Below are 105,644 nucleotides of genomic sequence, written 5' to 3'. Positions count from 1 at the left end.
AAGCATTTTGAGTGTGTTTAGGAAATGTCCCACCCCTTACCATAAGCGCCAGTTTCAACAGACTACTAACTAACTCAACCAGGCCCCACCCCTTTATTTAGCATATGCCGTAGGCAGGAATTATTTAAATGAGGAATACTGTGACGTGTTCGTTCCCGAAAAAAAACTACAATGGAAGCATTTTAGGGAGTTCAGAAACAGTGTCACTGATATAGAGTATAACTCCTGCTGGAGGGACTTTGGAAATTTCCAGACCTTTTTCATGCTCAAACAGCAACATTACACACTAAAGAATGTTGAACATGTTAAAAAGCATAATAGATCGTTTTTTTTTAAATGAACAGTTAATGGTATAACAGTGTAGACATGTTTTTTGAGGAAAAGTTTGGAACGACAAGGGTGAAGAACTGAGGAACTTTGTGGTCATTGGTTGAAAGAATCCACCATCTCTCATAAAGTCCTTGAATTTCATTTTGTTCATTTCCCCCAAACATCAGATGAGCACTAACCTCACCACTATTTTGGGAAGCAGCTCTTACGTCACTCTAATTTCTGGTGCTTTTACACCTCGAGAACCCTTTGTTCTTGACTCAAACGCCTTGTTCTTTTTTTTTTATATGTATATGTTTCCGCAAAGCTAACCTCACCTTCCTCTGAGGCAGCTGTAGACCTCCAGTGATGTAGCAAGGTAAGAATGCACAACTTCAAAGGCAGAGAAGAGGACAAAGGCAAGCTGTTTTCAACCTGTGTCATCCCATAAAACAGGGAAAAATAAAAACATACCAAACTGTGCTCTAATGCCAAACACCATCACATGCCTTCGAGACATTAGAGTGGAAATTGCACACATGAGAATGTTTCCTGCATTGATAGGAAGTGTTAAATGTGATTGCTTCCTCAAAATACCAAGTGAAGGTACGTGACAGAAAGAGATGACTGAGTTTCAGAATCACTGTGACATGTAGAAAGTTCCCAGAAGCTAAATCTATGGTCCTACACAAAGCTAGAAATGTTGAGTAAATGAAGAAAAGGGAATTGGCAATGAGATGGAATTCCAATAGAGCTGCTCGGAGCGTCTGCACCCCGTTCTAATGGATTTCAGATGTACCATGTCTTGCACTCTCAAGCGCACATAAAACATTCTGTCGTATGGGAATCTATGAAACGGCAGGAATTTACTGCACGCAGCCATACCAAAACCTAAAGATGTGACCGTTCTGACGCTATTTTGGGAAAATTAAAGACTTGAACACATTTACACCCAAAGAAAAATTACTCAGTATCCACAGGTAGGAAGGAATCCAGGAAAGTCTTCATTAAAAGTTTAATAAGATTCATCTAGTTGCTACCTCTAGCACACATTTAAACGTGACCCGCCAAAATTGGTTGCGTCAGGTTTTTAGTTGCATCACTAGTTGATGTCTAGTGTTGATGTCAAACTTGGGGCAATGTGTCTTCTGCCATATTTTAATGTTTTTCAGTGAATTAATCCCTTGCACCTTGTGAGTCAGTAAAGTTGTAACACATTTATTTTCACCAATATTTGAATGTACTCAAATGAGAGCTCTATGATGGAAGGGTACATTTTCAGTGAAAAACAACTTAAAATTCAAAGCTATCATATGGTTTCGGAAGACATAAAATGTGCATTTCACGAGCACTACTTTTTTGATACTCTTTATAGTGTTTCTTTTGCCCTTTTAAAGAGTAATAGCCCCTTGTTCTCTTTTGTTGTATGGAAAAGAGCAGCTTTGACATCTATAAAATCTTTCCTTTTGAACATAATGGTGAGTATATAATGATTTTGTACATTTATAGTTACACAGTTCCTTTAAATATGCACTAATACTCATTTGAATTTGTTCTAGATCATCAGATGTGACAATGTAACAATGGCTTTGAAGTCAGTCTGAGACAGTTTACACCTTCAAAACACTGTCTTAAACCAACGACAGCTGTCTTCTGTTTTGGAAAACATCCGTGGAATCACAAGATTATGAGGTTACTAAATATCCGGTCCTGATTACAAATAATCAGTGGTTTTTCACAGACCATCCTCTTAACCCCAGAGAGAACACATCCATTTTCAGCCCCACACCCTCTGAAAACCACAGATTCATTCAGATAAATGCCATTCATGCAAAGAACGAAAAACCACTTTGACTCCTTACTTAATTTGGTCATTAATCTTTTACAGATCGGATGTGCAGTTCCAGGTTTGGATGAAACGTTTGCATCTGCAGTTAATTCTGAAGAATGGAGGATGCTGATCTCCGTGGCTTCTTCTTGATAACACAAGGGAGCCATGCTGTAAGAAAGGATTTACGCTCCAGGGAACCAACTTCCTGGTACACCCTGAATGTTTTCGGTTTAGCCTGACTGTAAACTTGTCATGTAAGATTGTTCCAGTAATAATTCATAATTGTCTGCAATGCTGTTTCAGCGTTTGGGTGTCGAAACACCTGGTTCCATTTGGGAAACGGTTTTGTCAGCATGTGTCCTGCTGTGGTACTAGTGTGCAGTCCCCAAAACTTGGGCGAACTTATCAGGTTTCAAGTATGGTCTTGTAGGTCCGTTTTTGGTTTTCAGTAGGGTAAAAGATATGTTTTGACAATAGTTGACCGCAGACGGTGACTCTTACCATGCACAACGTCCTGCTGAGGACCTAATCCTCACACGTTCCTCTCAAGTCCAGCGAGATAGCGTTTAAGTGTCTAATGTTCATTAAGCAGACATTAACTCTTTGAGGGGAAGCTTTTGTCAAAAGTTTCAGCATTTGGGCGCAGAACTGTGAGTTCTCACCTTGTATTTAATGATATTAGTGGCCCATCAACTGTGTCTACCTCACACTTGCTTGTGATACATGCATCTAATACTTTCTTATAGAAGCCATATTAAGTCTTGATTTTGTTTTTTGGTTTTCATACTTGAATGTTCAAAAACCACATTATTTTTGTCATTGTTGCAGTTCCTCTCTTCCCAGTCTGTCAGTAACTCTCTGTTTAGTTTCTGTCTCTATGAAGCCACTCCCTCTGAAAAGCACAATGTGCTCTGATTGGTCATCTGGACCAGTGTGTTGTATTTGTTCAAGTGTGTTTGGGAAATGTCCCAACCCTTACCATAACCATGAGTTTCAACACACTACTAACTACCTCATCCAGGCCCAGCCCCTTTATTATGTGTATGCCTTGAGCGGGAATTATTTAAATGAGTAATATTGTGACGTGTTTGTTCCTGGAAGAAAACTCAAGACTACAATGGAGGCATTTCAAGGAGTTCAGAAGCAGTGACACTTAAATAGAGTATAACTCCCTCTGGAGGGACTTTGTGCTTTGGAACTTTGCAGACTTTTTTCATGCTCAAACAGCAACAAGTTGAAAGTTTAAAATGTTAAAAGCATAATAGGACCTCTTTAACTGAGATGGAGAAAGGGTGGTGTTGAGACTGAGAAAGACAGAGGGAGGGAGTCATTCAGCTCAGCAATAATAAACCTGGACGTGCTCCAGGTTTTCTGATTATTTGTACAGCAGTTCCCCATCTCAGTCACTCCAGTGCTGGTTGTTTACATTGAAAATGACCCAGAAAATATGGCTCAGCCAGTGGCCACCAAAACCCCTTATGGCTGAGGTGAAAATGGCGTCACAATTCATGCAAAAAGACGTTAAAAGCAAACACAGAGACGTTCCTTTTCCAACACGCAAAGCTAAAGCTGTGAGATATTGCAAACTAAATGGGTTATATAATGCCACTGGAGGAATCTCCTAAGTAGTTGGGCTCTGAACCTCCTATAGGAAAGAATATGTTTTGCCTAGATGGTAGTGAGATAAAATGGAAAATCTTTTGCATGAGTCTCCTGCTTCTGCTGAGGAAAAATCCCCTACTAATCTAGTGACGTACCACAATTTCAGAAAAGATCTTAACAATGGCTCAAACTGTGTTTATATTGCCCATGGTACCAAAGTCTGCAATCAAAAATGCTTGATTGCAAGGACTTGTTGCGTGTTCGAAACATCTGTGTTTTGGTTTTACATCTTTTCGTTGTCATAGTTTGGATGAATGGCATTAACCTGAAATTTCCCACACAATCTGACCCTATATATAATACATACTGGATTGCATATGGATTGTACCTAGTACAAACCATACTTGGTTTGCTTAGTACCTAGTACTTTAAGTAACAATAGCATAAACCTGGAACTCATGCTTGATAGATAATCCTTTAACAGCCCTAAATGACTAGTTCCAGCACAAGCCATCGCTGTGGAAACGGCACCAAACAGCCTTTTTATGGGTGTGAAAATCAAGTAAAGCAGGTGTACCCTGGACAAATGGATGGACAGCCTGGAATATCATTACAGACGGGAAGAACAGATGCTCGATGGCTCGATAACCAGCACATCCTACCTGTACCCACGGTCTACGGCGTTTCCTGCAGCTGTTTTTAACACAACGTGCCTCATAGCGCAGGAATGAAAGGTCAGTGTTTTCGGGTTGACTATTTTGGTACTTTACCCAGCTAACAAAAATATATTCTGAGAATGTATCGCTAACGTTGCCACTGAGTTATGGAAACGTTATTTCAAAACATCAAGTTTTTTAAATCTTTTAAAAACCGTTCCATTCCATTTTGCAAAAAATATGGGAATGTTACCTTTGAATGATCTTTAAACATTCTGAAACAAGAAGTGATATTTTAAAAACATTAGATGAATATCCACCTGAAATGTTTCAGAAAAAACCTTCCATGAATGTTTTAGTGCTAATGTTTTGAGAACATTATTAAAGACCAGATAACTTTAAACGAACATTCTAGTAAAATTACAGGAAGAATGTTTGAGAATCTTGCCAGAACACACTGAAATTCTGAGAACGTTAGCCTTGTTAGCTGGGTAGTAAGGGATGCTGTAGAGAATGTACTTTTTCACCAAGCTGTGATAACCTCGGATCGCCCAGAGATAAGCCTAGATTAAGGTAAGAACAACATTATCATGCTCAATACGTCAAAATTGGCTCAGAAACCATTCCCCCTCCCCCTGGACTTGTGTGGTCACGTTTGGCGCCATTTTGTAGAGGGTCAGTTTTGCTGAGAGTCAATCAGGAGGCCAGCTGTGTTTGCATGCATCTTGACAACTATGCAGGAAACCCAGTGCATCAAATCCACCAACACCCTTGTGCAAACATACGTAGTACGCCAAGCACAAACACAGTCACGGGGAAATAAAGTGTGCAAATAGTTTAGAATTTACAGCCTGGGGTTTTGTTGTTGTTTCCTACGTAGTTCACATTATGTAGTCCTTTGTTTGGATCCAAGAGGATGTTTTAAGTTGACTCAATGAATATCAACTTTGTATTTGGTGTTTCTCCTACTTTAAAAACTGACACACGAATCTTGATGACAAGTGTTCATTAAGTGCAGCTTGAGACATTATCTTCTAGTCCTTATACAATCCAATACAGATTGTTTCAAAGCAGATTCACAGTAATAAACAGGAAAATAACAGTTCATGTTGCAAACAAAACAAAATATTCTAAGAATGTTTTACTTACTTTCCCATTAAGTTTCAGAATTTTCTCTGAACATTCAAAATGTCCAGTTTTTTTTTAAAAAAAAGTTTTTTTTCTTTTTTTTGGTTAAGTGAACGTTAAGGAAATATTCCATTTTATCATTTTGCAAACATTACGTGAACGTTACTTTTGAATGTTCTCTGAACGTTCTGAAACAGGTAGTAACTTTCAAAATAAAAAACATTAGGCGACGAACACCCAACTAAATGTTTCAGGTAAAAACTTTCCATGAATTATGTATACATAACATTACCACAGCATTAACCAAAGTTATGAGAATGTTCCCTGTTCGCTGGTAATGTTCATAGATGAAGAAACTGAAGAAATTAAATTTCCGCAGCACAGAGGGAAACAGTGATTATTTAGCTCAGTTCAGTTCAGTTTTGATTCAAGGAAGAAAAGACGAATTGTGAGATTACTGGAGGTCTTTTTCTCAGGAGGAACATCTGAGAAGCAAGAACGACTTTGCGAGAGCAAGCAACTTTGGCAAACAGCTCCATTTGCTTCTGTTCAAAAATCAAGATATTGCAGTGCTTTTCTTTTGTTACTTTCTATCCTGTAGGTCTCAAGAGCAGACGGCGCTCGAAGTCAAACGTCTGTTTGCTTAGCATTAGCAAGTGCGATCCTGTCAGGCAGGGCCATGGAGGAGCGCCACCTCTGTGGGATTCCCAAGCGGATGCTTTGAAGTCAAGGTTTGGGAGTTTGTGGATGGGGGTGGATCTGTTCATCTTACAGCCAACCAGCTGTTAGATGCCCCAAGCTGGGATCATCTTGAAGTTCATCACCTTCCATTGTATGATGTAATTAGAGCATAATGTATTCACTTTGACAGGTAATTTGTATTGTTTATTGGGACATATTACTATCTATCTATTTGTCCATCCATCTGTCCGTCCGTCCGTCTTTCTATCTATCTCCGTCTAGAGTTTCAAAATATCTATCTGACTGTCTGAGCTACTTTTTTACATTTCAGAAAAACATCTGAGACAAATATGAATCTGCGTTCTCTGTGTTTGTTCTTCCATGGGACCTCATTTGGGTTTGATGCACTGGGTTTAGGTTGTACTTAAATGAAATCTCCATTAAATCTCCTGAGCTCTAAAAGAGCAACATCTGAGCATTAATATTTTCTTCATGGAGATTTTCGACATATACCCAGCATCAATATTAGCAACATTAAGAAAACAGCAATTGTTTAAGAAGGTGTGTGGTCCGTGAAAGGGAAGTCTCATTCAAACATGCTCTCGGCCATCTGGTAGTTGTTGAAGTTTGGCTTTTGATTGCACTCTGCCGGCTCTGGAAGCCACAGCAAGCCCAGTGCAGCATGGGATACATTTAGCAGGGCACGGCCACTTAAGATGGGAGTGGAATGCACTCTTCCTCAGCGAAACTCGCTCTCTGCAGTCACAGAGAGGTAATTTTTCATACAGATGCCTAAACAGACTTCTCGCTCTGTTAAGTTTAAGTGTGGCTTGCGTTCAAATGACCGAATTCCAAAGCAAGATGTACTATTGAAAGGGCTTGAAAATTTGGATGAGTTGAGAGAGGCCTATGTAAAAAACTGAACAAGGGTATTGTTTCTTTTCTAGCGAAATATGTCGTTAAATATTACCGTTCATCATTAGGATATATAACTCAGAGTGCTTTTATTTTGTATCAGCTTATTTGTTTAAGATGTAATGCTGTCATTTTAATTGAGATCCTATGGAAGTTTGTTTCCACCTCAAAATAAAACAAAAAATAATTGTGACATCTCATAGTTGACTTTTATTTCTTGTAATTGTGACCTATTTTCTAATTGCAACTTTTAATCTCACAAGTGTGACTTAAGATATTAATTATGTAACTTTTATCTCAACATTGCAACTTTTATTTATGGCAGTCGCAACTTTTTTTGTAATTGCAACATTTTTTCTCACAATTGTGCAAATTTTTATCGCAACGTTTCTTGTAATTGTGACTTTTATTTTTCATAGTAACAACTTATTGTTATTGCAACTTTTCCTTTAACAATTGTGACTAAATATCTTAAATATGCAACTTTTTATTTCACCATTGTGATTATTTCTCATAATTACAAATTTATTTCTCACAATTGCGACTTTTATTTCTTGTAGTTGTGACTTTTATCTTACAAGTGTGACTTAATATCATAAAAGTGCAACTTTTTATCTCACCAATGTGATTATTTATTATAAATGCAACTTTACTTCTTTTAAAATATCTTAATATTTTAAGTGCAACTTTTTATTTAACCATTGCAACTTTGTTTCTCACAGTTGTGACTTTAATTTCTTATAGTTGCAACTTCTGTTCTTATTGCAACTTTTTATCTCACAATTGCAAATTTTATTTATTGTAGTTGCAACTTTTTTCTAATTGCATCTTTTTATTTCTTAATTATATTGCTGCAATTGTGACTTTATATCAATATGAGGAAAAAAAAAATCTATTTTTCTAAACATTGCCTTTTTAATAGCTTCAGTATACGTTGGCTAGTTCTATGATTGAGCAGGAATGTGATTCCTGGAATTCCTCACCTCACCTCGTCTCATCCTGTCTCTTCATTTCAGTCTCGGCCCTTATGAGATTTACAGTGAAGTGAGGAGAATTCCTGACCACGACCAGACACATTCTAGAAATCTGTGGGAACCCATAACGAAGAGTGGGGGGTTGCAGGTTAGATAAGGCAGGATATAGATGTTGTGTCCCGCTGGTTTGGGGTTTGCCTGTGAGCTAGGGAGTTGTGAATTGGGCCTTTTGTTGCAGGGCAACATCTCAATGTTTTGTGTGGCCGCTAATGAGGAACTGATTAGCACCTTCCAATAACAGCTGAGGTAATCCACCCCCTGCAGAAAGCCAAGGGCAACCGAATTATCCGTGCATAATAAACTATCAAATGCTTTTTCTGAATATTCCTGAGTCACCCAACCCACAGCAGGGTTTTCCAAGCCAGGGGTTAGTGGACCCCTAGAGGTTCATAATGAAACTGCGGGAAGCATATGAGATTGTGAAAGAGAATGTGAATGAATGAATGAATAAAATTAAAACAATGAAATGTAGATCTTATAAAACATTTAGTTTTATTTTTAGTGTTTATTTTAACATTTTTATTTTAATTATTTGCAAATAATATTAAGATTTAGTGATACTGATTATTAAAAAATGTTGTTACCTTAAAGAACAGTTTGTTTGCTTGTTTTACCCATGATTTAACTCATAAAAATGATTTTTGTTGGTATAAATGACTGTTTTTAGGTAGATCCAGCAATATGAAATAATATTTTTGACTTTAATAAAATCAGTCAAATTAGATATTTTCATTTTTAGGTCACCATTTTTTTCAGTGTATGAGTTTAAAAAAATTGAGCGGGTTTTGCAAGTTGTAACTATTGCGACGTCATGTTAAAACAAATCAAAGTGGCAGTGGTTGTTACTCACATTTTTATCATTTTACTAGATTTCTTTGAAAATGAAAAGGTTACTTATTGAGAATACAAAGTGCCTCCTATTATAAGTTTATATGCATCCAAGGTAAAAAAAAAAACAAAACAAACAAAAAAAAAAAAACACTTAAATTTTTTTCTGCAGCATCAGCTCTTTCTCGCAGTGTCTGAAACGGTTTGATAAAGGATTCAGTCTCTCTAAACCCCACCTTACTGAGAGCCTGCTCTGCTCTGATTGGTCAGATAGACCCGTCTGTTGTGATTGGTCCACTGCTTACTGACCATGTCTGAAATAAAGAGCTCATTAGCATATCTGGATTTCAGCACTTTATACATAGTGATACGAACAGTGACAATGGTGTTGACAACTTTACATAAGAAACCCTTTTGTCTTAACACCGTTGACCTGCTAAATTCTATAAATGTGTCTTTATTCATTATATTAATAAAGTAATACACTGAATCAAAAAAAGTCTTTGTGCCAGAAATCCGCTGCATGACGCAGTCATCCTCATAACACAAATGTGTTTCCACACATGGTGGCTATTATCCTCAGGCCCGTGTGTCCTTGTAATGACGCAGTTGGAACAGAATTAACGGCCTTTGATAATGATAATCATTCATGAAATGTCAAAGAGCAATGATCTCATGCAGAGAAGACCTGAGATCATCTGAGGACAATGAAAGACTTGGGGAACAGCATGTTGTTACGTCTCTCTGGTCTTTTTGATGGTTAAATGCTATGACCAAACCAGTTAACGTTTACGACAAAACCTCATGTTTGTATTGAGTACTTCATGTCTGAGCAGTCCTGGGTGTTTCTGAGTGACTGTGTGGGGCAGAAAAAGAATTCATTTTCAATTTATTACATTTTTTTTTTTAAATAAAATGTAAATAAGTCATTTTTCAAAGGGACAACTGCAATTCAGATGCAGTTTAAAAAATGTATTTAAAAATGGATTTCTGTATCATTTAATTGTTATATTTAACTACACTAAAAAAAGTTAAAATACATATCATAGCATTGCTGTGTAGTAGCTTTACCATGTTGCTATGTGGTTGCTGAAGTGTTAAAAGTGGTTTTAACATGTTATTATTGCTTTAGAGTGGATTTAACATGTTGCTATAAAAAATTGTATTTAAAATTTGATTTCTGTATCATTTTATTGTTATATTTAACTACACTAAAAAAAGTAAAAATTCATATCATAGCATTGCTGTGTAGTTGCTGGGGTGTTTAGAGATGCTTTATCATGTTGCTATGCTGTTGCTGGGGTGATTAGAATGGTTTTTAACTTATTGTTATGCTGTTGCTGCGGTGTTTAGAGATGCTTTATCATGTTGCTGTGTTGTTGCTGCGGTGTTTAGAGATGCTTTAACATGTTGCTATGCTGTTGCTGAGGTGTTTAGAAATGCTTTAACATGTTGTTATGCTGTTGCTGCGGTGTTTAGAGATGCTTTAACATGTTGCTATGTGGTTGCTGGGGTGTTTAGAGATGCTTTATCATGTTGCTATGCTGTTGCTGGGGTGTTTAGAGATGCTTTATCATGTTGCTGTTGCTGCGATGTTTAGAGGTGCTTTAACATGCTGCTATGCTGTTGCTGGGGTGATTAGAATGGTTTTTAACTTATTGTTATGCTGTTGCTGGGGTGTTTAGAGATGCTTTATCATGTTGCTATGCTGTTGCTGGGGTGTTTAGAGATGCTTTATCATGTTGCTATGCTGTTGCTGGGGTGATTAGAATGGTTTTTAACTTATTGTTATGCTGTTGCTGGGGTGTTTAGAGGTGCTTTAACATGTTGCTATGCTGTTGCTGGGGTGATTAGAATGGTTTTTAACTTATTGTTATGCTGTTGCTGCGATGTTTAGAGGTGCTTTAACATGTTGCTATGCTGTTGCTGGGGTGTTTAGAGATGCTTTAACATGTTGCTATGCTGTTGCTGCGATGTTTAGAGGTGCTTTAACATGTTGCTATGCTGTTGCTGGGGTGTTTAGAGATGCTTTATCATGTTGCTATGCTGTTGCTGGGGTGTTTAGAGATGCTTTATCATGTTGCTATGCTGTTGCTGGGGTGTTTAGAGATGCTTTAACATGTTGCTATGCTGTTGCTGCGGTGTTTAGAGATGCTTTATCATGTTGCTATGCTGTTGCTGGGGTGTTTAGAGATGCTTTATCATGTTGCTATGCTGTTGCTGGGGTGTTTAGAGATGCTTTAACATGTTGCTATGCTGTTGCTGGGGTGATTAGAATGGTTTTTAACTTATTGTTATGCTGTTGCTGCGGTGTTTAGAGATGCTTTATCATGTTGCTGTGTTGTTGCTGCGGTGTTTAGAGATGCTTTAACATGTTGCTATGCTGTTGCTGAGGTGTTTAGAAATGCTTTAACATGTTGTTATGCTGTTGCTGCGGTGTTTAGAGATGCTTTAACATGTTGCTATGTGGTTGCTGGGGTGTTTAGAGATGCTTTATCATGTTGCTATGCTGTTGCTGGGGTGTTTAGAGATGCTTTATCATGTTGCTGTTGCTGCGATGTTTAGAGGTGCTTTAACATGTTGCTATGCTGTTGCTGGGGTGATTAGAATGGTTTTTAACTTATTGTTATGCTGTTGCTGGGGTGTTTAGAGATGCTTTATCATGTTGCTATGCTGTTGCTGGGGTGTTTAGAGATGCTTTATCATGTTGCTATGCTGTTGCTGGGGTGATTAGAATGGTTTTTAACTTATTGTTATGCTGTTGCTGGGGTGTTTAGAGGTGCTTTAACATGTTGCTATGCTGTTGCTGGGGTGATTAGAATGGTTTTTAACTTATTGTTATGCTGTTGCTGCGATGTTTAGAGGTGCTTTAACATGTTGCTATGCTGTTGCTGGGGTGTTTAGAGATGCTTTAACATGTTGCTATGCTGTTGCTGCGATGTTTAGAGGTGCTTTAACATGTTGCTATGCTGTTGCTGGGGTGTTTAGAGATGCTTTATCATGTTGCTATGCTGTTGCTGGGGTGTTTAGAGATGCTTTATCATGTTGCTATGCTGTTGCTGGGGTGTTTAGAGATGCTTTAACATGTTGCTATGCTGTTGCTGCGGTGTTTAGAGATGCTTTATCATGTTGCTATGCTGTTGCTGGGGTGTTTAGAGATGCTTTATCATGTTGCTATGCTGTTGCTGGGGTGTTTAGATATGCTTTATCATGTTGCTATGCTGTTGCTGGGGTGTTTAGAGATGCTTTATCATGTTGCTATGCTGTTGCTGCGATGTTTAGAGGTGCTTTAACATGTTGCTATGCTGTTGCTGGGGTGTTTAGAGATGCTTTAACATGTTGCTATGCTGTTGCTGCGATGTTTAGAGGTGCTTTAACATGTTGCTATACTGTTGCTGCGGTGTTTAGAGATGCTTTATCATGTTGCTATGCTGTTGCTGGGGTGTTTAGAGATGCTTTATCATGTTGCTATGCTGTTGCTGGGGTGTTTAGATATGCTTTATCATGTTGCTATGCTGTTGCTGGGGTGATTAGAATGGTTTTTAACTTATTGTTATGCTGTTGCTGGGGTGTTTAGAGATGCTTTATCATGTTGCTATGCTGTTGCTGCGGTGTTTAGAGGTGCTTTAACATGTTGCTATGCTGTTGCTGCGGTGTTTAGAGGTGCTTTAACATGTTGCTATGCTGTTGCTGGGGTGATTAGAATGGTTTTTAACTTATTGTTATGCTGTTGCTGCGGTGTTTAGAGATGCTTTAACATGTTGCTATGCTGTTGCTGGGGTGTTTAGAAATGCTTTAACATATTGCTATGCTGTTGCTGCGGTGTTTAGAGGTGCTTTAACATGTTGCTATGCTGTTGCTGCGGTGTTTAGAGGTGCTTTAAAATGTTGCTATGCTGTTGCTGCGGTGTTCAGAGGTGCTTTAAAATGTTGCTATGCTGTTGCTGGGGTTATTAGAATGGTTTTTAACTTATTGTTATGCTGTTGCTGCGGTGTTTAGAGATGCTTTATCATGTTGCAATGCTGTTGCTGGGGTGTTTAGAGATGCTTTAACATGTTGCTATGTGGTTGCTGGGGTGTTTAGAGATGCTTTAACATGTTGCTATGCTGTTGCTGCGATGTTTAGAGATGCTTTATCATGTTGCTATGGGGTGATTAGAATGGTTTTTAACTTATTGTTATGCTGTTGCTGGGGTGTTTAGAGATGCTTTATCATGTTGCTATGGGGTGATTAGAATGGTTTTTAACTTATTGTTATGCTGTTGCTGCGATGTTTAGAGATGCTTTAACATGTTGCTATTCTGTTGTTGCTGGGGTGATTAGAATGGTTTTTAACTTATTGCTATGCTGTTGCTGCAATGTTTAGAGATGCTTTAACATGTTGCTATGTGGTTGCTGCGATGTTTAGAGTAGATTTAACATGTTGCTATGCTGTTGCTGCGATGTTTAGAGATGCTTTAACATTTTGCTATGCTGTTGCTGGGGTGATTAGAATGGTTTTAAACTTATTGCTATGCTGTTGCTGGGGTGATTAGAATGGTTTTTAACTTATTGCTATGTGGTTGCTGGGGTGTTTAGAGATGCTTCAATGTGTTGCTATGCAGTTGCTGGGTGATGTGGGTGACAGTATTAGATTTTTTACAAATTCATGATAGAATTGTTGTTCGCTTGTATTTGAAATGTATTATATTATTGATCTTGATATCTTTCTTTTGGGAGCTGTACTATAGAAAACAGTTGCCCGAAGATGTTAGCAAGATGGCCGCCAAAAGTGATGCTTGACCTGTTTTTTTTCTGTGGTAAGTTGATCTCTGTTGTCTGTGAGGATTTTAAAAGTGAATTAAATAACAAAGTATTTGTTTTTTAATAGAATTGCAACCATTGCTTGTAAATTAGAAGCAGGATGGGCTTCTAAACATCAGCTGAGTGAGATTCACTTTTAAGTGCTTGACCCCCAGGAAGTTTATTATCCCTCAACAGTAAATATGACGCATGTGATTTGAGCTAATGTTTACTTGTTAATTAAATCCATAAACAAGCTGAAAAGAGTTAAAACTGAAAGAAAGATGGATTCATGATGCACTCGCTCACAATATAAATGTTGTAAATTTTATGACTATGAGAGCTGAGATGGTTCTGACAGCTTGTCATATATCTTAGCAGTTGCTAGGGTGTTTTGAGTGGTTGCTAGGAAGTTGTTAGGGGTGTTTCTGGCTTGTTCCTATGTCATTACTAGGTGGTTGCTGGGGTGTGGCTTAGATGTTCTGGTTTCTAGGGTGTTCTGACTGGTTGCTATGCAGTTCCAAGAGCAATTTGGCTGGTTTCTAGGGTGCTCTGGTTGGTTGCTTGGCAGTTACTAGAGTATTTTAACTGGTTGCTAGGCAGTTGCTTGAGTGTTTTGGCTGGTTGTTAGGTTGTTCTAGGTGGTTTTTGTTTTGACTGGCTGCTAGGGAGTTGCAAGAATGTTCTGGTTGGCTTCTATGTTATACTGGGTGTTTCTAGGCTGTTTTAATGTTTTTAGCTACTTATGGCTGTGTTAATTGTCATTGAACATTAGATTGCCTATATTTTTGGGACAGAAGGACAATGAACTTCACTTCCCTGTCCCTGTTTCTCTTCAACACCTCCACAAGACATTTGCTGCCTCCGCAGAGAGGATAAGACATGGAAATATTTGCTCAACATGCTGGAAACGTGAGCGGGTGGACCAATCTGAAAGACATTTTATTCAAGACAGACTTGGTCATATCAGTTTAGATTGTGTCAAAATTCATTTTTGATGAAGAAAAGACCAAAATATGAAATTGATTTAGACTCTTTGGTCTCCTTGTTTGTTTTTCTCTGACCAAATAATTCCCAGAATCAGAGGCATAGCTTTGGCATGACATTAAAGAAACACCCATGGCTGACAGCCGAAAGATTGCTTGTTTTTTGGGTAATACACCAATATCATAAATTAAACAGCCAAACAGCAAGGTATTTAGAAACCCTTCATGCAACAGCCAACAAAGAAATATGACTTAACAAATGTGGCATAGCACCCTCTGCTGAACCTAAAGCAGGCGTGCAGCCATTAACAATGAATCTGTGGCTTTAATCAGAATAGCATGCTACCATACTACTCAAACTATTCCTGCAGTACTCTGTATTTTTCTGTAAGCTTGCATCCCATAATGAAATGCTCTTAATTTGACCTTCCATTTCTACAGTAAAATATAAACCAGAAATCATACTGACTGCAACTTTTTTTCTTGACTCATTATTATAGACTTCAAAGAGTAAAAACTGACTGAGTGCAAAAAAATCATGTTTATTTCCCAGAATATAACTGATGGCACTTACCGAATTAAGGGCTGCATAGTTTGTGCTTGCTGTTTAATAATCATCTGAAACAGCAAACGTGGCTCCAGTAGTAAGATGAAAAGATTTATCTCTCTGTCATGTAAACTGTGTATAAACCTTAATTAAACAATTTAATCATCAATTAAAAACGAATTTATACCCGTATGATATTATGCTGTGGCTACATTGGTCCAGCAGTTTGGAAAATGGATGGATGGATGATTCAGCTGCGGGCGCCATCTTCTGGTCATACGTGGGAATTCATTTGGCATGCGATTCTCACGGTGCATTATGGGTATTCTCTAGCCGTAGCGTGTACATCCGTTGTACACTCATTACTGCGGTGCATTATGGGATTAAATGAGTGCACTTGATAATGTCCACTATGGTTTTGGACACCACTACAAATGCCTGTCCCCTCAAATAGTGCCCTATTTAAGGGTATATAGGGGACGATTTTGGACACAACCTATAAAGATAACAATATTATTATCATCCACACAAATGCACAATAACTGTTTATTATAAGCTCATGCTGCAGTTTTGTCACCTGCCACTTTAAATGCGTGAGCTCTTTAAAGCAGGATGGATTGTGTCGCTGTCAATGTTTTTATCGTTCATCAGATGGCAGAAAATTGTTCTGAAAGTGATTCCAACTATATCGTTCCTCCGTGCTGTTACTTTACAGATTTGGCTCATCTTTATCATTTAGAGTGATTAAAAAAAAAAAATTTTTTTATCGTTATCATCCTTTAAACATGCAACATATTTAAGTAGTGTGTTTTAAATGCATATTTATTCTGTTTTGCATACTATTTAAAAAAAAAAGTATTTAGTGTGTTCTTATAATGTTTTGCTAATGTTTCCATTAAATGTTATTTCTGAATAGTGAATGTGTCCAATGTTTTAAAAACGTTTTTTTTATTGGTTATGCAAACATTGAAGGTGCAGTAAGTGATATTTGAAATCACCAAAACAAAAGGACCACACCCCTATCTTGTTAGCTCCGCCCCCACATTCACAAACCCCCTATGCAACACCGGCACCTCGCCTGTCATGAGTGTTTATGCCCCCTTACTGCTGATTGGCTACAAGTATGTTTTGGTGCTCGTGTAACCCCTCACCTCAGGTCCTACCCACCCCACTTTGTGTAGGTCTTGAACCCGGGTCCCTGGCATGGGAGGTGGACACTCTAACATGGACACTCTTTAACACTTACCCCCCCTAAACCTCACTCCCATCCGGGTCATGGCACCACTGTAACCCCGCACCTCAGTTTCTATTTGCCACACTCTGTTTTGGCTGGTCCACCTTCAATGTATAAATAATGATTTTGTGCTTTTGTGCTAATGTTTTGAAAACTTTATTAAATATAACTCTTAATATTACTGGATAGAACTTTGCGCGAACCTTGCCACAATGTTAGCTAAAGTTCTGAGAATGCACTAGTGTTCCTCTTTCATTTATCACATTGGAAGTGTAACGTCATGCAAGCATTGCATTGTGGGAAATAATCTTCCATGTACTGGATACTGTGCACATTATACATAATACATACTGCAGAATTAGTAGGCTGCATTCCCTGCTGCCCTTGTACGGTTGTTGTTGGCCTTCACAGCTGAGAGGTTTGGCCTCGGCGGTCGGATCGCTGGCATCATTAGAGGTTTGCCCACAAAGACATTGTGGCACTTGGCCAGTTCTCTGCTTTATACTACTCGTCACTTTTTTCACACGCCTTTTCTCAATTGTGGCTAAGACATGTGAGCTGAACTGAGCTGGAATTGGCAAAAGGGAAAAAAGAAAAGGCCCTTGTGCTTCGTACCATTAATCTAAGTTGCTGAACGTTTTTTTTTTTTTTTTTTTAAAGCTCGCAAGGAATTGTTTCCACAGTACACAGAACTGCAGTGTATACTTTGCAAGTATGTACTGAAATACCCAACAAACCCTACAGCTGGAGATCTAAGGTGGTTTTGAGAGTGTTTCATATATCTGTGCAGTTGCTAGGGTGTTCAGTTCAATTCAGTTATTGTGTTCTGAGTTTTCTGACTGGTTGCTAGACAGTTCCTAGAGTGGTTTGGCTGGTTGTTAGGGAGTTACTAGAGTTTTTTTTGGCTTGTTGCTAGGCAGTTGCTAGAGTGTTTTAACTGGTTGCCAGGCAGTTGCTAGAGTGTTTTGGCTTGTTGTTAGGCAGTTGCTAGAGTGTTTTGGCTGGTTGTCAGGCAGTTGCTAAAGTGTTTTGACTGGTTGTTAGGCAGTTGCTAGAGTGTTTTGACTGGTTGTTAAGCAGTTGCTAAAGTGTTTTGGCTTGTTGTTAGGCAGTTGCTAGAGTGCTTTGACTGGTTGTTAAGCAGTAGCTAGAGTGTTTTGGCTTGTTGTTAGGCAGTTGCTAGAGTGCTTGACTGGTTGCCGGGCAGTTGCTAGAGTGTTTTGGCTTGTTGTTAGGCAGTTGCTATAGTGTTTTTACTGGTTGCCAGGAAGTTGCTAGAATGTTTTGGCTTGTTGTTAAGCAGTTTCTAGAGAGCTTTGGTTGGTTGCCAGGCAGTTGCTAGAGAGTTTTGGTTTAATTTGGTTTAGAGTTTTTATATTTAAATTACATTGAATATATTTAATTAGTTTAGAAAAGCAGAGAGAATGTGCAGTGATTTGCATTATGAAGCCAAATACGGCTGACACCATGGAAACTCACATAGAGTGAATACATTACATACAACATTAAGGCCATCCTTTTGATGTTTACATTGGCTTTTAGCCACAGGTTAATGCTTTGCAGTCTGGGAAAACATGCATATTAAAAGCCAAATAAAGCATACGCAATGCATTTTACAGGACTGTCCTTTAATGGAACAAATGACCTATGTTTTCATAAAGATGGAGTGTGTGCTGTTGACAATATGCTACAATAGTTGAGAGATCTTTTCAACAATAAACATTGTTTTCCTCCTTTTGAAATCCCAGCTGATAAGAAAACAGACAGGTTGATTGTAAGGAGCGAGACAGACAGGACTGACGCACACTCCTCTCTTTTATGCTGTAAGTTGGCAGAACTTCTAAATACCTGTCAGTCATTTTCTTGGAAGAAACACAAAACAGGAACAGGGAAAATAATCTGTGGCAAAACTTTTGCTTTCAGCAAAACCACACCTTGCTTGATCATATCTCTAGAAAATTCTCACAGTCATTACACATATATACCTTTCTGTTTTCTTAATATTTAAAAAAAAGAAAAAAGTCTAGGGTACTATAGATAGATAGATAGATATTGTTGGTGTTCATCTAATAGTCAGTAGGGGGCGTCTATAGTGGTGTTTGAGGAAAGCGAAGCACTTTACAGCATGTTTCCTCCCTGATGGAGAGAAAGACGGAGGAGATGCTGCTGCTGCTGCTGAAAGCTCCCGTTTCTCAGGCGTTTTCATCGGTTCTCGCGACTCTGGGATAATTGCTTGAATGCAGGACAAAATTTACTCTTGGAAGCTCCTAAAAGACTAAAAAACAGAGGTCTATGTGATGGACGTGAGTTGATGTCATCAACAGGGTCGCGCGCATTCCTACGAAAGAATAGCCTATTCGCCGGAAGAATCAGCGCGAGGGATTGTTTTTATTTCGATCGAGAGCGATCAGAATGCTGGATGCTGTTTATATCGAAGAACGGCAATAAAAACGAAAATACGCTTTGAAGAGGCCTGTGTCCTGCTTTAATCGATATCCATCATTGCCTCTCACCCTTGAAGCATGGACAGGTAGTAATTACTTTTTTTTTTAAAGATTAAAATTATTATTATAATCACGGATGTTGGCTTCCTCGCTAACATAATGATTCAATTATTTTGATGTGGGCGTGTACAGACCTCTTTCTTCGTTATTTATCTCTTATTATTATAATTAATTAATAAATCACAAATAATTATTGATTTTGACGATTTTGGCGTTTTTTTTTTTTTTTTTTTTGTAGATTCGATTTGTTTATTCTTTTACGACTAATTTGTGGAATCTAACAACATATTTTTGAAATTTAGTATGCTTTTTAAATATTCGGCCTGAAATCTACGGCCGTTTAACCCCCTGGCGGCCTAAAAGAAAATACGTTTCTCGTTATATTGTGTATTTTATCGATTTTATTTATACTCAGTGATAGATTCATCGCATAGCAACCGCTCAAAATTGACATTTTAAAGTAGATCTTTAATTATTAATTATCATATAGAGTTGGTGATATTTGAGAAAGTTAACCATGGTTTTACTACAAATAAAACCAAACCAAACCAAGAAAACAAACAAAAAAACAAACATGGTTTTGCTTCACTAAACATAGTTTAAAGGGTTAGTTCTCCCAAAAATGAAAATTCTGTCATTTATCACTCACCCTCATGCCGTTCCACACCCGTAAGACCTTCGTTAATCTTTGGAACACAAATTAAGATATTTTAGTTGAAATCTGATGGCTCAGTGAGGCCTGCATAGAGAGCAATGACATTTCCTCTCTCAAGATCCATTAATGTACTAAAAACATATTTAAATCGGTTCATGTGAGTACAGTGGTTCAATATTAATGTAATAAAGCAACTACAATATTTTTGGTGCGCCAAAAAAAACAAAATAACTTATTAAGTGATGGTCGATTTCAAAACGCTGCTTCATGAAGATTCGGTGCACAAATGAATCAGTGTATCGAATCATGATTCAGATCGCGTGTCAAACTGCCAACGGCTGAAATCACGTGACTTTGGCGTTCCAAAGAGCAGATTCGATACACTGATTCATTACGCTCCGAAGCTTCCTGAAGCAGTGTTTTGAAATCGGCCATCACTAGATAAGTTGTTATTTTGTTTTTTTGGCGCACCCAAAATATTCTCGTGGCTTTATAATATTAATATTGAACCACTGTACTAAAGTAGTAGTTACTTGTAGTAAAACTGTGGTTATGTAACAGAAGCCGGCTAGTAAACCCAAAGACTATAGAATAACACAAGATTTGTCATTCGTATTGTTTTGAATGGGAGAAAGTGCTATGCGCAATATGGTGGAATAAGTCCGCCTTCTAAATAAGAGCCAGTCACCGATTGGTAAATACATCGCGTCACTGCAGCGGCCGTTAGAAGCTCCAGAATCTCCTCCGAAATGAAGCTGAAGAGATGCGCATTTAGGACTGCGCATTAGCCTGATCCAGCATTAATAATACCGTTTTTTGAGCGTTCAAGCATTTGAAAACAAAATTTATGAGACAGTTGTTGTCAGATTTCATTGGTTATTTCAAATATGAAATTTAATTGAAAGCTTGGCGAACAGCTTTGGAGAATTTGATGTTTCCCCGTTCAAAGAGATAGGAGTTGCACTTGAATGCCCGAGAGGCGTTTCAAAGATGGCCGCAGAGTGAAATGACTTGTCTTAAAGGGACTTTGGTAAACCTCACTGCTCTGATCTCGAGATGCTCTAGCGACTAATGCTAGAGGTTGCAGCCTTTAGCCTCCTTGTTAGAGAGTCCGACACCCACACCAGAGACCCAGGTTTGATTCCCGCGCAGAGCGGGGTGAAGGACCTGGGTAGAGGGGTTACAGTTATACAAATGGTAATCAGTACGGCAAAAAAAAAAGTTACTGCACTTTTACTATAATACAACCATGGTTAATTTTCTACTGCGTCATCAGTAAATGGTTTATATGCTGTAATAAGTTATCAGCCTTTTATGACTATCTCCTTCTGTGTTTATAGACTAGAGGAACTTGTAAACCAGTGGATATGGCGGCAGGACTTCTGGCTTCCTCCTGGCGTCACATGGAAAGATATCGCAGAGAGGACGTCGGATGGAAGTTGGCATCCCGTACCCCGCGACCTGCTCATCTCCCTGCCCTTGGCCCTGGGTTTCATCGCACTGCGTTTTGTTTTTGAAAGGTCGATATCGATATTATAATTAATTTAATTATTATTACATTAATGCACAGCATTGTCCAAATCAATAGACACAAATGATTGGTCCATCAGGATGGAGGGTAGCATATGTTCCTCGGCATTGGTACATTACTGTAAACACTAGTGTATTGGGTAACTAATGCATGGTTTGGTTTCTCCTGTGGGTTTAGGATGCTTTCTAACTTTATCTAAGATGTATTATTCAACAGTTTGTCTTTTAATGATTTTAATGAAGGATATCAGTGTGACAGAATGAAAGTGGAGTATTGTTTTCACATGTTTTGTTGCCAATGTTTCCACTCATGCAGTGTTGGCTTCTATTGTCACACTGTTTACGACTGGATACTCAATGTTGAATGTGTCTGAAATGAAACAAGTGCATCTGATTTTAGAAAAATCTGTTTATTCTGGGTAAATCTCAAAAAGAAATATACAGTTTTAAATGAAAATCAGATGAAAAGTTAAATTTATACATTTATGAAAATATATGTATATTTATGTTGTTTTTTTAAAGGTCATTATCAATATTATATTGAATTTTATGTGAATTAATGTAATTTCCCACAATTAAACTCATCTAGAGATAATCTAAATAGGCGCAAACTCTGATTGGACCTTCACAATATATGCACAATATATTGGCCACCATTTCGGTATTGGCCGAATTGTTAATTTTTAATGTTATTGTTATCGGCCCGATAAGAAAATTTGGCTGATATATTAAAGCTGATAAATAATGGATTATTTCCTTCAGCTGAGATGCTTCAGATGCACATGGTTCGCCATGATGGTTTTGAATTGCTTTAAATATGATTGAAATCACTTCGAAAAGAAAAATGCAATTAAAGTTTGTCATATAAGCTACTTAAATTTATAATAAAAATGATTAATGCACCGATACTAAATTTCTCCACCAATACCAATAGCTGATTATTCAGAGTGATATCTGCCAATACCGATAGTTTGGGGGTTCTGCTTTTTTGTACCTTTAAATTAATGATAATTTCATTATAATTAATAATTGAAATGATATATTTTTAATTATAATATTTGGATAGAAATGCAAATAAAAACTTTATTCTCTCCATTTCATCAACTTGTTTCAGAGTAACTGGTATCAGTTATAAACAAACACATTACTCAAATTAATATTAACACATTAACTAAATTCTAAAGATTAAATTAACATTTCTTAACTTTCTGAATGTTATTAATTCATATAATTACTGGTAATACTGAACATCAAACTGGTTTCTCAGCATTTTCTTTACACAAAGCCCAAATTCAGTGCATTTTCCTGCCCTCTTTTGATTTACAGGATATATCAGCCCTGACTATCTGCTGTTTTTAAATTTATCGGCTGATAATGATTATTGGCCGATATATCGGTGCATCTCTAGTAAAAACTTTATAATTGTGTGTTTGGCACATGGCTTTTAATGGTTAGACTTCTGTTTTTGTAATCAAAATTAACAATTTTGATTTAGATTTATCAGCCAATATATCGGTTATCGGCTTTAAAGAATTATCGGTTATTAGTATCGGCCAAAATTTTCATATCGGTGCATCCCTATTATTTATCTGTTGTTAATGACAGTTGAGCACATTTCCCACCAAATACTCTTGTGCATAATGCAAAAAAAGTATTACTACACTAATTATAAAAATAGTACTGTCCAGACACGAAAAATATAATTTTTATAATTTTTGTATTACAGTCATGAGAATAAAACATTTTAACCAGGCGACGAAAAACTGCTGTGCGATGTAAAAACAATGACAACCAATCAGAAGATATTTAATGTTTAATGCATATTTATGAGAAGCTGTATTTTGGACCAATTAGTTTTGTTGTGGGCGGGGCTACCCAACATTATGCAGAGTTGTCAGGTTGGTTTGGCTGTGTGTCTGGATCAGCGAGTCAAGCGCAGACCTGTAGAAAGGGCGCGATTGCCTCTGGGTTACAACGACAGCTGTTTCTTACCTCATCCTGAAACTAGATCTTAACCCTTTTTTTTATGAGATGGTCACTAACATCTTGGTCCACACATCTTGCTATTGCGTAAAGTTACAAACAGCTGTCAATAATGTATCCCTTTGCAGAGAAGCGTCAAGGCAAGGTCGCTCTCTTAACAAAAGCCATTGTCTGTGTCTCGTAGGGTTGTGGCGCTGCCGCTCAGCCGATGGTTGGGAGTCTGTGACAGGGTTCGAGTTCACGTCACTCCTGTCCCGAAGCTGGAGGCGTTTTACCTGCAGAAGAACAAGCAGCCGTCACAGGTTGGTGAGTCACATGTGCACCTGTGTGTGCCAAGACTGAGATATTTAATACTGTTTATCAACACCTGAGCCTCTGATGTCACTGTTACACCCTACATAAGCAACTGATGATATTAATATTGATGACTAAAATAAGTAGGTACAGTTTTCCATTTTTAATCAAATATAACTGTTTTATCATCATTTTTCACTATTAAACAAAAATATATTAAAATTCATCTTGTAGTTGCCTTCTCCCTGAATTATACATGCAGTGCTGAATTAGATTTTGGCCAAAATAATGTATTTAAGAAGGCACATATTAGAATGTAATATTAAACATTTATAAATTGTTAATAATTTACAAAAAAAAAATATAAATAATATTATAGACATTATTAATGATTATAAAACAAAATGTGTAATAATTATTTAAGATGATTATGTAAGATAAATATATATTCTATTATATATTCTATCAACTAATTTATATAACATGTATATATATATATATATATATATATATATATATATATATATATATTATTTTTTTAAAATATATTGTATTTAAACTTAAATTATATATATAAATAAAAGTAAAATTACAAAAAATTTAATTATTAAATAAATATTTAAGTACACTTAAAGTCATTGCATTTAAATAATTATTAAATCAGATTAATGTCTGTTGTATTTCTTAGCATTATCAACTAATTATTAATATAACTAATTATATATATATATATATATATATATATATATATATATATATATATATATATATATATATATATATATATATACTTACATATACATGTATATGTGTGTGTAAATATATATATATACACACACACACATTATATATTATATTTTATTTGGATTCATTTTTCATTTAAGCAAAAGCTTGTGACTTCTTTTTCATTCATTACTGTATATTACATTATCTTATTATATATATATATATATATATATATATATATATATATATGTATATATATATATATATATATATTTATATATATATAGTAGTGATAATAAAATGAGGGGAAGAAAATGTGCATAATCGTCATGTAAATAATGTTTAAAGTGCATACATTCATATATCAACATATTCAATTTCAAAATATATTTCTTTTAATTTGAGGGTAAAAATGTCCAAGGTTTCAGGAAGGGCTCTTATTGTTTTACTGTCTGTGTGTTTTTTGTTCAGAATGATTTAGTGGTTCTGGAGAAGCACTGTGGACTCACTCAGCGCCAGATCCAGACCTGGCTGCGTCAGCGCCGGAACCAGGACAAACCCAGCAACACCAGAAAGTTCTGCGAAGCTTCGTACGTTCACATACTTTCTGCCTTTAAAATGTGCTAAAAATAGGCCACATCATCATTTGTGATTGGTTTGCATTTGATTAATGTGGCATTTTCTCTCTCATTTCTCAGGTGGAGGTTTGTCTTTTATCTCATTGCGTTCTTAGCTGGTCTCATCTCCCTGATTCATGTGAGTATCTGCAGTGACTTTCACCCTGCTGTGATTTCTGAAGCGTCGTACGATTTCTTTCCTCAGAATCAACCCCCTCATGATCACCTTTGCAAGTAAATATAATGAAATATCAAAAAGTTCTCAGAAACATGATGCCATTTGTGTCTGACAATTTTAGAAAATGTTTTTATTTTTAGCATTTCATTTGAAATCATTTTTCTGAATGTAGTTGAAGTTTCCCACAATTTGTGAAATAATTTGGTGATATTTTGTTATTGTTAAAAAGATGTTCTTTAAATGAAGACACTTCATGCATTATTTTGCTTCTATAACTTGTCTTTGTTCAGACTAGTGTAAAGAAAACATCTATTTGCATCTGTAGGTTTCAGTTAAAGTGTATAATCTTTAAAGGTCATTTTCTCAAAATGAGTTTTTTTTCTCCACTTCAGCAGCACTTACATACACCAAACTTTACAGTTTTATTTCCATCTATATTCTGAAGGTTTTTACTGAGGCGTTTGTTGATATAGTGTAATTCACCTGATTTTTTTTAAACATTTTATTCCAAAAACATGGAAAAATGCATTTTTCTGTCTATTTTTTGATTTATAGACTGATAAAAAGAGAAATCCAAAATCCCCACTGTAAAAACCTTTAACTCTAATATGTCAATAAAATAAAACAATCATTTTTAACCTGGCTTTATCGAGGTTTCAGATTAATGCTCTGGAAATGTATGCAAATTAGTACATATTGAATTAGAACACAAAATTTGCAAATCTAAACATAAAATAAAAAAAAATTAATAAAAAAACAAAATAAAAAAACGAAATAATTGTCTTAATGTACTGTGATTAATCAATTGGGGAAAGTATGGTGATATTGTTACGGTATGCTGGTGCAGAGATGAGGCAGATACGGATTTCCACAATAATAGATGCTTTTTAATAAACAAAGGTAAGGAACGCCAGACATACACATTAACAAAACAGAGAACGGACGAGGAGTGAAGGGAGTGAGTGCAATATATGGGGAGTGCTGACAATAGAGTCCAGGTGCAGGTGATCTGTGATGATGAGGAGCTGACGAGGGAAGTGTGTGCAGGTGTGGAGAACAGGAGGATTCTGGGAAATGGAGTCCAGGGAAACAAGGGATCTGTAACAGTACCTCCCCCTCCCGGTAGGCGCGTCCTCGCGCCGTAGATGTAACAACCGGGAGGGGGGCGGGCGCCCTGGAGACCTCAAACCGGAGCAGGGGGATGAGTAGACTGGAGTGGAGGTCTCCAGGGCGGGCTCAAAAGCCATGGTGGGTCAGGAGCCAAAGGCAGCCATGGCGGGTCAGGAGCCGAAGGCAGCCATGGCGGGTCAGGAGCCGAAGGCAGCCATGGCGGGTCAGGTGCAGCGGGCAGCCATGGCAGGTCAGGTGCAGCGGGCAGACATGCAGCGGGCATACATGGCGGGTCAGGTGCAGCGGGCAGCCATGGCAGGTCAGGTGCAGCGGGCAGACATGCAGCGGGCATACATGGCGGGTCAGGTGCAGCGGGCAGCCATGGCGGGTCAGGTGCAGCGGGCAGCCATGGCGGGTCAGGAGCCGAAGCCTTCGAGGCGTTGAGCCCAGGCGTCGCTGAAGGACTGGCGGGTGATGGCGGAACCGAAGGCTCCGCCGACCGAAGCGCAGCCGGGACTCCAGAAGGCCGCAGTAGAAACAGTAGGACAGCCAACAAAAAGAACACCGGGGGGAGTGAGGAAGCCAACTGAAACTGAGGGACGGAGTGACGGAGCGGAGACGGAGGAGTGTAGTCCAGAGGGAAGGGCAGGCTGGACGAGTGCACAAGGTGTGAGTGGAGGCAGGATGGATACTGGTGACGCTGGTGGACTGATGGGTAACAGTGGAGCAGAGGAGGTTGGAGCCGGGGTATAGGTAATCGCCCAGAGGTCCGAGGTGGAGATCTGGGCGAGGGGGGCTTGAGGTGAAGGTTCAGTGCAAACATAACTGGATGGAGGTGGGAGAGGGAGGCAGGGAGGGAAAACAGTCTTTGGGCTGGAGGGTTCAAAAACACAGTTCATAGGGGCAGTAGGTTCGGCGGCGGCGGCTGGAGCGGCTGGCTCGGCGGCGGCGGCTGGAGCGGCTGGCTCGGCGGCGGCGGCTGGAGCGGCTGGCTCGGCGGCGGCGGCTGGAGCGGCTGGCTCGGCGGCGGCGGCTGGAGCGGCTGGCTCGGCGGCGGCGGCTGGAGCGGCTGGCTCGGCGGCGGCGGCTGGAGCGGCTGGCTCGGCGGCGGCGGCTGGAGCGGCTGGCTCGGCGGCGGCGGCTGGAGCGGCTGGCTCGGCGGCGGCGGCTGGAGCGGCTGGCTCGGCGGCGGCGGCTGGAGCGGCTGGCTCGGCGGCGGCGGCTGGAGCGGCTGGCTCGGCGGCGGCGGCTGGAGCGGCTGGCTCGGCGGCGGCGGCTGGAGCGGCTGGCTCGGCGGCGGCGGCTGGAGCGGCTGGCTCGGCGGCGGCGGCTGGAGCTGAGGGCTCGTAGGCGTCGGAGACTGGAGAACTTTGCTCGGCGGCGTCGGAGACTGGAGAACTTTGCTCGGCGGCGGAGACTGGAGAACTTTGCTCGGCGGCGGAGACTGGAGAACTTTGCTCGGCGGCGGAGACTGGAGAACTTTGCTCGGCGGCGGAGACTGGAGAACTTTGCTCGGCGGCGGAGACTGGTGAACTTTGCTCGGCGGCGGAGACTGGAGTACTTTGCTCGGCGGCGTCGGAGACTGGAGAACTTTGCTCGGCGGCGGGGACTGGAGAACTTTGCTCGGCGGCGGAGACTGGAGAACTTTTGCTCGGCGGCGGAGACTGGAGAACTTTTGCTCGTCGGCGGAGACTGGAGAACTTTGCTCGGCGGCGGAGACTGGAGAACTTTGCTCGGCGGCGGAGACTGGAGAACTTTGCTCGGCGGCGGAGACTGGAGAACTTTGCTCGGCGGCGGAGACTGGAGAACTTTGCTCGACGGCGGAGACTGGAGAACTTTGCTCGGCGGCGGAGACTGGAGAACTTTGCTCGGCGGCGGAGACTGGAGAACTTGGCTCGGAGGAGACTGGAGAACTTGGCTCGGAGGAGACTGGAGAACTTGGCTCGGCGGAGACTGGGGTTGAGGGCCATTTCATCCCCTCAAATACAATTAAAATCCCCACAGGCACTGGAGCTGGCTCTGTGGGGACTGGAGCTGGCTCTGGAGATACTGGAGCGGGCTCTGGAGATACTGGAGCGGGCTCTGGAGATACTGGAGCGGGCTCTGGAGATACTGGAGCGGGCTCTGGAGATACTGGAGCGGGCTCTGGAGATACTGGAGCGGGCTCTGGAGACACTGGAGCGGGCTCTGGAGACACTGGAGCGGGCTCTGGAGACATTGGGGCCGCTTTCTTCCTCCTCCTCCGCTTACTGGGCCCAGTAGCGGAATATGGGTCCAGCCTGGGGCAGGCAGGGAGTTCGCTGGAGCGGTGTGCGGAGGAAGCCGGAGGTTGACTAACTGGCCCGGCCAACCGTGTTTCTGGATGGACCGGACGACAACACTGATCCTGAACCTCTTTCACTAAGAATTTGGAGCCATTCAACCACAAAATTAAATTGATAGTTTCGCTTAAGGAGAAACAAAAAACAGGTTCATCAAAACGGATAGTGTCGTCATCCAATCCATCCAAAAACAGGGAGATCAACTGAGCGTCGGGCCAGTTAGACAAGTAAGCAAGCTCAACGAACTCCTCCACATACCTCTCCAGCGAACGTCCTACCTGCAGGAGCCCGATAATGCGTTCGCTGGCTGTTAGGGTGAGAGGCGATGGAGGAGCTGGATCCAGGGAGCTGGGGAAAGTCTCCATTTTTTTTTTCTTTTCTCTGTGGAAATCCGGTCGGTTTTGGTCCGTTCTTCTGTTACGGTATGCTGGTGCAGAGATGAGGCAGATACGGATTTCCACAATAATAGATGCTTTTTAATAAACAAAGGTAAGGAACGCCAGACATACACATTAACAAAACAGAGAACGGACGAGGAGTGAAGGGAGTGAGTGCAATATATGGGGAGTGCTGACAATAGAGTCCAGGTGCAGGTGATCTGTGATGATGAGGAGCTGACGAGGGAAGTGTGTGCAGGTGTGGAGAACAGGAGGATTCTGGGAAATGGAGTCCAGGGAAACAAGGGATCTGTAACAGATATCTATTCAATTTTTTATTTTTTGTCCATATTCACATGTGATAAAAAAGTGAAGTAATGTTTTTTTTGTTGAAATATTTATTTTATTTAAAGTTAATTATTTCTCTCTCTCTCTCTCTCTCTCTCTCTATATATATATATATATATATATATATAATATCATTAACTTAAATACTTAATTTTTAGTATTTCTTCATTATCTCTAATACACTTATTACACAAAAATTGGTGGTCATTTATGAAAAATAAATTGGTGCTTAAGTAAAAAAAAAAATGTTTTTGTAATCAAAACTCAGCATTTGTAGTTTATAACAAACACATTCACATTTAATAATTGTTTGTCAAATGATGTTCTTCAGACTCCATGGTTTTGGGATCATCGGGAATGCTGGAGCGGATACCCAAGACAGGTCCATAACAAACGCCTCTCCACACATGCTCACTTCCTGTGAACAATCCCAGGAACTTTTTTCACTCTGTTGAGCCGCTTTGAAGGAGATCAGGCAGAAATCTGAGGAACTAGTCTTGCGCCACACCCTACGACACCATCAGAACAGAACATGATTCATCTTACAAGAGCCAGAAATATATCATCAACCGTAATCTCCTTAGTTAAAATAAAGATCTTTTGTTTTCAGAAATTATGGATGAAATGTTTCTGTTAACTATTCAGTTTACTCTATATTACATAGATATATATAGATATCTTTTTTATTTCTTATGTTCATTATTATGTTTTAAGCCAACATAATAAGAGGAATGAAATTCATAGTTGTTCTTTTCTAGATCATATTGTCATATTATTTCTGATTTCATCTGTAGGGCATAGCAGAAGCCCAGTACTGGTATTACATCATGGAGTTGTCCTTCTACCTCTCGCTTCTGCTCTGCGTATCAGTGGACATAAAGCGCAAAGTAAGTTTAACTTGTTCAACATGAACTCCTCTGAAGGATCTTATAATTGATAAATTGTGCTCATATAGTTTTTTCCTGGTTGTGTAGGACTTCAAAGAGCAAATCATTCACCACATCGCCACCATTTTCCTCATCGCATTCTCATACTTTGCGAATTATGTGCGCGTGGGAACCCTGGTGATGCTCGTCCACGACTCCTCTGACTTCCTGCTGGAGGTAAATCGCTCTCAGGATTCACACTGATAAAACAATAATTTTATGGCCCTGATTGCCATTTATTTCAGATTTTTGTTCATTTGAATGTCCACAGTGTTCATCGCAGAAGTTTATTACTGTAAAACAGGATTCGACTACTTATTTTATAAGTTGTTTCAGGTTCTTTTTGCTTCAGGAGTAAATAAATACCCAGAAATTCATTTGTGTTTTTTCCTGAATAGTAACAGAATGAAGCACATAAATTACCTTGACTTCCTCCAGTTAATCGCTCGCATAAATAACCAGTGTTTCCTCATAATTGTTGGTTTGCAGTCTGCCAAGATGTTCAATTACGCTGGATGGAGGAAGACCTGCGATGCCCTGTTTGTTGTTTTTGCTGCGGTTTTCCTGGTAACCCGCCTTGTGGTTTTCCCATGCAGGTAATGAGTTCATCGGGTCATGTATGAAGGCGTATTTCATTTGAAACGCTGATTTCGAATGATTTTGAATACAGTGTTCTTAAATATAAGATGTTCAGATGGCATAAACATTGCTTTGAAGATTTATAAACTTCATTTCCAGAGTTATCTATACAGCTGTGGTGGATTCGTTGGACATCTTTCCTCCGTACCCTGGTTATTATTTCTTAAACGGCCTTTTGCTGGTTCTTCAAGCACTGCACATCTTCTGGGCTTGGCTGATTCTTCGAATGGTTCACAAATTTGTCTTTTTAGGCAAAGTAAGTATCAACGTTTCTATCTCTTTAACTATTTAAATGTTACGGAAGTGTCATAAACATTGTGTTTTAAGGTGGAACGCGATGAACGGAGTGATGAAGAGAGTGAGGCTGATGAAGAAGATGAAGTTGGAGGAGAAGAGTGCAGCTGGGAGCAGAAAAAGGGTACACTTAACTCAAAATTCGTGTCATTGGCCAATAACTGTGTTTTGAACAATTTAACCAATCAGAGACAAAAAATGAATAGCAGAACGCCAAAAGCCAGATAGTAAAGCTACTTTATGTATTTGTTTTGTTTAAACATGTTGAATAACCTTCACTCTCTTGACTTATCTTGTTTGACAACATTCAACTTTGATTCCAGATTGACAATGATTGTTTGCGTGAAAACATATGGAGAATCGAATGCACTGATTGCGTAGAAATACTACTACTTGTTTGTATTATTACATTACCATTAGAGTATATTTGAAGTAGGTTCAAAATGCTTGTCTTTAATTAAAGTTAGTCTAATTAATTAAAGTGTGTTTAGAACTTAAACAACAAAATAAATAAGGAGGGGAGCATAAAAAGGATTCATAAACAATTGTTGAACTGTTGTTTAAATTAGGTTGCTAATGAGCTGCAACTGTTCGTTATGGAACAGTGATATATAAACACATGATGAAACACTCCTGATGAAAGATACCCACAATATTTAGGTGCACTCTTTTTAAATACTTTTAATAGAACAAAACATATAGATATTTCAGTCTTCTAAGTTGTGTGAATCTGTGAGTTTTCTGCAGTGGCTCTTGTTTTTCCAAATGGTCACCGGTGGACCATTTGAAAAGACTTAGAGCGCCATCTAATGGTGAACTGTCCAAATGTCTTTGTGATTTTTGCTGCTGTTGCAAGGGACTACTGGAGCTTGTTGTGTTTTGTACAATAGTACTTTTTGTTGTTCAACATTAAATACGATGATTTGTGCATTGAAATCTTAAAATCAAAGTGGGTAGTGTGATTTAAGATTCCTACAGTATGTAATCCCCTTGATTTCTTGAGTATTGAATCTGCTCCAAGGGCTAAAGGCAAAGTGTTTTTGTTGTTTTGCATAGGGCTGGAAATGTATTCATGTTTAGAATACATTAACACACCTAAGTTGTTTATTTGCACCATAGCCGTGAACTGAGCCTTTTGTCCGAAATCTGTCCTACACTGTTTCACTTTTGTTTTAAAATGACCTATGATTGTTTTTGTATGGAAATATTTTTGTTTGTTTGTTTTTTGGTTATTGGGATTTTACTGTGCTCTGATTTTTGGTTATACTAACATACTGCAGATGTTATATAACTTGTAACAATGACAGAAGATGGATATATTCTTATGATATATGAACCACCATCTTCGATGCGTTGGTATTATTGCATACTTGTTTTTCACTCTGCCATTTTCTCTGTGACCTTTTGAATAACAATAAAAATGTGAAGAGCAATGATCCTCATATAATTAATCATCCCCAACTTTGCTCAACAAAATGTTTCTGTTTTGGTTTAATGGCTAAAAAGAAAGATCTGCCTTACCATTATGGCTTCAGAAGGGATTCACATGCATTGTGACACATCCTCTTATGGGTACAGGACAGGGTATTTTATCATCAATTTCTAAGCAAGTGTCAGTGTAAGGGTCCAGTAGGATCATGTTTGGGTATGTTTTGTTTATCTTCCTCTCGCTTAGTATGTAAATCTGCCCATTCACTGTGGCACAGCCTGTGAAGAATTTGTTGTCCAGACAGTCTTCTTGAAGAATGGTCCACTCGTCTGTGTCGATGTCTAAGCGCAGAGCCTGTCCTCCCAGCAGATAGAGGGCACCATTGAGCTCCGTTGCAAGAAGGTCGTAACTGGAAAATAAGTACATGTATCCAACAAGATTGCACAAGTGTACAGAACTGATACAGGACTGGTTGAGTTGGCATCTCTGCATTACCTTACAGTAGTGGGCAACTCTAGTCATCGAGGTCCACTGTCCTGCATAGTTTAGCTTCAATCCTAATCAAACACACCCGCCTGTATTTCAAGTAAATTGACAGCAACAAAGTGTCTGCCCAGATCGGGCCCACATCTGATCAGCATGTTATCCACATCTACCAAATGTGGGCCAGATCTGGGCCACAGTATGTTGTTGTCTGGGGAAGACTTTGGCTTGATTTTTCAGATGTATTTGCAGAGCTCAGCTCTGCAGGGCAGTGTACCTTGTTGTCCAAAGTTGCCCAACTCTGTCTTAAATCAAGGACACAATTTTGCCTACTCACCGTGGGAACGGAGAATAGGACACCACGTCCCATTGATCAACCTCTGGCCTGTACCTCTGAATCCCACTGTAAACATCTCCATTCTCATCCAGACCACAGGCCACATAAATACAAGTCCCCAATGTGGCAATGGCCGCCCTTTCCACAGATCTCACCATGGGGCTGACGGTGTCCCATTCTTCCGCTCCCAGGACTAGCCTCTCGACTTCGGCCACAGGTCCCTCGTCCATGCTTCCGCCAAATACAAAAAGCTTGAACTCCAGAGCCGCTGAGCAGTGGCTGTGTCTGGACTTCTGCATTGCTGGGCCATCCACCCACTTCTCATTGCCACACTGGTAAATGCTCACCCAGTCCACGCTGTACCACAACACATCCCGGAAGTAGCCTCCAGTCACTACTATGTTGTCCCCTTAGAGCAAGAAATAACATTTTAGATCGTGTGGAGAGTAAGACAAAGAATGTGAAATAACAGTCCTAATCGGTTCCTGGAGATCTACCTTCAGCTCCAACCCAAATCAAACACACCTAAACCAGCTCATTAAGATCAGGAACACTCAATAGTTACAAAACAGGTGTATTTGGGCAGGGTTGGGACTGAACTCTTCTGGAAGGAACCAGATGTTGTTATCTACAGCAGCCACAGATTTCTGTGTGAGACTCTTCTTTCGCAGGGGTGGATGGGATTGCCACCTTCCACTATAGGGGTGAAACTGATACAACAACTGCATTTCTTTCTCATGCACCGAGAACAAAGAAGGATCACATGTTTAACCAAGTATAACTGTGTAAATAGTTCTGGTTGGATATTCATATTACAAAGCATATGCTGTTCTTTGCTCACCCTCTTGTAGAAGTTGATTACTTTTAATTGGATAGGTCTACAGGAACAGGATTGGGCACTTCTGACATAAAAGGCTTATATTTGGAAGGGCATACAACACCTGATCAACCATTTTCCAGATAGGTCATTACGCTAACATCTTGAGATGAGGACAGATGAGGTTGTTACCTACTGCAGCCACAGAGTACTGTGTGAGACACTTCTTTTGCAGGGGTGGTTGGGATTGCCACCTTCCACTATAGGGGTGGAATTGATACAGCAACTGCTCTTCTTGCTCATGCGGCCCACCGAGAACAAACAAAGTTTCCCTTGAACGAGTTCTAGGCATAGACCTGCCCATAGTCCAGCTGCTGGGCAAGTTATCGTTCAGTCTGCAAATGAGCTTCGCACGTGGGTCTGAACTGTTTATCTTGGTCAGAAGATCAGTAATGTAGGGAAGACTTAAGCACTCCGGCCTAACCAGGCCCACTAGTTCCATGAAGTCTTCTTCCCGACTTGGGTCAAATGTTGCCCAGCGAAGGGCTACGTCAAGGACTAAGTCTTCCCTTGGAATGCTCAAATTGTCGCTGGCGAGGAGGTCGGCAATGCTTTCCTTAGAAAGGAACATCAAGTCCTGCTCGGAGGCTATGGCAGGTAGATGGGTCAAGACTACTTCCCTTGCTGCGGCGTAGAGATCCAGACAGCCAAGCTGCCAAGCATAGGCCATCATTCCCAAGCAATTACTAAGATGCAATTGCCTTTCCAAGAACTTACAGCAGAGTAGCCGAGCCCTGTCCAACTGAAGAAAGTCAGCAGCCTCCAGAATATCAAGGACGTTCTTTCTGTCCAGGGTCAGCTTGAAGTTCTTTGTGAACTCCATTAGTGTGTGGAACTGCTGCAGTCCAACTCCTTTAATCTCAATGTGCTTCTTGGTGCTCTCCCGACCGCCGCCAAAGAACAAGGCTCGGAAATAGGGACTCAGCTGGGCCAAATGTTTGCGGTTCACAAAGAACAACTCTCCCTCCACCTGGAGCACTACATCAGGAGTGGCAATGACAGCATGCTGATCCTCAACTAAATCTTGTTCAGTTTCTGGGCTCTGGACATTTGTCCAGACTACTTCTTGCTTACCACAAGCCATGATTGTGCACTCACCCTCCCAGCACTCTCTTCTCTGCTGAAGCATATCATGTGACATTCATAGTTGTCCTAGCCTGTCACTTTCTCTCCATGGGAATGGGGTCAGCAAGCAAAGGAAAGCAAGGGCTAAATATATCCTAGGTAAAGTGCTACTGAGACCCAATTTCAAAAAGCACACAAAATGCTTTTGCAAATATATTAAAGGACATATATTTTTGAGGATTGTTATTACATACTGCAAGACTGACATCAGTCTTCACATTGAGGTTTAAAATGTGTATGTTTGCAAGATTTAAGTCAATACCAGAACAAACCACAAGAGGTAGATGTTGGACAACGGAACATCTCTAACCCATGAGTATTTTACTTTGGGTAATGTTGAATTTTAACTTTTTTGTTTTAAATATTTATATGGCTCATGAGATAAATGCCTTAAGAGAATACACTGCATGGAGAGTTTCTTGTATTGACAATAAATATGCATTAAACTTTTGGCATTTTGTGATATGATCCTGTCTCCATTTTGTAAGAATAATAACTTCATTGACTTTTTTTTACATCTATTCATTTGATTTCATTGCAATGTTTGAATATACAAGAATAATGCAATTCTACACAAGAACTGTGTAAAGAGTGCATAAACTGTGTAAATTCAAACAAAACCCGAAAGTAATTTTGTGTTCGTCAAAACTATAATTGTTTCTTACCCGTTAACTCTTTCCCTGTCAGTGTTTTTTATTTTTTTGTTTTTTTATATACAAAGTTGCTAACAACCACCAGAATTTTTGGCCCCTATAATATTTTGTTATAAGAATATCTGAACATGCAAAACATCAAAAGGAAGAACAGACCCTCTTCTAGCTTAATGCATTCTTTTTTTATCAACACTTGAATGTGGGAAATTTTTATAAAAATAAATAAATAAAAATAAATTACGTCAGTGGCAGGGAAAGAGTTAAAAATTAAATGGGTTGTCAAAAGGTTGCCATCTCCCCGTCGGGGAATCGAACCCCGGTCTCCCGCGTGACAGGCGGGGATACTTACCACTATACTAACGAGGAGCAAGCCATAATTTCAGCCGGTAGATGGCGTCAAGAACCTATGAACTTACACTTAATTTCTCACTGAATTTCATTTTTTTATATGATGCTATCAATGTTTCATGGTAATACCATAGTATTCACGGAAGTAAACACTTTATGGGAATCTCTCAATATAATAGTAACAAAGTATTATAATACATTGTGTTAGAGTTTTAAAAGCATATGGAAAGCTTGATTGTGGATCATTTCTAATGAATGAAATCAGATAGCTGAAGCAGTATCCAGTTGGAGACTCCAATGAAGCTTTTTAAAAGCAATTTATTTCACACACCACTAAAACAATACATTCATAAACCACTCAGCAAACCCTTTTGTGCAGATGCATTTAAGACCAAAATCTTCCATGTTTACTTTCTTCACACATTAAATCCTCAGAGGAGAAAAAATAATATAAAATGCTGAAATGAAAACTCAAAACTGCATCATATAAGTGTAAACAGGACACCTTGTCTTGCCTGTACCTATTGGTGTTCTAACAGGTTTTTTTTTTTTTATCCAACTCAATAAAACTAACACCCTCCAAGCACTTTTAACTCTATACAAAGCAAACCCATAGGAGCAGGACACATCATTTATATAAAAATATATGCATTCTGCATCCACTTTAAGCACTACACTGTAATTTCATCCATTTTCAGTTTCTAATTACGTTTGGCACTGTCTTAAGTGTACAACAGAGACCAAGACAACACTCTTTTTCTCCTTCACTCAAATATGTACAAATATTTAAATTACATGTATGCATATTTTCATGAGGTTTTAGAGACACGCTGAGACACTCGATCACATTCAGTTGCTTCACTACATAAAATACCTACGATTGTTGCAGCATTTCGGGCTCCGTTCAAAACCACCGCACGAGTTTCTACTGCATACCGAACTGGTTTTATGTGGGAACTTTAGACTGTAAACATAACAGAAATAAAATCTAGTTAAGTCGCCGACTGGATCAATGCTCAACCATCAATGCTGTTGTTTTGGGACATGGGTTTATAAGTACCAACATACCCATACAGTGGGTTTATTTCTAATATTAATGTAGGAGAACAGATGAATTGCAAAGTAGTTTGCACGAACGCTGGACAGAAAATTAAACATTAAAAATGATATAAAGTGGCATAAGTTAGAGTAGACGCCATATTTAATTTGACAGACTCGAAAATACGTCTATCAGTGGAGAAACTCAACAAAAATTGGGTTGAATAAATGTTCATCTATCCCTCAATGACAAACTAAATTTGGCATCTACCCTAACAAAATCGCCTCATTAATACTGCAATTGAAAAACATGATTCTGATAGCTTGAGAGTTTTTGGCAGGGTTTTAACTCACTCGACGCACACAGCAGTGATAGCAGCAGAAACCAGACAGACAACGGACACCTCGACGTGGAGGATCGGCTATATCTATCAAAATAAAACGCTGTGCTGATATTTAACGTCACATCATGGCTTCAGTTTAGACTCCATGACAACCATCATGGAAGACCAGTCGACTTCCTATTCGCACACATTCACACGCACGCTTGCATTCTCTCCGTCGTCGTCCTCCAAGTGTCGCAGGTCACGTTCACTCATCGTCAAAGTTCTGCTGGAGCAGGAAGTTCGCGGCGAGGTTTTCGTTCTTCTCGCAGGCGAAGTAGGCTTGGATGACGAGTCCCTCGGGAAACCCCAAGGCTTTTAACTAGAAAACATTTAAGATTGTGTAAAAAATGAATAACTATTATAAATTAAAAGTGTATATATATATATACACACACACACAGACAATACGGTAATACGATATATCACGATAATGAATATGCAAGATATTGCTATCCTGGGAACTTCAAAATACCATCAATAATTATTATAAATTATTAACGTTTTTATAATTCATTTTAAGAATACATTTCCCATCAACCGTATAAAATTGCACAAAACCGCTGTATTCTGTGTCAAGTGGACATGCGCTCAGATGTAAACAAGCCCAGCGTGCATGAGAAGCACATGACGGAATGAGTAATGGAGATGAATGAAAGCACTTGTTCACTCTCTGACAGCAAAGGGCGCTGATTGAACAGCAGAAATACTGCGGTTACCCCGGAAACCTCATAAACAAAGCAGCTGCACTACTGAACAGTAATTAAAATGCTTCAAATAGTCAGTTTTTTCAATTCGCAATGTTGTTCATCACATCACCAAATACTTAATACTTATAGACTTAGGCTATTTATTTTCAAACTTTATAATTTTTTATATTTTCATCTGGACTACAACATTCCCTATAATGATTGAAAATGTTCTGATTATTTGTTATTGTTGAGTAACACTTAGTGACATAAGGCTTCATTAGATAACGTGTTAATTCATTATTACCAAACTGACAATGAAAAATACTTATAAAGCATTTATTAATCTTAGTTAATGTTAATTTCTTAGTTTTAGCTCAGGTCCATTAAATAGTATTTAAAACTTTATTTTAGGAATGTTATTAAACTAACAATGATCAGTTGTATATTTTAACTAACATTATCAAAAAAATAATACGTTCTGTAACAAATGTAGCTATTGCTCAATCTTAATCTTAGTTAATGCAGTAACTAATGTTAAATAATGAGACCTTGTTGTAAAGTGCCACCTGTTGTTCTTTACAATTCTTTTGCACTTTAATCTCTTTGAAGCTTTTTACTTCACTAGTTTTTTTTGTATTGTATTTAATTGTTCTTTTTGTTATAAAAAACGTTCTTAAAACTATTATAGTATGCTATAACACTTTTTTGCAACTTATTTCAATATCGTGATAATATCGTATACCGCGATAAAACCTTCAGCAATTATCGCAACATGAAAATTTGATACCGTCACATGCCTAATACATACTTTTTGTGTGACCTTGTTGTAAAGTGTTAAGTCAAAAACTTAATTTATTTCAGCTAGTTGTCAAAGCAACATTTCTAATTTTTAACATTTTTTGATAAAACTTATGGCACCAAACGGATAACTAGTCAAAACAAATGTGACAATTTGAATTTCCCAATTGTTGTAAATGAAGTGAAGTGATGGTGGTATTGTTAGCGCACCCTCTCGATGGCTTCCTTCTCCTGCGGCGTGACCTGAATGTAGTTCGTCTGTGGGGTGGTGGGGGCTTCGGCGGCTCCGGCCTCGCCTGGGTGCGGCTCGTTCAACATCTGCACAAACCGTTCCTGATGCTGAGTGATTTGCTGCAAGCACACATATGAAAAATGCTCATTTAGTGATGCACGTCCAATAGAGCGCAACAGTCTGGTTCCGAATGTGAAAACTCCGTTTCCATAGGGAAACAATAACTTATAAACCATATAAACCCTCTGCTGCTCCTTGTGTAGGGGTCACACTCATACACCTCACATTTAACTTTTTTACAGTAAAATCAATGTTATATATTTTTGTTCAATTATATTTTTGTGTTTTGAGTGAATTTTATGGTACAAAGTAATATTTATGTGATAATTATGATCTCTTTGTTTCCACGGTTTTTACAATAGAATACAACTAATTAATCCATCATTTTTTTAAATGTATTTTTTAAAATGATTTTTAAATTAACCACAGCATTGTGGCTGATTTGTAGATTGTTCCCCTAAAAATTCTCTGTATTTTCTTTCCTTTTTCTGTTTTTTAATTTCCATTTCTCATTTTTGACTTCGAGTATTTTTTCAAGGACCATTTAACCTTCTTGAATCATGTACCGTACGTGATTTTTTTTGGTAAAAAGCAAGTAGCACATAGCAAGTGTCATACCATTCAGATTAAGTAAAAAAATAAAATAAATTGTAAAATTTTTCAGTCAAAAGTGACTGAAAAGCACCAGTAAGTTAAAATAGTCATGTTTAACAGTGGAATTAGTGGTGAAAAACTACATGACCAATGATTCTAGAGTTGCGGCGAACAAAGAGCTGCAATATAATTTTATATATATATATATATATATATGAAGAGTTTGGTTCCAAAATGCAATAACTCCATTTTGATTAATTTGAGTAAAAAAGGTGTTTTCTTTACCAAGAAAGTGGCAAGATGAAAGCCACTATTTTCTGTTTCAAACTTTCACATAGCATCTTTTGGTTATAAAAAAATTAAAAATTCAAATCTACATTTTGATTTTAAAAAGTTTATTATGAAAACGTATTTTTTTTTTTCCCAAAATGCAATAAATCCATGACACTTTTTTTTCAAAATGCAATTATTCCATCAATATAAAAGTTATTTTTCAAATGTTTTTCAAAGTTGATTCATATACATGACAGAGTTTAAACTTTGCCAATATTTATCTTATATACAGGCATTTTACTAAAAATACATTCAGCCGTCACTCCCAAAATGAATCTTGTTAATGTTATAAATTATTTGTCATTACCGATTAAAGAGTATCTGGCGCCACCGCGCGGTTAAATAAACACATTTGCCGAGTACACTGGTATTAAAAACGGCTTTTAAAAAAAGCCTTCAATGTTTACAGTGGGTGGAATGGAGCGCTGTGATTGGTTGAGAGCGGATATATCGCATTCTGCAGAGAAGGGAGACTGGCGTTTGTCGCGTTTTGGAAAGAAAGGGAGAAAACATGACAGAATAACACGACGGATATCGCATTTTGCGTAAAATTAATAAATGACATTTCAATACCGACCAGATACAATACTGATTTTGGCGAAAACTCAATTTTTTGAAAATGGCGTTTATCGCGTTTTGGAACCAAACTCTTAATATATACACACAGTCTAACCAAAAATTATTCAGACGTTTTTGATATATTTTACTTATGGGTGCAGGACACTATATAAAATAATTGTGACATATTATGGACTACCAGTAAAATTGATAAAAATTTGGAACCAAAAATTATTCAGACACTTTGACCTGACCATGTTTTGCTTAAGTGTTATCTGACTTAATTAAGGTTAATTTTTTCTGACAGTTTAACTCTGAGATCTTGTCATATTTTAATTATATTTATATATTTTTTTAATTATAGTGAATAAACTGTATTAATGAATGAAATGTTCAAGATGTCTGAATAAATTTTGATTTGACTCTATATATATGTGTGTGCATATTTGCCATAAAGGTAAAAAATATTGTTTACATAGACATAATCAACAACTTTAAATGAATAGTTTTATATTTCACGTATTTACTTAAGTCGTTTGCAATGCCTCATGGAAGTGTAGTTCTTTCCTTCACTAAAGCTGTTAAATACAGTCTTTTTGCCTGATTTTCAAATAATTCACTACTGGTTCCCTCAAGATTTTCCTATGGGTTTTTATAAAAAAAGGGAGTTTAATTTATGAGTAAAATAATGTCTGTGGTAAATGTAACTTGACAATACTTGGACATTTTGCCATGACCGCAGCACTCTATTGGAGGGGATCTCCGCTAAGCTCCGCCCACCTGCAGGAGTTGTGGGTTGTCTCGTCCCAGCTGCTGCAGCAGTGCCGGCAGGAGCGCCGGGTTCTGCTGGATGATCTGCCGCATCTGCTGGAACTGCGGCTGGTTCCTCAGGAACTCCAGCGGGTTTGCCGTCGGCTGCACGGCTCCGGACTCCGCACCTGTTCACAGTATAGAAAGGGCTGTACAGGAGTCTGGCCCGAGACCACGGTGGACCAAAATCAAGGAAAAGTGAAAAGAAAACGCATTTTCTTGTTTTGTACTGCACTGTTTTCCGCAACACTGTGAAATTGATGTGCCTCCAAATGGGAAAGTAAAAATATTGTCAATGTGTGTTTACACTTCGATGTTTACTGATAATATGAGTACGTGTTTACGTTTCAATTCAGCAAAAATCAACACTACGAAAAACACAAAAGTCATGTAAACTCATAAAACCTCTATTTATTGTTATTAAAATTATACTAAAATGACTAGCTTGTCAGATAATAAAAAATATATGAAATATGAGAAATTGTGAACTCCTATTGTTTACAAAAAATCCTTTCGTTTGTGTTGGGGGTCAATTTGACCCACAAATTTTTGTTCAAAATTAGCTGTGTTGAAACGAAAAAAAGTAATGTGTACTGTTGGTGTAAATAGCATTTATCGTTTTTTGTACTTGCCGTGAATGGACTGACTTTTTGTTATGCCTGTTTCTTACATTTATTTTCAGAGCCGCAACTAGCAATTGAGATCCGTTCAGAAAACTAACAAACAAAAACTTTTTTTTTTTAGTGTGACACAGCAAATTCAAGTCTTCAATTTCAAGTAAACTTTCGAGTCCTAAATTCAATCAACGGTCTCACGTATTTAATATTTTAGTCTATAATAAAGGTTTTCTATTTTTTACCACTGTTTTTCAAAGTGTTGATTTTTGGCGAATTGCATGGAAACCAATGGGTCCAACACAATCACAGGGACCAAAATTTGTACAGCCTCTCCAAAACACATCTATGTCTCAAAATTTTGCATGCACATTCATGACCTTAAATGAGAACAAATCACCAAATTTCAAGAAAAAGTAAATAGTTTAACCAGTGATTCAAACAGTTTAAAAATCACATGTGCAACACTATAGGACGGTTGAGTTAAAAAACGCATCAACTGATTTTGAAAATGCCAGAACGTCTAAGTGACACCAATGTGTGGAAATAGTCAAGACTGCTCCATCAGCTGTGCTACCGAAATAACATTTTAACGCATTAGCAAGAACGGGGCAGCTGCAGGGCAAACCAGCGTCTATTTCCATGAGTCCTGAACAAATGGCCACTCACCGGCTGTGGCGGTGGGTGGAGGCTGAGGTCGCTGTGGTGCGGGAGGGGTGGGGTTTGGCACGGCAGTAGGCCGAACTACTTCCTGTGGCGGCTGCTCGGATTCTGTGGGAATACCCTTGAGGAACGGACATTAGCAACTTGTGAATTTGTGTGGTTTAACAAGGAATTACAGTGATATGTGAAATCAAACAACATGAAATGTCTCGACCCCAAACTTAAATGTTTCAACCATTTTTATTAATTAAAATAATTACAAATTACAATACAATCAACCCTTAAATGCATAAATCTTTCTCCAGTGATTGTTAAATATTCGGGTCATTAGTGACCCGGATCTATATCTAACATAGATGGATCTCTAACTGCCACAACAGTATAAAACAGTCATGATATTTTAAAACAATTGCAAAAGAATAAAATTAAACATATTTTCTTACGTTTTGGAACTTGGGAGGGTTAAATTTGAGAAGATGCTTTTTACTATCATTACTGTCATCGCCAGAGCTCATTAATATTTATTTAAATAACTTAAAATAATTTATTGACTTAACATTACAATTAATTTTAATATTAATCATAATAATTAGCATTACTACTTATTTATGCCATTCATTATTAGCATTAGCGCAACATTATCTAAATGGTTGCAAATTTATTTATTTGTATTATCTATATTTTTGGATGTGTTAATGTTAATATTAATAATTTAATATGTATTTAATATGCATTTTTAATCATGTAAAATAATTTATTTAATATTATATTTAATTACTCTTTTTGTTATTTATGCCATAATATTATAATATATATATATATATATAGGTCATTTAGATGTCCACATCAATAGAAATTTACAAAAGTGATTTTATATACATAGAAAGCACATTAAATGCAAGTTAAACATCTACTTTTGAGGGTATGTATGTATGTAAAAATTGAAACATACTTATTCTTAAAATATATAAAAGAATAAGTGAGTGTACTAAATTTTATTGCATTTTAAGTGAGTAAAAATTCTTGCTGGGTGGGTGTCTTGTGTAAACCATGGTAAAAATGTATGATATTTAATTTTTGCTCAAAAAAAACAAACAAACAAACAGGACCCATTCTAACGTATTGATAAACAACAATAACAACAATTCAAAGCTGTATTGCTGTGATGCTTGAAAACCCTTTTTTGTCTTTGACCCATATATTTACATATGGACCCAATATTGAAAAGTTGCAAAAGCGCATTTATTTTCTTGCATAATATATCCTGTTTCACTCAGAAATATGTCATATAATAAAACAGGTTGAAAATATAATTTCATGTTGCCTTTAAGCAAAACTAGGTATTTTTAAAGCTTTTTTCTGGGAATAAAGCATAAAACATTAGTAACTCTTACCATAAGCAGGTACTCCACGGCTCTGTCAGGATTATTGAAACTTGCTCGTAAGGCGGCGATCACCTGTTCTCTCTCATAACCCATTGACATAATTTCCGTCACCAAATTCTCATATGCTTGACCCGTAACTAAAAAAATGACAGATGTTAATGTCAATTTTTTGTCTCCTTTATAACAAAATAAAAAACCCAAACTTACCTAGTATGGATGCAGCCGCTTCTAAAAGACCCAACTCATCTATAATGCTACACAAAATAGACACATTTTGATTTTCATTCTTTTGGCAATAAAAAAAAAGGCACTTTTGTGGGCGTGGCCATACCTGGCCTCTGATTGGGCGATGGCCTGCTCTTCTTGGGCGGCCAGGTTCTCCTCTTCTGAGATCGGAGCAGGAGTGGCGCTAACTGGCTCTGGTGTTTCTGCAGCAGCCTCCGAGGCAGCAGGGGGCACTGTAACAGGCAGCGCGGCCGGCTCCGCTGACACCGCTGGTTCTACAGGAGCGGGAGCAGGGGTTGATACAGGCACTGTGGAGGCAGCAGGAGGCGCAGCAGGAGCCGTGGGCTGATGGACGGGGGTTTCGGCGAGGGGCGCGCTAACAGGAGCGGGAGCTTGTGGCGGCGTTGCAGATTTGGGCTGTAGAAAGAGACACAGGACTGCACAGAGAACTACTAGCTTTGTTTCCATCCAAAGTTGCAAACTGAACTTTTATGAAATATTGGAATACAACAATAAAGCATCCCATGTGTTAGAGAGAACAAAATCGCCATTTCCTGAGAAACTTGCGCAAAGTATCAATAATAAAAATGGAAGTCGCGGCAACCAGCGAACCCACTTTGGCTCTTTTTCTTACATAATGGATGTAGTTGTTCTAGTCATGGCGTCGCAAAAATAGAAAACATTTCTAAAAGTTAGGACAAAAACATTATCAAGTGTCGCGCCGTATTGTCGTGTCTAAACTAAATAACGCAATAAAAATCGTTGTCATGTTATCTTGCGTTCGTATATTTGCGAAAGCAATTGTGTAAGACGATTTTGCGAGGAACAATACCAATCATTTTGAAGACAGAATGACTAAAAAACATTTGAGATAGTGTGCGATGCGATTGGTCCGCTGGTTAGTCCAGATTTTTGTTAATCATTGTTTGTGTTAATTATGTGTTTCCGTTGTAGTTTATGTTTTCTTATCGGATAAAAATATGATTCTAAATATTTTTACGTTTTTTTATGTGCATTAAGTTTTTAAGATTTTAAGCACATCTTAAAGGGTTAGTTCACCCAAAAATGAAAATTCTGTCATTAATTACTCACCAAATCACAAAGTCACGTGATTTCAGCAGTTTGGCGGTTTGACATTCGATCTGAATCATGATTCGACACGCTGATTCATAACGCTCCGAAGCTTCCTGAAGCAGTGTTTTGAAATCAGCCATCACTAAATAAGTCGTTATTTTGTTTTTTTGGTGCACCAAAAATATTCTTGTCGCTTTATAATATTAATATTGAGCCACTGTATTCACATGAACTGATTTAAATATGTTTTTAGTATATTAATGGATCTTGAGAGAGGAAATGTCATTGCTGGCTATGCAGGCCTCACTGAGCCATCGGATTTCAACAAAAATATCTTAAGTTGTGTTCTGAAGATGAATGAAGGTCTTACGGGTGTGGAACGGCATGAGGGTGAGTAATTAATGACATTGTTTTCATTTTTGGGTGAACTAACCCTTTAACATTTTCATTGAGCATTTTTTTTTTTTCAATTTCCCAAACTTCAAAGGGAAATATGTGGATTGAATCATAGCTTACTTTATGACATAAAAGGAAGAATTCTGATCAGATTTTTAATGGAAAGTGAAGTTGAAAATGCTGTAAAAATGCAAATAAAACAGCCTTACCTTTGTAACCATCACCACAACAAAGTTCTTCTCATCTATTTTGTATTCTTTTAGAGGTATATCGTCATTCAAAATTTTGCCTGCATTTTATGGACAAAAAACACAAATGTCACTTTAAAAAAATCAAAGATCATCTTATAAAAGAGATCAAAACAAACAAGAATATGGTGCATGGAAAAGCAAAATATGGTATACAATATTCATGCTTTGCTATGCCAGAAATAAAAATGTCCAAAGACAGAGAAAATTAAGAAACAGACCTGCATAGATTAGTTTTTGACCGACAGCTGGAAAAGCATCTTGCCCCTTTTCTTCTTCTATCTTCTCTTTAAGAGCCTTTACCTGTATTTACAATATACAAGTAGATCATTTCATCAGGTACATATTTTAAATATGTATGTTAATAATACACAGTGAAGTCTCTGGGACATATTTGGATTTGTTTTAGATTTTATTCAGGATATTTTACAATTTTAGAAGTTGTTACTTTTCTGTGATATGATCACAATATATCTATATCTTAAAGAACCAAAATAAAAACATATGAGCACATGCTGAATTATGAAATCATTTCATCTCATTGCTTTGCTCAATCTTGGTCAGAATGATATTGCATTATTTTCACCACAAATTAATTCAAGTACTGACTGCACAATAAACATTAGCCATTTAAACAGCTGAGACAAATTAAACTGACTGCATAAAAATAAGTTCAAAATAATATTTTATAACATAATACAGTCCATATCCGTAATGCATCGTCATTCAATGAAAATGAGAAACATGGCAAGCTGTTTTAATATTTATTCCTAAAATGAAACTATATAATCTTTAAGGCTATTATTTATTAGATGCTCATGTGTATTTCAGTTGTTAGTTAGTAGCATTGTTTACATTTCTAGTAGTAAGATTTATCGAATATAAAGTATAGCCATTCTTACTAGTTTTCGCTTATGGCAAGTAAAAAAATAAATATAAAAAAAACTAATGTTAGTGAGAAAATAAATGTTACTAGTCACAGTTGGGATACATACTAGTGTCTCCTAAATAAATACTAGCATCTAATAAACAAGGACTAGTAAAGCTGGAATAGATACTAGTCACTACTGGCATAATACACAGAAATAAGTGGGCTATTTTATCTAATAAATATGTATTAGTAAAACTAGAAGAGGAACAGGAAACAATACTAGTTTATAGTGTATAGTTAACAGATCCCCATTGAGTCCAACGGGGATAATTAACAATTTGTGTGACAATTACTTGGCACTATAGTGGGATAGCAGTAAGTCCTAAAGGAACAAGTACAATTACTAGTGTAATAAATAAGCATTATTGACGATTGGGATAATTACTAGAGTTCTAGTATCTAATGAATAGTTACCAATGAAATACAAAATATAGTCACTGATTAAAAATAAGTAACATTAAATGCTAGTTTAAACGAATATGTGTTAAAATCGCTTGCCATAGGCGAGAGTGTAAACAGACCGTTGAAGTGAACGCCGCGACCGTTATTTTCAAATTAATAGCCGTTAGATTGTGCGGCTCTGTGACGTCACCTATTATAGTGTATTATTCTACAATGACAGCGACTGTCCGCGCGCGCGTTCCACATGTATCAGCCGCCGGAGGCCGCGGCGTTTCCCAGCGCGTCATGCCCGCGCGCTGGCATGTTTACACGGGCACAGACACGCACACTCACCGTCAGTTCCTCATTTATCTGCACTTTAAACGTCTGCTGCTGGAGCGTCTTCAGAGTGATCGTCAGCATTGTGTTAAAGCGCGAGAGCCCGCGAAATACCGCCTCAGAAGTGTCCTGAATGAGCGCGTGTGAGATGTGACTCAGCTATCTTCAGCAGGGATGAGCGGCTGTGGAACGGGAAGACGCCATCTACTTGCTGAATAGGACAAGACACGTGGACGTACAGTGACCCCAAATAGTCTTCAGACATTTAGGAATGCCTGAATAAAATAGGCAACACATCTTTCTGGAGCTTTCCTCAGAACTGTCTTCACTGGTCGACTGACAAACAGGAGAAAAAGCTGTTGGAGAGTAAGATAAAGCTAGGCTAAAACACACATTCCAACTTATTATCGATTAAATTTAATCTTTATATACATGTATGTTTTGAAAAACGTAATAATTTTCATCAAAAGTCTTGATTTTATTGACTCAAGTAGAGTCAGTGTACACACATCATCTATTGTAACGTTAAGTCCACTGGGTTTTCCCCTATAAGTCCAGATAAAGTGGGGTTTTCCAAGATGAGCCCATTTCCACACACACACAAAAGATCATGCTCTGGTAAATCTATATTATGACAAGATTAAAAAGTCAAAATCATAATTAAGTCATAATTATGACATACTAGGTCAATTGTGAGATTAAAATGTTCGACATACTAAGTCAAAATTAGGACAAAAAGTCAAAATTATTACATAAAAAGTAAAAATTATAACTGTCATAATTATGACATCAATTATGAGATTAAAAGGTTGAAATTTCAAAATTAGGACAAAGTTAAAATTATTACATTAAAAGTCAATTATGACATAAAAAGTCAATTATAACCAAGTCATAATTAAGACATACTAAGTCAATTATAAGATTAAAAAAGTTGAAATTTTTGACATACTAAGTCAAAATTATGACATAAAAAGTCAAAATTATAACAAAGTCGATATTAAGACAAGATTAAAAAGTCAAAATTTTAACTAAATCACAATTATGACATACTAGGTCAATTGCGAGATTAAAAGGTTGAAATTTTTGACTGTCATAATTATGACTTTTTATGTAATAATTTTGACTTTTGTCCTAATTTTGACTAAGTCAATATTATGACAAGATTAAAAAGTCAAAACTATAACCAAGTCATAATTATGACATCAATTACGAGATTAAAAGGTTGACATTTTTGACATACCAAGTCAAAATTAGGACAAAAATTCAAATTACATAAAGTCATAAATATGACATAAAAAGTCAAAATCATGACAAAGTCGATATTATGAAAGTAAAGTAAAAAGTAAAAATTATAACTAAGTCATAACTATGACATACTAGGTCAATTAAGAGATTAAAAGTTTGAGATTTGACATACTAAGTCAAAATTATGACAAAATTACATAAAAAGTCTTAATTATATGATAAAAGATAATGACAATCAAAATCAAGTCAAAATTATGAGAAGAATTTTAATGGGAGTTTCTGTCATTGTGATTTTAAGAAAGTTATACATAAAATACCAATATACAAGTCATGTAAATTCTAAACAAACTGAATAACCTCCCTTTTCTGAGCCATTTCGACTTTTAATCAATGTAATTTAAAAAATATATATTCTTTAATAGATTTTTTTTTATTACAGTAAACTTTATTAAGTGTTTTGTTGTAGTTTTTTGTGAGAATTAAAATATAATTTACTTGCATTTAATAAATAAACATACTTTCCACCAAAAATTAGGATGTGGATTTGAAATTGTCCTAAGGAGAAAATGATGAAAAATGATCCAGACAAGTATTTAAAAATAAATCATTTATTTAAAAAAGTGCAAATCCAACAAATGATCAACATCAGAATTTTCCTCTTGCACGACTCGAGACGGAACAGAAAACCCAAACATCTATTAGTCTAAAGTTTAACAGGTCGCACTATGAACATGTTGGGGTGAGGCTTCTAGCAGCAAAACCAAAAGAAATCCAAGTTTAGGGATGCGACATGTGACTAGAAGGGGCGGGGCATGGGCGGGGCCAATAATTCACACCACATATAAAGAAAAAGACATCAGAACCACATCAGATCAGATCTGATCATTCAGGAAGAGAGTCTTCTTCACAACTCATCTTTAGGGAGCGTATCGTCCTCACCCTCTTCTTCCTCCTCAGGAGGTTCTTCTGTGTGCTCTTCCTCTTCTGGCTCATCGTCATCACCTTCGTCATCCTCATCTTCCTCATTAACATCCTTCTTGCTCTTTTCCTCCTCTTCACGCTTTTTACGTTCTTCCTCTTCCTGTTGGTCCTTCATTTTCTTTTCTGGCCCCTGATATGTAAACAAGATGCACATCATCAGTATTTAAAGCTAAATAACACCTTGTGGAAATAAATCAAATAATAGATCAATATATCGATAAGTGTATAATAATAATAATACCAATTTATTACCTTCGTTGCGCCCCATGTTTCTGTACCGAATTTCTCAGCCTCCTCAACATCATCTGTGATTAGAAAGTTATCAAAGATCGTTCCAGATTTCACCTGTAAGAAAGTTAACTAGTTAAACAGTGATTTTCATGAATCTGCCATCACTAAACAACGCAAAATAAACAATCCTGAATCATTCGCCATTTAACTGCAAAATGACAGCAAAAAGTGCAGTTCTATATATATTAACTACATTTATTATTATTTTAAGTTTATCAACTGATGATAAATTATTATTAAGTCACGAATGAGAACCCAATGTAGTACTTGCATGCTTTGTTTCGGTTTGCTTCACGGTTCTTATTTTTCAATAAACAAGATGCAAAAATGAACAAAATTTTGGGATCTGCATAATTCGGTAAAAAGTAGTACTAGGCCTATATATGGTTATTAACATGACGAAACATGCATGAATAAGAAAATAAAGCAATGCTGCACTCATGCGATTCATTGTAAAATGCTTAGTATTTTTAAATGTCAAAAATAAAATACCAAACTTAATATCTTGTAAAACGGTTGTGTGTCAGAATTTGGCAAGACAAAATAAACAAGCTTTCTGCATTTCTGCAGAGAAAAAAATAAAAATAAAAAAATTATTAATAAAACTAAAATAGGTGTAACAATGATACTAAAGTAACACTGGTATGATATTGTACCTCTAACATCATACCCAATATGGTAAATGTGGTATCCTAATTATAAAAAGCACTGGAATTTTCCACAAAATTTTGGAAATTACCACCACAAAATCAGCCATTTTGATTGCAAAAATCACCTAAAAAAAGATGTCTGGTTAAAGGATTAGTTCACTTTCAAATACATTTTTCCTGAAAATTTACTCACTCCCATGTCATCCAAGATGTTCATGTCTTTCTTTCTTCAGTCGAAAAGAAATGAAGGTTTTTGATGAAAACATTCCAGGACTATTAGGACTAACATTAGTGGACTTCAATGGAGCCCAAACGGTTGAAGGTCAAAAATACAATTTCAGTGCAGCTTCAAAGGGCTTTAAACGATACCAGATGAGAAATAAAGGTCTTATCTAGAGAAAGGATCTGTGATTTTCGAAAAAAGTTTTAAATGTGTATGCTTTATAAACAAATGATCACCTTCCAAATGCTTCCTCAAAAAAAAAAAAAAAAAAAAAAAAAAAAAAACGCACCTTCGTATTCTCCAAAAAGCTTATGCTGTATGTCATTAGAACTGAACTTCAGTTACAATGTTGATTCAACAGCACACCAATCTAAACCGTACCTGCCAAAGATCCAGTCCCAGGATACCAATGTTGTCGAATTTGTAAATGGCGTCGTCTGCTGTGTACTCGGGGTTGTCAATTTCAGGGTGAATCCAGGTGCCTTTGTAGTTGGGGTTGTCGATCTGTTTTGGTTTCCATTCGCCCTACATAAACAGAACTTAGTTAGACGATTGGAAAAATTGGCTCCTACATTATAAACAATCACTCTGATCAAGAAGATCAAGAGATGTTTAATTTAGTTGCCTTTAAGATCACTTAAAATACAGTAATTGCAGAAACAGTCCATGTGATGTTGATCAAGAGCATTAATCTCTCTCAAAATCTCTTAAAAAGTCCAAACCTATTGGCGATTGAACCTTCTGCTGGCTGCCTACTCTGCAGGAAAGACCAGTCTAAAGTGGTTTAACTAGACCAATTCAACCATTTTGAAGCACTTTATGGCTTGTTTGGTTGAACTTAATATAAGGATCTTCTACATGAGGACTGTGGTTTTGTACCTTGTACTCTGGGTTGGGGATCATCGCAGGTTCCCATTCTCCATCCATGTCTTCATCCCAATCGTCTGGTTTCTTGGCATCAGGGTCAGGAATGTTCTCAGGTTTGTCCCAGTCCTGAACCGCAGGGATATAAAGTTTTAATGCACCATTGGATTCATGTCTAAGAACAACTATTTGAAATATTACAGATTTTCTGCATGCTATGACTTGCAGATCAGATTATGGTAGTTGCACCATCGATTGAAACATGCCTCAGGTTTGGTGTCTTCAGGATCGTCGATTTTCGCCCGGTCGTCCCAATCCTCTGGCTTCTTGGCCTCTGGATCCTTGATCTTTTTGGGAGGAAGGAAGTCCCAGTCTTCCTCCAGGGAGCCCGACTCCACCTTCTCATTGTCGATTTTCACTTCGTACGTCTGGTCCGGCCGCAGGATGAGTGTGTAGAGGTGTGTAAGTTCATCGTCCTGATGGGCAAAAGTGGAGGAACTAAATTAAAACAGCTATGATGTAAGATTTTAACCTTTTAACGGTCATTTGGAGCATTTTTTAATTGCCTTTTTCCTTAACACAAATCAATTAGGCATCATTCAAAAGCGTAAACACTAAAAATTCATCTTGTAAAAGCCTTTTGACAGGCTCCTCCCACTAGTGGGCAGTGTCATGTTTCATATTACAAAATAAACTGCGCCATTTTATAAACAATATGTTTTTCTAATCTTGACAAATCACATTGTCGAAAAGGTCTGAGACTCGAGGTTCCATATTTGCCGAAAGTTTTGTGATATTTTGACAGAAATGTGTTGAAATGTTTGGTATAGGACCTAAACAAAACCTCACAGGAACCTCAATTTTTGCTATATCAACTTCAAATTTGGTACACATCTTGGTTCTTTCTTTCTTTCTTTCTTTTTTAACGCCATACCAGCTTCAAAGGCTATATTCATGGCGAGAATAAAGTATAATTAAATCAAAGGAAGATTAAAAAAGATGTTTCAAATTTATTTCCTCTAAAAATCTTAAAACCATGCTTGGGCTCACTTGATTAAAAACCTTTTCAAAACTATCAACAGAGTAAAAACGGTTTCTCACAGGGGTAAATGTAATACAGTCTAAAAGGATATGTCTAATGGACAATGGATTTTGACAAGAACATTTTGGATGGTTTTCTCCTGAGAGTAAAAATTGGTGTGTCATTTTTGAATGTCCTATTCTACATCTTGTATATATAACTTGATTCCATCGTTCATCAAAACAGGAATTATGTTTTTTCCTCACATCAGGATTTATTTCACGCAACTTATTATTTAGACATTGATCCCATTCTGATTGCCATTTATTTTTGATGTATTCTTTTATCGTTTGTTTTAAGTCTGTAAAAGGTATAGAACACTTTATTGATTCTGTGGATAGTGCTTCTTTTGCTGCATTGTCCGCTTTCTCATTTCCAGCAATTCCTGAGTGTCCAGGTACCCAGCAAAAGTAGATGTTAAAAGCCTTTGATTTCAGCATTGATAATGTAATGAAGATCTTGACTATTGTTGGATGATCAGTTTTCATATTTTCCAGTGAATCCAGGCATGATTTTGAGTCAGTCACTATTAAGAATTTCTTCTGTGAAGATGTTTCAATAAATTTTAATGCCAACAATAAAGCGTTTCACATCTTGGTTAGATTTGTGGCTCCAGAGTAAACGTAAACTGCGTCAATTTTTTTTTAACACATTTTTTTTCTTTAAAATGTCTTTACCATTCAAAAAGTTTGCATTTTCACAGCTATGTTCGAACAGACAACAGGTTTAATTACATTTTGGTTTAAAACATACTTTGCATTTGATGTCCTTCTTGATTAGGTGGTTCTGGCCTTTGTAGTTGAAGATGACATGAACTTTCTTGGTACTGTAGCCACAGATGTCGGGTCCTACAAGGAAAATCAAAAGTGAAAATGGCACAAAAATAGTGAAAGTGAAAGTATATTTCATCAATATTGTGCTATGTAATTGCTGAAGTCATTGTTTTCCACCTAGAAAACCAACAAAACGCCATCTACACCAACCATGGCTTACCGAACATGATGTAGTACTGCGAATCGCCGTGCATATCGGTCTGGTCCAGGTCGGCGGGGAAGATTTTCACATACCCACCGCCGCAGTCAATCTTCTGCTCATGTTTCACAGTGAACTGGATCACTACTGGTTTACCCTCATTACTAAACGAGTCAAAGCGACTGGAGAGAGCGTAAAACCGGGCGTCTTGACTTGTCTGCAAACCTTGAAGGTAAAAAAAAAAAAAAACTTGCATTACAAGTCATCTCACATTGACTATTTGCATTTTCTTTTCAGATGAAAACATTTGCATAAGCAATCACGCTCCGGTGAAAGAAGCCATGACCTCTGACCTTTATCAAGCTCAGCATCGCCGTAGAATTTCCCTGAGGTCAGTTTCCACTGGCCGTAGTCGGATTTGTGTTTGGATTCGACCCATCGGCTTTTCCAACCATCTGGAGAGACAAAGTTTAATTAGCCATTTGTGAAAATAGCAAGAATTCTCAACATATCAGTTATCAATGCTGTTTTTATTTATATCATATACATCGATATTGGATATTTAGTTGTGTCTGCTTATTTCTTCCCATTTTTACATTACTTTTTGCTGTCTTCTAGCAATAACTTAAAATATTACAGTAAAGAAACAACTATTTTTTAAGTTACCTCTACCTCTATTATAAGCTATATAGCATTCAAAATAGTAGTCCTATTAATTTTTTTGTATTGTATTGTTTATCATCAGCCATAACATATTTCCAGGCCGTAATTTTAATATGGCTGCATTTATGCAAGTATTTATAAGTTAAAAACAACAGATATATTATATTAAATTTGCTTTTAAGACGACAACAGGACTTTAATAGTCTAAAAAGTGAACTGAAACCAAAACGTAACACTCTGATTCATAAAAGATAGTTCTCATTTCTCATAATCCATGCATTAAGACAAAAATCTGAATATTTAATTTTACAAATCATGTATTCTTAGCATGACATGTAAGTTTAGTATGAAAATACAGTAAATGAAAGTGACACTGGAGAAATGATACAACAGGCTTTAATTACAGTATAATACATTGAAGTAAACTAGCTCCATACTTCATAAAAAGACATTATTTCAGGAATCACTCAGTGAAACAGTGACTGTGTCTAATGTCATGCACGATCAAAGAAGAGATATTTACCTCCATCCAGGAATTGTTCTTTAAAATACACATCTGCGTGTACAGTGAAAGCCAGTGCAGATATAACGCACACTGCAGCAGCGACCTGCATCTCTGCACTATTTTAGATGAAGATCCTGATATAATCACGAATGCTACTCGAGCTAATGCTCAGTGAAATATGGCTCGGTTGTGTTCCTGCACAGATGGCTGAGAATCATTGGCCGGAGGCGCGGCCAATCAGAGGAGACCACGAGTGAAGAGTCAATGCTGTGGACGGGGCTAGTGTGAAGCACGTGACGGGGACGCGGAGGGAGTGTGTAGAAATAAAAACAAAAATATATGCGATGATCTGTAATACGAACTTAACATTATATATTGTATATTTTTATTTCAGTATATCTGCAACTAGACAGATATGTTTAAGTTTTTGAGTTACAACAATTTAAAAACTAAAATGTTTTAGCTTTATATGTTGTTTATACCTGAATATATTGCATAAAATAACTAATTAATGATATTTAAAACGATTAAAATGTTTTTACAGATAGCCATACGAACAAGCACACATGAAAATGTTCAAATAAAGTTGTGTATAATGTAGGCCTACACTGCTGAAATATTTAAAATATACACAAAGTTTGTATTCCTTATGAATGAATCATACTCTTGAAGCTCAGAGTGAGACAACTTTATTGATAAAGACAAGCAAATACACATGACAGATGAACAGCAGTATTTGTAAAGTGAGATCTGTGTCTTTATGCAATTGTTTTTTATCAGAGAGAAATACTAACAAAAGCCTTTCAAATTGGATTTTTAATAATCAGACACTGAAAATGAGAGCACAAACTCAAATAATCATCAGTATTTATTATGAAAAAAACACTAAAAGAACAAAAAACACACTTTAAAAATCTTTAAAGTTCAGCATTCTGCTTTAGATTTCAGTACTTCCTGAAAAAGATGAACATATAAAGACATTAATTAATAAATCCCACAAATATTAATATATGCAAAATCAATGTGTGAGAAATGTCATTATCAATCAGGCTAACGTCTTGTGTTTATTCCACAAGACTTATGGATTAGGTTTTTTTTTTTTTACAAATTTCACTTAACCTGCTGTGGATGATCAAAGCTTTTCCTCAATAAATTGTGTGTTTTCCATTTGAATGGTCAGCCTATGAGGCGGCTGCTGCTTGCGCTGCAAGCTTTAGCTTCAATTTTCATCAAATTATTTTGTAATCAGTTGCATATTATCTTGTGGATATATCCCTTGAATGCATACTGCAGCATATTTCCCCATATATTAAGAAATATTGCAATAGTTCTTTCTCTACTTGCCTTGAAACAACTTGAAACAATTAGTGCACTTTCTCGCTAAATTGCTCCCAAATGTAAGATTGTTGTCTATCATAATAGTATAAGTACCCCTTAGTTCTAAAATACTTACAGTATAAATAATTTGTTATTTTCCTGGTTGTTACTCCTTTATTCCCAAGACTTTACATATTGTTCCCCTATACTTACACGTACTTACTTTACAGGTACACTTTATTTATCGAAATTTACGCTGTAAATTTGTTGTAATTATGCAGTACTTCCGTGCTGTAGTCTAAAGCGTTACCAAATTGTTCAATAATCTCTGAAGTTGATTTAAGCTCCACACAACACAGAAAACACTTCAGACAAGAATCACATCAGACTGAAACTAATGCTGCTGTTTGAGCTTCAGTGTTTTTATAGAACCAACATTTAGAAAAAGAAACAGTGAATCTGATGCAGAAAGAACTGAAATCATAAAAACACATTTAAACTCACCAACCAGACGCCACAAACACAAACAGAAGAAAACAGGTTGAAACATCTTCACCGCTTTCAGTCCACAAATATGAAAATACAAACTCTTCAGAACCTCTTTAGCAATAAAATGACAGATGAGCTGATGCGATACTGCTGTAGTAAAGTGTTGTGAAAAAAACACCAAATCTTTGTGTTATTACGTGACTGCCTAGCTCTTTCTTTTACATCCTCTTATCATTGTCATTTTTAGCTCCGGTAGGCCACAACTTCCTTTAGAGCAGTGGTCTCAAACTGCCGGCCCACGGGCCATTTACGGCCCACCCTCCCCTTCCACCCAGCCCACAACTGATCTAAAAAATAAAACATAATCCGGCCCGCTAAATTTCTATTATTATTATTACTATTATCATTATTATTATTATTATTATTATTCTCTCGATGTCTCGTTGTTGCAGTACAGAGGGGATCGGAGACACAGGTAAAGGTTAATGATGTTTATTGAAACAACCAGAGCAGTGCAGGTGAGTGTGGGTGACTGGAACACTGATAGTTGTTTCTTCTAGGATTCTTGGATGGAGGATAATCTTGGGAGCTGAAGACACACAGAGACACTCACGGAAGACAGGAGAACACGGAGGATCTAGGAGACACACTGGAGACAGGTAAGAAGTCGCTTAAGGAGTCCGTAAGGTAAACATTCAGGTAAGCAGGGCTTGACATTAACTTTTTTGCTCACCAGCCAATGTGGCTAGTGGTTTTCCAAAGTTACTAGCCACTCAGCATTTTCACTGGCCACAATTTTGCTGTGGGGAAATTACATTTTATATGATTAAAGTTGACTCTGGCATGCTTAAATTACTTGAATTTGAGTCATTTTACTTGATTTACAAGATTTAAAACCCTTTCAAACTTACAAATGCAGATTGACCACCCAAATCAAGACTATACATGAGGTATACAGTTATTTTTGTTAGGCTATATAAAAAGAACAAAGAAGCAAATTACAAATAGTAATTAAAAAAAAAAATTCAGATACATATGTTTATTTAGCATACACGTATACATATATTTAACATTTTTTGATGTTTGATTAACATTAATGACAGAGGGGTATTTATTTGGGGGCTGGACGTCATATACTGACACATATCCAGTTTTTACCCACCTGTTTACGTCCACTTAGCCGTAAGCCATAGCCGACTGCATTCACGCGAGATACACGATGCATTTTGACATCTGTGTGTGCGTGTATTCAGGTGCAAGGAGAACTGAATCGCGCGCGAGCGCTTCTGTTGTGTCATTTAGCGCGATTCCGCCTATCCCACCTTCATAACCGCAAGTTAATCGATAAAGAATTGTGACTGAATTGTAATTTTGTGATACGACAAGCTTGGCTATACTTTTCATTTGGCTGTAGGCTGAAAATATATTCAACCCGCCAAAGTGGCTAGTGGGAGTGGCTGTCGTACCCGCCACAGCTGAAATCTACCTGCATTTGGCGGGTGTTAATGTCAAGCCCTGCAGGTAAGTATGCGTTAACGAGACCGGACAATGACTGTGTGGCTGTGAGTGTCTTTTCTATTGCTGCTGATTGGGATGGTGATGAGTGTCAGGTGTGCGTGATCAGAACTGAGAGAGTGCGTCGTGATTGGGTGAGTGATGAGCCTGGCGTGTCTGTGACACTCATACCATATTCAAAAGAAAGACATGATTCTATTAAGAAGAAAAAAAAAAGCGCGCAGGCAGATTTGACGAGAGCTGGTTCAGGGTTTTCGTAGTTTTTGTTGTTTGGCTGTGCGAATGAAATATGTTTTTTCCAAACCAAAAAGGAAAGTGGATGAAAAACACAGACAGTTTCAAGAACTGTCTTTTTGTGGGTTTTTAATGGAAACGCTACCTGTCTGATATGCAAAGAAAAAGTCGCCATTCTAAGAGGCCGTTCACAGATATCGCATCACATAAGCGGCCATGCCACTTTCTCCTTCTTTCCAAAGTGCTTGCGCTACCGTGGCGACTGTCGTTGCTATGCAACCATGAACCGCACTCTCCACAATGAGGAAGTTTCAGCAACAGAATAATTGATTTCTAGACCTTGCATTAGCTTTACTAGGCTACTAGATATATTTAAGGAGATGAGAAATAAGAACCCGCCCTGTACAGCTATGATCAGCTGAGCTTTCGATGTCGGTAAAGCCGAGTTCAGACTGCACGATTTTAGTCCCGATTTTGGCTCGCCGACAGGTTTTGAGAAATTGTTGACAAATGCCCGAAATCACAAGCAAATCAGAGCTCGTTCACGTGAGTGACAATCACGCAGTGTGAATGAGAAAGACGCGATCTGAGAGAATTGCAGACGAGTCGTCGACGCCCCAGAGATATTTGGCATGCTAAATATCTGGACCTGTCGGCGATTCAAAATCCTGCTGCGTAAAGTGTTCTGACTGAAAACTACATCGGCGATGACCGACAGCCAATGAGAGAGCGAGATACAGAGCAGCGGGGAGTTCGGGGAGGAGTTATAGACCAAGATATCAGCAATCATGGCTTCGTTTCAGAAAATGGCTTCGTTTCGCTGCGGCATAGGCACACCTGGAAAAACGAGCGCGTCGCACCACACGCTTCTATTATGAGCGCGCTTGCCTAATTTTCAGTAAAACCACTTGCACAAGTCACGAGCGTCGATTTAAATCACTGAAACGCGTCCAATGCTACCAGCATCTATGGCAAATGTGGCTCAGTTGTGTGAGCAGAAGCGCCACCAGGTGTCTGGCAAGAAATATAATAATGTAAAAATTTATGCAGGGATTGTATTTGTTCAGTGCAATATTTTGATGATATTTAAGCTAAAGTCAAGGGAAAATATTTGCACTAACTGTTAAAAACTAATACTGTATGTAACAATGATAGAGATACTTCTGTTTATATTTTTTGTTAAGTATGACAAAAATATTTTTAGTAATGAAAGAAATAATGCAAAAGTAAATTTTCAGAAATATTGCGCTTTCTTGTGGTTGAATGTTAAAATGGCCCTCCTATGAGGTGTCAATCACAGCAGCGGGCCCCAGCCAATTTGAGTTTGAGACCCCTGCTTTAGATCATTGTTAGAAATCCAGTTACCACTTTCACAAAACTTTCTCTGATATTCTGTGTCTCTCTGACATGATATCATGGGAAGAGAATGAAACACTCATACACACACAGTCCATACATGGATGGTATGTAGATCATGTTTTGCTGTAGAACCTTATCGACACTGCTCCTATAGTGCAGAGGTGCCCAAACTAGGGCCCGTGGTAACCTTTGGTTTGGCCTGCCATGACATTTATGAGAAGAGGAGGGGAAATGTTTTGCTTGATTCAAGGTTTTCTAGCATCATACTTGAGCGATTCAATCATATATTGGTTAAAATTTTACCTAAAGGAATCGTGTTGTTCCTTGACCCAAAAGATGATCATAATCTCCACCCTTACATAACACTTTCCAGCAAGAGACTGGTTTATTATTTCTCTTTTCTGTTCGACTGACTTTCTTCACCCTTGACAAAAGCAACAAAGATTACGTGATCAATGAATGAAGAGAAACCCTTTCAAGAAGGATTTTCGAAGAGTTCACATCTGGTACAATCATGTTCCTGATGTGTGAATATGAGCTTGATCTCGTTCAGCTCTTCTGGATCTGATGTCATAAACCAGAATAATGACAGTAGCCACGCCCACCAGAGCAGAGAGGACCAATCGGATCACAGCTTCAGTAGGACCACAACAGTAGACAGAGTCTGAGGAATAAAAGCATCAAACTGAGATCAGTTTGAACAAGAACATTGTGAAGAGTTTCTGCTGATGACAGGAACAGGCTGAAAACATCAGAGAATAGAGATAAATATGAGCGAATCTAATGAACAATCTTATCTTCATTTCATTGTGTTGAGTGTGTTTATTTGGTCTGTCATTTCAGTCTATAAAATTATTTAACAAAAGAATATGTAAATTGTTAATAAATTCAGAATATATTCAATGGACAGGATAAATGAGCTCTACTCACCAGAGACAGAAACACTGAATGCTTTTGATGAGAGTTTTCTTTTATATATCCCAAGTCTATAATCTCCAGCATGTTCAGTTGTGATGTTAGTGATGGTCAGAGATCCAGTTTGATTGTCCAGCTTCAGTCTGTCTCTGAATCTCCCATCAAGAACATCATTATATACAGGGATATGATTGATTTCACTCTATTGATTTCAGCTATTACAATGTATTCAAACCTCCACTGAATCACATGTATTTCAGTAAGATCAGAGTTTAGAGTGACTGAATCTCCCTCCATCACTGATATTTCAACTGTCTCATCAAACAGAGAACAAACAGAAACAGGTTCAACACAGATTGAAACAGTCATTTACAAAAGTACATGTTTTGAAATGTAAATTTGAAATGAATATCATCATTAAACAACTGAAGCAAAATGGAGTTTGGATTAATAATTGTGTCTTCATTCGGATTAAAATATAAAACAGGTGAAACTGATATTTAACTCACCAATGACATCGAGAAAGAGTCTCTTTCTCATACGGTTGATCTCTAGTTTATAATCTCCAGCATGTTTCATTGTGATGTTTGTGATGGTCAGAGATCCAGTTTGATTGTCCAGTTTCAGTCTGTCTCTGAATCTCCCATCAAGAACATCATCATATACAGTAATGCTGTCGGCCGTTACATTGATTTCAGCTATTAAAGTGTCTTCAACTCCAAACCTCCACTGAATCTGACCATAGTCCTTCATTTCAGTAAGATCAGAGTGTAGTGTGACTGAATCTTCTTCTATCACATGTTTCCTTTCATATCCATACCCACCTAAAGAACAGATTTTTTCACAGGTTAAAGCTTTATAATCACTTGATGCTTGATGAAGAATCACAGACAAGGCTTAAGCTAGTCTATAGTCTAAAATGCATATTTGAACTGTTTTAACTGAAAGTAACATTAATGACAGATCTTAAAATGTCAGCGCCATTGTTTTGCACCAGTAATGTTTTTAGGTTTTTTTTTGGGTCAAAGAACAACACAATTCCTTTAGGTAAAATTTTAACCAATATATGATTGAATCTCTCAAGTATGATGCTAGAAAACCTTGAATCAAGCAAAACATTTCCCCCCCTCTTCTCATAAATGTCATGGCAGGCCAAACCAAAGGTTACCACGGGCCCTAGTTTGGGCACCTCTGCACTATAGGAGCAGTGTCGATAAGGTTCTACAGCAAAACATGATCTACATACCATCCATGTATGGACTGTGTGTGTATGAGTGTTTCATTCTCTTCCCATGATAGACACAGAATATCAGAGGAAGCATTATTTCTCATTTACTTTCATTACTAAAAATATTTTTGTCTTAACAAAAAATATAAACACAAGTATCTCTATCATTGTTACATACAGTATTAGTTTTTAACAGTTAGTGCAAATATTTTCCCTTTAAATATCATCAAAATATTGCACTGAACAACACTTTACTGAACAAATACAATCCCTGCCTACATTTTTACACTATTATATTTCTTGCCAGACACCTGGTGGCGCTTCTGCTCACACAACTGAGCCACATTTGCCAAAGATGCTGGTAGCATTGGACGCGTTTTAGTGATCTGAATTTGCCTCTGAATAGCGCTGGCTCCGTGGGCGTGGCCGCATTAGTGGATAATGAGCTGAATCACGGACTTCTGACATGGCTCTCTTTTCATACAGATTACATAAACACAGAATTTTTGTTTTCGATTTGACTTACACAATTTAAAACCTGACATTTCAATGTTTTTTTAGACGTAAGTCAAATTTCTTTGTGATTAGTATTCACTAAGTTACAGTTCATCTTCTGAGAACTATCAGATTGGACTTTGTTCAGAGGGAGACAAGAGATCATGCATCATGTTAGTTTTCTTTATTTTACAAAAAGCACAACATTTTGATTTTACTCTGAGTGTATACAAATAAAAGAAGATATTCCACAGATTAAAATGGTGTATAACTCTTAATTGTATGTGTAACATTGACAGAGTATTTTGAGTCTCTTTCACACTGGTAAGAAAAAAAACGCGGTTGTATCACCGGCGTGACCGCCGACCCGAGGGAGTTAACCAGTTTTTCTGGGTGTATGGATTTCCAGGCGACATTGTCACAGACCGGGGGCCACAGTTCACATCATGGGTATGGAAAGCTTTTTGTCATCAGTTTAATATCAATGTCAGCTTAATGTCTGGCTATCACCCTCAGGCTAATGGTCAAGTGGAGAGAGTAAACCAAGAAATTGGATGCTACTTACGCTCCTATTGTAGTCGTGAACAGCACCAATGGAGCACCTTCCTGCCATGAGTATGCCCAGAACTCCCTTACACATTCATCCACAGGACTAACCCCTTTTCAGTGTGTTCTGGGTTACCAACCACCACTGTTCCCTTGGTCGGTAGAACCTTCAGAGGTGCCAGTGGTGGATGACTGGATTAAGAGGAGTGAGAGGGTATGGGACAGCGCCCATGTCCGGCTACAATGAGCCATCAGGAGATAGAAGTTTCAGGCGGACCGCAGAAGGCCTCCCCATCCTAATTACCAACCTGGCCAGATGACTACAAAGCAGGAAGCTCAGTCCAAGGTACGTAGGTCCTTTTTAAGATACAAAGAAAAATCAACCCAGTGACCTATAGACTAGAGCTTCCTGCTGATTATCGTATATCTCCTTCCTTCCATGTGTCCCTCCTGAAACCTGCACACCCTGCACCGGAGACTGTAACCACTGAATCTACGCCGCCTCCACCATTGGAGATCGAGGGTTCTCCAGCCTATCTTGTCCGGGAGAACCTAAATTCCCGAAGGAGGGCTAATTGGTTACATTACCTTGTGGATTGGGAGGGATACGGTCCTGAAGAGAGATCCTGGGTAGCAGCCTCAGACATTCTAGACCCCTCACTCATCAGTGACTTCCACCAGGATCATCCAGATTGACCGGCACCCAGACCAAGGGGACAGCCCAGGAGAAGAACATCTAGAGGTGTTCCTAGAGGGGGGAAATCTGTAACAGCCCACAAACAGTTCATCCCTCCAGAAGAGGGAGCCGTCACCTGAGTTTTAGTGGTTCTTGCTATTTTCCTGTTTGTAGCCTTATATACCATGTGCTTCTCTGAATACCTTGCAAAGTATAGCATGTTAACTCTGCCTTACCAAGCGTTTAATCTTATCTCTGCCTATTTCATGTGTCTTGACCGTTTAGCCTGTTTTTGGGTTTACCCTTTTGCGGGTTCCCAGCAAAATCGGTGCACTATTTCCTCCAGAGAGTGGGCCTGGAGTCTAAACAACTGAAGAAAGCCACCAGGGACATTGCTGCAGCAGCCGAGTCCAGTTCAAGATGGCTGTGGCTGAAGAGAGCCCACAGTTGGAACCCTTCTGCAGGTGAAGACTAGCCACTCAGGCGAGGAGTTCAGGTTAAGGGGAGAAACACCAGAGACCCTGAGATCCCTGCTGACGATGCGGAAGGGTTTCAACAATGTGGATGCTCCAGGAACACCACCTCAGGAGTAGATCTGCATCATCATAGTTAGCATAGTTCTTACAGGTACAACTTGTGGCAAAGCATCTCTGATGTTTACTTCACCATATATATATATATATATATATATATATATATATATATATATATATAAATTATTTTTTTTTTTTACAGTGCATTCAATAAAAGTCACTTTTGAGAAAGACTTGAGAAAGAAATGCATAACATGTATAAGTTCAATTCAGTGAAATGCCTCCAAACCAAAGTTTTACTTTTTTTTTTATATATATATTTAGTACTGGCAGCTGGCCTGTAACAGTGAATGTTAACCCTTTCTGATTAAATTAACCAGTAATTTATTAGATGGTACAAGAACAGAAGCAACAGAAGACATAAAAACTCACCATCTAGACCCACAAACACAAACAGAACAAAACTAATCTGAGAAATATTTTCTTCAATGATTTCAGTCCACAAATATGAAAAGACTCTTCAAAACTGCTTCAGAAATAAAATGACAGACGAGCTGATGTGAAGCTGCTCTGTAGTGAAGTGAATCTACTGTCAGTTAAAATAACTGCCTATTTATTCAGTGTTAATGCATGTGACCGTCTAATTCTTATTTTTGTTGTTTAATTCACACTCTGAACATTGTCACTTTGAGCTCCAGTAGGCGTCAACTTCCTGTAAGTCAATGGTGTGACTTTCAACAGAAATAAACTGACCAATAAAGTGTTAAAAACATCTTAAAGCAACAGTTTGTTCTTGTCATGAGATCCTGAGTGTTTGTTTGCGTCAAGATATTTATTAATATTTCTCCGATTGTCTTCGTCAGAAAGAAGAAAGTCATATACACCTAGGATGGCTTGAGGGTGAGTAAAGCTTGGGCTAATTTTCATTTGAAAGTGAACTAATCCTTTAATGCATGAGACCATCTAGCTTTTTTTCTTGATTAATTCACACTCTGAACATTGACAGCAGGCCTCAACTTCCAGTAAGTCAATGGTGTGACTTTCAACAGAAATAAACTGACACATAAAGTGTTAAAATGTCTTAAAGCAACAGTTTAATCTTGTCATGAGATCCTGTGAGTTTCTGCTCTCTCCTGTAACTGTCTTCAGGACATTTGCTGTCTCAATAGTTTCTCCTCTCAGACTGATTTCAGAGTTTCTCTAATGGCTTTATGGAGCAGGAACAGATCACCTGCTATAACTGTGTGTATGAAAGTCTTCTCTGATGTATAATGCTCTAAACGCTCACTTTGTTCAGAGTGAACACTGCATTAGTGAGACAGGCACACGAAACACTGTGAAATTCACTGTGAGACTGTGAAACAAACTGTCACAAGTTTTAGACAAGCTGCTAAAGACTGACTTCAAAGATGACAAAGATAATCAGTTACGAGATGCTGTTTTGAGCAAATTCGATATTAGGTGAGCAAATTAAGCAATAATACAAGGCCGGTGCCACTGTTTTCAGTAAGTTTGATCTGAAAGTCATGATCAGCTGGAGCTTTCAGCAGTCCAGAGGAATCACACCATTTGCTGTAAGTAATGTTACAAAAGAGAGTGACGTCATTCAGAGAGCAAAATCATCATGAAGTCACATCAGCTCTCACAGGTATTGATGGAGTGAGAATATCTCTGAAGATATAATATTGGCTTCAAAAAATCAAACAGAACTAGTGGCGTCAGTGACAGAAGATACTGATCAAATCACTCCTGATAACATGATTCAGGGTGAGACACTAGATGGAGCTGTTGATCCTCAGATGAGACACAGAAACAAATCACACTAGAGATTTAAAGACTTTATTGTTGCCTGATGGAGGAAATGGAGCACTGATGTGTTGTTCATGTGTTCTCAAAGTATATTATAATGTGTCCCAAATCAGTGTTTGCTCAGATTAAAGGAGAATTTAGGGGAAAGGGAGGATATTTATTTATTATTGTGGATAGACAAACACAAAGAAAACCAATGAGCTTAATTATAATGCAAACATTTACAAATGTTTTAAATATGATGAGCTTCATATGTGTCACACTGCTGAAATTGTTAATATATATATATATAAAGTGTGTATTCATCCAGGAGTCGCTCGACATGAAGCAAAACATGGAGAGACTCATGAACCTCTGAGTGAGAAAACTTTATTGATAAAAGCAAGCAAATACATAATATAAAAAATTAAACAGATAATACATAAATGAAATATACAGCAGCAGTAGTAAAGTGAGATCTGTGTCTATTAATTTGTTTTGATTCTAAAAAAAAAAAAAAAAAATTAAAGCTGTTCAAATCATAAAAATCTGACACTGAAAGAGAGAAGCTCAAATAATCATCAGTATTTTTACAAGAAAAACACTAGAAGAATCTTTAAAGTTCAGCGTTCTGCTTTAGATTTCAATACTTCCTGGAAAAGATGAACATAAAGCCATAAATCAATACATCTCACAAATGCATATGCAAAATCTCATCAACAGGATGTGTGAATATGAGCTTGATCTCATTCAGCTCTTCTGGATCTGATGTCATAAACCAGAAGAATGACAGTAGCCACGCCCACCAGAGCAGAGAGGACCAATCGGATCACAGCTTCAGTAGGACCACAACAGTGGACAGAGTCTAAGGAATAAAAACATCAAACTGACATCAGATCAGTCAATAAACTCTAATAAAAAAAAATCTGAAAGACAAGACTGTCTATGGTCTACTCACTGTAGACAGAAACTCTGAAAGCTTTTGATGACAGTTTTGCTCCAATTGTGAGTAGCACATAATCTCCAGCATATTCAGTTGTGATGTTTGTGATGGTCAGAGATCCAGTTTGATTGTCCAGTTTCAGTCTGTCTCTGAATCTCCCATCAAGAACATCATCATTTACAGTGATTTTGTCGACCAGTACATTGATTTCAGCTATTAAAGTGTCTTCAAACCTCCACTGAATCACTTCAACATCCTTCATTTCAGTAAGATCAGAGTTTAGAGTGACTGAATCTCCCTCCTTCACTGAAATTTCAACTGTATCAAACACACACATGGAGAACAAACAGAAACAGGTTCAACACAGACTTTTAAATATCTTTGATTGTTCACAAAAGTAAAACGTTTTAAATTTAAATTTGACATGAATAATATCCAAAAACAACAAGTAAAAGAAGCAAAACTGTGTGGATTAATATTGTATCTGGTAGGTAAAAAATAAAATGGTGAAACAAGTATTTCACTCACCATGGACAGCGAGAATGAAAATGATGCTCATATGGTTGATGAGTTGATAAACTCCATCATGTTCAGTTGTGATGTTTGTGATGGTCAGAGATCCAGATTGATTGTCCAGCTTCAGTCTGTCTCTGAATCTCCCATCAAGAACATCATCATATACAGTGAATCTGTCGACCGTTACATTGATTTCAGCTATTAAAGTGTTTTCAATCCAAAACCACCACTGAATCACATCATCATCCATTTTTTCAGTAAGATTAGAGTTCAGAGTGACTGAATCTCCCTCCTTCACAAACACTGACTCCACTTCATCATCACCAAACACACCTGAAGAACCGAGTTTGTTACAGATTAAAGCCGTAAATAACGGTTTGTTGGTTAAAAAAAAAAAAAAAAACTACATGGTACCAGAACAGAAACAACTGAAGCTGTAAAAACACATTTAAACTCACCATCCAGACGACACAAACACAAACTGAGCAAAAGTAATTTGAGAAACATTTTCTTCATCGGTTCACTGAAAAGCTCACGATAGTAACTCTTAAAATGTCCGTAAAAAGATTGATCTGAACCATGACTGAACTGTGATATTTATCTTGTTGTGTTTGAATCCTCCTCCAACCTCAGTTTCCGTTCACACGTTCATCTCTTTTAATATATAAATATAAAAAAATAAAAAAAAGCTTTTGCTGATCTTATATTTTCAAATGAATTCTGGCCCTGAATGAAAACTAATAAAGGAAGAGTGAAATATTGGATTAGATATCTGTATCTACTGATGTGTTATTAGTGTTGTGTGCTGTCAATCATATTTGACCTTGGATCCGCTTTATTTCTGAGTAAAGTTGTTCTGTGTGGAGTGGAAGATTGTGAGCTTCTTATTAACAGGAGAGAAAATGAAGAAAAGCTTCAGCCACAAACATCGAGCAGAAGCTGTTTATCCACCGACAGATCAAACCAGACACACTGATGGTTTAAAAATGATAAATTACAGTTATTAATTTGTTGTAGCAACACATGCAAAATGATAAGTCAGAATTGATGGAAACATACAGTAACCTGTAAATATATTTGTTCATTTAGAAATTTGCATTTGTTTACCTGTGATTTAGTCTTGGGGAAAAATTAATGAGAAATTCTTCATAATTAGATCTCTGTCTTTTGATTGCAGACATTGGTACTTCAGCAAATCTGGGAAAAATAACTCTTGTGAAACTCAAATTGAAGCACATGTGATTTCACCTTGGTCTTCTGGAGAAACTGAGAAGTGTAGAGGCTGGATTCAGTGCCGATCCTCCCTATATGCAAGTTGGATAGGGCCTTCGAACCACCAGGGCACAGGTGTGACTTAGGCCACGATAAATTGTATTGGAGGGGTCCGAAAACCAGTCAGGATCTGGTGTGACCACCATTTGCCTCATGCAGTGCAACACATCTCCTTCGAATAGAGTTGAGCAGGTTGTTGATTGTGGCCTGTGGGATGTTGGTCCACTCCTCTTCAATGGCTGTGCGAAGTTGCTGGATATTGGCAGGAACTGGAACATGTCCGGTGAGTTTGCTGGCCATGCAAGAACTGGGATGTTTTCAGCTTCCAGGAATTGTGTACAGATCCTTGCAACATGGGGCCGTGCATTATCATGCCGCAACATGAGGTGATGGTCGTGGATGAATGGCACAACAATGGGCCTCAGGACCTCATCACGGTATTCAAAATGCCATCAATAAAATGCACCTGTGTTCGTTGTCCATAACATATGCCTGCCCATACCATAACCCTGGGCCACTCGATCCACAACATTGACATCAGCAAACCGCTCACCCACACAACGCCATACACGGCGTCTGCCCTGTCAGTGAAAACCGTGATTCATGGGTGAAGAGAGCACCTCTCCAAAGTGCCAGACGGCATCGAATGTGAGCATTTGCCCACTCAAGTCAGTTACAACGACGAACTGCAGTCAGGCCGAGACCCCGATGAGGACGACGAGCATGCAGATGAGCTTCCCTGAGACGGTTTCTGACAGTTTGTGCAATAATTCTTTGGTTATGCAGACCGATTGTTGCAGCAGCTGTCCGGGTGGCTCAGACGATCTTGGAGGTGAAGATGCTGGATGTGGAGGTCCTGGGCTGGTGTGGTTACACGTGGTCTGTGGTTGTGAGGCCGGTTGGATGTACTGCCAAATTGTCTGAAAGCCTTTGGAGATGGCTTATGGTAGAGAAATGTACATTCAATTCATGGGCAACAGCTCTGGTGGACATTCCCTGCAGTCAGCTTGCAAACTGTATGCTCCCTCAAAACTTGCGACATCTGTGGCATTGTGCTGTGTGATAAAACTGCACATTTTAGAGTGGCCTTTTATTGTGGCCAGCCTAGGGCACACCTGTTTAATAATCATGCTGTCTAATCAATCAGCATCTTGATATGCCACACCTGTGAGGTGGATGGATAATCTCAGCAAAGCAGAAGTGCTCACTAATGCTGCGTTCACACCGAACGCGCCTGGAGCGTCAAATTCGCGCCAGACGCATCTAGTTGGACGCTTGAACATTTTGAAGTCAGACGCGCGTAAAATTCGCTCATTTCGCGCGTCTAAACAAAGTGTGTTCAGACGCGAATTCGCGTCATGGGAGGGGCTTTCATCTCTTTCTGCACAGATCCTCTGAATAAACACAATCTCATCAGTTGTAAACCTGTAGCGGCAATTAAACACTGTTATGCCGGCAGACTTTTGCTAGCTAGAAGGTGGGCTAGTATCAACGGCTAAAATCATGCAAAAAGTTTTACAACTAACCAGATTGTCCGATTTCTTCGCTTATTCTCTTCCAGGCAAGGTCCTATTTATTCCTGTCTTGATAAAAATATAATGACACATCACAGAGCTCAGGTTGGCCACACACAGCGACATCTTTGTTCTGGTCTCACCACTGATCACATCATAAACACGTTACTACCAAAGCAGAGTCCCTGATTGGTTAACGCGCCGCGAATTTACGCCAAAGTTCAGATTTTTCAACTCGGGCGTTTGGGCGTCAGCCGCATGAACACTCAATTTGCGCCGCACCATTCACGCGTCAACGGCCGATTTGCACCACGCTAGAAGCTTGATTCGCGCCGCAGGACACCTAGACGCGCGTTTACATTGACTTAACATGTAAATCAGACGCCCCAGATGCGTTCGGTGTGAACGCAGCATAACACAGATTTAGACAGATTTGTGAACAATATTTAAGAGAAATAGACCTTTTGTGTACGTAGAAAAAAGCTTAGCTCTTTGAGTTCAGCTCATGAAAAATGGGGGCAAAAACAAGCGTTACATTTATAATTTTGTTCAGTGTTAAATCATTGCAAAAATGGGGACAGCGCCAGTGATGGAATTTAGCAAGTGGAAAAGAGGGTGCTGTGGGTAAGTTGCATGTTCTGACCGGTCTGGGAATTATCAGTTAAAAGTGTTCAAAACACAAACATAACTGCTTTATTGTGAATTTACATAGCAATGATCATGTTGTGAATCTCTTGAATTGTGTTTGACATTGAATGTGTTATTTCATGTTCAGTTATTTTGACTTTGTATTACGATTGTTATTTTGCTTTTTATGTAGGATTGATTTATTCCCCTACTACGATCTCCTTATATCCACTTTTTGTGTCTCCATTGTGCAGGTGTGTTGTAAAATGTGTTGTTTTGATGTGTTTAATTGATTAATAATTTGTTTGACTTGAAATGTACATGTTCACCACTAGATGGGGATGTTTTCCTAAACATTGAGTTTGAACTTTTGCTTATATTAATTATAATTGTCAAACTGCAAAAATGTACCACTATACAATCACAAAGCTAAAGGATTTCATTCATATACATAAAAAAAAAGAAAAAAGGAGAAGAGAACTGTTTTAAATAAACAGTTTGTCTCAGATTAAAGCTTTAAAGACCATCACAAGGTTCATTAAAGCAGTAAATTACTTTCTCTTTGTGTGTTGCTGCAGCAATATTCATAAGTCAGAGTCAATGAAACATACAGTATCCTGTAAATGCAATTGTTCATTTAGAGAAACTTGCATTTAGTTTCCTGAGAGATTTAATCTTGGGGAAAAATTAATGAGTCTTTTGTTTTTTTCTTCTGAAGAATCTGAGAAGTGTAGAGGCTTGGATCAGTGTTTCCTGAAGTTATGATTCAGGATCTTTTATATTTAAAATGTGACGGTAACAAGGACTGGAAAAACTACACAGAACATTCAACATTTTACTGCACAAACGTCTCCATCGAGACAAAAAGCATGTGAAGCGTCGAGCGCCTCCTGCTGGATGAACCGTCGAGAGGAGAAACATTCAGACTGGGATGACGAGCTTCCACACTTATTAGCACTTAAATACACTTGTAACACTATTTGTGTGATATTACCTTCGCATTAAAACACAAAAACTAGTAAACACTGCAGCGTGAGTGTTTACAGCTGCTGAGGGAGTGACGGTAAATTTGACTTCTTTCTCTCTATCATGACTGCCGTAATCAATCTCGATTTAATCTTTTGGAAAGTCATGGAAACGCGATCATGGATTTTGCCTTTTGCTGTTTTATCATATGAAAATACAAAAATAATACCTGCTGACTGTATAGTCTCCCGCTCACCGCTGTAGAAGTTTAGCGATCTGTGACGAGCTTCCGATAAAACCGGAAATGAGATAACGAACACAGATTTTAAAAAAGTCGATAAACATTAATTATTTTTTACTTTTTTTTTTTTTTTTCAAATTTAATAGTAAATTAAAAAAATCTGAAAAAAAAGAATAATGAGCTTAACAATATTAAAATATACAGAGTATTCTTTCAGAAGGCTCTCGACATAATACATGTAATAAAACACGGAGAGACTCTTGAACATCAGAGTGAGAAAACTTTATTGATAAAAGGCAAGCAGAGACATGGAGAAAAAAAGCTTGTTATACTAAATATTTAAAGCAGTCATTGATAATCTACAGTATTTATCATACAGTATCACAATAAACTCATTAAAGATCAATTAGAGGAAATATATATGACAAATCAACAAACCAAATTATAGTTGTAAAGACAGATGCAGTTGTTCATTAGTGAGAAACAGAATCACAGAGTTTGATCATTGTTCTGATCTGAAACACGTGTACGTCTCCTCCGTCACCTCAGATTCCTGTCAGACAAACACAAACACAAAAGGAGAAAAATAAACGTAATGTTACAGATGCAAAACCTGATTCATGAAATATAATACAGACAGAAATTCATCATGATGACTGATCATGAACTGGACTTGAACATTCTCAATGAGCAAACTGAGTATTATGGGATATGAATCATCAGTGAGTATTATGGGATATGAATCAGTGAGTAATATGGGATATGAGTTATCAGTGAGTTTTATGGGATATAAATCATTGGTGAGTATTATGGGATATAAATCATCAGTGAGTATTATGGGATATGAGACTGTTTCTTGCATTGAATGATTGTTGTGTGTTTGAGTAGCCTATAATGGAGTCTCTGTGTCTTCTATTACAAAACTCTAAAACTCAAGACCAACAAGAGTGACTGTGGAAACCTTAATACATGTTCAACAACTCAATATACTGCACACTGCCAAATATGTTCAGCAAGTTTGTGAGTTAGAGAGCAGAACCTGAAGGAGAACCTGCAGAAGGAACTGAAGGAATCTGTGAGTCTGACGTTGTAGAGGCTAAAAAGAGACAGAAATCAGAGTGAATGAGTCAGTCTGATCTACAGCAAAAGACAGAGATCAGATCAATACACAAATTTATACTGTCAGAGAGGAGAATGACCAAGACTATTTGAAAAGATTAGTGTTAAAAGTATGTGTTCTTATATGAATGAGTGGTTTGTTTGTTTTATACTTATTAAATAAAAAAAAATTTGTAAAATATACAAGAAACAATCACTATTGTGTAATCGTGACTCACCATAGACAGTAACATTGTATCTGTATATGATGTCTCTGCTGTCTCTGGTGATTTGTAATGTATAAAGTCCAGAGTCTTCAGTTCTGACGTTTATGAGGGTCAGAGATCTAGTTTGAGGATCCACCTTCATAGAATCTCTTTTTAACTCCTCAAAAACATCATGTGGAGTGAATTCACTGGGTGATTTCTGAGGAAACCTCCACTCGATCATATCACCTTTCTGTATTTCAGTACCAGATTCTAGAGTGACTGAATCGCCCTCCATCACCGACACTGACTTCACTGCATCATCACCAAACACACATGGAGAACAAACACAAGAGTTTAAAAATAACTAAAGTAAACAGTCTGAAATTTCTATACAACAAAACACACACAACAGAAGCAAACTGGAGTTTTTGCAAATTAATATTTTCATATTTGTGGTGATTTTGAATAAATCAATAAAATGATTTGAGTTCCACACAACATCAAACTAATCCAGCTGCTGTTTGAGCTTCAGTGTTTTTATAGAACCAACATTTAGAAAAACTGTAGAAAAATAATCAAATTGACCAGAAATCAGGTAAAAGTCATATATGGATGCTGTTCACTCTTGAGTTCATGAAATGGTCCTTCGGTGAACCATTGAAATGTTAAATAATGTCAAAACAGTTATGGCATGTGACAAAGTTTACTTGTTTACTTAAAGGTGCCCTAGAACATGCTTTCACAAGATGTAATATAAGTCCAAGGTGTCTCCTGAATGTGTCGGTGAAATTTCAGCTCAAAATACCCCATAGATTTTTTTAAATGAATTTTTGTAACTGCCTATTTTAAAGCATCATTAAATATGCACCGATTTAGTGCGCGGCCCCTTTAAATCCTCGCACAATCCTTTACAAATGTATCTTTACCAAATGTTCGCCATGTATACTGCATGCATGCATCGGATCATGTGAGTATCGTATTTATTTGGATGTTTACATTTGGTTATGAATGAGTTTGATGGTGCTCCGTGGCTAACGGCTAATGCTACACTGTTGGAGAGATTTATAAAGAATGAAGTTGTGTTTATGAATTATACAGACTGCAAGTGTTTAAAAATGAAAATAGTGACGGCTCTTGTCTCCGTGAATACAGTAAGAAACAATGGTAACTTTAACCACATTTAACAGTACATTAGCAACATGCTAACGAAACATTTAGAAAGACAATTTACAAATATCACTAAAAATATCATGAGATCATGGATCATGTAAGTTATTATTGCTCCATCTGCCATTTTTTCAAAGATCCAGACCTTAATACTGGCTGCCCTTGTCTAATGCCTTGAACATGGGCTGGCATATGCAAATATTGGGGGCGTACACCAGTACACCACGTAACAGTGAGTGTTATGTTGAGATTCGCCTGTTCTTCAGAGGTCTTTTAAACAAATGAGATTTATATAAGGAGGAAACAATGGAGTTTGAGACTCACTGTATGTCATTTCCATGTACTGAATTCTTGTGATTTAAATTTACCTTGGTATAGTTGAATAACATGTCTTTGGAAGTTTCATATGCGCTCCAAATCACTGGTTCGAAGCAACTGATTTCAAAGCTTCACGAAGCGTGTTTCGAAAGCGCCCGTCACTACTGGAAGGATTTTGCAATTTGAGAAAATGAAACAACTAAAGCCACACAGCCTGAAATAAACTGAAGATAAAAGAAGACAATAAATCTCTCAAGATCTCAGCAGAAGCTCTTTTTGAGAATTAACAGAGGTTTAGATGTTGATGTTTTATTGAAGTGTTTGGTCACCATTCTGGTGATCAGTGTTTCATGTAGTTGGGCAGTTTGACTCTTGGCTTTTTGTGTGAGTTTGTGCTCTTTGTAACAGTGTTTACCAAAACACATAATTTGTTGAAAAAAACAGAAACAAAGATGATCAGGAGATTATCATCATCATAAAGCAAAATCATATACTAATTGTACTCCTGACCAAAAGTGTATATTCCTAGTTTCGATCATTGCTTGCTATCTGTGTCATCATACACAATAAGACCCCGTCTAGAGGATTCTTCATGCCTGCTGAAAGATTCTCCAAATAACTGAACCACAACCCCTACAGACCTTATTCAGAGCAGCGCCATGACAGGGATGAAAGTGAGGCTGTGAAGCTGTGAAGGAGAGACTGGTTTTCAATGGCATGAGCTGTAAAAGTAGTATAAAGCTCCATAATTACTTATAATTTTTCATCTGGAGTTTGTCTACTGAAACTTTTTGGAAAGATATTTTTGCAGTATTTTGTCAGCAGAACAATTAAAAAACATTAAATACACTCTAAGACTAAATGTGTAGAAAAATCACACATGTGTAACACTCTAGTTTAAACATTTGGTGTCAATATTGCATAAAATGTGTTGGAAAAATTAAGTTGTTTTACACATATTATGTGAAGTTTTAAAATGAACACAACCTGTGTGTTTGTTCACAGCATCAACACAATCTGTGCAGCCAAGAACAGCTGTAATGTGTTAATATTACACAATTATACATCTGTGTGTTCATTTCAGAGGTGAAGACCAGACCTCCAAAACCAACACCTTTCAAGACGAGATGAGGATGAGACCAGACCTTCAAGAGACCAAAACAAGACCATTCAGTGAAAGATAATTCATTAATCGTCTGATTATTGAACATTAGTGATGAGCACCTGATGTTAAAAATCAATCAATTTTCAAGTCACCCCAATGGAGATCAGTGTTTGCTTTAGTTGGACTCTTGACCCTTGACTTTTTAATATTAGATTTTGTTTAGGCTGTTGTAACCAACACCACCTGATCATCGTTTCTCTTTGCTTCTCTGGATGTTATTACTTAGTTACAGCAGCCCAAACAAAAATCTAATATTAAAGGATTAATCCACTTTTAAATAAACTTTTCCTGATAATTTACTCACCCCCATGTCATCCAAGATGTCCATGTCTTTCTTTCTTCAGTCGAAAAGAAATTAAGGTTTTTGATGAAAACATTCCAGGATTATTCTCTTTATAGTGGACTTGAATGGGCACCAAATGGTTGAAGGTCAAAATTTGTTTCACTGCAGCTTCAAATTGTTCTACATGATCCCAGATGAGAGATAAGGGTCTTATCTAGTGAAACCATCGCTCATTTTCTGAAAGTTCCAGCAGTGTATACGCTGCTAAGTGTATTACTGCCCTCCTCGGGTCAAAGTTAACTAATTTTTATATGCAATATGCTAGTTCAATAGTATATAACAATTAGATCAAACTTTGGCCTGTGGAGGGCAGTAATACACTTAGCGGTTTCTACACTGCTGGAATTCAAATAGAGAAGAAGAAGAAGAGAGCTAGTTCAAGATGATCATTTCTGGTTAAAACTTATATAATTTTCAATTTTTTTCAGAAAATGAGTAATGGTTTCACTAGATGAGACCCTTACTTCTCATCTGGGATCATGTAGAATAATTTGAAGCTGCGTATGGGCTCCATTGAAGTCCACTATGAGGAGAAAAATCCTAGAATGTTTTCATCAAAAACCTTAATTTCTTTTCGACTGAAGAAAGAAAGACATGTACATTTTGGATGACATGGGGGGAGTAAATTACCAGGAAAAGTTTATTTAAAAGTGGAGTAATCCTTTAAAAAGTCAAGGGTCAATAGAACTACTAAAGAAAACACCGATCTCCATGATGGTGATATTAAATATAGATTGTCTCCTTTCGTGATTCTCATTAACAGATCACCTTCCTGACACAGTTACTGTGTCAAAATTAACACAAGCATTGTCCCAAAACACAAGCACTGATGTGTAAGTGATGTTTTTTGACTGGACTTGACAAAGAGACCATTGCAAATTTGATCTTCATGTTCATTGATCTTCAATGATTCTGCCTGTTAACAGTAAGTGTTAATCACTACTGCTTGATTAATGTCTTAATTATCTCATTAACCTCCCTCTTGAATGGTCTAGGTCTTGGTCTTGGAGGGTCTGGTCGTGACTACACCTCTGGTTATCCTTCCTGACACATTTACTGTGGTAAAATCATTGACTCAATGAATGTGTCAGAATTAACACAACAAGAGTTGTCCCTAAACTCACACACTGATGTGAAAGCATTTAACACAGTTTGAGTCCGTTTTAACACATCCTTTCTAAGAGTGTAATAATACAACCCATTGAAGAGATGTATGTCTATTCCTCGCTTTCATTCCTGTTAAAAATCACAGATGGTGTTGATGTCAATAAGGTCTGTAGGTTGGCACATGTGAATCAAGAGAGCGTAATATATGAGAGACATGAAAGTCACGCCTAACCCGAATGTGTGGACATAAATACAGCTATAGACAATGATGTATATCAGAAAATATGTAGCAACTGACCAATCAGAATCAAGTATTCCAGAAAGTTGGGTAATAAACATTAATATCAGCACTGCCGTACCTGCACATGTGTGACAGAGGTGAGTGATGTCCAGATGTTGAGTCTGGTTGCTGATGGGATTGTTCAGCACACAGCTGTAGGTGTTTTTATCCTGATATTCCACCTCCAGAGGTAGAGAGAGACTGATGCTGAGATCAGACACACTGATGCTGGACAATAAACTGTTTCCTTTGTACCAGGAGAGAGTCACATGACTCACATTCCCAGCTGAACACACCAATGAACATGATGATGATGATGAAGAACATTGTGAAGAGTTACTGCTGATGACAGGAACAGGCAGACAAGCTGAAAAACATCAGAGAATAAAGAGAAATGAGGATGATTGAAGATATTCAAGAAACATTGAGAGGAACAAGATGATCAAAAGTAGAAGATTTAGAAACAATTTAATAGAAAGTTAAATATAAACCTGCTGTTAATGTAAAGGTAATTAGTAATTTTAACAAATTAGTCATGATAAAATACTTATTTTGATTTAGGTACTAGTAATAAATAAAACATGTGAAACTGATATTTAACTCACCGTAGACAGTGAGATGAATAAAAGAAGGCCTCATTAAAAAGTTTATCAGTAGTTTATAACTTCCATCATGTTTCATTGTGATGTTTGTGATGGTCAGAGATCCAGTTTGATTGTCCAGTTTCAGTCTGTCTCTGAATCTCCCATCAAGAACATCATCATATACAGTGAATCTGTCAAATCGTTTACTGATTTCAGCTATTAAAGTGTTTTCAAAGCTCCACTGAATCACATCATCATTCTTCATTTCAGTAAGATCAGAGTTTAGAGTGACTGAATCTCCCTCCGTCACTGACACTGAATCACACACAGAACAAACAGAAACAGGGTTTGTCACATATAAACAGATTATGCTTTATTGAATTAAATAAAATTAAATTAAAATTTAAAAGATAATAAAACAAACAAAAATAAACAAAATGGTGTATGATTTATTTCAATTTTGTCCTTAAAAAACAGGTGTAAACATTTTTAAACTCACCAATGACAGTGAGAAAGAAACTCTTGATCACACTGTTGATCTGTTGTAGATAAACTCCAGCATGTTCAGTTCTGGTGTTTGTGATGGTCAGAGATCCAGTTTGTTTGTTCAGTTTCAGTCTGTCTCTGAATCTCCCATCAAGAACATCATCATATACAGTGAATCTGTCGGCCTCTTTATTGATTTCAGCTATTAAAGTGTTTCCTCGTCTCCACCAAATCAGATCATCATCCTTCATTTCAGTAAGATCAGAGTTTAGAGTGACTGAATCTCCCTCCTTCACTGATATTTTAACTGAATCTTCAAACACACACATGGAGAACAAACAAAAACAGGTTCAACACAGATTAAAACAGAAAAGTAAATGTTTTGCAATTTAAATTTGAAATGAATATCATCATTAAACAACAGAAGCAAAATGGAGTTTGGATTAATAATTGAAACTTTGTGCTGATATTTAACTCACCAATGACACTGAGAATAAAATACTTTCGTTGACTATTGATCTTTAGTTGATATTCTCCATCATGTTCAGTTGTGGTGTTTGTGATGGTCAGAGATCCAGTTTGATTGTCCAGCTTCAGTCTGTCTCTGAATCTCCCATCAAGAACATCATCATATACAGTGATTCTGTTGGGCCATTTACTGATTTCAGCTATTAAAGTGTCTTCATTTTCAAACCTCCACTGAATCACATCATAATCCTTAATTTCAGTAAAACCAGAGCTTATAGTGACTGAATCTCCCTTGTTTACTGACACTGAATCACAGAACAAACAGAAACAGGGTTTGTCACAGATAAGCAGAGGATCAAACAAGACTAATTAAACAGACACAGCTGGGACAAATGAACTCAAATTAGGATAACCATCGGAACAAACAGGTGGTGGGAAAACTAAGAACAAAGAAGAACATGTGACTAAGGATAAAACAAACTCAAAACCAAACACAACCCTGACAGTATGATTTGATTTCACTTTTGTCATTAAAAAACAGGTGTAAACATTTTATAACTCACCAATGACAATGAGATAGAAATCAATGCTCATACTGTTGATCAGTAGTTGATAAACTCCAGCATGTTCAATTGTGGTGTTTGTGATGGTCAGAGATCCAGTTTGATTGTCCAGTTTCAGTCTGTCTCTGAATCTCCCATTAAGAACATCATCATATACAGTGAATCTGTCGGCCGTTACATTGATTTCAGCTATTAAAGTTTTTCCATATCCAAATCTCCACTGAATCACATCATCATCCTTCATTTCACTACGACGAGAGTTTAGAGTGACTGAATCTCCTTTGTTTACTGACATTGACCAGAGAAGATCACTACCAAACACACCTAAAGAACAGAGTTTTTCACAGATTAAAGCTTTAAAATCACTTGATGTTGGTTTGATGAAGCTTCAATAAAATTCTTTGAATCATTAAAATGTAAAGTGAATTAAGTTTTGCGACAGTACAAAGACAAAATATGCTGAATAAAAGGACAAATAGTTAAACAGATATTAATATAGATCAATAACTATATTAAAAAGAGACTTTAACCTCAAGTGAGAGTGTTATCTCACAGTTCAGTTATTTGGTAACACTTTATTTTGATGGTCCCTTTGAACATTCTGTTAACTATAAGTAAATTTGCAGCTACATCTCAACTAACTGTCATTAGAGTATTAGTAGACTGTCTGATTAACATCAGCTAACACTTTATTGTGATCGTCTCCCAACAGACATTAAACTGACTATAAGTCACTTTGTAAGTACAAGTCAGCTTATTCTAACCCTAACTCTACCAGTCTACTAATACTTTACTATCGCTCTAATGAGAGTCAGAAAACATGTAGGTGAAATGTTACTTATAGTCAACAGAAAGTGTTAAATGGACCATCAAAATAAAATGAAATTATTTCTATATGAGAATAACAGTGAATTTTTATAATCTCTGACTAATTTCACCAGTTAAATTACAGTTACATGTATTATTAAAATAGATTAGAACAGAAACAACTGAAGCCATAAAACATTAAAACTCACCAACCAGACGCTGTAAACACAAACAGATCAAAACTAATTTGAGAAACATTTTCTTCTTCAGTTAAAAAAAAAGTCCACAATAGTAACTCTTAAAATATCTGATCAGACTGATCTACAACACAACTGAACTGTGATATTTATCTGGCTGTGTGTAAATACACCCCTGACGTCCATCACAGTTTACACTTCAGTCCTCCTTTACATCATGAAAATCAACAAGCTTTTGCTGATCTTACATTTTCAAATGAATTCTGGCACTGAATGAAAACAGGAACAAAGTTCAGGCGATCAGCAAACAGGTTGTCTGAAGCAAGGTAAAACACACAAGCAGTGAACAAAGTTTAGGTCAAAGCCTGTGTAAATCAAGCAGAAATAAACAGGCCTGGTAATGTGTCTCTTTCCACACTAGAGTTTTCAAGTTTTTTCCAACGTCTGAAAATGCTAAAATTATAGCATGTGTAAAATGAAATAAAAGCTCGCTGAGATTATCTGGTACCCAGGTCACACTCAAAATCATCATACCATGTATGATCGAATATGCAGATCATGTTTTGCTGTAGGATCTTGCTCTGCTGTAGGATCTATTTACAGACGCCACTCCTTCTAGTGGTTTTTGCAAGCTACACAGCAAAATCCCCAGAGTTAAATCAACTAGTACATATGATTGAACATTATTGATGAACACCTGCTGTTAACAAGCAGAAACACAGAAGAAAAGACAAACACAAGAAGTACAACTGACTTCAGCCACAGCCTTCAATCAACTGAACATAAAAGACATCAAATCTCTCAATATCTGGGCCCATATTTATCAAGCCTCTGAGAATTACTTACAAGAACACTGCTAACACTGCTTAGAGATGATTCACGACACATTGTGGTCCCACAAACAGGATTTTGGATGACAACATAGGGATGGACCAATCACTGAATAGATTTCCTTATTTAAGTATGCGCGACGCTCTTATTGATTTTTCAGTGTTTGCCGTCTCGTTATCTGAGGACATGAACACAAATATATCCAAGGTTGCTCTGAGACAACGCTTAATGAGCATTTCATCATTTTATTTGAGAAAAACCATTGTCAAATACACTGAAACTCAAGAGCTCTTCACTACATCCCGTCAAAATAAAAGACCGGATTTGAACTCAAAGTTTTTTAACTCGAAACTGAAATTTATTATGATTGTTAAATAGAATGTACTTTTCAAAACAATAATAAAAAAAAGTTAATTTCATTTACACCATTTTTGATAATATTTGTATTAAAAAATAAAAGCCAGAAGAATTGTTTGTCACAAAATCAAAATTCCATTTTAATCATAATATATATGATTAATCATTTATATTTATGCATTTGGCAGACGCTTTTTTCCAAAGCGACTTACATTGCATTCAAGGTACACATTTTACATGAATGATAAAACATTTTACAAGGTACACATCATAATATGTGTGGGTTTGTTTTACACACGACACTCTAACTGCCCTGACCGCGTATGCCTTTTCCATAGTAGAATCAAAATGATTGAAAAACAATGGGATTGATGATTATTTTATACAAAATCCGAAGGAATATCAATATTTCGCATATGCAATACGTTTAAAAACGTGTAAAACTGCAGATGGATTTTACATTGTGAACGCTTGCTTAGCATGGAGATTTCAGTGGAGTTATGAGCTTACGACAATCTCATAAGGCACAATTTTCTCTATAATGCCGTTCAGTGTGCAATATGTGTGTAGACTGTATATTTTTCACAAAACACTTTACCTTAATGTCGTTTTTAAGAGGAGCAGCGCGGCAGCGCCACTTCTTCTCCTGTGTTCAAAACTCGTTCACTTCTTGGAGGGAGCCCGGTCCAGGGCTGTTAAGGGTGTCACGTGATTTTCGTGCATCTAACCTGGACATTGCCATTGCCAACATCAGACCGAAAAAATATGGCAAAATCATTTACTATGGTGATAAGCATATGGTGATTTTTCTTAAGTATTTAAGTATTTGAAATACTCTAAATACACTCCCTCAAAATATTTTGTTACAAACTACATTTTATTTTTCACCTGCAAAATACAAATTACAAAATACACTAAAGTAATTAAATACGTATTTAAAATACATTTAATTGAAATACTGCCCACGTCTGTGTAGACGTGTGACAGAAATAAAGTCAGTCTGGTTAGTAATAAGTGAAGCTGGTAATGCTGTTTGTGGAGTTGTTTAATCAGATCTTCAGAGATTTCATGTCTTTTATCTTCAGTTCATCTAAGGCTGTGGCTGAAGAAAGTTGTAGTTTGTGTTCTTATTTCTCTTTCTTTCAGTGTTTGTTCACAGCAGGTGTTTGAATGATTGAAAGAATGTTTCAGGAACATCATACTAACCTTTAAATAACATTCTACTAACATTAAAGAAACTGGATAATTTCATGTTCTTGGAATCATGTTACAAATCAACGTTCCTAGAATGTTGAATTTAAATCAACATACATTTGAAAGAACGTTTGAGGAACATTATACCTTATAAAAACGTTCCTGTAACGTCAAGAATCCAACACTGAATATTTAGAGAACGTTCTTATAACAAAATTCTGTTAGCTGGGAGTGTCCAACTTGAGTGACCAGCGCTCCATTGATCTGCTGCTTCCCATTTGCGTTTGCGTTTTCTCACATTAACTGATAACTGTCCACTGTGGATGATCTCAGATTCCAGCTGTTTCACAGGTCACCATGCTGAAGAAGAATGTATCGCTCAGGTCAGTTTCATCTATCATCTTGACAGATTGCTCTTTTTGTCTCACTTTTCCTTTAGAAATACATTGTGCAGTCTCAACATGTCTGTTTATTTTCTCTTTCACATTTTAATGTGGTTGTATTGTTCATTATTTGTTGCATATTAGTCACATAATCCTTAACGCAGCGCCATCTAGTGGCTTTCTTGAGTAACAGGCACAATCACTGGATATCATTACAGATACTGTGCAAATCACTCCTGATAACATGATTCAGGGTGAGACACTAGGTGGAGGTGTTGATCCTCAGATGAGACACAATGAGAGAAATCACATTTAAAGACTTTATTGTTGCCTGTTGGAGGAAATGGAGCACTGATATGTTGTTTATGTGTTTCACTGTGATCTCAATGTATATTATAATGTGTCCCGAATCAGTGTTTTCTTAAAGGAGAAGCTGGGGGAAGTTATTTATTATTGTGGATAGAAAAACAAAAAGAAAATTAATGAGTTTAATAATAATGTAAACAATTACAAATAATGTTTTAAATAATATTTTTTTTAAAAAAATATAAAGCTATATATGTGGCACACGGCTGAAATAGTTAAAATGTACATAAAGTTAGTATTCCTCCAGGGGGCGCTCAACATAATAAAAGTAATAAAACATGGAGAGACTCTTGAAGCTCAGAGTGAGAAAACTTTATTGATAAAGCCAAGCAAATATATATGACAGATGAACAGCAGTATTAGTAAAGTGAGATCCGTGTGTCTCTTTATTAATTTTGTATCTGAGAGAAATATAAACAATAAAGCCTTACAAATAAAATTTAAATAAATCTGACACTGAGAGAGAGAAGCTCAAATAATCATCAGTGTTTATTATGACAAAAACACACTTGAAGAATCTTTACAGTTCAGCGTTCTGCTTTAGATTTCAATACTTCCTGAAAAAGATGAACATATAAAGACATTAATTAATAAATCTCACAAATATTACTATATGCAAAATCAGTGTGTGAGAAATGACATCATCAATCATGTACCTGATGTGTGAATCTGTGCTTGATCTCGTTCAGCTCTTCTGGATCTGATGTCATAAACCAGAAGAATGACAGTAGCCACGCCCACCAGAGCAGAGAGGACCAATCGGATCACAGCTTCAGTAGGACCACAACAGTGGACAGAGTCTGAGGAATAAAAACATCAAACTGAGATCAGATCAGTCAATAAACACTAATATCAGCGCTGACATCAACTAATATCAGCACTGCCGTACCTGCACATGTGTGACAGAGGTGAGTGATGTCCAGATGTTGAGTCTGGTTGCTGATGGGATTGTTCAGCACACAGCTGTAGGTGTTTTTATCCTGATATTCCACCTCCAGAGGTAGAGAGAGACTGATGCTGAGATCAGACACACTGATGCTGGACAATAAACTGTTTCCTTTGTACCAGGAGAGAGTCACATGACTCACATTCACAGCTGAACACACCAATGAACATGATGATGAAGATGATGAAGAACATTGTGAAGAGTTACTGCTGATGACAGGAACAGGCAGACGAGCTGAAAAACATGAGAGAATAAAGAGAAATGAGGATGAATGAAGATATTCAAGAAACATTGAGAGGAACAAGATGATCAAAAGTGGAACATTTAAAGGTGCCATCAAACGTTTTTTCACAAGATGTAATATAAGTCTAAAGTGTCCCCTGAATGTGTCTGTGAAGTTTCAGCTCAAAATACCCCATAGATTTTTTTTTACTAATTTTTTTAACTGCCTATTTTGGGGCATCATTAACTATGCACTGATTCAGGCTGCGGCCCCTTTAATTCCTCACGATCTCCGCCCCCGGAGCTAGTGCTTGCCTTGAACAGCATAAACAAAGTTCACACAGCTAATATAACCCTCAAAATGGATCTTTACGAAGTGTTCATCATGTATACTGCATGCATGCATCGGATCATGTAAGTACAGTGTTTATTTGAATGTTTACATTTGATTCTGAATGAGTTTGAGGCTGTGCTCCATGGCTAACGGCTAATGCTACACTGTTGGAGAGATTTATAAAGAATGAAGTTGTGTTTATGAATTATACAGACCGCAAGTGTTTAAAAATGAAAATAGCGACGGCTCTTGTCTCCGTGAATACAGTAATAAACGATGGTAACTTTAACCACATTTAACAGTACATTAGCAACATGCTAACGAAACATTTAGAAAGACAATTTACAAATATCACTAAAAATATCATGATATCATGGATCATGTCAGTTATTATTGCTCCATCTGCCATTTTTCGCTGTTGTTCTTGCTTGCTTACCTAGTCTGATGATTCAGCTGTGCACAGATCCAGACGTTAATACTGGCTGCCCTTGTCTAATGCCTTGAACATGAGCTGGCATATATGCAAATATTGGGGGCGTACATATTAATGATCCCGACTGTTACGTAACAGTCGGTGTTATGTTGAGATTCGCCTGTTCTTCGGAGGTCTTTTAAACAAATTAGATTTATATAAGAAGTAGGAAGCAATGGAGTTTGAGACTCACTGTACGTCATTTCCATGTACTGAACTCTTGTTATTCAACTATGCCTAGATAAATTAAATTTTTCATTCAATGGCAACTTTAAAAATTTTATAGAAAGTTAAATATAAACCTGCTGTTAATGTAAAAAAGTAAGGGAATTAGTCATTTTAACTAATTAGTCATGAAAAGATACTTTTTTAGATCTAGCTAGTAATAAATAAAACATGTGAAACTGATATTTAACTCACCGTAGACAGTGAGACGAATAATAGAAGGCCTCGAGTAATAGTCGTTATCTAGTTCATAAACTCCATCATGTTCAGTTCTGGTGTTTGTGATGGTCAGAGATCCAGTTTGATTGTCCAGTTTCAGTCTGTCTCTGAATCTCCCATCAAGAACATCATCATATACAGTGACTCTGTCGGCCCGTTTAGGGATTTCAGCTATTAAAATGTGTTCATTTCCAAACTTCCACTGAATCACATCACCATCCTTCATTTCAGTAAGATCAGAGTTTAGAGTGACTGAATCACAGACAGAACAAACAGAAACAGGGTTTGTCACATATAAACAGATTATAATGTTTTATTGAATCGAACAGTTTAAAATTTAAATTTGACACAAACAATATCATAAAACAAACAAACAATAATAAACAAAATGGTGTATGATTTAGTTTCACTTTTGTCATTAAAAACCGGTGTAACCATTTTTGAACTCACCAATGACATTGAGAATGAAATCAACACTCTTATAGTTGATCTGTAGTTCATAATCTCCAGCATGTTCAGTTCTGGTGTTTGTGATGGTCAGAGATCCAGTTTGATTGTCCAGCTTCAGTCTGTCTCTGAATCTCCCATCAAGAACAGCATCATTTACAGTGATTCTGTTGGGCCGTTTGTTGATTTCAGCTATTAAAGTGTATGTAAACTTCCACCGAATCACATCATCATTCTTCATTTCAGTAAGATCAGAGTTCAGAGTGACTGAATCTCCCTCCTTCACTGATATTTTAACTGTATCACAGAAACAGAGTTCAACACAGATAAAGGGGCTATTTCCAGGACAGAGATTAAGCCTAGTCCTAGAATAAAGCAGCCTTTTAAACCAAATGAACAGAAATATGCTTTCTCTGTCATGGTTTAAAATAGTCCTAGATTTAGTCTAGTCCAGAGTTTGATAAATTGATTTCCTGGAGGGAGACTAGAGCTACTCCAGGACTAAATTGAGGCTTAAATTAAACCTACCAGGAGGCAGGTTTAACTTCAGATTAACATTGTGTTTCAAAGAAGACACATGTATTACTTAGATATATATCAATATTGATACTGTGTGTATATATATATGGTGAATGTGATTTCACCAAGTACGACATGTTCCTGGATCAACATTCCAATCAACCAGTCAGATTTGAGGGACAAGTTTACCATTTATGTCAAGTTTATGATTGCAACTATGGTTTTCCCCCTCTGATTTTAGGGATAAGTTATGGGTAGGATTAGATTTAGGGGTAGGAATAGGGTTAAGACTAAATTTTCAGACAGGAATGTTGTTACAGGAACATACATGTCTTACTTGGCAAAATCATGGTGACCATATATTTGACCATATGACCATATATCATTGCTTCATGTTAAATTGACTTGAAATGGTTACTAGAACTGACTTGATGTTTTCATTTTGAAATAACATGTTTCAGTCAAGTAACCCAATCAAACAGGACTTTCACTTCCCATCATGCTTTGTACTGGCTGAAGTGGGAGAGTAAATGTTGAAAAAGTGTTATTTTATGCATTTTTTTAGAAAGATGAGAATATGGAGAGAATTGTTAAGGCTGGAATACAATACACGTTTTTTAAAATCTGAACAGATTTTTAAAACACTAGGCACCTTACACTTGCTGACTTTATAAATGGTTACAGAGAAAAGCTGGGCATCATACACTACCAGACTTTACAATTGTTCGGAACACAAACAGAAACACTCACCTGGTTGCTAGGAGACGCATGACAGACAGGCGAAACAAATGCAGGAGATTCATGCATGTCGTGCGCGAGCTCGCGGCTCCATCTAGTGACTGTAAGCGGTATATAATAGTGTCTCAACATGATTACTCTTCAAGCACCGTGATTCGTGAGCTGAATGAGGTAAGTTTTTCCTTATTACCCAATCTTTCTCGATCTTTGTGACTTCGCACCCTTGATTTGCATTGCTTGGGCAGCGTATGACTGTACTGTGTAACGTTATACTGTATTTATTAGCAACACATATTGTTCACTGATATGTGTTCTAAAATCGGCTCAAAATATCAAACAGGTTTGATATCCTCCGACTGGATGGAATCAAAATCTGAAGCTAAAAAATCGGAGTCTATGACCATCATATACTATGCGATTTTCCATGGAATCTGTCGGCTCAAATCTGCAGACTGGCTCTGACTTTTGTCAACTAGCGTCAACCTGTTCAGACTGTACATCGGGGGGAAAATAGGCGTAAAAATTGTGTAGTGTATTCCAGCCTTTACTGTTTAATGTTCTATTATGTAAAAGTTTTTGTTATGTTAGTGTTTTTTGCAGATTACCGTTGTGGTGAAGTGTTGAACTAGTGAGGACTTGAGGACCTGCTAACATATATATATATATATATATATATATATATATATATATACATATACATACATATATATATATATATATATATATATATATATATATATATATATATATATATGTGTGTGTGTGTGTATGTGTATGTGTGTATGTGTGTATGTATGTATTTATAAATGATGAAGCAACCAATATGATAGTACTTGAATTGCAGTCTCTTTCTGCTGCCATTGTTTTCCTTGGATTTGCTTCTCAGTTCCATTTTAAGCTTTTCTTGGTTAATTCCATGTTTTACAGGCAACCTCTCTCATGCTAATTCAGATTTGCACAGTTGGTTTTAAATTAATCTAGTTTATTTTTTATTTTATTTTTAGGACTCCAGATTCCAGGTTTTAGTAATCTGTACTTTATCTGTGTTTCAGAAAGTCATTTTTAAGTCACAATTAACTTTTCTAGATTAAGGCCTATCCTGGCTTACAGAGGTGGAGAGTCCAGCGGTCAGAAAGTAAAAGTCCTGCCATATTTTTATTCTACCCACTGAAGCGGTGTTAAAGTTAATGAGAAATTGAGTGATGATTGACCGTTATTAAAAAGACACCTGATGTTAACAAGCAGAATCACTGAGGGAGAAAATCACAATTTTAAGTCACCATCATATAGATCGGTGTTGCTTTAGTTGGGCTCTTGACCCTTGACTTTTTAATATTAGATTTTATAACAGCCAGACAAGCAAACAGAAAAGATGATCAGGTGGTGTCGGTTATGTTTTCACATAATCATTATTTGATCTGAATCACTGAACTCATTTAGAGCCCAATCTCTGAGTTAGATTTACATTATTGATTACAGCAGAACTGTGATTCTGCAGAAGATCAGCTTTATCAATATAATCTGAAGGATTGTTTAAAAGTTGTTCTGATAAAAAAAAAAAAAAAAAATTCTTTTAGGCACACACAGACATCAAGAATCAGCCTGTGAATCTCAACGACGGTGACAAGCAACATATTCTGATCAACAGATCAACTCTGAACATTAGAGAACAAGCTACTAAAAAGTCGCATAAACAGAACAAAATAAAATAAAGAAAATAAAGGAAATTACTAAGACAATTAAGCTCATAATTTATTCATCCAGCAATGCATGATGGGAGCCGTGAATGAATTTTGATTGGTGGCACCCAGAATGCATTGCAACATGCTTTATGATGGCCACCACTGTTGAGATTCACAGGATGATTCTTGATGTTTGTGTGATTAAATGAAAAGATTTTGTTTTTTTTTTTTTAAGCTGAGAAACTTTTTAAAAATCCTTTGTACTGATCTTCTGCTGTAGAATCACAGTGCTGCTGTAATCAATAATGTAAATCTAACTCAGAGATTGAGCTCTAAATGAGTTCAGTGATTCAGATCAAATAATGATTATGTGAAAACATAACCGACACCACCTGATCATCTTTTCTGTTTGCTTGTCTGGCTGTTATAATTTAGTTTCAACAGCCAAACAAAATCTAATATTAAAAAGTGAAGGGTCAAGAAATTGTAATTTTCTCCTTTGGTGATTCTGCTTGTTATCATCAGGTGTCTTCAATAATGGTCAATCATCACTCAATTTATCACTTAATTATCTCATTAACTTTAACACTGCTTCAGTGGGTGGAATAAACATATGGCAGGACTTCTACTTTCTGACCCCTGGACTATACACCTCTGCTGGCTTAATTTAAACCCTGTCCGGGAAATCGCCCCTGAAACAGTCATTTACAAAAGTACATGGTTTTGAAATTTAAATTTGAAATGAATATCTTTGTTACTCAACAGAAGCAAAATGGAGTTTGGATTAATAATTTAATATTTGTGCTGATTATAAATATAAAAAAGGTGGAACTGATATTTAACTCACCAATGACATTGAGAGTAATATAGCTGCAAGCAGCAATTCGGGGCCAAGCCCCAGTAGGGGCAGTAGCGCAATACGGAGCAGGAAGAGCAAAAACAGCAGAAATTGAATGTACATGCAAAACATCTGGTTCAGAAGGACAGGTGGAAATGAAATGAAAATCAATAGAAGTTCAGAGAACGAACACGGAATGAACTAAAATACTTGTATCTCATTGAAGAGGAATAAAGATTAGCACAATCCTTATTTGGATAAAAAAGGTATCAAAATGACTCATTACACACAATTGTATAAAGGAACCCCACACAAGATTCGAATCCACGACCTCCAGGTCCAAGGTCTATTTCTCATCTCATTGCACCACTGTGCAAGTGAATGTTTCCACACCTGCCGAAGTTTATTAGTTCATGTGAAAATGAACTCAAAATGAAGAATTCTTATAAAGCTGCACTTTAGATCATTCTGCAGCTCATCATGCTGTAGTGCAATACAGAGCAGGAAGAGGAAAAACAGCAGAAAATGAACAAACATGAAACAGCTGGTTCAGAATTACGGGCAAGAATGAACTCAGAATGTACATAAGCTTAGATGAAAATGAACACAGCATGAAACAAAAAGCATTTACTTCTAATCCAAGAGGCAGTAAAGGAATCAAAACACACTATTTTATAAAACCGCTCCACCTGGGATTCGAACCCACTAACTTCGGATACAGGGCTCTTCAGATAACTGGCTTTACACATTGAGCTACTTGAGGATGCACATTCAACAGACTGTGGAAGAAACCTTTTAGTCTAACAAAGAATTCACAAAAAAAGCATTACTTAGCATGCTAACCATATTAGCATGCTAAGCTAACTTAATGCTAATGAAGCTCATGGTTAACTTGATAACTGAAGAGCCACATTAAAGAGAATGACAACTGGTTAGCATGCTAAGCAATTAGCATGCTAAGCTAACTAGCATAAGACAACAAACACAAGCAAGGTCACATTCAGAGATGAATATCTTGGGAATGGTAGCGAATATCAAAAATCCACACATCGTCGGAATCGGCATAAGCCAGGGAATAAAATGACATAAAGCATACACATTTTGGAAAGTGTTTTCAAAAGTTATAAGTGGTTTTGCAATAATCATTACATCTGTGGAACAGTAGGTGGCGCTGTGTTGAAACTTCTCAGGTACCTTCAGGACCTTCTAAAGGTCATACATACCAATTTGTGTGAAGATATGTCAAATTGTTTAAAAGTTATTGCAATTTATGACAAAATTCAAAATGGCGGACACGTGGTTCATCCGATGTTGACGAATTCGATATCCTCGGATTCGGCATGGCACAGGGAATCCATAGACACCAAGATCTTGATTTTCTAATAAAGTGTTCAAAAGTTATTGGCCAAAATAGCCATTTTTCAGATCTCATGACCTGTAGGTGGCGCTGTTCCCAAATTTGGCATGGAACCTCAGATCATGGTCTTGATCAAGTGTACCAATTTTAGTTTTGATTGCTCAAAGTTTGGCCGAGATACAGTAGCGAAAAAACGGAATACTGTACTTTTCAAAATGGCCACTACTGTACTGGGTGGAGACTTAATGTAAGATATTGAATGTGATCAGTATGAAGAGAGGAATCAGTTGTATTGACATTCATTTTTCTGGAACAAAGGGTTCAAAAGTTATAACCTTTACAAAAGTGAATATTTGAACTGGTGGTGGCGCTATAGACTTAGTCCTAGATACTCCAAAGTTGGTCAAATTACTTTTAATTACTATCACTACAAGCATGCCAAATTTGCTAATTTTCCTTCTTATGGTTCATTGATTACCATACAGGGGGAAGAAGAATAACTACGAATTTGGACATAAAGGAATTGCATGTGATAGCTTCAGATTAGACCAGTTTTAGGAAGAATGCCTAAAACAGACACAAGTTCTGCATCTTTTCCTGCCACAGTACCTCATGCGGTCTGGGCATGTGTCACACTGAGTTTCGAACCCACGATGCAGAGCATTCGAGATCCGTGGCGTAACACATTGAGCTAATCAGCCATGCAAGTTCATCAGTATGCTAAGCAGAGGTTTCAGTGTGAGAAAGAGTTCACCAAAAAAAAAGCTTCATAGCATGTTAACCATATTAGTATGCAAAGTTATTTAATGCCAACTAAGTTTTGGTTAACCTGTTGACTGAAGACCACATTAGAAAGAATAGCAATAGTTTAGCATGCTAAGCAATTACTGTGCTAAGCTAACTAGTATAAGACAACAAACACAAGCAAGGTCACATTCAGAGATGAATGTCTTGGGAATGGTAGCGAATATCAAAAATCCGTTCAGTCATTTCTGTGCGGCTCGGTCCAAAGATCATCTGAGCTGATTTTGGACAAAATTGACCAAAATTTGTAGGAGGAGTAGCGAAAAAACTGTTTTTGATTTAATTCAATATGGCAGACAGGTACATTTAAGGAAAATGAGAAATGACACATTGTCGGAATCGGCATAAGCCGACAAATTTTGGATAATGTTTTCAAAAGTTATAAGCAATTTTGCAAAAAACATTATATCTGTGGAACACTAGGTGGCGCTGTGCTGAAACTTCTCATGTACCTTCAGGACACTCTGATGGTCATATGTACCAAATTTTGTGATGATATGTCAAATTGTTTAAAAGTTATTGCAATTTATGACAAAATTCAAAATGGCGGACATGCTTTTCATCCGATGTTGACAAATTCAATATCCCCGGATTCGGCATGGCCCAAGGAATCCATAGACACCAAGATCTTGATTTTCTAATAAAGTGTTCAAAAGTAATTGGCCAAAATAGCCATTTTTCATATCTCATGACCTGTAGGTGGCGCTGTTCCCAAATTCGGCATGGAACCTTAGATCATGGTCTTGATCAAGGGTACCAATTTTTGTTTCGATTGCTCAAAGTTTGGCCGAGATACAGCCTCTATAGCAATTTCGGGTCAACCTCGTTAACTTCGTGACATCATAACTTTTGAACAAAGATGAATAAAAAAAATCTGTTCAGTCATTTCTGTGCGGCTCAGTCCAAAGATCACCTGATCAAAGTCTGGACAAAATTGGACAAATTTTGAAGGAGAAGCGAAAAAAACAAATACTGTACTTTTCAAAATGGCCGCTACTGTAATGGGTGGAGACTTAATGTAAGAAGCTGAATAGCATCAGCATGAAGAGACGAATCAGATGAACTAAATTTAATTTTTCTATGACAAAGAGTTCAAATGTTAAAACCGTTAGAATGTTGAAATTTTGAACTGGTGGTGGCGCTATAGAGTTGGTTCTACAGACTCCAAATTTGGTCCAATCACTATTCATGAGCATCTCTACAACTGTGCCAAATTTCATCATTTTCTCATGTTCCGTTGATAGGGCTGCCATAGACTCCCATTCGGGAGGAAGAATAATAATAATAAAAGGGAAAACGTACAATTACAATAGGGGCTACAGCCCCTTCGGGGCTTGGCCCCTAAAAATACTGTTTCCTACTGTTGATCAGTCGTTCATAACTTCCAGCGTGTTTCTTTGTGATGTTTGTGATGGTCAGAGATCCATTTTGTTTGTTCAGTTTCAGTCTGTCTCTGAATCTCCCATCAAGAACATCATCATATACAGCGAATCTGTTGGGCCGTTTACTGATTTCAGCTATTGAAGTCTTTCCATCTCCATACATCCACTGAATCACATCACCACCCTTCATTTCATTGACAGAGTTTAGAGTGACTGAATCTCCCTCCATCACATACTTCAAATCAACATAATCACCAAACACACCTGAAGAACAGAGTTTTTCACATATTAAAATCACTTGAAGTTGGTTTGATGAAGCTTCACTAAAATACATTTAATAATTTAAATGTGAAATTAATAACACACATAATAATAGGACAAAGACAAAATATGATGAATGAAAAGAGAAACAGATTTTTATATGGAACATTTACTAAAAAAGACAATGTTTAATGTCACACTAAAACTAATGCTGTTGGGTATCTGAGCTTCATATTTATATTATTTTATTTAATCAATCACTACTAACTGAGTTTAGAGCTGAATTCAAACTTGATCTCACAGTAAAATCACAATTCAATTATTTCTATATGAGACTAACTGTAATGTGTTTGTTCTGTTTAGGTTTAGTTTTCTCTCTGTTTGCTCTGTGTTCTCTATCATTAGTTAATTAATCTGTTATTTAAACCCTGAGTGTTAAAGTTTTCACAAATCAGAATAGTGAAGTTAAGGATTCAGGTTAACTGACCAAAATTGACCAAAATTGTATTGTTAAACTGTAGGGGTGCTATTACATCTTCTGAAAGAGTACTGAATCTCTAGATCAAAAGACATATTGTGAAGAAGAAGCAGAAACAAGTGATATCACTTGTAAGCAGATGCATACTGTATGTAAAATAATGAGATCATCAACATAAAACAGCATATAAATCAAAACTTCCTAACGTTACTGAACTGTACAGGACTGTGAAGTAGTCATTGACAAAAACACAATTTTCTCAGCCTTTTGCTCAAAATGTTTATTTTTTTTATTAAATGCACTCACATTCAAGTGTTGGTAAAAAAGGATGCGTGAAGCTATTGGAGGTATCCAAAGCTCATCAACTGACCACAGGGGTTCCTCAGGGTTCAGTGCTTGGACCCCTCCTCTTCTCCATTTACACTACATCACTTTGTCCCATCATTCAGGCACGTGGTTTCTCCTACCATTGCTATGCTGATGACACACAACTCTTCCTTTCATTCCATCCAGATGATCCCACAGTAGCTGCACGAATCTCAAGCTGTCTGGCGGACATATCGGCATGGATGAAAGAACATCATCTACAGCTCAACCTGGCTAAGACTGAGCTTCTCGTCTTCCCTGCCAATCCGACTCTAAATCACGATTTCAGCATCCAGCTAGGCACATCCTCAATTACCCCATCAAATTCGGCCAGAAATCTTGGAGTAATCCTTGATGACCAACTGACCTTCAAAGACCACATTGCAAAGACAGCTCGGTCATGCAGATTTGCACTATACAAAATCAGGAAAATCAGGCCCTTTCTAACAGAACATGCAACACAACTTCTGGTCCTTCTGGTCCAGGCTCTGGTCATTTCTAGGCTTGATTACTGCAATGCTCTTCTGGCTGGACTGCCATCATGCACAATCAAGCCTCTACAAATGATTCAGAATGCTGCAGCTCGTCTGGTCTTCAACGAGCCCAAAAGGGCCCACGTCACTCCTCTGTTCATCTCTCTACACTGGCTACCTCTCGCTGCTCGCATCAAGTTCAAGGCATTGACGCATGCTTACAGATCTACCACAGGCTCAGCACCCCCCTACTTCCACTCACTCTTACGAGTCTACACTCCTACCAGAAGCCTGCGCTCATCAAAGGAGCGAAGGCTTGTGGTACCGTCACAGAGAGGCATGAAATCACTCTCCAGGACATTCTCGTTCACTGTTCCTTGCTGGTGGAATGTTCTTCCTGCCTTCATCCGGAATGCTGAATCCCTGGCAACATTCAAAAGACAGCTGAAAACTCATCTCTTTTGTGAGCACTTAACCTCATCTTAAAAAACAACAACTTCTTATTCCTATCCTTTCACTTCCTCTAATCCCTCTTTATTGTAGCGTATGATACTCTGAGCACTGCCTGAAACTTGTATTATGAGCACTTCTTGTCTATTTGCCTCGTCATGACGACTCACTTGTTGTATTCCTTACTTGTAAGTTGCTTTGGATAAAAGCGTCTGCCAAATGAATAAATGTAAATGTAAATGAAGCTAGAATAAAAGTTTTTTTGTTTGTTGTTGTTTAACCCTTATGTGGTCTTCGGGATCTTTTTGACCCCAAATGACGTTTGTTGAAATTAAAATGTTCTGTTTGTCCAAATGGCATGAGACTTGGTACGGTTGTCAACACCTGCATAATTTATTCATGCTGCAATGCATGCTGGAAGCCATAAATGTGTTTTGTATGCTGGCATGAAGCATGTCACCACTGTTGTGTTTCATATGCTGAATGTTGATGTATAAATGAGTACTTTCCAATAGTGTTTCAATTAATTCAGCAATTACCGAAAAAGCAGTTGCCTTTCATTGAAACAGACATTTTTAATACAAAAACGTTCTCCATAAACACCTACAAGTCAAAGGTCAAAAGATAAACTAAAGCAAACACTGATCTCCGTTATGGTGACATCAAATGAAACATTTTCAATAAGACTCTGTTAATTCTCAGTAAAATCTTCTGTAGACGTGTGACAGAAATAAAGTCAGTCTGGTTAGTAATAAGTGAAGCTGGTAATGCTGTTTGTGGAGTTGTTTAATCAGATCTTCAGAGATTTCATGTCTTTATCTCCAGTTCATCTAAGGCTGTGGCTGAAGAAAGTTGTAGTTTGTGTTCTTATTTCTCTTTCTTTCAGTGTTTGTTCACAGCAGGTGTTTGAATGATTGAAAGAATGTTTCAGGAACATCAAACTAACCTTTAAATAACATTCTACTAACTTTAAAGAAACTGGACATTTTTCTGTTCTTGGAATGTTACAAATCAACGTTCCTCTAAACATTCAAAATTAAGTTGAAAGAACATTTGAGGAACATTATTCCTTATAAAAAACTTTCCTCTAACATTAAGAAAGCTGGACATTTTTACGTTCCCAGAACCAACACTAAATATTTGGAGAACATTCTCATAGCAAAATTCTGTTAGAGCCAAACTAAATTAAAACTAAATTAAACACTGATCTCTGTGATGGTGACCCAAACAAAACATTTTCAATAAGACATCCACATCTAAAACTTTTGTAGACGTGTGACAGAAATAAAGTCAGTCTGGTTAGTAATAAATGAAGCTGGTAATGCTGTTTGTGGAGTTGTTGAATCAGATCTTCAGAGATTTCATGTCTTTTATCTTCAGTTCATCTAAGGCTGTGGCTGAAGAAAGTTGTAGTTTGTGTTCTTATTTCTCTTTCTTTCAGTGTTTGTTCACAGCAGGTGTTTGAATGATTGAAAGAATGTTTCAAGAACATCAAACTAACCTTTAAATAACATTCTACTAACATTAAGGAAACTGGACATTTTTATGTTTTTTTGGAATGTTACAAATCAACATTCTTAGAATGTTGAATTTTAAATCAAAATTAAGTTGAAAGAACATCTGAGGAACATCATACCTTTTAAAACATGTTCCTCTAATGTCAAGAAAACTGGACATTTTTTTACGTTCCCAGAACCAACACTGAATATTTGGAGAATATTCATATAACAAAATTCTGTTAGCTGGGGACCTTTAGATGAAACCTGCACTCTCTTTCTCCTTCTCATCTTTCCTACCACAACATACACTTAATGTTCCACTTTAACTTCTTCTCTAAACAGTATCTGTCCTCTCTCATCCAGGCCAGCATGTGCTACTCCCTCTAACTCCTGCATATCTGATGTTCTTCATGAACATAACTCAGGGCTGCAGAGAGAAAGTGGCACAAATCTACAGACCCATCTGACCTAGGTAGGTGTCAGTCTCTGCTCTCAGCCTTTTCTGTTCATGCCACTAAATCTTCATTTTCCACAACAAGCTTCAAACACACGCACACTTTTCAAAACATTCAACTACCTCCTTCAAGCCATCTCTCCTACACCTTTACCAGCACTCATACACATCATCAATACATCTCCTCCTTACTTAACCCCACTGCTTAAGTTGCTGAGATTGTAGGCCCCATAAGACCTCCTTTTTAGCTGACATGCTGGCAGGATGTTTGTGAATCCATTACCACCAACGGCCACGCCCCACCTCTGTTGAGTAGGCCTTAAACAGGCCTCTCGTGGAGTATGTGGCATAATATGCATTTCTTTTTAGAAGCTAAATCCTTGAATGCATGACCTGATGGTTGGTATGGTTATGGTAGCCACTTGCTGATGCCACGTGTTTACTAAGGTAAGCCTACCTCGGCCTCCGGTGTAAACACGTGGAGTTCAGTTATGTACTCCTCTCGCTATGAGAGTAACAAGGTGGTTTTACTGAGTATTTTGAGTGGCTGGCCCCTCAGCTTGATTATGATAGTGAAACCTTACTAAAGTTTGGTTTAACCTACATCTGCCTCCCTGAGTCTGATTCTACTCTAGTTGAGCTAAGAGCCATCTAGCGCCTAGGGTGGATCTTTTGTGCTCCTAGAAACATCCATGAGACTTACGCTGTGTGTCTTAAAGGTTGCTAAGCCCTACGGGCCGCCTTTTTTGATAACACTGGTGTATGTTTGTGTATATTTCTCTTTGAGAATAATCTGTATACACTTTCGTTGGCCAGAGGACCAAGTGATAAATCCAAACTCCTTTTGTCTGGTTGTTTATCGTCCTTGGTGCCTAAACACTGCCACGAGCTGATGCCACGTGTCTGTTGAGGTTATAGGCCCCTCCGGGCCTTCCTTAATACTTGTTGGCGTATGCTGTACTCCTCTTGCTTTAAAGAGTAAAAAGGTGTTTTTTACTGAGTACACTGCTCATTGGATCGCGTTAGGACCTGTAGGCTGGTTCAGTCTCTACGGGGCCACTAGACTTACGCCATGTGTTTTAGAGGTTGCTAGGCCCTATGGGCCACATTTTTGAACATACTAGTGTATGTTTGTGTATTTCTCTGTGAGAATTATCTGTATACACTTCTGGTTCCAGGTGATAAATCTAAACTCCTATGGTTCGGTTATTTATCGGTCTTGGTGTCTAAAACACTGCCACAAGCTGATGCCACGTGTCTGTTAAGGTTATAGGCCCATCCAGGCCTTCCTTAATATGTTTTGGCGTACGCCATACTCCTCTTGCTTTAAAGAGTAAAAAGGTGCTTTTACTGAGTACACTGCTCGTTGGATTGTGTTAGGTGGATTGTCATGCGGGCACTTTGCAGCCTCTTATGCTGCCATTGAAGTCGTCTGTCTGCCCCAGCAATAGGCATTGGAGTTATTGGATAGTTGGCTTTCAGACACAGAGTCACGTGACGTTCCCCATAGCGTTTGCAAACGCAGAGTCTCGTTCCCTGTTCTCAGGGAACCATGGTTACATACGTAACCTGAGGCGTTCTGTTTGTTCTCCATGTGTGTGTTTGAAGCAGCTGTTGAAATATTAGTGATCGAGCGAGATTCAGTTACTATAAACTCTGATCTTACTGAAATGAAGGATGTTGATCTGATTCAGTGGAGGTTTTGGATTGAAAACGCTTTAATAGCTGAAATCAATAAACGGGACAACAGATTCACTGTATATGATGATGTTCTTGATGAGAGATTCAGAGACAGACTGAAGCTGGACAATCAAACTGGATCTCTGACCATCACAAATATGAGAATTGAACATACTGGACGTTATGAATTACAGATCAACTATATGAGGGTATATAATTCATTCTCACTGTCACTGGTGAGTGAAAAAAACGTTTACACCTATTTTTAATGACAAAATTAAAATTAATGCATATTTTTTTTGTTATTTTATGATATTGTTTATTTAAATTTTAAACTATTTAATTTTGTAAACCATTATAATTGGTTTATCTGTGACAAACCCTATTTCTTTTTGTTCTGCATGTGTGTTTGACAGATGAACTGGAGTCAGTGTCAGTGACGGACGGATATTCAGTCACTCTAAACTCTGATCTTACTGAAATGAAAGATAAGGTGATTCAGTGGAGGTTTGGAAATGACACTTTAATAGCTGAAATGGATGTAATTGAAGACAGATTCCCTGTATATGATGATGTTCATGATGGGAGATTCAGAGACAGACTGAAGATGGACAAACTGGATCTCTGACCATCACAGACATCACAACTGTACATGCTGGAGATTATGAACTACTGAGATTTTTAGCAAGATTCTCATCAAAATCATTAAATGTTTCTGTCTATGGTGAGCATAGATTATTTGACTTGTAATTCAAATATTCATATTATTTATTTATTGAATTGTTGAATCATTTTATAGTTTCTCACTCAACACATGGAACCAAGAATAAGATTGTTAATTAGATTTATTCATATTTCTGTTTATTCAGAAATATTAGTTGATGTCAGCGCTGATATTAGCGTTTATTGACTGATCTGATCTCAGTTTAATGTTTTTATTCCTCAGACTCTGTCCACTGTTGTGGTTCTACTGAAGCTGTGATCCGATTGGTCCTCTCTGCTCTGGTGGGCGTGGCTACTGTCATTATTCTGGTTTAAGACATCAGATCCAGAAGAGCTGAACAAGATCAAGCTCATATTCACACATGATCATGAATGATTTTGCATATATTAATATTTGTGAGATTTATTAATTTATGGCTTATGTAGAACTATATTTTCATCTTTTTCAGGAAGTATTGAAACCTAAAGCTGAACGCTAAAGGTTCAAGTGTGTTTTTAGTGTTTTTGTTATAATTACTTAAGATTATTTAAGATTCTGCTCTCTCTTTCAGTGTCAGATTTTTAAAAATCCAATCTGAAAGGCTTTATTGTTTATATTTCGCTCTGATACAAAATAAAAAATTAATAAAGAGACACACAGATCTCACTTTACTACTACTACTGTATATTTGTCATATGTATTTGCTTGTCTTTATCAATAAAGTTTTCTCACTCTGAGCTTCAATAGTCTCTCCATGTTTTTATTTGAGCGTCTCCTGGAGGAATACTAACTTTATGTGTATTTTAACAATTTCAGCAGTGATCCACATATAAAGCTTTACATTATTAAAATAATGCTGAACATCAGACAGGATGGCACCAGAGCTTCACAACAGAAATTCACACATCAAAACAAGAATCCTTTTGTCCCTCCTTGATTAATACAAAAGAGTGTGATAGGACCCTTAACAACAGCTAAGGACTCTTATGGCATTTTCTTATGATTAAAGGTTGTTTTAGTTAATGAAATGTGCAGTTTGCAATGTTACAAAGTTGTTAGTCCATGCCAGCTTTCTTATATTATAACTGTTATAACAGTACCAGTGCGTATATTTGTTTAAAATATCAGATGAATGTGCAAATGACGAAATGAATGTGCTGATACACTACAGAATGACAAACAGGTAGAACAGATCGTCATCACTCTGCCTATCGCTTTTGCAACATAAAACACTCAAAGCTGAAAGAAATTATGTCCAAATAGAGCTAGATAGAACCTACATTTGAAAAAAAGATGTAGAAATTGCATTTTTAATGAAATAACTGGTACTTTTAAAGGTGCCCCAGAATTGAAAATTGAATTTACCTCGGCATAGTTCTGTACATGGAAATGACATACAGTGAGTCTCAAACACCATTGTTTCCTTCTTCTTATGTAAATTTAATTTGTGCAAAAGACCTCAGAAGAACAGGCAAATCTCAACATAACACCGACTGTTACGTAACAGTCGGGATCATTAATATGTATGACCCCAATATTTGCATATGCCAGCTCATGTTCAAGGCATTACACAAGGGCAGCCAGTATTAACGTCTGGATCTGCACAACTGAATCATCAGACTAGGTAAGCAAGCAAGGACAACAGCGAAAAATGGCAGTTGGAGCAATAATAACTGACATGATCCATGATATAATTTGTAAACTGTCTTTCTAAATGTTTAGTTAGCATGTTGCTAATGTACTGTTAAATGTGGTTAAAGTTACCATCGTTTATTACTGTATTCAGGGAGACAAGAGCCGTCGCTATTTTCATTATTAAACACTTGCAGTCTGTATAATTCATAAACACAACTTCATTCTTTATAAATCTCTCCAACAGTGTGTAATGTTAGCCGTTAGCCACGGAGCACTATCAAACTCATTCAGAATCAAATGTAAACATCCAAATAAATACTATATTCACATGATCTGATATGCTGCATGACGAACATTTTGTAAAGATCCATTTTGAGAGTTATATTAGCTGTGTGAACTTTGTTTATGCAATGTATTGAAATCCTTTGGATTATATTGATAAAGCTGATCTTCTGCTGTAGAATCACAGTTCTGCTGTAATCAATGATGTAAATCTCATTACAAGATCGACGTGTTGCTTTAAGACATTTTTAACATGTTATTGGTCAGTTTATTTCTGTGCAAAACAACACCATTGATTTACAGGAAATTAAGGCTTACTGGAGCTCAAAGTATTAATGTTCAGAGCGTGAATTAAGCAATAAAAAGTGCTAGATGGTCACATGCATTAACTCTTTATAAATAGGCAGTTATTTTAACTGACTGTAGTTTCACTTCACGTTACTACAGAGCAGCTTCACATCAGCGTAGGGTACAACAGGGCTAAAGGAAAAAATGTGCTTTTCACTGCTCTCAAAGTGTGTGATTGCAGAAAAGATATACATGTTTGTATTGAACATTAATGGAGCAACTGATTTTGTGAGAAAATAAATCATAAAAATGGTTAATTTTGTTTAAAAATCTTATAAATGTATGAGGTGGCAGTGTGGGGTAAAAGGCACACAGTATTGATATAAATACTTTAGCTAAAATATGAATTAAATATTAATACCTGTTCAAAAGAGTCACTTTAGCAAAGTTTGTACTATTTTCTGTTTATTTTGATAAATAAAATAATTCATTTTTGTGCAATGAATATACTGTCATTAAAATATGTTGATATAAAAATATATTTGTTATTATTTATAAAATGAGATTCTAAAAGCATTAAAGGAGATCCCATAATATTAAATATAGATTTACAGTAACAATAAATTATATTTTATTATGATATGATTAATATCATATTTTTTTAAAAATATGATTGTTTCATTATTAATATGGGTATTATCTCTAAGGTGGATATTTACCATCTGAATCGAATCATGTCATGTCAACAAATGGAAAAGTAAGCCAGCTTTTTATTATCATGTTAATTATTGTGCTTTTTTACCCCAAATACCATACTTTTACATATTCTTCTGTTATTGAAAAACTGTTGCTTGAATTACCTTGAACAAAACTGTAAATCATTAAGAAGACCTTTGTCTGAAAATATAAACATTAATTTAATAGATTCTTATTTGCTACTTTAATCAAAAGCATTTTTAAAAAAACATCAAATATTAGATCAAACTGCTTATTTATATATATGAGAAAATCCCCCAACATGCAATCCTGTAAACAATTGCTATACAGTGAGTGTACAACATTTACAAAATCCATTACAGACACAGAAAATAACCACAGAGGGTCATATGATATATCTATAAAAAAACAGTAAAACTTACAGTCAAGTTGACGTGACTGCAGTGGTTCAGCATTAATTTTATGAAGAGACGAAAATACTTTTTGTGTGCAAAATACAAAACAAAAATAATAACTTTATTCAACAATATCTTATCTTCTGTGTCATTCTCATATGTTGTTTATGTCCAGCGCTTCCAGGTTCTACGTCAGAACGCCGTCTCATTATTGGCCGGCTCCTGCGTCAGCATCACACGCATGCGTCGTGGTGCTCACGTGATCGGCTTCAGTTAATACTGAGCCGCCAGGTTATTATTTTGGTTTTGTTTTTGTGCACAAAATACTCTCATCGCTTCATAACATTAAGTTTGAACCACTGCAGTCACATCGACTGTTTTAACAATGTCTTTAGTACCTTTCTGGACCTTGAAAGTGGTGATTATATTGAGTCATATACCTCTTGGATTTGATCAAAAATATCTTAATTTGTGTTCTAAAGATGAACGAAGGTCTTACGGGTGTGGAACGACATGAGGGTTGAATTAATGACAGAATTTTCATTTCTAACCCTTTAAATGTTAGTCTAAGACTCAAAGGAACATTTTTAGGTTCTCAACTTAAGGAGACACTTTTGAAAATAACACCATCTAACAGGATCTACTGGAAGTTACAGCCTGAAGTGACAAAGAGTGTGAAATAATCAGCAAAAACCACAAACAAACAAATGCCAGTGGTCACACATCAGCACTGCTGACTGACCTGCATGTAAACGATAACAGTAAGTTGTGGAACTAATATTAATTTTCATGATATCCCATGGGCAAAATAAATAAATAAGTAGCCTAAATAATTTAAGAGCATTTTTCTTATTTTGCAACCTGTCTGCCAACGTGAAAATAAGTAATAAGAAAATAAGTGCAAATAGCTGTAAATGCTGTAAAAATAGCGATATATTTTATTTATGTCTAGTTCTTTACAATAAGTGTAAGTTATTAGATGCTATTTATACTTTATATTGGCATATTGACTATTTGCACCTCAGTATTGTTGTACATTAACAGGATGCAATAACAACAGTGTAAATGATTTTAGCATTATTAAACACTCGTTAGGCAATTTACTTTAATTTTTAGAACATTTTCATATTTTTTATTGAAAAATAAATGCCTTTCTGATGTGATGG

General features: G+C 37.3%; 6 protein-coding genes, 2 long non-coding RNA genes and 1 other non-coding gene across 11 annotated transcripts; 2 read left to right on the top strand and 7 right to left on the bottom strand.

The window, feature by feature from the left end:
- The first annotated feature begins 18,693 nt into the window (after positions 1 to 18,693).
- Positions 18,694 to 31,671, top strand: cers4a (ceramide synthase 4a). Its single transcript, XM_067398859.1, has 11 exons — positions 18,694 to 19,062; positions 21,032 to 21,211; positions 23,389 to 23,506; positions 24,696 to 24,814; positions 24,923 to 24,980; positions 29,507 to 29,557; positions 29,970 to 30,062; positions 30,150 to 30,278; positions 30,591 to 30,697; positions 30,840 to 30,996; positions 31,068 to 31,671. The coding sequence occupies exons 1-11, from the start codon at positions 19,055 to 19,057 to the stop codon at positions 31,260 to 31,262; spliced, it is 1,215 nt and encodes a 404-aa protein (XP_067254960.1). The 5' UTR covers positions 18,694 to 19,054; the 3' UTR covers positions 31,263 to 31,671.
- Positions 31,672 to 31,708: 37 nt separating this feature from the next.
- Positions 31,709 to 35,660, bottom strand: LOC137029289 (kelch-like protein 23). Its single transcript, XM_067398858.1, has 3 exons — positions 34,293 to 35,660; positions 33,284 to 33,692; positions 31,709 to 32,872 (listed from the first exon to the last, which is right to left on the bottom strand). Exons 1-3 carry the CDS (start codon positions 35,299 to 35,301, stop codon positions 32,566 to 32,568), a joined length of 1,725 nt encoding a protein of 574 aa, XP_067254959.1. The 5' UTR covers positions 35,302 to 35,660; the 3' UTR covers positions 31,709 to 32,565.
- Positions 35,661 to 36,232: 572 nt separating this feature from the next.
- Positions 36,233 to 36,304, bottom strand: trnad-guc (transfer RNA aspartic acid (anticodon GUC)). The gene has a single exon. It is a non-coding gene; the product is annotated as a tRNA-Asp (tRNA).
- Positions 36,305 to 36,573: 269 nt separating this feature from the next.
- On the bottom strand, positions 36,574 to 48,288 carry rad23ab (RAD23 homolog A, nucleotide excision repair protein b). The gene is made up of 10 exons (XM_067396781.1): positions 48,056 to 48,288; positions 46,611 to 46,692; positions 46,351 to 46,430; positions 44,778 to 45,088; positions 44,654 to 44,700; positions 44,456 to 44,583; positions 43,068 to 43,182; positions 41,755 to 41,912; positions 39,408 to 39,548; positions 36,574 to 38,029 (listed from the first exon to the last, which is right to left on the bottom strand). The coding sequence occupies exons 1-10, from the start codon at positions 48,122 to 48,124 to the stop codon at positions 37,916 to 37,918; spliced, it is 1,245 nt and encodes a 414-aa protein (XP_067252882.1). The 5' UTR covers positions 48,125 to 48,288; the 3' UTR covers positions 36,574 to 37,915.
- Positions 48,289 to 50,087: 1,799 nt separating this feature from the next.
- calr3a (calreticulin 3a) lies at positions 50,088 to 55,725 on the bottom strand. The gene is made up of 9 exons (XM_067398857.1): positions 55,534 to 55,725; positions 54,701 to 54,802; positions 54,369 to 54,572; positions 54,129 to 54,223; positions 52,561 to 52,770; positions 52,310 to 52,423; positions 51,812 to 51,955; positions 50,519 to 50,611; positions 50,088 to 50,396 (listed from the first exon to the last, which is right to left on the bottom strand). Exons 1-9 carry the CDS (start codon positions 55,622 to 55,624, stop codon positions 50,190 to 50,192), a joined length of 1,260 nt encoding a protein of 419 aa, XP_067254958.1. The 5' UTR covers positions 55,625 to 55,725; the 3' UTR covers positions 50,088 to 50,189.
- Positions 55,726 to 60,800: 5,075 nt separating this feature from the next.
- LOC137028064 (uncharacterized) lies at positions 60,801 to 65,457 on the bottom strand. Its single transcript, XR_010896151.1, has 3 exons — positions 61,854 to 65,457; positions 61,360 to 61,655; positions 60,801 to 61,093 (listed from the first exon to the last, which is right to left on the bottom strand). It is a non-coding gene; the product is annotated as an uncharacterized lncRNA (long non-coding RNA).
- A 129-nt stretch (positions 65,458 to 65,586) lies between these two features.
- LOC137029287 (uncharacterized) lies at positions 65,587 to 69,351 on the top strand. Its single transcript, XR_010896274.1, has 3 exons — positions 65,587 to 65,722; positions 67,334 to 67,615; positions 69,247 to 69,351. It is a non-coding gene; the product is annotated as an uncharacterized lncRNA (long non-coding RNA).
- A 3,610-nt stretch (positions 69,352 to 72,961) lies between these two features.
- LOC137028062 (carcinoembryonic antigen-related cell adhesion molecule 5-like) lies at positions 72,962 to 81,628 on the bottom strand. Of its 3 annotated transcripts, XM_067396778.1 has the most exons (9): positions 81,494 to 81,628; positions 80,478 to 80,801; positions 79,926 to 80,219; positions 79,460 to 79,759; positions 78,982 to 79,275; positions 78,456 to 78,743; positions 74,027 to 74,308; positions 73,729 to 73,785; positions 72,962 to 73,242 (listed from the first exon to the last, which is right to left on the bottom strand). In XM_067396778.1, the coding sequence occupies exons 1-9, from the start codon at positions 81,540 to 81,542 to the stop codon at positions 73,235 to 73,237; spliced, it is 1,896 nt and encodes a 631-aa protein (XP_067252879.1). In that variant the 5' UTR covers positions 81,543 to 81,628; the 3' UTR covers positions 72,962 to 73,234. The 3 variants fall into 3 exon arrangements, 2 of the variants coding, with proteins under 2 accessions (XP_067252879.1, XP_067252880.1); XR_010896150.1 differs by lacking the exons at positions 72,962 to 73,242; positions 73,729 to 73,785 and adding an exon at positions 75,532 to 75,705 and having other exon boundaries at positions 74,172 to 74,308; XM_067396779.1 differs by lacking the exons at positions 72,962 to 73,242; positions 73,729 to 73,785; positions 74,027 to 74,308 and adding an exon at positions 75,713 to 76,626.
- Positions 81,629 to 85,152: 3,524 nt separating this feature from the next.
- On the bottom strand, positions 85,153 to 96,782 carry LOC137029359 (CD48 antigen-like). Its single transcript, XM_067398950.1, has 6 exons — positions 96,701 to 96,782; positions 94,777 to 95,061; positions 87,481 to 87,774; positions 85,502 to 85,792; positions 85,269 to 85,412; positions 85,153 to 85,169 (listed from the first exon to the last, which is right to left on the bottom strand). Exons 1-6 carry the CDS (start codon positions 96,780 to 96,782, stop codon positions 85,153 to 85,155), a joined length of 1,113 nt encoding a protein of 370 aa, XP_067255051.1.
- Between the last annotated feature and the right edge of the window lie 8,862 nt (positions 96,783 to 105,644).

Source organism: Chanodichthys erythropterus, chromosome 10 (genome assembly GCF_024489055.1).
Source record: "Chanodichthys erythropterus isolate Z2021 chromosome 10, ASM2448905v1, whole genome shotgun sequence".
Lineage (NCBI taxonomy): Eukaryota > Metazoa > Chordata > Actinopteri > Cypriniformes > Xenocyprididae > Chanodichthys > Chanodichthys erythropterus.
This window is presented reverse-complemented; position numbering and strand designations above follow the sequence as displayed.

What these genes read in the sequence shown, in the direction of transcription:
- cers4a (XM_067398859.1), top strand. An exon ending in CAGTGGACATAAAGCGCAAA is followed by an intron (nt 30,063 to 30,149) that starts GTAAGTTTAACT and finishes CTGGTTGTGTAG; the next exon opens with GACTTCAAAGAGCAAATCAT. An exon ending in CCTCTGACTTCCTGCTGGAG is followed by an intron (nt 30,279 to 30,590) that starts GTAAATCGCTCT and finishes GTTGGTTTGCAG; the next exon opens with TCTGCCAAGATGTTCAATTA.
- LOC137029289 (XM_067398858.1), bottom strand. Translation starts at nt 35,301, where the DNA reads ATGTCACATGATATGCTTCAGCAGAGAAGAGAGTGCTGGGAGGGTGAG. An exon ending in GTACTCTGTGGCTGCAGTAG is followed by an intron (nt 33,693 to 34,292) that starts GTAACAACCTCA and finishes TCTTGCTCTAAG; the next exon opens with GGGACAACATAGTAGTGACT. An exon ending in TCCTATTCTCCGTTCCCACG is followed by an intron (nt 32,873 to 33,283) that starts GTGAGTAGGCAA and finishes CTTATTTTCCAG; the next exon opens with TTACGACCTTCTTGCAACGG.
- rad23ab (XM_067396781.1), bottom strand. Translation starts at nt 48,124, where the DNA reads ATGCTGACGATCACTCTGAAGACGCTCCAGCAGCAGACGTTTAAAGTG. An exon ending in TTGTGGTGATGGTTACAAAG is followed by an intron (nt 45,089 to 46,350) that starts GTAAGGCTGTTT and finishes CTCTTTCTACAG; the next exon opens with CCCAAATCTGCAACGCCGCC. An exon ending in TCCACCCACCGCCACAGCCG is followed by an intron (nt 41,913 to 43,067) that starts GTGAGTGGCCAT and finishes TACTGTGAACAG; the next exon opens with GTGCGGAGTCCGGAGCCGTG.
- calr3a (XM_067398857.1), bottom strand. Translation starts at nt 55,624, where the DNA reads ATGCAGGTCGCTGCTGCAGTGTGCGTTATATCTGCACTGGCTTTCACT. An exon ending in CGATGCTGAGCTTGATAAAG is followed by an intron (nt 54,573 to 54,700) that starts GTCAGAGGTCAT and finishes TTTACCTTCAAG; the next exon opens with GTTTGCAGACAAGTCAAGAC. An exon ending in CTGAAGACACCAAACCTGAG is followed by an intron (nt 52,424 to 52,560) that starts GCATGTTTCAAT and finishes CCTGCGGTTCAG; the next exon opens with GACTGGGACAAACCTGAGAA.
- LOC137028062 (XM_067396778.1), bottom strand. Translation starts at nt 81,542, where the DNA reads ATGTTTCTCAAATTAGTTTTGATCTGTTTGTGTTTACAGCGTCTGGTT. An exon ending in TATTCATCTCACTGTCTACG is followed by an intron (nt 78,744 to 78,981) that starts GTGAGTTAAATA and finishes GATGTTTTTCAG; the next exon opens with CTTGTCTGCCTGTTCCTGTC. An exon ending in ATACAATGTTACTGTCTATG is followed by an intron (nt 73,786 to 74,026) that starts GTGAGTCACGAT and finishes GTCTCTTTTTAG; the next exon opens with CCTCTACAACGTCAGACTCA.
- LOC137029359 (XM_067398950.1), bottom strand. Translation starts at nt 96,782, where the DNA reads ATGAAGGCAGGAAGAACATTCCACCAGCAAGGAACAGTGAACGAGAAT. An exon ending in TTTCATGCCTCTCTGTGACG is followed by an intron (nt 95,062 to 96,700) that starts GTACCACAAGCC and finishes TCTGTTCTTCAG; the next exon opens with GTGTGTTTGGTGATTATGTT. An exon ending in TTTCATTCTCAATGTCATTG is followed by an intron (nt 85,793 to 87,480) that starts GTGAGTTCAAAA and finishes CATGTTTTTCAG; the next exon opens with CTCGTCTGCCTGTTCCTGTC.